Genomic DNA, 144,179 nt, shown 5'->3' on the forward strand with positions numbered 1-144,179 from the left:
ACCCGGTGCAGGTATGAAAGGCCGCTATGTGCTCGGTGGATTAGAGTGGACTTTCCCCTCCCTGTTTCTCAATTAGAGAAAGGATGAAATCGAGGAGGGAAACAAAAAAGGACTTTTGGGGCTGTTTACAGCTACTCTAACCCAGCGGAGGGACTTTTCATGATACACTTTTTAAAAGTGTGCTAAATGAACATTCAGCTACGATTAAAATCTTGGGTTTAACAGAGCAAGAGCTGTAGCAAAGGTAAAATGCTAAAATTAATCTAAACTAGGGATGTCAAAAGATTAATCACATACAAAATAAAAGTTTGTGTTTGCATAATATATTTGTGTGTGGTATTGTGTGTAATTATGTAATTATTATATAATTATAATGTATTATGGAAGAATTTTTTTATGTATATAATTTTTTTATATACATTTAAATATAGCTTACATGAGTGTGTGTTTATATATAGGCCTACAAAATAATTACACACAGTGCAGACACATATATATTATGCAAAAAAAAAGCTTTTATTTTGTATGCGATTAATCACGATTAATCTTTTGACAGCCCTAATCTAACTGTTTATTTTATAATGATGCATTCAATTATATGACATCATATTAGACATTTAACATTTGGAAAAAGGACTACTTAAAATATTTTAAGGAGATTGAAGAGACCCCTGAAAATAAATGGTGCCTTGTTACACAAAATATACTGTACGTTTAGATTTAAATTGAAATCTTAACTTTAGAAAATTAATCATGTATTTTTTTACTACACATTGACAGTTACGTTTACTGTGTGAAATTGGCCATGTTTAACTACGGTTAATATAATAACTGTGGTAATTTGTCATACTGTCATCACATTTCACAGTTCATTGAGGTTAATCTGTTATGTATTTGCATACTGCAAAAGAAAGAAAGAACGTAACTGACGGAATAACCACTGTGAACTTGAGAGAAAACGATTAAAAATAATACATTTTTGGTAAATGTAAGATAATAAATGATTTTAAAATGTAGTTTAAGATCAGGCAGCGCAAAGGACACCTTTACTCCGGAACGGGGTCCTTACAAGTTCACTGTCGCGTGCTTTGATTTCATCCCTCTGCAGCGCATTGCCGTCCATGCAGGTACTTCACATTCATTTAGCACACAGAGTTGTTTCATTTAAGCTTTTTAACTTTTGTATCTCATATTCTCGAACAGTTATATGTTTTTATGCGCCCTATTTGATGTTTTTCTTTAGCCGTTATATTCACGTGATAATGTGTGCACGGTGTTTGTGTGTAACTTAGTGTTTATCACTACTGTGCTGAAGTTGTTGAGAGTTTATCTCACCTGTCAACACATCACTGATCTATTGCAATCATGAATCATGTCTAGAGACAGAACGGAAACGAACGACGTATTTTGGCTGGTTTGAATGCTTAGGATAGTTGAGCCACAAATCTTTAAAGTTGATTTACAGTAATACTGGTAATCTTTACCATTATTATTTCTTAAAATACGGTGGTAAACCTCTGCATTGGTTTGTTCATGCATGCTTAGGTGCTGTGAATACCATTGTATTATATTATATTCTTAATTAATTATGATATTTGAAGCATCAAAGTTTGATATTGCTCATTTATTTCAGTCTTTGACATGACCTTACTAAGTCATATTTTAGCCAACAGTAAATCACAAATAAAGACTTTAGCAGACTTTTTACAGACTGGGTCACTCTGCTAGGAGTCCTAGGACATCTGTGTGAAAGGTGATAAATCACTAATTCAAGAACAAGCATCATTTGTTTGCCATTTGACTTGACACTTTATTATCTAAAGCAATGCAATTTGTGTATTGTGTGGAAATGTACCTTGAAATTCTTTTTGTGACAACTGTAGGTGCAAATGAAGGAGTGGACATGAAACCGTCTTTATCTGTCTAGTAATCCCGTATCACCCAATTCACAACTGCAGGTTAACAGGTGATAATGCTCGCAGATAAATGAGCGTTACCTGTTGGTCTCTTTAGTAATCGGCACTAAACCCCCTTAAGTCAGGAAGCAGTGACAAAGTGGCCACCATCCCTGCCCTCACACACACACTAAAGCAGCAATGCATTCAATCCTTATCTATGTCAGCCCTAGCGTGGCATTCACGCCATGGCCAGAAACAATGCAGCTGTCGCTCAGGTCCGTCAGTCAGAGCGACAGGCTGACAGTGGGTGTGGAAGCACTTGTGTCTGACTTTAGCTCTCTATCTTCCACAGAGCTGTTTTTCCAGTCTAAATACACCCCCCCTTCCCTCCTGTTCCCCTACCAATGCACGGCAGCACAATAAAGGGCGTATGTACCCCATACTTCCTCAGATGTTTGTTTAAGTCTGCTTTAGAATGGACGTGAAGGTCCGTTTGCCACATTTGCTTCCTCCACCGGGAGAATTTGGCTCTTTTTGGTGTTGGGGGTCGTGCGTATAATGGAGACAGAAACGCTGACTAATACATTTGTGAATGCTGCATTCAGTGAGATTGAAATGTCAGTGAAGTAACCGGCAGGGAGGCAGAGGAGATAAGAAGAAAGAAAAGAATGACTTGAAGCCAGAGTATAAAATCATTAAAAGCTGGGAGTGCCGGCTGTTGCGCCACCCTATGGCCTTCAAAATTAATCTGCTCCCTATCCGCAGCGGCCCTTTGGTCTTTTAATTACAATTCATTGATGTTGTATCGGGAAACATTTTGATAGCTTTCAAACATTTAAAAACGTGGGAGTAATGCAAGTCTGGTAAGCTTAGTAGGGGGAGCATTGTGTGTTTTGCAGTGCAAAAGGTTGTAGATTTGATGCCCAATGAACACTAGTAGTTGACCGACATTGGCTTTTAATGGCTGATATTAAGAAAGTAATGTGGCTGATATAACACGATCAGAGAAAAATAGAAAATTAGTCAAAACTAAAACTAAATAAACATTTGTTATGCATAATTTGTAAAAATATTCCCTTCAAGTACTTGAAAACTATTTACAAGTCTATGTATTGCGGACCTCACTGTAATGTTTGAATGAGACTATGCTGCATGCCCCAATGTTTTGTGTAACACAATATAACATCACATTTAAAAAAAGGTTAATAATGATAGGGATGCACGATTTTAAAGAAAAATGCAATATGTGATAACTTGCTTAATGATGCGATATACAATATGCAATAAACTAAAATATGTTTAAATACTGAAAATCATATAACATACGTGTTTCACATTCTTTCTGATCATTGATCATCTTCCACACATCAGAGCACACAACCACTAATTTGTGTGTTTGCTAAACTTTGACTATACGCCTATATTGCCATATGCACAATTGCGATATTTTAAAAATTCGGGTATATTGCACGACCCAATTCATCATTTTACTGTTTGTCAAACTTTGTTTTACATATAAGACTGCGTAAAAATCAGTAGGCGAGGCGAGTAGTATGTCCGAATTCATAATATTCCAAAAACAGTAATCGAAAAGTACCCAAATGATACTGAAGTGTTGATTCGATGGACCCTTTACTATCCCGTGAGCCCCCAGTATGCGATTTTGGAGGCAGTTTACATGTCATTTTCGTTATGAAAAATTAATTTAGGCTATTTTTGGGGGCAATTCCGAATGTATAGTTTCAGTGCACTGTAAGTTGCTTTAAATAAAAGTGTCTGCCAAATAGGGCTGTAACGATATTTCACGATATTCAGTATAATACCTGTCAGATATCGATTCTGAATCGCAGTGCACAACTCTTTCATGTACTACGGCTATTTGATCTATCTAAAATCACATTTTTGAGTTGTTTTATAACATGCATTTGAAAAAGCAACACTTGTCAAACATAATCAATATAAATATTATTTTTTATCATGAAAATACCTGTAAATGTTTGAAGAACAGCAGTGTTTATACACTTCCTGCGGCTGCCTGTGTAATGGTACTTCTTCCGCGGTGCATATTGAGTTTGTGCACGAGAGCGGCATCTGGCTTTTGGATGTACCGAAGCATAGCAAGCAGAATCGCATGATGTATCGTTACACCCCTAAAATGCGTACATGTACAGTAAATGTTTGTGCAGAACACGCATTTGTATGCTGGGTTGTTGCTAAGATGTTGTTAAAGTGTTCGAAGTGGATAAGCGTCCGTTCGTTTTTTGTAGCACATCACTGCATTAGGGCTGTGTATCGCCAACAATTTCCCGATACGATACTATTTTAAATTACATTTTTGTTCAGAATTTAGTAACCTTATTATTATTATTATTATTATTATTATCATCTGGTTATTGTACATTGAATAAGCAGTGTTGTAACAAATGTGTTTTTGCCATTAATTTATTAGCTTCTGTGGTAACTCATAGAAATACTTAAAATCCCAGAGTTAGTACTTATGTTTTTTTTTTAAGCAGTTTTACAAAGATGGTGCCTTTGGCATTATATTTGTCTCTCATTATTCTATATCTATGATTATAAAACGGTTAGTTCCAATCCTTGATTCTGATTGGTCAATAGGTGTGCTTTATTCATGATAAAACACTGCTATGACCGCTTCACCCAACGGTTCTATTTAATATCACTGCGCCCTTAGCAACACCCTTAGCAACACATAAACATATAATGAGACAAAGTCTGAGAACAGTTTGTTGTTTTTATTTGAGCTTTCATGTTATTGTTCGCAGTCAGGGACTATTTTTTCTAGCGAAAGGAATGCTTTTATTGATTTAACTTCATGAAAGTTGCACTAATATTTTTTTTACTTTAATATTGTGTGGTAACCGTTTTATAAAAGCAATAAGGTACTCGAGGCAAGTGCTGTATCGTGAATAAGTAACCGCTGAAGGGGTTGCAGGCACTCCGCTTCGCGTCGTGCCTAACAACGCCCTTCAGCCGTTACTTATTCACGATACAGCACAGCCTCTCGTACCTTATTGCTTACATATATCTATAAACATGCAGTCAGACTTAATACTATGTAACAGAAATCAGATTATTAATGTGCCAGCTATAGTTTGAAGTAGCTCTGTATCTCTTCTCCAGACGTACACTTTTCACATGCAAATCTTTGTCGTGTTTCTTCTAAAATGCGTTAGTACTGTTTTATAAGAGAGTGGCTAATAAAGCCCTTTGCAGTAGTATAGGCTAAGATATCTGCACTTTCATACTGAGAGAGAGAAAGAGAGAGAGAGCGAGAGAGAGAGAGACGTGCGCTCGCTATGCAGACACGTGCGCCAGCAAGACAGACACGCAAAGTGAAAGTATACCCCGCTACCTTTAGCTCTACGTACTCCACGGGACACATGCGTCCTTTCTATATGCATCACGGATCAACAGCGATTCGTCACGTTACTTTTAAAAAGTGCATCCGAATCGATACGGAAGGTTCTGTTTCGATGACACATCGTCAGGCGTCCATGACGATGTATCGTCGTATCGATATTTTGAACACAGCACTACTCTGCATATTGCTAGGCTACTGCAAAAACTTAAAATTAAAGGTGCAATCAGGGAGTTTTAGCAACATCTAATAGTGGGCAGTGTTGGGGAAAGTTACTTGTAAAAGTAATGCATTACAATATTAAGTTACTTCCCAAAAAGGTAACTAATTGCGTTACTTAGTTGCTTTTCATGGAAAGTAATGCTTAAGTTACTTTAAGTTACTTTTGCATTACTTTTTCTTACTTGGCTGAGGCTTGATCTCTTTCAGGCCTTGCAGGTGTTTTTTTATGATCGCAAAAATGTCAAGCTCTAGCCTGCCATTTCCGTTTCTGACTTAAACTGTTCCCGCTCAGGCGCACAGAGTGAGTAATTCTACGTTAATATGTTCAGTTTAATTCAGTACATTATTTTATTTTTAAATTGAATTAATTAAACTGAAAAGTAACTTGCATTACTTTTTTAAAAAAGTAACTAAAATATTAATGTGTAATGGGTACCGCGTTACTTTACTCGTTACTTCAAAAAGGAATATTATTACATAATGCGCGTTACTTGTAAAGCGTTACCCCCAACACTGGTGGTGAGACTGTGAATTGCACAATGACTTAGTCCAAAGGACCTGTCCTTTTTAAAAAGCATAGTGAAGCTATGGTAGCCTCCATAGTACAAACACGTTATTGTCTGAGACAACGTAGTGACAAAACGTGATATATAGTACAGTTTGTTTGTTTATGGCTACTGTAGAATCATAACAGCGACTTCCAACTGAAGAGGACCAGTGCTCTATGTAGATAAAATGGCTTATTCTAAGGTAATAAAAACATATGTTTATTATATAGGGTCTTTACACACCACTGATAATATAATTATGTATATTATATTGCATTTCTAAATTTTACACATTGCACCTTTAATATGAATCACACCGATAAGTCCCTATTTTCAATCATGCCTTCTTCTCCCCTGATGCAACACTTCACCGATGATGTTCACTTGATTTCGGATCCTGTCAGGAATTATTACATATACTCACAATCTCCAAGATCTAAGTTGGTTTAATTTATGAATGGCAGCATATGACAGCGGCCTGGGCAGAGGTGTGTGGCTGCCCATCACCGGATCCACCGACTCCAAAGCTTGAGAGGAATGCGGACTGTCTATCCCCCTCCCGATCTTTGAAGCCCACATTAAAATGACTGTGCTCCCCCCTCCTCTTGTATAAGTCGCAGCGCAGGGGGCACAGAAAGAGCCTGTGTTTGATCTGAAGGTCGCCGGCCCTCTGCCCGTGTTGAGAGATACCTGGCTGACGTGGCTTCTTCTTATTTAATAACATGAAGGGGAAGCGAACTCTCTCTCATAATTAGGCCTAATTACCAAGCAGGTGTTGACAGACGACCCAAGAAGAGACAAACTGCCTTTATCCCGAGTCTTAGAGTCAGATTACTGGAGCTGTCTTATCTGTTACACAGAAAAACTCTCTTTTAGCATCATTCCATCAGGAGAAATGGGAATTCCTGATTTATTCCTAACTTTGGCTGGGAATTTAATACCTTTTCTAATTCAATTCCTAATTTTAGCCGCGTTGTTTTGTTAAGAAGAACATTGTGGATCCTTTGAATCATTTCGAAGCACATCAAGTAACATTAATTGTTGTGCTTAATTGGGTGGAATGGGGTGTAAATGTTTGGACCCATTTGATTTATGCATCATTAAATTATAAATTGCTTCTCTGAATAAGTTTTTTTTTTAATGAATTGGATGATGCTTGAAGGCCTTTACATGATGAGCAATGGAAGTGAATGGGGACTGAGATTTAACATACTGCTTCTGGCTCCTATTGCGCTACACGTCAAGAGGTTTGGATCAACATCAGTTTTAAAGCTCAATGTTGATATTTTGCACATGACACACTCAGTCACGCTTCGCCTGCAAGTCGAAACAAAATGTTGCTCAATATAAAATTTGTCAAAGTTGCCACGCCGGTGCAACCGTGTTTTTTCCGCCTAGTTCCACAGCCTGTTTTTCCACTCCATCCTTATCTCTTATTTTTTTCCATCTGTGACTGACAGGGCTGTATTGGTACAGGAATGTTTTGATGCGTTGTGTTTGCACAACGAGAACATGCATTTCCAGACCTGTGTGTCAAACAGCCCTGCTGCAGCTAGCTGCACAATAAGGGTATGTTAATCCTCTTTAAACCAACAAAAACCTTGCTGTCACACACTCGTGCAATAGAGTGCCCCACCAGCTTTTCAATGAATGCTTTAAGGAACGGTTTACCAAAAAAATAAACTCTGACTTTATTTACGAGTTCTTCATTTTACCTGTTCAACACAAAAGGTGAATATTAAAAAATGTTCAAGCTCCAACACTTCATAAACAGACAGAAGTATCTCACACAGATTTGTGTCCCCCCTATAGGCTGTAATTGTATTTTCCTGCAATTATCATTTCTTTATGCTTTAAAATAGCTTAAATGTAACTCTACACCCTTTCATGTTTCATTAAGTGTACACTCTATGAATATGCAAATTAGTTTTCGCCTCTACTCAGTCACACCAGCTCGGACCACAGATATACAGTACTGTGCAAAAGTCTTATGGTGCATTCACACCAGCCGCGGTAGAGGCGGCAAAAAGTTGGACACTTGAACATTTTAATTTACTAGAAATTCTAGTCATTCGAGACATTCATGCGGAAATTTGCATCATGGGAGGGACTTCTGCGGCTCCGCTCACTTCCTGTAATCATGTAACTATTACAGCAAAGTCCTGATGGGTTAACGCAGCGCGGAAATCTGCCAAATTTCAGATTTTTTAATTGCGCGTTTTCCGCGGCAACGCTCAATTCGCGCATAACCCACCTTCTGCGCGTTCCCTGCCCGCAGGATGCCTAATCGCATTTTTGGATTGACTTAATATGTAAATCACTTGCGCTTGCCGCCTCTACTGCGTCTGGTGTGAACCCTGCATTAGGCCACCATCACCGACTTTGTTGTTTTAGCAAAGTTTTAATGTCTGTCCATATTTATTTTTCACTCTTTTTTAAGATACAAACAGAAAATACAGGAGATATGTTCACAAAATTAAAAACAAAACATTTTCAGAACTAAATGTCGTCTTCAGGCATCGGTCAGTATTTAGTGTGACCTCTCTTGGCACGAAACACATCTTGAGCTTTTTTGAGGATACTGAAGTCCTGAAGTCATTCGATTAGAATAAGAAATTAAGATTTAATTTCATTTAGGTTTAAGAGATTCTGCAGTTACCTGCTATTGCTCAAGTGGAAGGGGAGTTTACCCTAAATACTTGACATTTCATCTTATACTTTTATACTGTTTTTAATGCTACATACACATTTCCTGTATTTTCTGGATGTATTCTATTAAAGAGACTGAGATATAATTATATATGATCACTATACAATTGCAAAAACCACAAATCTAATGGTAACATGATGGCCTAATGCTACGTACACACCAAACGCGGGGCATCGCATTCCTCGCTCTAAATTACTCGCGGGATTTAACTTCGTGTCATGCAAATTTTTCGCTCAAGTTGAATATTTTCAACTTGGGCGAAAACGCACTTAAGGTGAATAGCGCGTGTATTCGCAAACGCTCCGCACATACCGCGTCATTCGCATCACCCCACGCGAGGACTCGTCTGATCGCGTCTGAGTCTTGTGTTTACTTTATATGTAATCTACTGCCGCAAATCATTGAACTCGCTTTTGATGTAAACCCACAGTAATGCTACGTACACACCAAACGCATGCCATCGCGTTACTAGATTACTCGCGGGATTAAACCTCGTCATGCGAATTTTTGTCTCGAGTTGAATATTTTCAACTTGGGCGAAGACACATTAGAGGCGAATAGCGCGTGTTTTCGTGGCAAACAGGCCGCCCATATCGCATCATTTGCATTGCCCCACGCGAGGACGCGTCTGGTTGCGTCTTTGAATTTAATCTACTCACCCAAATCACTCGCGTCTGGTGTGAACCCACAGTAAGACTTTTGCACAGTACTGTAATATGGACATGGTACATAGATGCTGCATTCGGCAGTTCCTGACACGTAGCTGCTAAGTTCGGATTTACAATGCATACGTGAGTTTTTTTTCAACGCTGATGTTAACAAGTTACACATTGCGCGAGACGCCTGCTGCAAGCATTAATTTGTAGCTCATATGGCAGTAAATAATACAGTGATATGATCATGAAGGCATGCGCTTTTTCTGTCTTTTCTGCTCCGGACGTTCACTTTGTTAGAAAACCATACCTATTATATCAAGACGCACGTTGATAAGCCTGTCAATCGTATGCAGCGTTTGCACAGAGCAATTGTCATAATATCAAGGTACTGTGAAATCAGAATGCTTGTTATGCTACATACACCAAACGCAGGGCATCGCGTTACTCGCTCTAGATTACTCGCAGGATTTAACTTCGTGACATGCAAATTTTTCGCTCTAGTTAAATATTATTAACTTGGGCGAAGACGCGTTTTGAGGCAAACACGCCGCCCATATCGCGTCATTCGCATCGCCCCACGCGAGGATGCCTATGATCGCGTCTTTGCTTTGACTTTGTATGTAATCTACTTGCGCAAATCGTTGAACTTGCATCTGGTGTGAACCCACAGTTATGCTTTCGAATTGCTCTCGCGGCACAGTAATGTCACTCGCCAATCGTTCTGTGCATAAAGTTAAGAGAAAGGTGTCCCCCTACTGGTTTGGGGGGGCACTGCATACGCACATTATACGAATGCTTAGCATAAAAATCCTGTTTTTTTGTCATTAAGGGAAATCCTCTTGAAATCATCTGAAGCAGCAGTGCAATGAACGTTTCAGGCTATGCATCCATACATATCTATGGCTTGAATTACTGATCCACTCGTTCAACTGTGTTGACATGATCGGTTGCATGTTTGTGACGTAGGAAACAAACGTAGCAGGTGGCGATTTCAAGACATGGTTTTGAGACTGAAGAAAACACTCAGCAATTGTGTTGAATGAAGAATTTTAGACATGGTTTTTCTTAAAGCATATTAAAAACACCACATAGACTTGATTCTCACCACAGGGGGACTTTAGCTATGCCAAAAGGGAGAGGGACACAATAACCTTAGCATTTCAAGGTAGGACTGAACATCATTTCAGCGTCGACATTGCAAAACATGAAGAGCATTTTTTCCTTTGTCGGTGTTACACTAAATAAGAACGGTTTCAACTGGCAAAAAATCTAATTCAATAACATTTCACCTCGTGATAGACAAATGAATACGGTTCCATGTTCCATACCGTTTTATTAACATGGTCTGGTCGCTTGACACGTAGTAGGCTGCATGTGTAGTAAAACCATCCATCACACAGCAATTTTTCTCAAGTTGCCACCCCAATATAAAAAAATATAGTTCCCCCATTATTATGGGGGTTCTGGCTGGTCTAGTTCAAGGTTTACTTCAGAGGGACAGGTAAAGCCATTATATCAGAATCATACTGATTCAGACAGCCGCCCAAACCCCAACGGTTTAATTTCATCCCCTATATGTGCAGTAGACGGGGTCTGGCTCCTACACAGGCCTGATGGCGACTGATAGTCACGGGTTCTAATCCTACAGCATCTCTCTTTTCTCTCCTGTTTGAGGCTGGAGGGGCGTTTGGTGACTGTTTCCTTTGTGAGAAGTTGGTACGGGGCGGCAGGGGGCTCGACTCTTAATTAGGAAGGTAGGGCAGCGAAGAATCTCCGCTTGACAGATTAACATGCACAATTTAACCACTAACCTTCCGAAATGAGCTCCCCCAAAATACCTGCGGCTCCGGTTTCAGCGCGAGGGCAGAGGTGAGCAGAAATGACACTGAGCAGAAGGCTCTTCATTAACCGAGCGGCTTCATATCAAAAATCTGTAATATCGGCTACCACTCAAGATAAAACCGGTTATTTGTGTTATTGAGTATGTCATTTAATAAAATTGCTTTAATTGTGACTTTTGAAGTTTGCTGAATGTTTCCCTGTCTTTCATAAGTTGGGGAAACGGATAATCCTCTTATGTTTTTGGTGCATCCAAAAGCGATTTCAAAGAGTTAATTATGTTAAAGTCGGGTTAATACCACAGCTTATTTTTTTCTTTCATTTTTCAAGTCATATACAGATTGAGTTGTTACAAGGTCCTATTATCTAATTTCCTTCTGAACTTTTGTGGTCTGGTGCATTACTTTGGCTTTCCCTACGGCAGACGCGCTTCTGCTTTGAAAACCTCCGCAAGCTGTTGATAAGAATGAAACAAGACCGAATCGTTCTGTTTACGGTAATTAATCTGTCTTACCTCTTTGATTTATGACATACTGCGTCAGAACTTTTACAAAGAGGAAGAAAGAGAGAGAAAATACATAATCACATGCCCAAAGGCTTTTGGTCTTCATTGTATAAACCAAGAGATATCTGTGTTTACATTGTATATGAGCAGATTCTAATAATTACATGAAAGTCATTGAAATAATTTGATGATAGTACCGATATTCATGGACGAATGGTGGCTGCTGTTGCATTATTTGAGCTGTTTCTGGATGAAGGCAGACTGCTCACTGACAGTGAGTCGTGTTGACAGAGTTTAGGGAAAACTTCCTAATGTCAAGTTTACAATGAGTTTGCACTTAAGGTGCGTGACTAAAACACATGTGCACTTCAGTCAGTGCAATTGAAGTGTTTTTCTATTGTCTGATTCACGGTTTTACATTTCCTTAGGTGTGTATTAGTACATGTTAACGATATGCAAAAGGTACGAACCCCAAAGGTAAACGATGACGCAAATTATTGTTTCCAACGTAAATCTCTTTTCTTGGACTACAACAAACACACGCATAGTAGGCAACAATTTACTTCCTGGACCTGTTGACCGACATTTCATCATTCATCCCGCTTGGACCCACAGCCTGTAAGTTAACTCCTGTTAGCATTACATTGTGACCAAGTCTTTCAAACATTTTAAGGAGCATCACATTTTCGGCTGACGTCAGAGGTATTCAGGCCAATCACAACGTACAGATTAGCTGGCCAATTAGGGACACAGCGCTTTTTAAATTGAGTTTTATACAAAATCATTGCATTTGAGTAAGGCAGGATATCTAGAGCTACAAAAATGTAGGTAGTATGTGGAAAATAATGTGTTTTTTGAACCCATAAACACATTGTATTATACCAAATACACAAAATTTTGTTTTTTTTAGCAATGAAATAGGTGCACTTTAACTCTTTCCCCGCCAGCGTTTTTAAAAAAAGTTGCCAGCCAGCGCCAGCATTTCTCATGATTTTCACAAAAGTTCAATGCCTTCCAGAAAATGTTCTTCTATAAATATTTAAACAAACAATATATCAGATGAAAGAACAGACCCTCTGCTTTCAAACAAAAAAAAACGTTTCATCCTACCTTCATTAGTTCTCTTGTAATCACCTCTCAAACATGGGTAGGTTTCTTCAAAAACACCCAATTTTGAGCAAAAAGCTGAGATAAGCGCTATATAAAAATTTTTGTGAAGGACTTTTGATAGAGATCAGATGCAGAGCGATCTTTAAACATACACGGAGTTCTTTCTCTTTCACGTGAGGCGCTACTTCCGGGTTGTAGGAAGTGCGCCACCTGGTGGATAATAGCGGTGGTATTGCGGAAAGACGGAAAATCTCGTCATTGGCGGGGAAGCGTTTTCTCTTAATTGACGAGATATCTCGTCAATGGAGGCGAAAGAGTTAATACTGCAATTAAATTGGCGTACACCACTGGTTTTAATATTATTATGTTTGATGCAATTATGAGCTCAATAGGCTTTATGCCCAGCTGCACTACTTCCTGAACTTCAGCCAGCTCCTTGTTTCCTGTCTGCCATTATTGGACAAACTGATTAATCCAGGTGTGCCTGACCTCAGTAGTCACAACAACAATAATCAGACACACCTGGATTAATCAATTTGTCCAATAAAGGCAGACAGGAAACAAGGAGCTGGCTGAAGTTCAGGAAGTAGTGCAGCTGGGCATAAAGCCTATTGCATTATTTTTATCAAAGTATTGTGTTTACACGAGGTGTAGTTCAATCGCAATATGGTCAAAATCCCATTATAATCGCATTATGAGGGTGCATGTAAACATGGTCATTGTGCCCTAATTTAATGTATTCACAAAGTTTGTATGCGTTTTTCTGCTCCTTTTGATGGCCAGGATCATCGGCTATTTTTAAACAATCGTTCGATGGTGGGGAAAATGCTTTTATCTGCCGATTATAGGTGCATCCCTAATTATAATGACGACATTTAGTTTCTGATCTTTAATTAACTTGCATTACCATACTGATATCAATAGTAGCATTTGTTTATATTGATTAATTTCAAACTAAATAACATTTGTATCCAACTTTGGAGTTCATATGGGATTTTACTTCTAACAATACTTATAACATTATGTAAATAGCTATGTATCAAATCAATTGCATGTTATTAAGTCATTGTTCATGTCTTGAAAAAACATAACAGAGAAAATACATGGGACATAAAGCCTATTGCATTATTTTTATCAAAGTATTGTGTTTACACGAGGTGTAGTTCAATCGCAATATGGTCAAAATCCCATTATAATCGCATTATGAGGGTGCATGTAAACGTGGTCATTGTGCCCTGGTCATCCTGGCCAAAGTTTGTATGCGTTTTTCTGCTCCTTTTGATGGCCAGGATCATCGGCTGTTTTTAAACAATTGTTCGATGGTGGGGAAAATGCTTTTATCTGCCTATTATAGGTGCATCCCTAATTATAATGACGACATTTAGTTTCTGATCTTTAATTAACTTGCATTACCATACTGATATCAATAGTAGCATTTGTTTATATTGATTTATTTCAAACTAAATAACATTTGTATCCAACTTTGGAGTTCATATGGGATTTTACTTCTAACAATACTTATAACATTATGTAAATAGCTATGTATCAAATCAATTGCATGTTATTAAGTCATTGTTCATGTCTTGAAAAAACATAACAGAGAAAATACATGGGACATACTCTTATGTTCTATACAAACTGGAGATATATACCTAGTTGTTGTGTTGTTGCACTATATTGGTGTTTTAAAGAAAAGTAAACATGCTTACAACACGAGAAATTAGCGATTAGCCAACAGGCTAATATCCAAAACAGATATTTTAAATAAACGATGCGGTATTCTCATCTAAAATTAAGTCATATGTCCCTTCTAATTTTAACCACATTTTCTGAGGTTCTTTGTAATGTGGAAATTTGTAAAACTATGTATTTTCTGTGTTTTGATGGCCGAATGACCAGCATCCTAATACAAAACAATATGGTAGGTTTAAAGCGCACGCTCCGGATGTCCATCCGTCTGAAACCAACATGGCGGAGGACTGAATAAGGCGATTTGAGTTTCTACATGTGTACTTCGATGGTTTTGCAGCTGCACAGTCAAATTTGTTAAATACCAATAAAGGCACACCGCGGAACTTTTTGGCCACTAGGGGGTGCTAGACATGTATTTTTCACGCCTAGCGCACCTAGAGGCCACAAGGCTGCAGCACTGTCGCAAAGGAAAAGAACTGGCCAACCTTAAAACTAGGGCTGGGTAAAAATATCGATTCATTAATGCATTGCAATTATTTGTTTCTCAATTCAATATCGATTCATCAAATCCTATGAATCGATTCAGCCCCCCCGGCAAGTGCCGCCGCTGTGGGCAACACTCTAGTGAGAGCGTTCAGCGTTGTACAAGACGCGCTTTATCAAAACAGAAAGATCAAAGATGGCAAACAGCAGCACTTCTTTCAAGCCTTCACCATCAACGTGATCAAACATTAGTAATACTACACACATTATTTAAAAATATACTCAGGTACTTAATTGCTTGTGTATTTACTTATTATTGAATCGATATCGAAGCAAGTAAATCAATATTGAATTGAATCGAATCGAATTGAATCGAAGCTTCAAGAATCGAAATTGAATCGAATTGTGAAATTCCTAACAATACCCAGCCCTACTTAAAACTTAACTAAAAACTAAACCTTTAAAATGCTAAACGATCAACATTTTGAGGCATCAGGGAGAAACGCAGTCATGTTACAACTTTCTGATGAGGAACTCGTCGTGGCAGAAGCCATTTCTCAATCTGAAGGTTGCAGCCTCCGGATGTCGTATTTCTAAGCTGCATACGTCATCAAGACTGTTCAGAATATTAACATTTATAAAGTTGACTGTTATACTTAGTTAATCGTAAATTGTTGCAGTATGCTTATGACTTGCGTATGTAATGCTCAGTTTACCTTAATAAACCAGGCTTCATGACATATGCAGCCTGCATATATGACCTCCTGAGGCTGCAGTTTTCCAATTGAGAAATGACCAGAAGTATTTCCTTGCCTTTTTCCAAACAAATATTGTTGCATAGTCCCTCTCTCCCTCGCCACCAGGATTTTCCGCAATGGCGCTCGTATTTCCTCTCTTTTATGTGAAAATTGTCGCTCCAAATCCAAGTAAACCGTGTTTAGGTCTGCCGCTTTGTAATACGTCATGTGAGTGACAGCGGTACGCAGCAAATGAAGAAGAGAGAAGAGAGAAACGCTCGGTTACTACCAGAAACCCTAAGTTTTAAAGTACGAGTAAAAAAGATACAGACCCCGTCAGGCTATGGTAGACATGTCATTCAACCTATTTAAAGTCGATGTACTATCACAAGGGTCTTGAAAATGTATTATGAAGGTTGAAAAATTACATGGTGTCGCTTTAAATGCCTAAAGTAATATTGTAAAAATATGGGAATTAAATCACTGGCTAATTACCTGTTCATTACCATTAAAGTGAAATGACTGAACCTAAACATTAGAGCCTGGTAAAAAAATGGTCATTTACAAGAAAACATGTCAGATGCAGCAGTTAGTGGGTTTTGCATCTGAACTCCTCATTTGTTCTCTCAAAGGTAGATTATATAATGCAGACATTATCAGTGCTTTTTTCATTTTAAAAGGGTGAATGCTTTATCAGGGCCTGTTTTAAGTACTAAAGCGTTATCTATATTTTGTACATCAAAATTTTTAGTTCGAGATTTAACAGTTCCATCTACGATATCTGATTTGACAGAGTTGGTGCATTCATCTTTAAGTGATTTGTTGTTGTCTCTAGAATACGGACTGTTGATGTAGCTCACTGAGGTGTTACCGTGGCGATGGCTCGGCCTCCTCCGGACCCTCTGTACATCCTGAGGGGTTCAGGGGCTGCAGTGAACACCCTGCACTTCTGCTGTGATGTACAAGGACCTCCGCTGTTGTACTCTGGGTAAGTGTTTACAATTAATGGCAATCACAGTCACTACCTTACTGCTGTGAGACTCAAACCGGCAACCTTCCAAGCTCGACTTTCTAACCATTAACCAGCCATAATGACTGGCTTTCTATTGAATTGATTTTTATCGTATTGGTTATGTCTTTGTGCTTCAGGTCTGGTAAAGGAGCAATCCATGTGTGGAATCTGACCACCAGAAGACCAGTGCGTGTTTTAGAAAGCCATGCTGGCAACTCCGTAATCTGGCTCCAGGCTTTTAAAGACAGCAGTACTCTCATCAGGTACATTTTGTCCTGCTTCCTGTGCATGTGCCTTTTTGCATTCATTTATTGGAAAATCTTCGAGGGAAGCTGTGGAGGTGGACTAGGAGGTATAGGATCGAATCTGACCTGCAACCATCCCATAACCATCACTCTTTTAGATCAATTTGAATACCACCTCCATTACGAAACTTGTATGCAGTATTAAAAAAATGAGTGCAATACAAAAGCCGAAGAGTGAAGTATTTAGTCTTTTTACATTTAAGTAATAGCAGGAATGGGGTGCACTCAAAAAAATATTTAGGCCTAATTCATAAGATTTATGTATTTTGATTACATGTAACATTTCCATCCATTTGGATTACATACTTTTAATCTAAAATAAACAAATAAACTTTATATGATACATACTTTTTAGATATATGTAAATGAAACCAATAAAATTTATGTAATAATTTTACTTAATCCAATGTGTTTTAAATGCATTAAAAAAATGGATTATGTATTCTTTATTAATAAACCCAATTCACTTAAAATGCATTACATTTAGGTATCTTACTAATAAACCATTTATACATTTATATATTCCTCCCCCATTCACCCTCCTAAATCACAATATGCTATAACAAAAAAACACAAAAAAAAGAATAGCCAGACCACTTGGTTTTACATTTTATCAATTTATTTAATACTTCAAGGCATTACTCATAAGGCAGCAAAAAAGAGCAGCTAACAACTAGCATGATAGCCATGGCTTATACACCTCGTATTGTGTGCAAAAATAATAAAAACGTGTGTTTCAGACATTTCAGCCAAAATCAACCTCAATCCACAAATAAGAGCAAACATTTTAACAGGCTGCAGAAATACAAAAAACCCTGTAAAACTCGAGCTAGACATAAATCAGGGACAACAACATTACTTTAACATTTTCAGAAATCTGTGACATGATGTAATAATAATTTAGAATGTAAAAAATGGCACATGGCTTAGTGTTTTGAGTGGCTGTGTGCCATTAACAATTTTCATGCATCTTTAATTACATGTTAGATATACATCAATTACATTTTTAAAAACTTTTCAACTTTCAAAATTGTTAAAGGAATATCCAATTTAATAAAACAAAAAATCCCGATAATTTTCTAACCCCATATGTTTATGTTTTACCTTGTTCAGTCAAGAAGAAATAAAGTTTGAGTTAAACATTCCAGGATTTTTCTCAACTTACGACTTCATTCGACCTCAAGTTTACAGTTTCAATGCAGATTTAAAAGGGCTCTAAATTATCCCAAATAAGGCATAATATCTAGCTAAACGATTGTCATTTTCAAAAATAAAAATAAAAGAGGACTTTTAAATCACAACGTTTTGCACTAGCTGTGTGACACGCTAGCATGACATAATTTAAACTACCGCTCTAGTGTTTACAAGTGAGGAGAAAGAGGAGCGTTCAGATGTTGTTGTATGCGAAATGATACTAATTAATGTCTTTGGGTCTATTTATTATTTAAAATGTTCCACAAATGTGCGTGTCACATTTTTGATGTGTAACCCTTCAACGTTATTACATAGTACGCAATGTCGCACTGTGTGTCACATGGATAATGCAAGACAAGAAGTTGTGTTTTAAAAGTTCTTGCCAAAAATGATAATCTGCCTAATGATGCCTCGGTTGGGATCGTTTAGAGCCCTTTAAAGCTGCTTTGAAACTGCAATTTTAAACTGCATTGAAACTAAACTGTTGAGGTCCAATAAGGTCTATTAAAATTAAGAAAAATCCTGGAATGTTTTTCTCAAAAAAAACTTAATTTCTTCTCGACTGAACAAAAAAAGACAAACATCTTGGATGACAGACAGTAAATTATCAGGATTTTTGTTTAATGAAAGTGCAATATTCCTTTAATGTTAAAAACGTCACTTATAAATGTACAAAAATGTACCCACTTTGAGGGGGATGCATCAGCGTGTCTGTCAGGTATTCACTGAAGCATCTTTCAGTGATTGCTTGGTTGTATCAAGTCCAGTTCCATTAGGATTTTTGAAAGGTGCACTTGAGGTTCTTCAGGTAGTTCAGTTTAAGTGTTAAAGTCCAAAAAACAATTTCACACCAATGTGTGACACCAAGTAGGTTTTGCCAAACTTCCACTGTCTGTTCAATCCCCAACTCACCAATTTCACAATTCTGGAGAAGAACAACAAAAAAAATCAGTCCCAATAGCAGTCACACAGTGAAATTTTCAAATATGTGCAGGCAAATTGTTTTACAAACTCTGATATTTAAAATATGTAGACTGATTCAAACGTGTAAAATAATAGAACATATAGTCACAAAACCATCAAAAGACCTGAAAACAGATAATCACCTTGTTTAAACATCTAGTTATCCATAAGATATTTATATACACACACATACACATACATATAAATAGATAGATATAAAAATAGAGTAGGTTGGCATACACTTACTACATATTCTTTAATGTGTCTCTCCATGCCTTCTTTGAGGTAGGTACAGATGTCTTCAACTAGAACAAGACAAAGAAAACCCACATGATTTAATGATTTTCTTTAACAATTTTTTTATGTAGATAATAGTTTTTATAGAGACAGATAAAGATTTTGTCAGACGAAGAGTATGTATTTTTCTGTTTCAGAAATATTGTGTCCCAGCATGTGTTTACACTACCGGTGAAATGTTTGGAAAGAAGTCTCTTATGCTTATCATGCCTGCATTTATTTGAAAAAAAACACCTGTTTCCAATATTGACAATAAATCATCATATTAAAATGATTTCTAAATGATCATTTGACACTGGAATGATGAAAATCCAGCTTTGCATCACAGAAATCAATTTATTAGTAGTATACCCTGTCTAGCAGGTTGTCCCACCATATAGACGATGAAATGATGCTGTATCTGTAAAAAAAAGTTTTAGTTAGACACACACAATGCACTCAACAACATAGTATAATTGTAACATTCTTTTGTTAATAAAGTCACAGAGATTATATGATAATTTTATTCTGATTAGCCTACAGTAGCCTATGACTTGATTTATTTCTTAGGTTTCAAACATTAAACCACAAAATATAACCAATAAAAGCAACAGTCACTGACATGGTAACTTACATTCAGACAGACCGTCTGTGTATTGAGGTGTATTTTACTCTGAAACATGCAACGCGTCACACATGTAATTAAACAACAGACAATTATATTTAAGATAATCACATCAAACTTGTTAACTTTACTCACCTACAATTTGGCGATCGTAGACTAGTGAGATGACGATCCAGTCCAATACAAAATGGCGAAGTCCATGTGCTGTAGCGTTTGTTTTTGATTTTGGCGCCACCTCCTGACTGGAAGGCGTCATTTCCGCTTCTACTAAAGTCAGTTTCCTGACACTTGTATGTAAATCAATCTCATAGAATTTATCCGGTTTGTTTCACGTCTAGCTTTATTTAATTCATATTCATACATTTTAACTGATTAAATCTAATAGATTTTACATTGAACAGATTTATATATATATTCTAATAAATCGGATTACATATATTTTAAAAAACGAGTATTTAAATAAAATTTAAATGATCCAAATACTTAAAAGTAAATATTGCCAGGAATCATTTTTTTGAGTGTGGGTGCAAGGTGCATCTATTTCTTATTGAGCTTGTGAGCATTTTTGGCGCTTTATTGGCCTTAAATTCACATTCCCGTCTTTGCAATTATCCTCATAAACACAACCATTTAGGTTTTAAGAGAAAGTAAACAGCTGTAAAAGAAAATGCATGTGTAATGGTACATTCACACGGGTCGTCAGCGTTAACGCTTCTCATTTACTTTAAATGGATGACGTCATGCGTTGCCAAACTGAATTGTGGATCCATCAGAGTCTCGTCACTGCGGCAGAAGTTTTTCAACTTTTCAAACACCAACGCAGGCGTTAGCCAATCAGATCGCTTTTTGCAAGTAACCTAGTGCAGAGCTGGCCAATTATGTTTATGCACTGTGATTTGCTGTTCTCACTATGACGATCACATTAGAAATCCTAATTTTTCAATTCAAATTAAATGACTTTAGGATTTCAGTCTCCTCGAAAGAGTTCAAGATGTGCCAAGAAAGGTCACACTAAATACTGACTTTTGACAGCAGCCATTTGTTCTGAATTTTTTTTATATACATATTTCATGTATTCTGTTTGTATTTGAATAAATGGAGCAAAAAACAAATATGAATGGTCTTTAAAACTTTGATAAAACAACAAAGCTGGTGGTGGACTTGGATTTTTGTGAAATTCTGTACACTGCAATGTAGGCCTGGGTATCGATTCAGATGTTCCAGATCGATTCGATTTCGATTCACAAGCTATCGGTTCAATTTCGATTCACAAACTATCAAATCGATTCAATTTCGATTCTCGGATCGATTTACAATTCCGATTCTCGGGTCGATTTACAATTCCGATTCTCGGATCGATTTACCATTCAGATTCTCTGGTCGATTTTTGTACTCGATTCTCAATTCAACTCAATGAATTTAGATTTAATACAAATACTATATTTGGGTGATTCTCACGAAACCATTGAAACACCACGGCACTAATGATTTTAGCTTTAAAATGTGTATTATAGTAACATTAAAAAGCATCAGAATTAACACAATACTGTGTTCTACCTTGCACAATGTGTGATTTCAACATAAGAATTTATAATTGTAAATTTTATCTCATTTTCTGCTGAAATTCTCATTACCGCAATGTGTCTGGCTGTGTTTGAACATGCGTTATGTTGTAATTTAATCAAATTAACACAAAAATATTAAGAAAAAAAAATAAATGGATGTTTTGCTAGACTACTTTAGATGACAGAAAAAATATTTACTGAATATTCATGTATAATAATAATGAAGAAAAATTAGGAAAATGATGTGTCCATGCCTGATGTTCTCATCCTCCGCAACACTTTTTGAGAACAGTTTAAGCACACATACAGAATTTTAATAAAGTTTGATTTTGAGTGACCAAGCACATGGACCAGTTACTTCAAGATGGCTACCAGGTAAGATCATTTTTTTACAGTTAATTTGAAATATTGTCTTGTCAGAATGCTTACACGACATTTTGATTATCATTACCGCAACAGATGCTTATTAAATGTTAATTTAATTAATAGAAGCATAATACTTTGATTTTAAATGCATGTGCAGAATCTCCAAATTATGTTCTTTCAGGTTTGTCATGTCATTTTGAAAATATGTCAGTGTTGATGTTTTCTGACTGTTGCGGTAATGAGATTTTTTTAGGACTAATTTTTTAAATTGTGTTACAAAAAGTGTTAAATGATAAGTAAACGTTTTTAAATTAATGTTCCCATTTACTCCAGACTTTGTTTTTCAATGTCTGGTGGGAAAAAAAGTAAATGTAAGCAATTTTTACATTTTCATGCTTGACATTTTTAAAACCAAGTTTTCGTGAGAATCACCCATTTATAAAAAAAGAACAGTGAACATACATTTACAAATGGGTAATTAATAAAAATAAATTAATAGCCACAAACCTGTATATTAAACTCTTTTATTTTAGGTACACTTGGGTACATTAAAACAGAACCCAGCTCTAATTTTCAAATGCATACAATTATGTTAAATACAATACAATTGATGCAAGATGAAAAATGTATGCTGAAAAAAGTCAGAAAGTCACATTCCTTAATCAAACAAGATCAGGTTATTTCATAAAAAAAAGATTCATGGCCTTTGTGAATCGATTTTGAATCGACCATGTAAAAAAAACAACGATTAATCAGAAAATCTATTTTTTTTTTGCCCAGCCCTACTGCAATGATGAAGCAATGTAATAAATCTAAAAAGATTTAAATAGCCTTTTTTTAAAGCTTAAATAAATTTGTTTGTTTTATGTAATATGTGTGTATGTTGTCAGTCAGGGTCGAGACATGCGTGTGTGCGTGTGGGATCTGTCTGAAGGCCGCGGGACAGTGACGGATTCTCTCTTCACGGGCAGCGTAGGCTTCTGTCAGTGCTCTCTGCTGGAGACCCGACCGGGATCCACTTTACTGGCTCACCCCACAGAACACATGGATGAGGTGAGATGCTACACGGGAGCAATAATATAAATATGTGACCCTGAACCAGAAAACCAGTTATAAGTTGTACGGGTATATTTGTAGCAATTGCCAAAAATACATTGTATGCCTCTGTTATGCCAAAAATCGTTATGATATTAAATAAAGATTATGTTCCATGAAGACATTTTGTAAATTTCATACCATAAATATATCAAAACTTTGATTTTTGTGAGTGGATGCAGTAGCTAATGACTTCATTAGGACAACTTTAAAGGCTTTTTTCCCCTAAGAGAGATCACAGTAAATACTGAATTTTACCTGCAGCCATTTTGTTCCATGGCTCAGTGGGCAGCACAGCAAGAAGCTCCCTGGTTCTGTGTTAAGGTGGGTTTATTGTGGGTACTCCAGTTTCCTACCACAATCCAATAACATGCAGTTTAGGTGATTTGGAGATAACAAACAGCCTTTCCACCAATGTCTTTATAGATCAATTGCTATGGATTAATTTGTTAATGGATTATAGGGATAGTTCATCTTAAAATGAAAATTCTGTCATCATTTTCTCATCCTCATATTATTATAAACCTGTATGAAGTTCTTTTCTAATGAACACAAAAATGATTGTAAGCACACAGGTGATTGTAACCATTGACTTCCGTAGTTGGAAAAACAAATACGATGGAAGTTAATGGTTAAAATTAGCTGTGTGCTTACCATCATTTATTAAAATATCTTCTTTTTGTCAATCAGAAAATAAATTCATACAGATTTAGAACAACATCAGGATGAGAAATGGATGACAGAAGTTTTTTTTTTTTTTGGGGGGGGGTTGACTATGTCTTATTGAATACCAATAGATGTTGTAATGGAGTTAGGAATAAATAAATAATTAGTCAGACAAACAAATATATCAATATATACCGATATATTCTGCAGTTTTAGCCAGTATTAAAGTTAATTATTTTAAACAATAGGTTAGAGTAGACTGGCATAAGGGGTACAAGGACTTGGAAGTTTGGGATGTTGTGTACACCACCTACTGTTGTTACTGTGTCACACACTGTCAGAAAAAAAAGGTCAAAATATGTACCATATTGTCACTGGGACTATACCCTTTCAAAAAGCACACCTTTGTTCATGAAATGTTCATATTAGTACCTTAAAGTTACATATTTGTACCAAATGTATGTATATCTTTATCTTATAGTACATATTACAGTGTACTTGCGCATACTGTATGTAGGGTTGCAAAGGGGCGGAAAGTTTCAGGTAAATTTCCGGAAACTTTCCATGGAACTTTAATTTGGGAAATTTTGGAAATATTCCAAATTGCATATTTAACAGGAATTTATGGGAATTATTTGGAAATTTATGAAAATTTATATAAACTATATTATATACAAACATAAATAAACATTTTGTTTGGTCATAAGTAGACATGCATGCAAGGTAATACAAATTTTAAAAATGACGTTTAAAAAAGGAAAAACAATCTACCCCAAACTTTTAAACGGTAGTGTGTATTGTTACAAAAGATTTTTATTTTAAATAAATTGTTCTTTATTTTAATAAGTCTGTTCTTTTTTCAATTTGTATTTATCAAATAATCCTGATACATTGGTGATTCTCACGAAAACTTGGTTTTAAAAATGTCAAGCATGAAAATGTAAAAATTGCTTAAATTTACTTTTTTTCCCACCAGACATTGAAAAACAAAGTCTGGAGTAAATGGGAACATTAATTTAAAAACTTTTACTTATCATTTAACACTTTTTGTAACATAATTAAAAAAATTAGTCCTAAAAAATCTCATTACCGCAACAGTTAGAAAACATCAACACTTACATATTTTCAAAATGACATGACAAACCTGAAAGAACATAATTTGGAGGTTTTGCACATGCATTTAAAATCAAAGTATTATGCTTCTATTAATTAAATTAACATTTAATAAGCATCTGTTGCGGTAATGATAATCAAAATGTCGTGTAAGCATTCTGACAAGACAATATTTCAAATTAGCTGTAAAAAATGATCTTACCTGGTAGCCATCTTGAAGTAACTGGTCCATGTGCTTGGTCACTCAAAATCAAACTTTATTAAAACTCTGTGTGTGTGCTTAAACTGTTCTCAAAAAGTGTTGCGGAGGATGAGAACATCAGGCATGGACACATCATTTTCCTAATTTTTCTTAATTATTATTATACATGAATATTCACTAAATATTTTTTCTGTCATCTAAAGTAGTCTAGCAAAACATCCATTTATTTTTTTTCCTAATATTTTTGTGGTAATTTGATTAAATTACAACATAACGCATGTTCAAACACAGCCGGACACATTGCGGTAATGAGAATTTCAGCAGAAAATTAGATAAAATTTACAATTATAAATTCTTATGTTGAAATCACACATTGTGCAAGGTAGAACACAGTATTGTGTTAATTCTGATGCTTTTTAATGTTACTATATTATAGGGGTGGAACGGTACACACAAGTCCCGGTTCGGTTCGTACCTCGGTTCAGGCTTCACGGTTCGATTCACTTTCGGTACAATGGAGGAAAAAAGCAAAACAAAAATGAAGAAAGGCATTTTTTTTAAGCTAATCTTAAAAACATAGGTGTCCTTATCAGTGTTATTTTGAGATGTCATAAATATGAACTGAAATGCATTTAACATACTATCTCATATTTCAAAAATATACACCACTTTAAGTAATCTTGTACTCATCTTTCATACAAATAGGGGTTCAAATGTATTACAAGTGTTACCTAAATACATTTTTAAATTACATTTTTGGCCTTATTTCATATTAATGTACTAAAGAACAAAAAATAGGCTTGTAGGATGAATTAATAGGTGTGTACGACTTCACGAGGCGCTGCAAGAAACGACAAGTGGATGACGTCAGAGTAACGCGAGAGCGATTTGAAATCAGCCTCCTCCGCAAGATTTCTCGCGGTACTCTGACGCTGATGGCGCTGCGTAAAGTTTAGCACACTTAAAAAACTGAAAGCAGCTGAACTCGACAGAACTGCCCTGCGTATGCCTGTTGTATATAGCAGGACAATTTATCTCCTACTTCTCAGCGTGAGAAATACAAAGTGTGGCGTTTGAACTGACTGAAATGCGTGTTTGTCAAGGTGAATGCGTGAGACTTGAGAGCCCTGATTAGATGTATTTCCACTCACATACCTAACAACTGCTGAACAACGCCGACGCACAGTCCTCGTCTTTTCCACCACTCTCTCGCCTGTACTATTGTAACTGACTGGAAAACTGAAGTTTTGCCAAACTTGCGATCTTAAAGGGGCCGGCGGATCCTCACCACCATTTGCCATACTCGCTGTCGCTGCTATTTCACTCACTGGACCGTGAACCTGACAAAAAACTGCAGAGTGCCAGAATGTACACGGTCTCTGATAGAGCGCATACATAGGCGGAGCTCAGCTGCATCGGCGCCAATCAGAGCTTCAGAGCTAAAGCGGGGCAACAGATTAGCTGTCCATAAAGAACCCGCGGATCTAACAGTAGTTCCGCATTACATTAATTATTTTGCACGCAAGTTTTTTTTTTATTTTCATACCGTGTATTCTCCGTTTAAATTCATGCACCGAACCGTGACCCCCGTACCGATTCGGTTCGAAACGAATACATGTATTGTTCCACCCCTACTATATTACACATTTTAAAGCTAAAATCATTAGTGCCGTGGTGTTTCAATGGTTTCGTGAGAATCACCCACATGCTCTCATCAAGCCTGGATTGATTTGATAAAAATTCCTTTAAATAATTCTAGTTAGCAGTATACATGTAACTGAGGAATGTGCATGGAATAAATTCAATCGAAACTGCATTAAATCTGTTTTTTTTTTTAAACAAAATTGTGCTGCAAGATTTTTTTTAACTACGTTTAAGTTCCCTGTTATTGGCAACTCTGCAATTTTTTCATATTGCCAGTTTATTCCCGTTAATTTCATTTATTCCTATTAAATTCCAGCTTTGAAAATTCACGGAATTTTGTAACCCTAACTGTATGTAAACAGTTTTGTTTGGCTTTGACGACACACAGTTTTTACGTTCCTTCTCACCCTGTCCCAGTGTACGGACCGTTTGTCTATGACACTAATGATGCCTTGAATCTTTTATATTCCAGTCAACTGCGGTCATTCGCACAGTGTGTGTGTGATTGAAGTAGTCAAGTGGGGTACCGAAACCTCCGAGTGTGAGCTCTGCTGTGTCTCATCTTTTATTGCATCCCGATTCATGTTACAGCCTCCGTTCTGCCTGTTATACACTAGAGTGAGTCCGAGCTGTCACTCGATCTACATTAGCACGCTTCAGCTACCAGCAGCACGACAGCCAGACCAAACATAGAGCTTCAGTGTTGCCACTATACTCAAACTTGTGACTGACACTCTATACTCCACGTGCATTTCCTGTCCTCTTTCAGTCATTTCTTTTTTTACAGTATGCACTTGACAGGTGCTTTTATACAAATACAGTATGTGCATTCCCTGGGATTCAAACCCATGATCTTTGCAATGCTCTAGCTACTACAGAAACACTTTATAAACCAGGGCGGAGTAAGGTTCTCTCTACTAGTATTTAAAACATCAACTACCTCAAGTAGACTGGCAAAAGGTGTGTGAGGACTTTCAAGTGTGCACTACCTAGTGTACATATTGCGTCATGCTCCTCAAGCATATATAAACTTAGCTTTAGCTTTTTAAACACGCAGCTCTTTGGTTCCCTCCCACCTTCCCTTTACTAATGAAGGCCTTGTCAGAGTCCCGTCAAGGTAATAACCGTCCACAAGATAACTGGAGGCGAACCGCACCGCAATACGTCTCCTAAAACAAATAACAACGCCACAAGGCATGCTGGGAGTCCGGAACTGGAGCAACAACTCCATCTGTGTCTTCCGTTTTTTCATGTTTAGCATTCCAGTGAGGCTGACACTGTAGGGCTTTAATTAATAGACCGTGTTATTTATTTACTGTTTAAGTCAAGATCGCTCACTTTAACCTGAGGGGACGAGAGCTGCCCGTTTCTGCTGTGTTTATTGTGAGAGATGTAAACACGTGTATAACGTGCAGCTGTGCTGTAGTGTTAAAATATGAATCGTCTGAAATCAAGGATGGTAAATAGTACGTAATGAGGATGTTTTTTTAATCATTGGTACTTCTGCTTTCAAATTAAGCCCTGACTCGTTTCCAATACTGTATATGTTGTATGGATCTAATATATATCGTTGCACCGTATGTATGTTTGTATGTATGTATGTATGTTAGGGATCGACCGAAAGTGGATTTTTACAGATAACTAGGTTGGTCCGTACTTGCCGATAACCGATTAATCGACCGATACTGGATAAAAACAACCATAACACTCAAAGAAAAACAATAACGACATTTATAACAAAGTAATAAAACTTGAAAATGTGCTAATTACAATATAAATAAAAATATGTGAATTATATTAATTAGTATTGAAGTATATCCCAGTATAGTCCCACTGTAAACATTGAAATTACATTAATGTGTATTATATATGAAGTCTTGTACTTTCTTGCTTCTGTTTTAACACAAATCAAAATAACAAAAGATGTATTGCAGTGATGATAAAAAAGAACTGAAATCAGATATTTAATTGTTGGCTATGTTAATGTAGCTGACAGCTGCATGTATTTCGCTTTCTTTTGTTATTAACTAAATAAGTACCAACTGGATATAAACTAATGCAAATAGATGTTAATTATCATGACATTAAACATTTTGGTTGGTTTTATCTGCGTGTATTTTTGTTTGAGGTACTACTAATATTATTGTTCTGTCAGCCTTGACCACAAACTGCCGGTTCCTGCTGTTTTTCTCTGCTATTGCGCATCTAGTCAGCAAATTCCTTATTTTCTAATGATATCAAGCAACGGACACAACATGGAACTACTATCTGCATGGATATTTGCAGATAGCCTATTGTTCCACCAATGAACTATCGGTGCCGATTAATCTGCAAAACCGATTAATCGGTCTACCTCATATGTATGTTTATATGTATGTATGCATCATAATACTAGGGCTGTGCGATAAATCGCACGCGATTGTCAGGTGCATCTCATCAGTAGGGCCGGTTCCTTAATTAGTAATAAATCGCCATCAGCTGCTTTCAGATGGAGCGTCATTTATTACACAAATCAGTTGATGGCGATTTATTACTAATCAAGGAACCGGCTTTACTGAAGAGATGCGTGTGACAATCGCGTGCAATTTATCGTACAATGCAAAAGCCTATAAATAATAGAAATTAGCTTGAATACTTTCCCCAAAATGTATTATGAGTAAGCCTATAAATATACTGTATGAATGATATTTTAAAGGAATCGAAAAAATTTAATTATTTTTATTTATTCACCCTCTTGTCATTCCAGATGTATATGACCTCCTTTCTTCAGATTTATAACATTATTAGTTATCATGTATAGATGGTTTCAGCAGTAACAACATAAACAAACGGCTTTCGTGGGACAAGCGTAACTTTCGGTAAATTTCCGCACGCATCAGCATTAACAGATACATTTTAGAGTAGTTTATTTCTGATAACAAACAAAATCAACAACAAGTAGATTACCTTAGTTTAAATTGTAGATAAAGCGAATCAAAAACAACACTGAGCTTATGTTACTGTGTAAAATGTATACTATATAATGTATACAATGTTAACTACAGATCAACTGAGAACCTTCCATAACATGTATGTGAATACATCACGTCTTTCAAAGCAAAATGTTTGGTCTGTGTAAAATACGGTAGTTTTTTAGCTTGTATAGTAAAAAACGGCACAAACACTTATGCATCAACCGAGTTGTTTGGATGACTTTTATTATGCCGTTATAATGGACGTAATGTGCTTTTAGAGCTTTAGACATAATGGGACCGATATATACTATGTAGATAAAGTGAAGAATATTTTTATAAATATAAACTTTAGCCATATGCATGAGCGTGAATAAATAACATTTTGGGAGAACTATTCCTTTCCTCAAAAAAGTTTAATATATTTGCTTGTATGAAGCAATAGATTTACTGTTTAAAATTAATAAAAAATTTGGACAATTTCTAGATGTGAAACATGATGGAACGTGTGTATCTACACCTGCTGTTCTCCTCTTAAAACACTAGTTTGAACTTGATCTAAAAAAATGATCATTTGTCTTAATTAAATAAGAAAAGATTTTGCATAATTTTTTACCTCTTGGTTTGATGTTCATTTCATTCATTTTAATTTAATATAAACATGTTTTAGAGTGGCTACTGTATCTTCCCAGCAAGCAATTGCTTTCATTTCACCATCTCTAGGTTAAGTGTAAACCCAATGTAGTCCGGCTATGAGTAGCCAAACATTGAGCAAAAAATAACCTTGAATTGATTACATAATAATTACAAGATGTATGATATCCCATCATGTAAGCAAATTAAAGAGTGATTACAATGTGTTTGTGTTCATTTATTTATTTATTTTATTCATTGTTTTATTTCAGTTATGGTAAGACATCTATTAAATTTTTACTGCCAGCACACATTTTGCCTTGTTTTAGCCTAGACGCCGTCAGGGTTGTGTTATTAGACATCTTTTAAATGCAGACTTTTATGTGCAGATTGTACACGTTAAGCAGTGTAGCATTAGTGTATTGATGGTCATGGCTTCTTTATCTAAGAAATTGTTGTGTTTTGAGTCACCTGTCTCTGTTTGGTGTCAGGCAAGTCATGACTTGAGGAGGTAGAGTGCAGGAAAATGGGACGCTGCTGGCGATCAGCCCAATGTTGGCTACATTTACCTACCACCTGTGAACAAACCAACCAGTAATAAACAGACAGATGTTTATATCCAACTTGTTTTGCGTCTTTGATTATTTGGTGTTATCATTCATTTCTGTTTGACACACGGGTCTGTTAAAGATTGAATATTACTGAAGCATACCACTTGTGTTAAATTTTGTAAATTGGCACGGATGATACGTGTGACGAATTAAACCTGGTACAAAAACAAGTGCTTAATGCGTGTTTGTTTTTAAGGTGAGTGTGGTGGAGATGAAGAACTGGACTCAGGTGTGCACTCTGAAACCAGACCTTAAACTGGGGATGCTCATGTGTATGAAGATGTGGCAGGTAATAAGACACATTTAACATTAACAATTAAAGCATTTTTTTTATAATTTTTTGTGCAACATTTAAATTATCAAAAATGTGTAACCTATGTATTCACTACAAGCATACTCACTGGTGTTTTATTTAAGTAGCACGACTGTAACCACCACATGAATCATCCTTAAACTATCTATAAACAAATTTAATGGTTGTGTATTTATTTGAACAAATAAAAAAATGTATTTTTTAAAGGTTTGTATGACATGCCAAATTTTAACTGGTTATGCCTGCAATTCAATGCAAATGTCAACCTTACCATGAAGAAATTAAGTTTTAAAGGGGTAGTTCAACAAAAATGAAAATTCTCTCATCATTTACTCACTTTCATGTTGTTACAAAATTTTTTCTGATGAACACAAAGGAAGATATTTTTAAGGAATATTTGTAATGAGCCACATTCACCCTCCATTATTTTTCCTACTATGAAAATGAATGGGACTCATGATCGGTTTGGTTAAAAACATTGCTCAAAATATCTTCCTTTTTATACAGAAATGTATTCATTTATACAGATTTGCAAATAATTATAACAGAATTTTCATTTTGGTTGAATTATCCCTTTAATCAATTTATTTTAACCATACTGATATCTCAGATGTCAATATTTTGTGGCTTAAATGCATGATCTTTTTTAAGTTTTTAAACAATTTAAAATATAATTTTTTTCAGTTAGGTAAGCACAGATTACAGAATTGAAACATCCATAACAGAGAATTGTCACATCCATAACACAGTTTTTTCTCATAAATGCACACATGAAAATAAAATAATGTTTTTTTTGTTTTTGTTTATAGAGCCATTCCTTTTGCATTTGTTGTGTTATTGGTTCTGGGTTGTGCATTTGTCATTACAGAATTCATACAAAGTTAGTTGTCTCCCAAGAATATATGTGCTTTTTTTCCTCATCTAAAACAGAAAACGCATACATAGATTGATATTTTTCTGATGTCTGAGGTTTATAAAATATAAGCAGATTATCCAATATATTGGTAATAAATTTTGTAAAATTTTTGACTGAAAATGTCATTGACAAGTCCATAGCTGAGAATTGTCACATCCGTAATGCAGTTTTTTTTCTCTTAAATGCACGCATTAAAATAAAATAGTTTTTTTTTTTTTTTGTTTAAAAAGCCGTACATTTTGCATTTGTTTGAGTATTATTGGTTTTGGTTTGTGCATTTGTCATAACAGAATTCATACAAAGTATGTTGTCTCCCCAAAATGTATGTGCTTTTTTCCCTCATCTAAAACAGAAAGCACATGCATAGCTTGATATTTTTCTGATGTTTATAAAAATATAAGCAGATGATCCAATATATTGGTAATACATTTCGTTACATTTTTCACTGAAAATGTCACATTGGAATTGGTCAGTTATGATGGTTAAGATTTCCCCACATTAGTTGAAATGTTGTTCTCATAAACTTCATTTTATTATCAACCGTTGCTTTTCAAATTACTGACAAGACGAGTTTGCCAAGTGTACAAAACAACAGACAACAAATTTTATAGAGACCTTCCCCCCACTGTACCATAATCATAGTGTTTGTAACAGCTTTAGTTTACCACCATATATCAGCTGGCCGTGTATGTATGTTTTGTAAACACGGCTGCGAATTTTATTCAACTCTCGTTAAAGAGACCTATAATTATTTTCACAGATAGTTAACATCTCTTTTTGTAGTATTTAGAGTTTCCATCTCTCCCCTTAAGCTTCAAATTAATCTGGGGTCTTTTGACAGCAGGGCGGTCTTCACTTGCAGTAAATTGGCAACGCTAATCAAAGCATTGGATGAAGTCGGCATTGGCTGCAGGCGCTTTGGGTTGTTGTATCAATAACGGCCCATAAAAAGGCTGGTGTTGTAATATGTGTTTGCTTTACGCCTGCATTCCCTCATTCTTTATCCTGCTCTTATGTAGACATTGTTGCTCTAAGTGCGTCTTTCTCTGAATTAGAATTGATCATAATGAAGTATTAATGGGAAACCTCACAAGTAGGTGCTGACATCTAACAGCAGGTTGGTGGGCAACAGTGAATTCACTCATCTTTCATAGCTCAGACAGGAAGAATCTGTTAACTTCAAACCCCATAGGTTGAGTTCAGAGTCACCTGACTTCCCGGTTGAGGGCGTGAACGGTCCTAGCCAGATGAGGGCCTGTAGGAAGCAGCGTGAACCTCACTGGATGTGGGCACACCTGGCCCGATTGCTTGTAACATACTGCTTGCTCACACTGCCAATCAATCAGGCAGCAGTTGTCTTGTTATCCTCATGATCCCTACTGGTGAAGACCTGCTGTTTCTTCAACCTTACACACACAGGAGATCCCTGTCTTTTTCGCTTTCTTCCTTCTCATTTTTCTTTGTCTGTAGCCAGAAGGTCGACAACAGATTTATTGTCCTTCTCCAAGCCCTTTGTGCTGGACTATTGGAAGTTTGGCTCAAGGTTTTGGATGATTTGTCTTCTCCTCCCGTTGCTTCCAGGAGCCTACAGCTAGAACGAAGGTTCTTGATGAAATTCTTTTTCCATCGAACTCATGGTCATCGCCTGAGAGGGCCATGACATCACCCTCCACCGGCTCAGATCCGATCAATTTGTTTGTTCTCTTGGTGAGAACATTTGCCTCTCAAAATACAGAGAACCCACACATACAGAGCTCGTCCTGTCTTAGTTCCCTTAGTTATAGTACTCATAATGCCACCATTCCTTTCATCAGCATGTTGCATTTTCTAGTAACCCTGTTTCACATGTGTTCATCCTTGTTCAAGGCTTGGTTTACATGCACGCCACCCACGGTCCTTCACACAACTTGACCTAAAGGAGCTCCTTTCTCGTGATCTTCCTTTTGAAGCCTCCAGAGATGCAAGGAGGACCCTACTCCGGGATCAATCCTGTGGTTTCTCGCTCAGCAGGGGCTTCACTGGTGCATGGCGACTTGTTGCCATCCATTGGAACGCCGCCGCCGTCCTCCTCCTTCCCTGTTCTGTTGTGGCTTCACTCGGGAACATCCATCTGAAGCAGCTGTTGGAATGATGAATCTTTCCCCATAGCCCGAGTCCTAATCCAGCTAAAGCGCCCTCTTGTAGACCAGCCATGAAGGATATAATGAATTAGGTGTCTACCCAGGGTTCCGTGACCCTTGACCTGTGACATCATCAATCAAGGAGCACCTACACTTAACTGAAGTGCAAGGGCCAGAGGGCAACAGACGGTAATGCTTAACAACTGTCTATGAGGCTTGGGGATTGATTTCCAGTTTTATTTTTTATTTCATCTTAATACGCTTCGCTGGCGATATGTTTACACTGTGTTTAGAATTCAGGCAGAAATTTGTTTAAGCGTAGCGGGGGGAAAAGAAATGTACCGCGCCCCAAGACGATGACCTTTGCGAAGAAACTTGTAGGAGTGAGTGAGCGAATACGTGGAAAAAAATCGTCCCCACATTTCGGCCTTAACACACATGGAAGGAATTTTTCTTCACCAGCTTTGCCTGTACAGTGCACACTACTATCGCCCTAGGACAGAAGATTAGGGAAGATTCCTTATCCTTATGTAGGTAAAACCCTAAACAAGTGAACAAGAACACTTCTATGGCCTTCCCTCCAAATGCATTGGTCACCATCTCTCCAACATGGTTATGAGGCTAATTGTGTGTGTATTCGGTTTGAATTTGCATACACATGTTGGTAAATGGTACCGCTGTGCTATGGCTTGCATGAGGAGATGAATGATCTGCCAGGAGGAAGGTGTGTGTGTATTTGGGAAGAAGAGGGGAAGAGCACCTCCGTTGTAAATCTTGTTGTGTAGACAGCACGCCTGCAGCTCTGTTCTGAGTTATGAGACCGTAGGCTTTTATCAGCCTGCTCATTCTGCCTTTATCCGCTAAACTGATTTATGAGACAGCCTACTGCGTGTAGCCGTGTAACGCAGGCGCTCCTCTTCGCAGATAATGAGCGAGGATCCACTGAGGTGCTGTAAATCTGAGTAAATAAACAAGTACCGCACCTGAGCTGTCGCTTTTTCGAGGTTAAGTGAAAAGAGGTCACGGAGTGTAAACTGAAACGACATGAGATCGCCCTGATTGTGTCTATGAACAGTCGGAACAAGTTAATATCAGTTTCATTTGCATTTCAGTCTTCCTGTAGCTCAGCTGGTAGAGCAATGCGGGAGCAGCGCAAACGGTCATGGGTTTGATCCCAGGGAACCAACATACTAATAAAATGGATACTTTGCAATGCACTGTAGTTTGGTTGTTTTGGATAAAAGCATCTGAAAAATGCACTGTAAATGTAATTTTAGTGCTGCTTCTGTTGTACCTGTGGTCTGACGTTGGGCCTTGGTGCTTATGTGAGCAAAATGAGTTCGAATCTGACTAGTACTATTTCCCACTTCCCCCTTTTACCCATAATTCCCGGGCTCCAGACTAACTTTATTCACTAGGAGCACAGTGGCCCCAACTGAAAATTTTAGGGGCGCAACCAGAAAATGTAGGGGCACACACCGTAAATCAACATGCTAACCAAATATTCACATTTCTACTAATTTCCACTGTATTACTAATAAATACTTTAATGATAGATGCAGACAGTACAATGTGCTGAAATTTTAGGGGCACAACCAGAAAATGTAGGGGCACACACTGTAAATCAACATGCTAACCAAATATTCACATTTCTACTAATTTCCACTGTATTACTAATAAATACTTTAATGATAGATGCAGACAGTACAATGTGCTGTTTTCAATTCAGTGTTACATCACAAAAAAAGGTCAAATTTACTTGTCGCGCATGTGTAACTGGATGTAAAATTCAGTGGCACACTCTCAAATTTTGGTGGCAAAATGCCACCATTTGATGGCAGTCTGGAGCCCTGAATTCCCTGTGTTTCCTCTACTGTTCTGTAAAACAAGAATTAGGAAGGTCAAAAAATAATTTATGTGTGTCTATAGCTGTGTCCCAATTTGAAGGCTGCAGTCTAAGACCGAATGCGTCACAGCAGCACGACTGAAGGCTAGTAAGGCCGTCTCAATTGGAAGGCTGCTTAAAGTATAACCTCAGAATGCATCCTTCTTTCTACGGGCTGCGAACGATAGAACACATGGATCCTTCACAGCCGAGGCTATCCCGAGATTCATTGTGCGCCTGTAAAGGATGAATATAATGGCTAGATATTTTAAAATAAACATAAGTGTGTATTTAGCAGAAAAAAGTTTCTTGTTACCGTTTTGTATTATACCTTATGTTTTGTATTAATATTATTCTGTGTATGTTGCTTATTTGTATTACGTTGATTAATTTGATATACTGTTGGTTAGTTTATTCTACATAAATGTCATATTTTTTAAATAAAATTAATATTTTTGGTTTCCATATTTATTTGTATTTAAGTCAAAAAATGTCTGTGCCGCTGTGTCCCGCTGACAGGCGCAGTGGGAGCGTACAGCAGGTGACGCAACTTATGGATCCTCCGAAGGCTAGACCGTATCCTTTCAGTTCACTTCGTGGATTTCGGAGGCTGTGACCCTCAAAGACCAAGTCCTTGCTCTCAAAGGATGCGTCCTTTGAAGAATCCAGCCTTCGAATTGGAACACAGCTAATATGTTTATGTACTTACCGGGTTTGTAGAAGACACAATATGTGCTGTGGTTGGCCAAAGTAGTTTCACATGATTAATGGTGTGGTTCATCAAAGCACTGGCAGTCAGATTATCTCTGATAAACACTCTTGACATAAGTTTGATGGTCTCTCTTTCTCTCTCTTTGTCTCTGTCTGTCTTTCTCTGTGTCTTTCTGTAGGCAGAGTCTGGTCCGGTTCTGTGTGCTGGTTATGAAGATGGCTCTGTGGTATTATGGGATGTTTCCCATCGCCGTCCATTCAGCCATCTGAAGCCACATTCTGAGCCGGTGATGTGTCTAGATGTTGACGTCTGCGGGCAGAAGGGCATTTCAGGGTCTTCAGACGACATCCTCCACTCCTGGACACTCGACGCACAACAAAACCTTCAGGTATCCCATTACATAACCATATGCATATATTCACATAGGCTTCATACAATATACACTGTAACAGCCCCCTAAATTATTGTTCTGTATGCGTGACCAGAAAACAGGAGTTAAGGGCTCATAGTTGTGCGTAGGTCCTACAGCGTAATCGTGACGGCGTAGGTTAAATACACATGCAGACCACTGGTAGGCAGTATTTATGCATGTTACCACAGTAGCAGCACGACCGTCAATGAAGAAGCAGCTTGACAAGTTTAACCCACAAACGAAGGAGAAACAGCAACTTACGCACGACTATAAATTGGACTTAAGGCCGCTACAAACAAGCAATATGGATGCAAATCATATAACTTGATTGATGTAAGTAAACTGTTTTGACCGAGATGTCAAAAGTTTAGGTTAGCTCAATTCTGTTTTTAGAGTGAATTTAGTTATCATCACTACTTTAAATAACCCAACAGTGTGAATAGACTTGGATTAAGCATGGGATTAAGATGAAGTGACCCTTATAAGTGGGATATGAAGCTGAAATGTGTACGTGGCCATATGGACACCTGATACTCTTGGAATATGTTTGGCTTGAATAAAATTTCCTCTGGTTTGTTGGATAGTAAATCACTTTGTTACTTCGAATTGCTGACTCTCAGCCACATTGTGATGTCATAGAGTATTTTTAGGCCAAAGTGCGCTACAATACTCCCACAATTTTATGTTTATCCATTTAACATTCTTTACATAAATTAAGCTCACTTTGGAGCCGTGTTTTATCTTCCATAACACTTTACTCATCTGAGGGCTGATTCTCTCCGGGATTTCATGACTTACAGATTCGATAATTCACGTTCGTCCAGAGAATCTGTGTGAAAATGCTCTGATATAAAACACTGAAGCCCTGTGCGAGGATTGTTATTCTTTCCAGAGACTTTTACACATGAATGAACGGATGGGAAATATTCCCAAACCCTTCCTCCCTGTTTCGTCCAGCACGCAAAATGTATCTGCAATAATACTGCAAAAGCATTTATTCAAACGTTCTCAAAATAGGAGCTATATGGACGGTTTAGTTTATTTTGCACGTCGAAAAAAAATTGATTTAGAATGTAATTCTTGGAGGGGAGGGCAAAAAGGGCTCGGAAAAGGAGTCAGACGGGACTTTTAAATTACCCCGAAGTGCAGCGCAGTGTGACGTCCAGACAGCCGCTGCGAGATCTTCCCACAGAAGTATTTTTGTGCGGCGGTAGCAATGGGGGCATCTGCCGGGTGGCTGCTTCTCTCGCTCGCTCGCTTGATGAACGACCCGCGAGAGGTAATAAAAACATCAGAACCTCGCAGGCTGCTAACCAAACAAAAAACACATCTGTAATAAAAGCTACAGTAGTTCACAGTGGGAGGCTCTACAAAGGGCAGAGAAGAACGAATGAGGTAGAGCAACATAAGGCCCAGGACTTCGCTGTCCCACCTTAACTTGTTCCTGAATGTTGTGGAAAAGAAAAATCGTACCGGTCCGTGATACAAAACCACCTCCTGGAGACCAGCCCTCATGAAATACACATACATTACACTATATTATTACACAACTCTCCAACCTAATCTCACAGAAATTGGTATGTATTACTGATTGGCTATATCACTCTGTCTCCTCCCCACTAATAATCTGTTGTGTGGTGGGCGTTCTGGCCCAGTATGGCTTCCGTCGCATCATCCAGGCAGATGATGCACATTGGTGGTGGTTGAGAAGAATCCCCCTTTCATAATTCATTATAAATGTAATGATTATTATTATTATTATTACACATTGGCTAATTCATATGAATTTGTACAAAGTGAATCATACAATAACGTATGATTATTAGAGAAAACAATAATGATACCCAATAATGATACCTGCCCCTATACCCAACGTTACAGCAGCAAAAGCACATCGAACCAAAACAAACGAATTTGGTCGTAGAAATTCATACAAAATTCATCCCCCTTTCATAATTCATTATAAATTTTATCATTGTTATTATTATTCTTATTATTATTATTACAAATTGGCTAATTCATATGAATTCGTACGAAGTGAATTATAAAGTAACGTACAATTATTAGATAAAACAATAATAATAATACCCAATAATGATACCCGTCCATAAACCCAAAGTTACAGCGAAAACATGTCGAACCAAAACAAACAAATTTGGACGTACAAATTCATTCAAACAAGCCACCTCGTAAAATGCATACAGCCAAGAAATTCTTTGAGACTTTGTCGCTGTGTTGCCCGTCTCTTTCAATAAAATCGTTAGGAGGCGTTCCTAATTCTTATTGTCCTAATAACAATTATAAACAATCCACTGAAGTAACTGATGAATGACTTGAACTCCATGCTTCACTCCCATTGGTAGTCACCAAGCGTGTCGCACAAGCCCTGAAAAGTGAAACCAAAACATCTCGATCGCCCCCAGTGACTGGTCCTAGTATAGGTCATAAACCCTGCCATGTTATTCAATGGGACTTGAGACCAACTTAACAATTTAATTACACTTCAATTATCTTTTTTTCGAAGCTGGTTTCTGCCATTTACTGTAGTTTTTATCACGCTGATGTAAATTCAAGTGTTTGTTTTTAAAATAAGTTTGTTTTTAGTTAGTTATTTAATGCTATAAAACAGTGTTGTAGTCGAGTCACCAACTGTCGAGTCCGAGTCGAGTCTCGAGTCCCAGTGTTCGAGTCCGAGTCCAAGTCCGAGTCACCAAAGAAGAGTCCGAGTCGAGTCCAAGTCGAGTCACCATTACCAGAGTTCGAGTCCGAGTCGAGTCTCAAGTCCCCAGTGTTCGAGTCCGAGTCGAGTCTCAAGTCCTGTATTCGAGTCTGAGAGTGCCTACATGTCTCCACTTTGGGACCTTCAAAAAACTGATCAAATGTATTAAAAAGGTTCTACATTAAACAAAAATGACACCACTGTCACGATTCCAAAGGGAGTTTATTTACTGATTTGACATACACTTTGGAACACACTTTGTAACTTTACGAAGCCATCAAAAGCATGTGTGTACTTCCATTGTTGTAAACTTGTGATTGAGAACTAGCGTAGAAAATTTACAAATTTAATTTGTAATCATGCTGCATTTTGTTTTTTGAGGAAATAAGAACAAACAACTGAGTTGGCATTGAAGTCTATTAAGAAAACATCCTGAAATGATTTTCTTAAAAAAAAACAATTTATTTTCCATAGTAGGAGTCATTTTTTGGACCCAACATCAAATAGGAAAATTCAACTGCAGTAGCCACCGTTCAACCTGAAGAGGGCAGCACTTAGACGTTTTTACACCATATATTGTAGTATTGAAACACTTTATATCCAAACGTACATCAAAATCAATGAACAGCACTAATAAACCATCATTCTTACAGATCAGTAACTAAATAAACTTGGATTAGGGTTTAGTTACTCTTTTTAAGTTATCAACAGACAAAAAATGCTGTAATCTGAACCAGACATACATTAACCCTAGCTTCTTCTGTTTGTTATATATGCATTATTCAGTAATATTTTTAAAAAAAAGCTAACGTTAGGCAATGGAAAGCATTTTACTTACTTTTCTGGGTGCATCCGTGACAGGTGTCTGTTAAAGTTTGAGGTTGTCGCAGTCTTTTACCTACACACACAACATTTAGCGCTGCTATTTCCAGCATTAGAAGCAAAATTCGCGTAGGCGAACTTCACGATCCGGGGCACGTCTTTCTGCATTTTACAAATGTGAACATTTAGCCCGCGAATCATGCATCATGCATTGCACGAGCGTAAAAGTGAGTGACGTCAGTGAGTGTGTTGTCAAGCAAAGAGAGCGAGAGGTAGCAATGTCTGTGAAGGGAGATCGCGACCGGTCTTGGGCACGAAACAGGAAAAGTGTAACACCTTATATAATTTTTTATAACATATTTAGTCAAAAACAAAGTGATGAATGCTCAAGTCCGATTGTATATATCCTCGAGTCCGAGTCCAAGTACGAGTCATCAATCCGCGAGTCCAAGTCAAGTCACAAGTCCAGAGAATGGATTCTCGAGTCGGACTCGAGTCCAAAGAATAGTGACTCGAGTCGGACTCGAGTCCGAGTCCAGGACTCGAGTACTCCATCACTGCTATAAAAACGGTGGTGTGATGTCATGATTGACAGCTGTGATATGCGCATTCTGCGAGGGTGTGGCCTTAATTTCGCAGCTTTACTTCCTGCTAACTACTGTGCAGGACTGGTCCCGAAATCGCTATTGCGCAGTCTCAAGACCCAAGATGTCAGTGCCATATCGGGACACTAGTGGCTTCACTTTTCACCAATTTTAAGAGAGCGAACGGGTGTCGTCCATCTTTTTTTACAGTCTATGGTAGTTAGCCTTGAAAGTCGCTCATCATTTGCATAAAGTTAAAAGTTTTTCAACTTTGACGCATTCATGCATACTCCCCATTCGGTCGTCAATGTTAACTGTTGCTTGTGTTGCTGGAAATCGCCAGATCTCCATTAAATTGAATGGGATTGTGTCACTTGCTTTTGGGCTACATGTCCATTGTGCTGGTTTTTGATACGTGAATCTGGTAACCCTAGCTGTGCGCTTGCGCAGAGGTTTGGTTAGGATTATATAGAATGTACATGTAAACGAGCATTTTAATGTTGCAATGTTAAGGGTACATGTAAACGGTACTGTCGTAACCTTCAATCAGATTAAATTCAGTTGGATTGACAAAATTTTGTGCATGTAAAAATATTTTTAGATATAGTCGAATTGTGCAGCATCTGTGCATTTCTGGCTTATACAGTTCTTTCTGGTTCTCGAATCTGATTGACTAAGAGCTATACGATATTGTACTGATAACGGCACAGTAACCGCTTCACCTTTCATATCATTCCGCCACCTAGTGAATGGAGGTCCTAAACAGGCTCATCTTTGAATGGAAAAACACAGACGCCCTGTTTTTAAACACTCTCCGTGTGTCTCATTAGTTCACTAGCTCATAAATCAGTCTGTGAATCCCCAATCGGAAGTTATTATTCGGTCAAAGATCAGCGCTCTTGGATGTTACGTTAAACTTAATGGGATTAATGTCTTGTCACATCGTGTAGACGATTAACACTTGGAAAGAGGAATGTAACTTAAACACTAATTTTTTTCTGGAGCTATATCTCTTATCAGAACGCGAAAACACTGTGGAACTGCAGGCAAGCACCGCAGCTTTTAAATGTGGACATTGATAATTTATTTAATCGCGACGTGACTATTAAAACATGTTATGAGATATCGCCACTGGTATATTTATAAGCAGCATGCAAAAACATCTCTCTGACACTTATAAAAAACTGTTTTATATAGTACTGACAAGAACAAAGTCTAATAATAACCGAGTGCTCGTATCGCGTTAAGATGAAATGGTAAACCAACAGTAACATTATAGAAGTATAGTTTTATTAACTTTTACCTCGCGCCAAAACAATAACAACACAAAAGACACTAAATATGAATAAGAAAACAAGTAATAGTTTCATCATGACACCAAATACTGCTGATTTGATCTTATTTTTGATCATCAGGCCAACATGAGAGCCAGGGAATCCCTTTTAAAGATGTAGCCCAGAGAGGGCGGTGGTCAGCGGGGCGAGTGAACACTGACGTCCGCTCATGCTTTGGTTCTCATACGTACCGAATCTCACTAAGCAAACGTTCAAACAGGCGCTATCTTTACGATTGAACTAATCTTAAAACTACACTTTGTGACCAAAAAATTGTAATATTTAAAAACGGCAAATCTGTCCATTGAGTTAATATGAGATTCAAAGCAGCCGAAAGTGTTACCTGTCATTCTGGCCGCCCTCAAATCCGTGGCGGAAGAAGTAGTTCTCAAACAAAGAGGCTTTTAAAATTACTCCGTTGTTGTTTTCTAGTTTCGTTTTTCAAGCGTGTGCCGTCGAACTGTTGTATAAAAGCAATATCGCTCTCGGAGTTGTGCGATATAGCTCTATATCATCAGGGCTGATTGCCTACGGCCTCGTGCCTCTGGCCTAATCACAGCCATGATGATATAGAGCTATATCACACTCCTACTCGAGCGATATTGCTTAAATATAAATAAATAAATATATATATTTTATTTTATGCTTGTTATATAAATAAACTACGTTTAAAGTACTTTGTTGTTATTTATTCTTAGCGGAGTTTACCGGAAGTTACGTGTTGACCACGAAAGCCGCTTGTTTGTTGTTACTGCTGAAACCGTCTATAGAGCTTGTGCTTTTGTCACATTGCATTTTTCACCATTCATGGTAATAAAACTGCAACCTTTTGTTAATATCTATTATCTTTGACCTCATCTATATTACATCATATCATTTATGATATACCATATCATACTTCTCATAATGATACAGATGCAGAGGTTGTCATCTTTTTATATAATTACATTCAGGTGTGTTGTATAAGGTCAAAACCGACAGTAGTCTGACAGAAGCTTGTGTATGCATGTATCATGTGATAGGGCTGTAGCAGAGGTGAAGGACAGGGAAACATTCTTATCAAGCACAGATAAACAGCGATTCACCCGGGGTGGCTCACAATCCATTCCACACTCGCCCCTGGACACGATAGCCGAAGTGGAGGAATTTAGCATCTGTCACAGAGATGACTAAGAGTGATTACACTCATGTATCGCTTTGCATCTGTGGCATACCACAGATCTTAGGGCCCCACACAAACCATGAGACAGTGCCCCGCCCATAAACAGTGATGTCATACACAAGTGTTCTTAATGGAAGTAATCGGTTTGTATTTCAGTAGTGACATTGTTTGACAAATATATCCCCTCTGTTGAAGTACTTTATCCATAAATTCATTTCAGAAGCACCCCGAAAGTGCGTAGTTTTTATTTTAGTATCCTTTACAAAGTGTAAGTCCTACAGCATGTCTACCACCTTTTTAATGATCTGATGCATCGACGCCACACGTAAAAAATCGTTTTGAGGTACCTTTATTTTGACACTCTCCACATCCTCATTCCTTGACGTAACGTCCATCTACGCATTTCCGCCAAAGCGCGCATTTTTGTTTATTTTCATCTGCTAGCGCCAGCAAGTGAAGCTCTCAAAAGAGACCACTGCAGCACTTGTTTGACTGTTAGATTTGATGTTGTGTGACAGATCAAATGTTTAAGTTTAACAGCTTTATTTTTTATACTAATTTATTTAATTAAACTAAATTTTTTCTAAAACTACCCCAGTGATTGTCACTATTGCACATTTTGCCACAAAATAATGAAAGACTTTGACTGTTGGCATCATAAGCTTGATTTTATGTGATATTTTTATGTGACTCATTCGTTTTTCTTTATTTAAAAAAAAGTGTATTTGTGTTAGTTTGTTGTTGTAAATGTTCCAATTGGGACAGAGATCGTGCCATTTTCAAAGACTTCAATTAAATGTTCATGTTATATATTTTGGTTGCATTTATAAGTAAAAATGTGACTGCTTAACTAGGCAAATATAAAAAATATCGAAAAAATTAATTGAATCTGATCGAATCGTAATCGCACAGAAGAAGCGTTTGATGTATTAAAAAAAAGAAAGACAGAAAAAAGTAGCGAATCGTAATGAACTGTCCGATATAACCCCCCTAATATGGATATGCGAGTATTGTGATATTATTTAACGATAGTGTATTGATTCCTAAAAATGCATTATTGGTATTTTTCCAGGGCATTTGTTTCTTTGGAGTTTATATCCTGACCACTAGATAGCATTCGCCTTGTCTCTGAACCTAAACAGTAAAAGGAAGTACTAGCGACACCTTTTTTTTTTTGCTAAGGTTTGCATATGGTGGTATGTTCTCTCCCATATCGTCCAGTTGTACAGTATCGTAGCGTACTGCAACGAATTTGCTTTATCATGATGCGTATCGTATTGCGAGATTCTTGCCGATACACAACCCTAATAGAAGCCATTAAGTATATAAAAAATTGACACAAGTGGTATATTCCAAGACTTCTAATATGATTACATTGATGAATCAATAAAAATGGAATGCTGGAATGCTGCGGTCGATAAACGTCACGTGATTCAAAAGTGAAATGTGTATTTACAACTTACCAGGTTGCTCAATGTCCTCACTGACACTCTTCCAAGCGAGGTCTCTATAGAAATAATAACTTGTGTCGTATAGATCCGCGTGACAATATCAAGTGTTCATGTTGAATGAGTGACTCCGGGCGGGGCTGCCATCACAACAGTAAGCAGGCTCCTGATTGGTTAACGCGGCACGAAAATCCGCCAAAGTTCACATTTTTCAACTCGTGCATCAACCGCAAATTCGCGTAAAATGCACAAAAGCACCATTCACGCATACCGCGCCAGACGCTCAATTAGCGCCATTCGCGCAAACTAGATACGTGAATGAGGCGGAATCGCGTCTGCCGCGCTAAACGCCTCATTTGCGCTGCCAGACCTCTAGACGCGCTTCAACACGTTTTCACATTGACTTAACATTGAAATCACTCGTGCTTGATGCCTCTACCGCGGCTTGTGTGAACGCAGCATGAGTCTCCTCAAATAAAAACGTCTGCCAAATACATAAAATGTAAAGTAATTGAATTTAAATATGGTGATGTAAGAACTATGTTAAATTATATTTAACTGACATGTGGCCATTTTTGTTTCGATTTCAGTATAAATAATTTGCTCATTATACAAAGTAAATATAATACTTCAACACACATGGCCCTGTGGTTAGTTTATTTTGACACCTGTGTAGTAAAACCACGCTAAACGCACCATATATCTGCCTCTTACATCTAACTTCTTTGTAGTGTAAAAACTATTCTCAATAGGCAAATTTGTCCATAACATAATTAAGACAGTGAGGATGCAGGTGCTGTGCACGTGTTACTGCGGCTGTGCGTGTGTGTGTGATGGGAGACGTTTGGTAATCAAGATTTGGCTTTGGCAATCTATGGGTGGTTTGCCGCAATGTCGTCCATTGACAGATGTGGACAGACAAGATCCTAGAGACTGAGATGATGTGTGTGTCTGTGTGTATGTGTGTAAAGATTAGTGTAAATCAGGCATGGCTGTCTATGCATGCTGTTTGAGAAGTGCTGACAGCTCTCACAGATGGATCTCCCCATCTCCTTGTGTTCAGTCCCTGCATTCCTACTGCCCTCCTCAATTAAACGGACCGCCCTCCCCCTACCCTTCCTGCAGCACACCAGGCTCCGTGCTTCAGGTATCCAGCATCTGTCAGCACCCCTCCGCTTGGATCAAGCTGTCATACCGAGGGTTGTTCTGGAATGGGGCTTGTAAAATCCCACTGAGGTACTTGTCCACAATATTGGGTATTCAATATGTTATTTTCCATAATGTCATTCCGAGATGTATTCGCTCGGGTTTGTGTTATCCATAAAACCAGGTACCAAAAATGGAGTACTGTTAAGGGGCGTGTCATAAAACAATGTCATATGACAATGCACTCTCACCTGTACTGTATTGTCAGCTTTAAGTGGACAGGTGATGATAACTGGTTTCAGTGGATCAGCGGGAAGGCAGTTCACCTTGCCAAGTCCAGGCCGGAGTGAGCCACGCAGCCCCTGCATGTCATCACACTATTTTATCATCCCATTCCATTGCTGCCAAAAACGAATCGCAGTTACCTTTTTAATAGGCCTTCGTATTGTTAAACCAAGGAAATGTCTTGACCTACAAGTGTGTTTGGAAACCCTTGCACGCTTTCATCCCGTTACACCGCTACCAAAAAAACATCATGCTTAACTTCGGTTTCATGTAGCGTAACTAAGAAATAGTATAGTAAAAACCTTCAGAGGTTTGTTTCTGGTTAGTTCTAGAAAGGACTGGCGTGTGTGCGTCGATGACCATTTGGTATGTATCCCCATCTGGAAAACAATATTGAAACGGGAAAATGAAGGATAGTTCTTAAAGACTGACCTCTTTGATGTCTGCAGTGAAAGTTTGAGAATCTGAGGCCACAGAGAATGGATACGACCGTTCTCAGACTCCAAGAGCTCTGTTTGAAATACATACTGGCGTGCGTTTGAAAGACGTTTGTATGGAGTTAAATGCACCATTTGAAGATACCTTGGTGACAATACATCAAGAAATCCCTTGGCTAGAGTTTGCAGTATTTTAAGAAATCCAGAAATAGTAAATGTTAATGCAGACATGTGATTTTGAACACAGGGCGCAAGTCGCCGTCCTCTAATGGTTATTTCGTGATGCGGGTCTCGCGGCTCGCTTTATAAACACCCATTTACCTTTTTTATCGCTTTGCTGTGACCTCTTAATTAAATTAATGTATTTTCCTGACACAAACTATGGGAAGCATAACAAACACAGATAGACACATTAACCCATCATTATCAGCCCTGTAATACGGACCAGATGGGCGTTTAGTTCAGGCATACCAGGCACAGCTCGGAGCGATTCATCTTTCTCCCCCGTCCCTCTTGGCCACCCCATCTCTCCCTTTCTCTTTGTGGGAAAGTTTTGCCTTTTTCCGCATCTCGCAGGTGACATCATTACCCCGTTCTGAACGTCTGATTCGGGCCCGAGATCTGAGATATAAACAAGACTAATGCCAGAGTCATACCTGTGATTTGTTTTTCAAACTTTTTCCCCTTAAAAAATGACATTAGGGTTGCATTCTTCTATTCGCCTGGGTCGGGAATACCTGACTGGCTTATATCTTCCACATGCAGCCACTAGTGTCTCTGATTTTCCAGGCAGAAACAGGAGCACGCCGACAAATTCTTCACTGTCTTCTCCCGCTCGAGAGCCATTAGTCTCTCTGGACACCGCTTATGAAGTCAATTTTACGCCGTCCGGTTCGATTCCAGCTTTGGGACCAGATGCCTCCTGCGGAGAGACGATGCGCACACACTTAGCACACACGTGTAGGATCCGCGCGCACGTTTTGCCAGGAAATACCTCAGGAACGTCCTCAAAGGAGAGGGGCCGCAGATAATGAGCTCTCGGTAATACTTCATTATACGTCACATTGTTGCCCATTACCGAGATTTATCTGGTCTCTTGACCACCGTAGATCACCGAAAGCAAGGGAAGGGTTATCTTCAGCTGGTGTGCGCTTGCAGTGTTTATACCAGACCTTTCAATGCTAATGTAAGTCACCAGAGACCCTTAAAACAACAAGGACTTTGCAAACAAAGATTTCAAAGTGTGACAAAGGTAACTGTCCCGCCCCTACTGCCGTATTTTCCAACCCAAATAGTCGTCCCTGTAGCACTTTGCTCGAATGTTTTACGGCCGATGATTGAGGCGCTGGAGTCGAGCGTGGATCTCCTCTGCCAGGTTCAACAGCTATTTAGCCGTCCATTTGCAGCTCCATCATCAGATCGGCTTGAGGTGACTGGGAAAGGGAGAGAGAAAGTAATTCACCTCGTTTTTTATGGATTTAAATTTACTCTCGCTCAGGTCATTAAACGACGAGATCATTTGTTTCTGGTAAATAGTTTGTGCAAGTCTTATAGAGTCGAATAACCATGTATGGTGACAGTTATAGGTGAACGGGGTGAAGCGAGGTTCATTTTGCATGTGATATCTCAAAAGACGTCTTACTTGAGCATTTACGTTTCCGTCCGTGTGATTCTGATTTGTGTTCTTTTACAGATGCACAACTCCGTTCAGCTGACCAATCCTGGAGTCTCCCAGCTGAAAATCCGTGCGGATGGCAGGATCCTAGCGACAGCTGGATGGGACAACAACATTAGAGTTTTTGGTCGGAAGAAGCTGAAGCCACTGGCTGTTTTGCAACATCACACTGACATGGTGAATAGTGTGGCCTTCTCCGACCATAAGGACCCACCACAGAGACTTCTGGCCGCAGGGTCCAAGGACCAACGGATCACAGTGTGGTCTATATATAGCGAAAGCTGAGGCCAGGTTTGAAAGACAAGGCCCTCTTTACCTTTTTCATCAAGCTGATTGTTGCAAATTACTCTGACTTTATTTACATGCTTGAATCTGGCGCTAATATATTTCGCTTTGAAGGAAAGCGCTCCAAACACCAATTAGCGTCTCAGTGCCGTTCAGAGGCGGACCTACAACACGGCAGGACGTGGACCATTAACAGGACTTGACAGGCTATGTTTCAACCTATAGAAACAAGCTTGGTTTGAGACATTCCCACATTGGGAATCAAACAAAAGGAACTAAACTAAACACACTCCATCATCGTGTTTGGATGCAACAATAGCTTATATTTAAATATGTTTCATTGTAGACGCTCGCATGTGTTTGCTTTCCTCCGAGGAGTAGATGCGTATTTGCTCTCGAAGTCGCACCTGACCGCCGATGTAATCCACGGCTGTTTTTCTAAATCTGTCTCCGAGTTTAAGATTGCCCTCTGGAGTGACCTGTATACATCACGCAGGGTTAATCACAAGGGCTCAGGCAACACAGACAGGCCTGTTTGTTAGGAAGATATATTGAGCGAGTTTTGTTCTTTCCTTTAAGCACACGAGCTGATGAAGGAGCATGGACAAGGATGACCTCTGCGTTTGGATATAGCTAAAAGACAAACCAGTAATTTCTGCATATGTTGCTTTTGCGTAAAGAGGTTTGAATCCACACGTTATGATTTATTATGCATTCGTCAGATGCTTTTATACAAAGCGAGTTATTTCTTTCAAGCTATACTTTTTATGTGTGTTTCCTGGGAATTAAACTCTCAACCTTTGGCAATGCAAATGCAATGCTCAACCAGTTGAACTACAGCAACTCTCACAGGAAAATTGTTTCTTATGATAAACTTTGATCTTTTTTAGGTAATAACTTCTTAGATTTTAAGTAACTCACCGTGATATAAAACAACCCTAATCATTAGCGGACATGCAGGTAGTTATTTTGTCAGTATATACGGTTTAATAGCCTTTTATGACACTCGGTTAAGTAGGTTTCATGCATCTCAGCTTTGTCGGTAGGACATCAAACAGCTAACAGCCGTCGCATAAAGCATATGTCTCTGGGGACGTACCCAGACTGGAATATCTCATCAGACAGTACAGGAAACTTGGGGAACATGGAGGCCATCCTTTTAAAGGAAAAACAACAGCGGGCGAGTCGCCGGCCAGAGAGGAAGACAAAACATTTCATTTCACAGTCTGCGTGGTGATCATTAGCTCGCCCTTTGTCATTTGCGGACCCTCACGTACCTTTGTCCGTGACCTCTGTAAAGCTTGTCCGATTGATAATCACTTCCTATTTGTGTAGGCCTGATGGGACGGGGGCGGGTACAACAAAGCCCAAAGTGGGGTCCCTTCCATCCGTTCTGTGCATAAGCCCATAAATGCTAGAGATCGTACCTCCCAAGTTAATAATAGATCACTTAAGAAGTCAATATAAGCAGAACCTCGACACGGGCCACTGACAAAAACCTGCGGCTCAGAGAACAACAGACATGCGCCTGTGTACCGCACGAGGGGTCAGAGGTCATCGGACCATTCTACTCCAGCTTAAACAAACTTTCAGTCACCCACAATGGTCTCTGTATGGTGTGTGTTGCTAGATGCAAAGATACCCTTGGGTCTCTTTGGTTAGACCAGGAAAATAGATTTTCGCTTTTGGAAACGAATAATAATCCTTGGTAATCATCACAGACTGAGGAAATTGCACTTGGAAGGAGAGAAAGTTCAAACTGGATGCATAAAATGTTTAAACGTTGCCAAGATTGTTTAAAATAAAACTGTTTTTTGCGATAAGCTTGCCCTGGTGATAAAAACAATAGAATACACAGCAGAAATTATATGGGTTTAATGCTTACTGTACTGGTTTAATGGAGAGTTTAATGGTCTCTATGGGTTTCTACAACAGCAATTGTTCTAAAATAAGACTGAAACGCACTATATAAAGGATAATGATTTTAATGTTTAACAGCAAATGTTTCATAATGGTATTTGTAATGGAAACCATTAGATTAGCTGTTGTTTTTCAGCAGGGTGGTTGTGATTTGTTTTCATATTTTGTGATGACAAATGAAGCACAAATTCCATTTCGTTGAAACACATAGGCAGTAGGTAAACATCTTTGCAGTTTTTTTTTTTTTTTGAAGATCTGTCTTTGAATGTGCAAGAGAGAGAAATGTACACAAACGATAGGCTTGTCACAACAGATGTTCAGATGCGACCCTGTTTCTCTCATAACCTGCGCGCTTTAGTTTAATTTCTGGTAATGTATATCCTTACATGATTGTAGATTTTAATATTTATTATTTTGCTTCAACATTTTTCCAAAGAAAAGTTTTTTTTGTACCTTTTTTCAAATTGTGGCTGGCATTAGTAGGCTGCGTACACACTATACGGATACCGCGTCATTTTGTATTTGGAGTCTACAAATGTTTTTTTTATTTTACTTTAATATTATTATTTTAAGCATTTTTTTAAATTACTCTCTAAAATTCTAAAAGTGATTAAAATAAATTATTATAAATACATATGTAATATAAGACGCTGTAATTGGGCTAAGTTAAAAATGTTGTAAATAATTAAACATATAATATAATAAGATATATGTAAATCCACATCATCCAGAAACTAAATTATATTTTTTTACGTAGTAATAATTCTACTGTGGTTGGTTTTGACTTAAACATTCTCTCACTAGTAAACAAAAGATAACATAAGTAAAGCAATGCCCATTAATTGCTGTGAACCCGCTATTTTAACTTTTAAACCGAGTAGAAATAATGTAAAGAAGTAAAAGTTTTTAATTGTTACATTTTATTAATATACGTTCCGTAATTTGTGTTGTTAATTTATAATGCATCATTTTAAAAATGATTTTACATAAAGCAAACATTTTGTCTTAAAAATATATGTATATTTCCGACCTTTTAACAACCATAATTCTGTAAATATTTTTACAACAAAGTGTTGACATTGTTTTGTGGCATTGATATGCCGAACAGACCAATGTATCTTGCACATAATAACTCAAATCTGTCACCGTATTTGCCTATATTTTCAAGGCACAGGTATTTCCTTTGAGATCAAACTGTATCCGAATGCGCACGCAAAACGTCTCGCGCATCGCTTTGAACTTTAAAGTCGGATGCAATTTTTGGTACATTCGGCCATAAATAATGAGCATTTATTTAAGAAGCGGTCAGTTGTGGAAACAGTCATCAATCGTCATGTATGGATGCAGGTATACAGGTTGGGCCCCATGCGTCGGTCCCCACATCAAGGCGAAGCGGCACGAGAGAAAACACAGATGGGCAGACCCCAGACGGAAGAGTCATGGGTCCGGGTGTCCTCGTCTTCCTGACGGGCCAAACTCATTACCTCCAACCGGGAACAGGCTCACGCGAGGGGAGGCCCAAACCTCCAAACGGGCTCTTCCTGCCCCAAAGGTACAAGGGCAGGAAAATAACATTTGCGTTTCATTTGACATTAGACGCATTGTTAAAAGATTTAATTGCGTTTCACCATAAAGACGGGATGAACATTTCTGACATCGCTATGAAGTATTGGCTATACAATGAACCACCTGTATGATTGAAGTATTTAAAATTTGTTAAATAATTAAATAAAATAGATTTATTTAATAAAATACTTTGAAAATACACGCATTAACAAATATACGGCTAAAATTAAAATAGCATACTTTTCTTTGGTATAAAAATTCGCCATAACATTTTTAATTTGCCTTAAAGTAAATAATAAAATATAATTAAATTTGTATTTTATAGTATTTTTTTACTTTTTCAATTGCTAATGCTAACACACAACACCGTCAACGCTTTCTAAAGCGCAAAATAGTGTTAAAAATATAAGACATTTGAGTCGGTACCTAAATAGCTGTGTAAGGTTTAATACTTCAGAGAGTCTTAAGCTGTCAGAGGTCAAATGGTGTGCAAGCGTTGCTTTCCTCTTCCCAAATCACATTGTTAAGAAAAAGTGAAGTAGACACTGCTGTACGCCCCTCGGCTCGTTTAACATACCAGCAGGTCACATATATTACAGTATTCACTATACAGTGCTATTGCATAAGCCGTACAAAACATTTGTAAATAGCCTGTATAAATAAATATAGAGCATTTTACTTTTGTAGTTTATTTTGTGAATACAGGGCGATGTTTGTTTATTATTTTTCCTATGTCAAATGTCTAATCTTTAGATAATTGTATTAAATGATGAGCTATGGCACTTGGCATGATATATTTTAATATTAAATATCAAATAGTTGGCCATATTTAGTTTTATTATTCTGTTTCTTTGGCCATACACTTCCTAGGATTTATTTATTTGAATGGTTTAAGTGCATTAAGGATAGTTTTAGTGTATTGACTAAAAAAAGTTTAAATCATAAGGATTTAAAGGATCATAAACAAGACAAAATGAAACTATTAAAAGATTTCAATTTAATGTCTAATATTCAATAATTTCTTTTCATTAAATTTGCTGAACTATATTTTATATTTTATTTTATGCTAGTCTATCAAATTAAATGTATGTATTATTGTCAGAAGAGCAGTAATATTTTCTGGAGGTTAAAGTGGGCTCAAATGTAGATATCACCATTATTTATTTGATATGTAATTTTGTTGCAAACCAAACATTCTATAAGGCAGTGGTTCTCAAACGGGGAGGACACGAGATTGTGCCAGACTCTGTTTTATGACATTTTCTAAAATACATTTATTTAAATTCTGTGTAATTAAACCTTAGTTGGTTCGGCTACTAACAGACAGCACTACATTGTATAATTTAATATGTTTTGCCATATTAAATAACAAAATAATAAAGGGAAGGTGGGCGCACGCCAATATGTTTTGGGAACCACTATATCTAGACTAAAACCAGAGTGTTTCACCCCTGAACGGGTTGGATTGGAAGCTTCTGCTAAACCTGGTGAATAATTGAAGGTGATAATGGACATGTTTAAAGGTAAAATATTTCATGTTTATTTTACAAGTTCAGCACAGTCATTCTGTTCATGTATTTATTTTGAATTGCTGTAAGTCAGTGCCACGTTACAAGCTTCACGGACCGGCTAAAGGTGGTCTATCATTTTCAAAAACAATTGATTCTCAACCAAAGAAAGAAAAAACATATCGGGGCATTTCAGCACCTTCAAAACAGCGCGACATGCAAATAATCTATCTATCTAGAAGCTCAATGGCTCAAAAGTAATATATAATTTATGGCTTTTTAAAAGCAAAAACTAAAAGTGCATCCAACACAAAAAAGTCCAGGTCCAGTCCATGATAATGCATATTTTGTCTGAAGAAGTCTTTATATCCTCCTTGTTTCTCTGAACACTAGTTTTACTTGTGCCACGGTCTCTGACTGAGTTCTTAGGCACGCTGGGTCCACAGGGCTCATCCTTATGTTCCACAAAGACATTTTGTCCCTTCAAATAAATATGGCAATTTCTCTTTCTGTCTGCAGTATAGCCACTTCAGAAGATGTGTCCAACACAAACCTCGACACATATATCATGAGTCTGGGACCAAAGGTACGGTGTATATTTTCCTGTATGTTTGTCCCATGTGGCTCTCAAATCCAAAGCATGTTTCTTCCCAGTCATTATCTAGCTCCGTAGTCATAATTAGTTGGCGCGCTCGTCGCAGAATACATGTTGGCTGTGGTTGGGTTCATATGGGGGTGGTAACCGTGGCCTCTAATGCTCGGTGAAGGGTACGGAGATGGTCTGGTCTTGGCTCCCAGATAATGTTCATAGGTGGTGGGATACTTGTAAGGATGGTGGTGAAGGGTATCCGGTGGTTGGGGGTGTCCATCAAGGCGTAGTTCGTGGGGTGGGCTGCGGTGTCCGGCTGTGAGGGGCACGGCGTGTAGCCCGCCGAGAACGGGAAGGGCAGGGCTGAGAACTCTGGACATCAGCTGGTGAGCCGGGTCTGAATGGATGGGAGTGCCGGTGGGGTCACGATCATATTCTCTCCTGCTGTCCTCTGCGATGAAAAAGAAAACGTGTAAGCTGTTGTAACAACATGACGTGCTTATACTATAAAGGATGTGTTATTTTTAGGTTTATTTGGAAGAATTGAACTGTTGATTAGAAATGTGTTTGTGTACAGACACACATTAACAGTTCAATGGCTCTGTACAAACTATGTAAGAGGCCCAAACAATAAGTTTGTTGAACTCAAATGGAAAAGCCGTGTAATTTAGTTCGTTTGCGAAATGAGACGTATTGTGCTTGATTGGCAGGGTAAGACATAAGTGTCGTCCTGCCAAACAGGCAAATTCTCACAGGAAATCATTTTACACAAAGCGCAAGACAGGGAAAAAAACTGTGCCGAGGAGATTTCAGTCTGAGCATGTCCTCCAGGCATGCAGCTGTTCAAACCTTTGTGTATTGAAATTTGCAGTGCTCAACTAGACAAATGTAACTGTTTTACCCAGCAGAATGCTGAGAAACCAAACAGACTGGAGCCATTACATGACTGAAGATCCTTGCTTTTTTACTTTGACATATTCATATCCGAATGCATGTGGGTGTACGTTCCTAAGCATGCTGTATGGTACTGTATAGAAATATATCAGGCATACAGTTTAATCTATATAAGAAACTATCCAACCTTTGTACGTGTATTACATGCACACTTTGTTTGTTGTGTCTTATATACACACCTTTTTCTGTGCCGTTTTGCTGTGGAGGGGAGGACATTGGGTTCCTGGTTCGAGCAAACGCACTCATGATTTGCAAAGAACCGGGCCTGTGATTCCTGGGCCTGAAAAGTAGGCATGCAATCAGTACTATGCACTCAAATACATTGTTTACAGTGTATGAATAAGTGGTTTGTGTAAGAAATATAGCAATAAATCATTTCACATTAGCTGCTAATAACATTACACTGTGTGTTACACATTGTATTTGCTTAGTCAGACATTTGATCTTTCAGTATAAATAGTCCCTAATCACGTTGCTTACAATCTGTCCATGTTTTATCAAAAAATATATATTTGTAGCATAAAAACTCACCAATCCTCTGGATCGCAGTCCCTGAAACCTTTGGCAAACGGATTGCTGGCAATTTTCAGTTGTGTTATCTGAAAGAAAGAGAGTGATAATGTGATGTTAATTTAGTTGTCAAGTGCACAAAATCGAGGATTGACCACCCATAATTGTTCATTTATTCTCATTCAGATGATGAAATTGTTTATATAGGTAATCATTTCTCAAAGTCCATTCCGGGACTTGTGTTAATACAAGTCGTTTTTAAATGGTAAACTCATTGTTTCTACGAGGTTACGCTCCAATTAATAGCATATACAACTTTAATGAATGTGAGGTATAGGCCTATTCGCGAAGCGGCGCGGGTTGTATATTTGAATTAACGTAGCTAAACATTTATTGCTCGACAGATTTAGTCGATTTGTTAAATATCAACGCCCGCAGGCCCTGTGAAAGCGATGGATGAAGATATGTGCGCGTGATTTTCCGGAATGAGTTGAAAAACAAATGTAAAGCCCGCGGTGAGAGTTAGAGATCAAGAGGTCAAACTGATAGAAGACAGAGCAGGAAAGACAGATGAAAAAGAAGAAAAACACTGGACAGCTGTGCTGGAGCATCACTGACACCAAAGCATTCAACATTCAGATCGAATCTAAGTCAAGTGTAAAATGTATTTTAACACGGTACACGTCTTGTTTAAAATGACCAAAGCAATCGCGATCCCGTGTTTTCGTAATCGAGATATTAAACTAGCAATTAAATGTAAAATACTTTTTAAAGTGAATAATGTCGATTCTAAAAATATTACCCAACAATTATATGATATTTTAATGTGGCAGGATAATGTCTTTTTAGGTTTTAAAGTCACGAGCATTAACACTTTGATAATTGACATGCTAAATTAAAGATGTGTAGTTTTTTATTAATATTTTATCTAAGTCTGTTCTTGCTATAATATTTCAATTGTGGTAGATGACTACATAAAAATACTTTTTTAAAGTAGTAATTATAGTGTCAGAAATAAAGACTTACTCTGTGATTTTGATAGGCTGTGACGGCGGTGAATCTGGTCTCCTCGAAAACAAACGTCTTGTAATTTTCCTCGGCGTATTTCTCGCTGTCTTTCCGAGGATCCACGTAGACCACATGAAATCTGGGCTGGTATCTGTGCATTGAATTCAGGATGATCTGCAAGAGAGCAATACATACAATTTAACGTGATTAAATATTAAAATGATCACAACATTATGATAGCGCTATGCTTGAGGTTTTTTGCGTCATTGTAATTCTGAGCGCTTTAATAACGATTCAATTAATTAATAGCTTATTTTGAAGATTTATTACTTCGTTATAAACATATTTAAAAAAAACCGTAAAAATATGTTGTTAACTTAAAATGTGGAAAAAACTGGCTAACCATAAACAAATGTTCTAACAAGAATTATTAGGCCTACATGACCGGATAATTTACAAAAATACATTTCTGGAAAAATATGTTTCTATTTAAATGTTCACCTCCACTTTATTATACGCAAATGCTGCTATAAAACGCTGTGCTTATATTAGATCTGTGACAAGACTAATAATTTACAGATAATAAACTTCCACTGGTCTGTGCTGTTCTCTAAAAAATGGTATCACATCATTTAATACAGTGTAAAAATGCTCCATTTGCTAACGTCCACACTGACTCTTTTTAAATCAAACATCTTATTAAATATAACAGAATCAACCATTCAATATTCGGCTACACTAGGAAACGTGTAGGAATTGGATAAAAAAGAGTGGATGCTTAAGGGAACAATTATAGGAAGCTATTTTTGCAATGTCGGGCCTAGCTGTTAGTTTAAAGGTAGTAGTACCGGTCTATAAAAATAACACGTACATGTCCATTGTCGTCTAGTAGGTTGTTGGTTAGTTTTAGTTTGTCGAATGAAACGATCTGTTTCATCCACTGTGCTCCTTTGGCAGGTGAGTCCGGGTGATAATGCACTCTGCCCGGTGTCGCTGGATCGGCTTTGCCCGCCACCAGCCACGATGAACTGTGGAACGCATACCTGCATAGAAAATGAAAAACAATTTTCACTTAAACTTATTTTAAATTATTAGACTTATTTTACCTGGGTTGCACATCTAGATTTGGGCTATTTTTTGAGTTAATATGATGTTTACAGTTAATGCACTATGATTGGATTGTATACAGTATCTTATTACACAGAATGCAATACCTGTATCGTTTATCATCCACAGGTAGGAAATCCATAAGTAGCATGTAATCTGCCATTGGGTCCATTCCAAATATTTTGACTTGAAATGTTGGAAACATTCGTCTGGAGAAGAGAATGCAGAAAGAGTTAGACTATCTTAATATACATTTTTACCATTTGCAATCATTCACTAATTTGTAAATCTATAAATATCCCTATGAAATTACTTTTCTTATTAAGTCTGACTGCTGATCATTTTGCATGGATATGTTTTCATGCATTTTTGAAATTCCAGTAGGCCTGCATTTTTTCTTTTTGAGTTTTAGGAATTATCTTCACTTTCACTCTCTCTCTCACACACACACATGCATTTTAATAAAGGATGCATTCGCCAAACACAAGTTGTTCAAAAAGTGTATCGACAAACACATTCCTTTGAAACCGTAGTAAGCTCCCTAAATACAATGGTACTTTCTAAAGCTCAGGATCACCACATGTTGTATGCCAGTGAAAGTGATACTGGAATCATTGTTCAGTGAGCATGAGTGTCTTTTCAGGGCGCTAGTTGTGGATAGGTGAAGCTAAAGTAGCTTTGAAAGTGCTTTGCCTAGATATAATGTAGTCAGCTCATTTGGAATGACAGATGACCTTGTACAAAAGCACAGACACACAGGCAAGTGGACAACCAGTTAAAATATTTTTTCATTATGACCTGTTAAAATGCCTGTTTCCCTTATATGTCCCAGATTTATAACATCTGACGCTATTTTTAATCGAGCGAGTCAAATCGAGACAAATATGCCTTGATTTCGTAAGAGTGACCATGATTATTAAAATCCAATCTATTAAACTGCATTACAGTAAGCCACCATGCAGTTAAGTACAAATAAGTCTTAAAATGCATCATTACCAAAAGCAGCTAGTTAATGCATAGACGGAACCACGTGAGCTTGTTTACATTTCAATAACATTAGTTAACATTAGTTATTATTTTATTAAGCATTTACCCTCTATTTACATAAACGATTGTAAAATAACTAATAAAAATAATAAGTGTCCGTTATTAAATTTAAAGAAAAAAAATAGTAAAAATCTACAATATAATTTTAAGTTTCTTAAGCGCATTGCATTTATACGTAGCTATGTACTTTATTTAAAAATATTTAGCATTTAATTTAAACTCTCTAGACATGCAGTGTTTTACTACGTTGCATGCATTTTAACACTTCATCTTTTTATGTGCAATGAAATTGAATAAAAATAGATGAGATTTTAATAATCATAGTGACCCTTATGAAATCAAGGCATACTTGACATGCTCGATGCAATAGCGACATTAGATACACAAAAAAAAAAATTCTGAAGAGAACTGACATTTGATTTTAGTAGGTCATACTGAAATTATATTTTCACTGGTTGTCAACCTGCCCATGGGCCTTAGCTTTTTAGAAGCTTGAAAATTGCGAAAGAAATTTACAATTTAGTGCAATTGGTTACGCCACGATTAAATGTAAGGCAAAGATACCATGAACTGGGGAAATTGTTCATAACAGAACATATATATAGAAAATAAAGGCTGTGCTGAGATACGATAGGCTATGCAACATCTGTCTAGAATCTGTATAATATTAACAGACAGACGAGTGTGCCTGAAATATTAGGCTACGTGCTGTAAAAGAAGCTACGTTTGTTTAAGCATTCTGAACATTGCTCATGATACATATAATGTTTAATTTCAGAGCGAACTGCTATTAGATGTAGCAAGCCAAAGCATATTAATTTAACACTAAACTGAATAAACGTTCGCCACGTATTGACCGCATTTAGCACAAGTATCATGATTTTCCTGCTATTTTATTTTTATGAGCATAGACACATTATTACATAAGCTTCCTGTCTGAGGCCTCATCGTGTCCAAACACAGGTATGTGCATTCATTTGTGTTAACGCGCCTGCGTTTTGATTATTTTAAAACCATTTATCTTTGTCATATATTATTTGTTATGGTTTTATTTAGTCATGGCCTATTTTAAATGAATAAAGTGCAAACACTTTCGACGTTCACCTGAATACACAGAAAAATATAAGAGCTATATTATATATGAATGCTTTATAATATATGAATATTTAAGAAATAACACATTGCAGCTCTGCGTATAAATCAGGAGCCCTTTAACACAGGTGAGTAAAATATGTTTTAACTGTATCTCGTGTTATCTTCTTATCCTGTCTTATCACTGTGTAAATACACACAATAGACTGTTTACACTTCATTGTAAATGCCTATGATTGTGCTAAGCTAACGCACTGTTAGGATTATTTATTTAGAGTTATTTAACCATTTAAAAAAAAAAGAATAAAAAGTTCCCATTACACTAAGTCAATTTGATCGGCTTTGCATGTGTAAATGTGTTCACACACTTGATAATAATTTCTATTAATTATAATTATTACTGATAAAGCTCAACAGATAAGTGGTTAATTTACATACTGTAATGAATCGATAATAGTCTATTAATCAGTTTAACTATTGAAATATAATTCAAGATCTGTTATCAATGTACAGATGTTTGGATGTTTGTTAATGCAATCAATCCAAGCCGTAATTTGTTTGTACAAATGTTCTAAAATTATCAAGGAAATGACTTTAAATATCAAGTATTTCAGCTGTAAGTCAAGTACAGAAACCTGTCAACTCACCTCCCAGCTTTTGTGACAATCATTTCAGTTCCGAGTTGATTAAATTCATCCCAGAGCGCCTTCATTTCCAACTGTACATTAATATTCGCCACTTTAGGGTTCTTTTTCACCATCGTTTTGTTCGGCGTCGAGCTTGACGACGACGAGGAGCAGTTGGATGTCCCGGTGTCTCCTTGCGCCGGGGCCTGTGCTGGATTGGATCCGGAATAGTTGTAGGCGTGTTGGGCTGCCGGGCACGGCTCAAACTGGGTTTCATGATGGCTGTACGGATCCCCAGGGGAAGGTGATAGATGGTAACTCCCGGGCGTATTGAGGCTGCTCAGGCTGCTGGTCGTGAAGGCTGCAACATCGCAAAAATGGGACAGCTGCGTCAGCCACGGGCTCGATATTGCTGAAATCATTCCAGAAATTGGTTTTACAATGTGCGCTCGAGTCGAGTTCAAATTGACAAAATGCAAGTTGATGCAGTGGTTTGCCTATAGAAAGTAATTTCACGATGTCCTCACGAGATTAAGGTTTCCTTTTGTGAATGCATCCAACTTTAGGAACGGTGGTCTCCTTTTAGGTTAACGCATAATGCCTAGGCGAACTAGTTAAGCAGAAAGCCCGCGCTTGAAATGTCGTCTTGGCTGAATCTGTAAAAACGTTAAAGTGTACTTAAAGTTCGCGTTGCTTGCCGATGATCGTAAACGTATGCGTAAATGCGCTCTGTTGTTTTTAAAGCGTTGCGCGCTGAAGTGTTCCAGGCGGTCTCTGTCCCGCACCACAGTTGTATGCTAAACTGAAATCCAGACTTCTCTCTTATCTCTCGCATAGGGCCTCCCCTTTGCGATAAAACCGGTTCTTATTTCTATTTAGATAAGGAACTGCAGGTAATGTGCCTTTCCTCGCCTTGGGACGAGACTGATTGACAGAGAAGTGCGCCCCTTATAATGGGCTTTCCGGCACCCAGTTACTTTTCGATAAGTGTATCGCCCACATCGCCCTCCTCTAACAATAGACTGGTTGGCTGGCACGACGGAGAGTAAACTTTTTTTTGCAAAGCGAGCAAACAGCGCGCAGCAAGGACAAACAAACAATGAATGTTACGTGATGTTCGTGGGATAAGCGAAGGCACAACCTCCCGGTTCATTTCTAGAGCATTTTCTTTTATTCACAATTTTGCGCGTCTGACAGACTCATCCGTCAATACACTGGGCTGGACGTGGATAAATACTTTCCAAGTTTCTGTGACACCTTGCAAACTTTTATTTGCATTACACGCGCTTTTAACAACGTGATTACTTGTCCGGGTTATACTAGGCAATGACCGTCCTATTTATTTGACCACGTAAGTTGTAATATGCAACTTTATACGACTTTGTACAGTGTTATACGAATTTATATTCAAGGAAACCCTTATATTTCATTTATTCACTGTTGTGTTGCATAAAGTGTTAAATATTAAAATAGTAAAATGCACGTGTATCTTGCTCGCGCAAGTAGTGTCTGCATCTACGTAAACACATTGCGCGAGGCCAACAAATCACAAGGTTATGATCAAGATCGTGCCCGTACCTTCCATCTCCCGCGTGACAGTGCTGTAATGCATTTTTAAGGGTCTGGTGCAGTTTTGCGCCACTTGCTTGTCCAGGCCAGTGCAGTGTTTGTCAAACGTTGCGTTTCCTGCTTGCTCCCTCGCTGAAATCAGAGAGGCAATACTGAAAGCATTTGCCTTTGGAGAAAGGGGACTACTGTCGTCCATAAGAGAGAAACCGAGTCAAAGAACAGCGTTTTGCCCCCGTACTCCCCCTTCCGAGTTATTCCATGTCGGGAACACAGGCAGCATAAACAAAAACTCGAAGAAAACGTTACTGAAGTTGCATTCGTTGGTAATATACCTTTTGGCGATGTTGGTGCACTCCACTGTTTTCAAAACAAACTATTCCCACTGAATTTGGCAAGACATGGTCTGCTTTATATGCTCCAATTAAAAAGATCTGTTCGAGCACGTCCAGCTGTATTAAAACATCGCGCTTAAACCGCTTCAAAACATTTTTCGCTTTAGACGCGGTGCCTGGCTAATGTCATTGGGACTCGGAGGAGCGACTGCGGGTGAGAGTGTCAGAAGCTCAAGCTCCACGCCTCCCGTGCACGGCGTTAAAAAAGTGTGCACTCTCTACACGGGATGTTTTATTTGAATAGAAGCTTGTCAATCACGGTACCAGATTTGAATTCACTAGCAAGGAAAAAAACAAAAGTAAACGTCACGCGGATGTCCGGCTTCAAAGTGCACTTTTACAACAAATTATAGCCTACGTTGTGCCTTTTCTCCCTAGTCGTGCATTAGATTGCATGCAAAGACTGAACTGAACTGTACACCAATGAATTGCATGTAGCCACCCTGAACTGTTCACCAATGAATTGCAAGCATGCACTCTGAACTGCTTACTAAACGAATCCAGCTTAAAGCTTTTAGCCTATCAGTACATTCATGGGGGCGATATTACTATAACATTAGTTCTTATTTTACAAGTTCTCAGACCCCCTTTCTTCGCGTTAAGGCACATGCGCACTACAGTTGCCGCCTTTCTGTGTATTTAAAATTTTAATTCGTGACGAAACAAAATATAAGTAAGTTACTAATCGTTTTATCTTTATTTGACGTGTTAAGAGCCATTTATCAAATTTAAACAAACACATTACGACCAAAGCTTTAAAATATTAAATATTATTATTTTATACCAAATATCCAGTGGAGTACACCTTTTTTGCATTTCTTAATAGCAAACACCTTTACGCAATTAATTGCTGCGTTAAACACTCCCTTAACTGAACCTTTTTGCAAAAAAGGCAGTTGCCAACCAACTCGACCCCGCCAGAGAATAACCCAAGTACTCGTGAAACGTAAGGAGTGTAGCGCGTGGCGTTGGCACTTGACCCTTCTCTGGTATACAATATCTATCTGGTTATCGGCTTATCAAGGTTCATATTTAATGAATAGAAACAAAAGTAACGTTCTGTTGACTTGCGGCGATAGCGACCGGATTGAATCTAATTTACACTCGGGTGATTAAATAACAGGCAAAAGCAGTGGGGTACTAATGAGATAACCTAGTTAGCGACACCACTGTTTTCACTGCAGCTTAACACTATTTGTTTTTGGATGTTTATCTTACTCCTATCATGCTGTCGGTCGTAAATAAACAACGGTGATGATTTTTTTCTTCCCCTAAGGGCAGAGTTGAGGTGTGTGGGCTCTTGATTCTAAAGCTATGAATTATTACAAATAATATTTGAAAACAAATGGCATTTTCGCGTAATTCACAGTTTCTGAACACATGGTATACTTAAAAAAACTTCTTATATCTCTCGATTACAAGATTTTGAAAAAAAGCTACTTTGGACTACATTGGCGTAAATGACAGTATAACAATGTATCAATTTATGCCAATATTTCTGTCAATATAAAATCAGTAATAATTTAAATGTATGTATCTGGGATTAAATGTTATATTGGTGACGCATCTATGCTTGTTTTTTATATATTTATTTTTCTTTCTATTTTAGGAATGGGAAGGTGCAATGATTTTATGCAAGATCAAGCGGCACACGTAAGTAAGTATTTCCCCTTTTTATCAGATAGCCTACTTCTTGTGATTCCAGATCACTTCATCACTGACAAGCCGGAAACGTCCTTTGTAAATACTCAGGTGATAACAGACAAAATTCAGAGCTTGATAAAACGGGACAGACCGTAAGGTTTACGCTTCATTATTACACGTAGGCATGTTTGGAGGGCACGCTTGCATTTTGCGCAATGAAACTAAACCATTATCCTTTGCACAAATAAAAAATATGCATTATACAAACATATATAGCGTGTTTAATTTATTTTATAAAAACGTGTTGGTATTTCGGTTAGACACGCATTGCATCCTCTGAAAGTACAAGTTCAAACGGATCCATCAACAAAAGATTTAGGGGGGTAAATTGCATTAACCTAAGTTTTTGGCTCTATATCTTAATATTAGATTAATATTGTAATTATTATTAATAATAATAATTAATAATATTGGTTTAAACTATGCATTATCTTTTAAAATATATTTTAATTTACATATACATTTGGCAAACGCTTTTATCGAAAGCGCCTTACAGTGCATTCAATTTATATATTTTTTTGTCATAGGCCCATGTTTCCTCGTGATTCATCCCGTTGCTGTACCAATGCAATATACCAATTCATGCTTCGAGTTTTAATTGAGCTATAGAAACAATGAACATTTTATCAGTTTTTATATATATTTCCTGTGAAGCATTTCTGTTACATTTAACAGACACTGGGGATTGGGGATGTTGGAATATAACGGTTTAATACTAGTAATAAAAGTTTATTTAAGTAGCATTAATATGGGTTTACACATTATTAGTTTGGATGCGGTTGTAAGGAAGACATACTTCCAGATTTGTCTCTCAGCGACATCTGTCAGAATCCACCAGGTTTATAGCCACCATACTGTTTTGCAGACATTTTTTTCTTATACAAGATACTGCAGGTAACTAAATGTATTACATTTAATGTTGCAATTGTTTGTTATTGTTATTACCGTTAGCTGCTACCAGATCTTGTGAGGGAGAACTGTTTGAATGAACTGATACAATTCCCTTTATCATAGCAACTGTATGTTAATAGAGAGCAAATGTTATTTGCGATTGGCTTAATTCTTCGTTTGCTGTTAAACAGAGCACCATTTGGAAATTCCCGAATAAAAGTTTAATATTTGAGTCAGATTTGCATAAAATTAAACATTAACAAAACTCTATGAAACATACCCAATGAAATGTCTTAATGGAATAAGTTTTATAAGGTATCTAGAGATTATAGCCTATTAACCGTTTATTGCCAACCTAAGTTATCTATAGCAATACAATTTAAATGTGACAATGTCGAATAGAAAACGGCTTGACCATTTTCTTATAAATTTATAATAACATTTATTACTCTGCAAAGTGTTTAAACGTACAAACTAATTTATTATATTCTATGTTGCTGAGGTCGTTATTGAGCTTTTATTTTACAGCTTTTTTGTTGCCAATCCTTTTGGACGGCGCGGCTTATACACTTAATTTGCGCATTATAAACAATATAATTTCTATGAATAGAAACGTCATAGAAACAATATAAACTTCTATGAATAAATTCAGTAAAGTGCATCAACTAATAAAGGACAATCAATTTCCTACAATTAATACATTCTCGTAAATGATGCAGTATTGCAAATAATGTTTTTACGCTAATAAGCAGATGTTTGATTACATTAATTTGTTATATATAAAATGTCTAAATGTAAATAAAAACAGTCCGCTAAATTTAATTATTGATGCGTTATACACAAAACGGCCTTCAGTTGAGATGTTTGTTTTATTTCAGGTCAAGTTTGGGTACCATTTCTTATTACGACGTAATAATGACCCTATTAATGTATGTAAAATATGAGGTAAAACTTAACTTTATTCTTCACTTCCTTTCAGAGAAATCCGTTGTATTAAATGAAAAAGTAACATTTTATCACCAGTTTTTAAATTAACTTAAAAAGTATAATAAGATAATTCATTAATTGCTTGACTCTAGGCGTATTGACATGCTCATTAAAACAGAAAAAAATTGTTTCAAACGCAGTATAAAAGTTGACTATGTAGGCTTATTGTTTGGTTATTAGTGATGGTAATTTAGTGAAAGTCGTATCCACAGTAAATAAAACGAGTTCGTATGGAAAATACACATAATTTTTTTCCAGGAAATTTTGTGATATAAGAGGGAAACAATTCGTGCAGTTGTTTATGCATTTCGGGTGCGTACATTAAATAGGGTGAGATGTGAACTGTGTGGTCCTGCACGCGGAGTTTGGGTTCTGCTAGAAACACGAGACATGAACTCGCACCCATGCCTCATTAGAAACTTTCATATGTTAAGACATGTTCCGCACCCTTTCAAAGGTACGAGCATGATTGATCTGCAGTGAAAAAACATTGCAAACACCCAAACACAAACAGAAAGCCTAATTTCAGGCCCTGTCTCGAGTCTTTCAACTTTTGCCTTGGAATATGTTTTTCATATTCGCTTCTATCAGCATCCAAGATTTATGAAGCGAATCCTTCCACTGTACGTAGCTCACAGAGCAGTCTGCAGCCTTCAGGCGTTTTTAGGTATCTCTCCCATTTTAACAAAGCCCCAGAGAAAGGAAAAGCGGTCAGATGTTAATTAGAACCCGAGATCAATTAGCAGATAATAAATCATGACGTGTCAAAAGAACGCGCAGCGCTGATTTTCAACATTCATACGTGGAGACCGTATATAAAATCCTATACTATCTAAATATTAGCCCAAATCCCCGAATAAGAGCCGGAGGAAGTGAGAATCTGACCGCTGGCAGTTGGGTTGCTGAGTGGATGTCCCCTGATTCCCAAACTGGTTTCACATAGCAGTCGTGTGCAAATACACACGAGGATGTTCAGGTCCTGGTATTTGTAGAAATGCAAATATTATTAGAAATGCAAATGCCTGCATTTCCGATTAACTAGGTTAACGAATATTAGTTATTACTATTCCGGAGGATGTTGACAGTGTAATATGCTTGTCTCTTAAAATGTCTCATTACTCATCATATTCATATAATGAAGCATTATTTAAATACACACAACTGCAATTAAATTATATATTTTGTTGGCTTTCGCGTAGCACAATTTGTAGAGTATAAGGCTAGCAACCCCAAGGTCATGGGCTCGAATCCTAGGGAATTCACATCCACTCATAAATAAAATTATAAACAAAATAAGTTTCATTTTATCATGATTCTTTTTATTATATATTGTTATTATAATTTCTATAATCATTGAATTGAGAAATAAAGATTTGGAAAATAACGCCTCAAAAAACGAAATCTTGATGTTCCTTTGATAGTTTTGCTCACTTTGAATCACTGTCATGGGATCAGTCTTTCAGAAACGGGATATTGTGACAATTACTGGTGACGCGAACTGGGCATGTTTAAGTAACATTTACAGTAAAACAGGCTTCCTTTCTGGCTCGCAAAAATCTTTTTCTAACGTTTCCTGTTAAACTGTTGTTTTTTATTTTTGTCATTTCACTATGTGAACACGAAAACACAATGGGCATGGACACAATGACAGCGTTATCCCCTCGTGTCCAACAGACCACTAACCTTGAACGCAAAGCGCAACTGTTGGCACGCAAATTTTCTCAGGGATAAAGTTAATATGATGATATGGTAACTGCTCTTCTTAGATTTAGAGTTTTAAAAATAAAGTTTTAAAATGTAATATACTTTCAAAGCTTCAAAAAAAGTTTTTCTTAATATTTATGTCGCGGTTAACCGTTCGTCTAGAAAACTTTTATCGTTTGGTTCAGCAAACTTTATTTTAGGTTTTCGAATTATAATAATAATAATAATAAAAATAATAATAATAATTATTATTATTATTATACCATGACTTCATTTAAATATTCAGATTTTTCTAACTTAAAGGCTGTTCTAGGTTCAGTAATTGTCTGCCCCACAAATTAAATATTTTTTTATCCATTTTATGAACTCTAAAAGGATTTGCTCTATTTAAAATTAAAAAGCACCCTCCAAATTTTCTCATTCTGTCGTCCTCCCTTAAAAGGCATGACACCCTTTAATTTGTCAAGAGAAAAAGCTTTTTATCTGTACAATTCTCCCAGCCTTTGTCACGTTTGCCAAACATCAGTCGTGCAAACCAAATCCACTCTTGAATGTTGATAGTTGGATCTCGAAAATATAAAAATTACCAATAATTTATTGAATCTTTTTACTGTTTTGTATATACTTTTGGACATGTGAATAATGATTTTACACAGAGTGCAGAAACATATATGTTATATTTTGGGGTTGGGGTGGGTTTTTCCATATTGTAGTATAAATGATAAATGTCATGCACAGGTTCACAATGAATAGAAAACAACCATTGAAAGAGTCATGAAAGCATATTTTGTGAAGTACATTTTTCACAGAGAGGACCTTGGAATGTCCCATCGACTTAGATTTTCCCCAAAAATCACTTCTCTACTCTCTCTCCCCCACCTTTGTTTTAAAATGGGAAAGCTTTTAGCTTTTGAAAAGTATCCTTTTCCTATCTGAGCAGAGGCGGCAAGCCCATCATCACCTAACCCCTCTCCAGCTCTCCTATTGGTCGGAGTGTAAATAGCTGGCATTCCTGTTACAAAGAACCGATGATATGGAATCAGGGCAGTGGTGGTTTTCCAAATTAATTAAGACCTTTCTCCTGCCTAAAAGGGATCTGGGGCTTTTGTGTCTCTAATTAATTTAAAGCTCCGAATAAAAGAAGAATCTCTGTTTGTTACCATCACACGTACCGGTTCCTTATCCAAAGCTCAGGAGAACAGTCTTTATCGTTTCCATTTCCCCTCTGTTTTTCTCCAGTTGACCTCTTCACCGGCACAAGCTGGTGTTTATTTTATTATGCGAAGGTCTCATGTTGTTAGTCTGGGGAGATCGTAAGCTCATCTCTCTCCCTTGTTCTTTCTCTTTTTCTCCCTCCTGCTGCTACTGCAGACCACCGATTTGTGTCCCGTCTGTTGCCTTCAATCCGTTTCTGAGAATGCAGCTCGTGCATGGAAGTCCACAGACCACAGTTAAGAACAGCTACAGTAAGGACTTTATGCTCCTGTATGGCTTTATGGTAAAGCATTGCATTACCAGTGCAAAAGTCATAGCTTCGAACCCATGCAGGGAACACATATACTGATAAAAATGTATACCTATTTTAAGTTTCTTTGGATAAAAGCATCTACCAAATACATAAATGTAAAGATGTCCCCCTACAATCTATTTTCGTCTGCAGTTTATTCATTGAAGGATTGTAATGTGATTGCATTGCATAATAAAGTAAACCACTTTTGATCTATATAGGTGCTTACAGGGTTACCTTTTTTTAAAGAGTGCATTTTAAGACACCCTAGTGTCCAGAAGAATTTAGTAAAATGGCAATCCTTTACCTATCACCCCATACTGTCAAAAAAGGTACAAAACTGTACATTTTCTGTCGCTGGAGTGCTATGCTTTTTTGTGTATACTGTACAACTTGGTGTACAATATTATACCATATGGACCTATTGTGTAAAAGATTTTGTGCCAGTAAAATTGTAGGGGTACAAAACAGTTAGCTGTACCTTTAAAGCTACTCAATAGATCCTAAAAAGGTACAACATTGTACCTGTAAAGTTACAAAGCGGATCCTTACACTGCAAAAAATTATTTTCAAGAAAAAAAAATCTTAGTATAGTGTCTTGTTGTCAGTAAAAATAATAAAAAATCTTAAATTAAGATGCTTTTTCTTAATGAGCAAAATGACCCAAGAAAATAAGTCTAGTTTTTAGACCAAAAATATAAAATTTAACTGATTTTGTGCATAAAACAAACAAAAAAATCTGCAAACGGGGTGAGGAAAAAAATCTTGAAACATTTTTCTTAAAAATTTGCTTACCAATTGGCAGATTTTTTTGCCTGTTTTGCACACAAAATCACTTCAATTTAATATTTTTGGTCTAAATACTAGACTTATTTTCTTGGGTCATTTTGCTCATCAAAAAAGCATCTTAATTTAAGAATTTTTAGATATTTTTACTTAAAACAAGACAAAAATACTTAGAATTTTTTTCTTGAAAATATTTTTTTTTGCAGTGTAGTGTATCACCCCAGCGACAGAAAAGATACAATTGATGTGGATGCGATATCGGCCACAATAAAGCCTGGCCCACAGGAAATATCCATTATTTTAGAATTCTCTTTCCAGATGAAGCAAAGGATATTGCTTGTAAACAAAATAAGATATGAGCAGAACATTGAATTTATAGGAATTCTCCTTTAGTACATGTCCAAATATATAAGCACATCAAAACATGTACATAGAATTACACGAGATCTCCAATATTGAGTGTAATGTGACCCAACCAAAGTTTTTCCCTTTCACACAAATTAAGGTCCTTCATGATGTCATAAAAGAACCATTTTTGGCTGTGTGGTTCCATGAAGAACCTATAACTTCTGAAGAACCTTTCACAAAGGTTATTTGTAAAGGTTCTTTATACTACAAAAAATAGTTTTTCATAAAACTTTGACTGATTGATAACCTTTGTAACGCCTTTATTTTTATTAATGTTTGTGTTGACTCCCATAATATGGCCTTGAGAGAGAGAAGACAACCTCTCAACCAATCAGATTGCATGGCTGTACTTCTGATAAGGACCAGTGATCCATCATCTTTGTAATGGCTTCCATCTGACGTTAGTTTAGATACCTTTATGATGTGTGTTCTGTCAGTGAATGATAAGAGATCATGTGGTCCATTGAGGGTGTCTACAAAATGTCCTTACTGTGTATGTGTTTGTGCAGTCTCACATACACAGGTGGCCGCGTCTGCAAGTGTATGCGCACCTGGATTTGCTGGGTGTACGTGGGTGCAGTCGACTTGTTGACCCTGAAGACTATGGCATGACCATTGCTCATTGGGTAATGCAGGCCGACACCCCCTTACCGTTCATGGACAGTTATGGGAATCTCTTGCACTTGAAGAGCGGGTGTTAAGACTGTTTACAGATGACCGTACGGTTAGCGTTATGAGAGAGGTGTAGGTTGACCGCCGTGCCACGCAAAGTACGTACCAGCCGTATATTATGTTTGTCACACTTGCTTCATTTGCATCCATTAAGGCAGGTTTTGAAGATTGAATGACTGTTTTACAGTGAGAAAAATAGTACGGCAGATTACGTTACCTGTTTATAATTTAAGGATATTACAAACTGGTAACGTAATCTGCTGTAGTTCGGTTCGGTTTGTGGCGGCATTTACATTTTGAATTCCAAAGATCTTCGTCAAACTGTAATATGGAAACTATTATAATGACCGTCTGTGTATGATGGCTATGAAGATTTTCCAAAATACTGAGGGAAGGACAGATACATATACTGTAAAGCAGTAGATATTGCATATTGTTAACAATAACTTACAGATGAATGTTAAGTTTTACTGGTTATATGCCGTTATTTGTGCTCAAAGTATGCATTAATTTGTCATTTAGTATTTTTTAAATTACACTATAAAAAATTATTTGCTTCCTTACATTTTTTTGTTGAATCAACTTAGATTTTCAAGTCATTTTAACTTACTATTATTCATCGTGACTAGAGATAGAGTTGTTATAACTACAGATGAGTTGTTATAAGTTATATATAATGAAGTTGACTTTTTTAAAATTATATTTTATAAGTTGTAGCAACTCATCTCTAGTCAAGATAAATAATAGTAAGTTGACATGACAAAAAAATTTAAGGCAAAGATTTTTACAGTGTAGTAAGCAATACACCATAAAAATGTAAAGTTTCTTTTTTTGTTTTGTTCTACATTTTGTTTTAATTTCAACTTACTATTATTTATCTTGACTAGAGATGAGTTGTTATAACTACAGGTGAGTTGTTATAACTTATAAAATTAAGTTGACTTTTCTCAACTATATTTTATAAGTTGTGACAACTCATCCCTGTTGACATGACTTGTAAATCTCAGTTGATTTAACAAAAAAATGTAAGGCAGCAAAGTATTTTTACAGTGTAGGGATAAGCTGAATTCAATCTTATTTGTAAATTTTACATGCATATTAAATAGTTTGTTTTTGTTATATATATGTGACATTTACTGTCAAAATTTGTAATATAATTTCTCAGAGATAGCATTTATTACCAATATACTGAACCATCTGTTTATATTTTAATAACCCCTGATGATAGAGTCCAGACATCAGAAAAATATTAGCCTGTTTTCTATGTTAGATGAGGGAAACATGCATGCGGTTTGGATGTGACCAAGAATGGACACAAATTTTTGGGAGACAACATACTTTGTGGGAATTCTGTGAATTAAAATGACAATCCTGCACTTACTTAACTGGAACATAATAAAAATGCTTTAAAAACGTAATGGAGAATATTTACATCTTTACCTTGTTGAAAACTTTACTTATCATGAAAAGGTTGCATATTGCCCGTACTTGAATGTGAAAAGAGAATTGATTCAGAATTATGAATTAATGCTATCAATAATTCAATGTTATCAAAACATATTCTAGCTCCAGACAGCTGTGTGAAAAGAGATAATGTGCTATATTTTGCAAAGTTTCAATCCCTTATTGTATGCATTTATGCATATTGCTTTAAATTACTATTGCCTTTGTGTAATAACATTTGTGACCCTGGACCACAAAACGAGTCATCAGGTGCAAATATTTTAAATTGAGATTTATACATCGCATGAAAGCTGAATAAATAAGCTTTCCATTGATTTATGATTTGTTAACATAGGACAATATTTGGCTGAGATAAAACTATTTGAAAATGTGGAATCTGAAGGTGCAAAAAATCATTAAGAAAATCATCTTTAAAGTTGTCCAAATTAAGTCCTTAGCAACACATAAAACTAATGATAACTTAATTTTTTGATACATTTAAGGTAGTCAATTTACAACATATCTTTATGGCACATGATCTTTATTTAATATCCTAATGATTTTTTGGCATAAAAAATTATTATTTTGACCCATACAATGTAATGTTGGCTATTGCTACAAATATACCCCTGCTCCTTATGACTGCTTTTATGGTCTAGTGCAGTGGTTTTCAAACTGGGGGCCGCGAGATGGTGCCAGGGGGGCCCCAGTTTTATGACATTTTATTAAATACATTAATTTAACATGAATTTTGTGTAATTAAATCTAAAAAAAATAGGCTACTAGTCAAAATCACTACTTTTTTTGTATAATTTAATGTTTTTTTTTTTTTTTATTAAAATGTTGAGTTTTATAACAGTTTTTTGTCACAAATGTTCTTTGGGGGGCCGCGAAGGAATGCACCGTACACAAGGGGGGCCGCACTCTGAAAAAGTTTGGGAACCACTGGTCTAGTTCAAGGGTTTTCAAACTGTGGGTCGCACAGTGAGATAAGGTGGGTCACGCAAAGTCGCTTGGCTGTATGGTGAATGACACACAAACGTTATTTTGATATTGCATTAAATACATTTCATAAAAAATTTAAAAACTACTTAATTATAAAAGATAAAATGTGTTTCCTTACATTTTCATTTAAAAATATGTTGGTGGGTCCCAGGATAGATTATATGCAAAGTGGGTCGCAAAATAAAAATTTGGGAACCCATGTCTAGGGCAGGGGTCTGCAATGTGGTGCCCACGGGCACCAAGTTGCCCGCACAGAATCTGTGAGGTGCCTGCGAAAGCACATTCTGTTAATAGTTTCAATTTTAATATTTTTGATGACATATTTTTATATTAGCTTGGCTTGCTTTACGTATGTTAACATTCTAAACAATATATATATATATATATATATATATATATATATATATATATATATATATATATATATATATATATATATATATATATATATATATATATATATATATATAATTCAGTTACGTATATAATTCAGTTACGTATATATATATATACACACACATATATACACACACATACATACACATATATTTATATGTGTATGTATGTATGTATGTATGTATGTATGTATGTATGTATATATGTATATATATGTATATACGTAACTGAATTATACTTTTGTCCAAACCAATCCTTAATTTGTAGTTTAATTGCTAAATATACTTTACCTACATATTTCACCAATGCTTAAATAAAACATTTCAAACATGACATTTAATTGTTGTCAAAAAACAAACAATACTTTTCGTTTTTTGTCAGGCAGCCTAAGCTGCTCCTCTTTAGCTCATTCAGCATTACTGATTCTCAATCATTGACTTCTCATCACCTGAGAAATGCCACGACACGCCGCCTCAATCCTTTCACTATAATGCATCCCTACAAACACTCCTCAACATCGAGGGAAACCGAACAAAACGCAGGGATTTTCTCAGGATTTTCTTCTATTTTCACTAGTCAAAAGAATCGTGATTTGTACGAGCATGTTATTTGTTTTTGTGTCTCCTCCTCTACTCTCGGTCACACAAAACTCTTTTTACACCCTCAGCCAGATTGAAATATGGAGCGAATCTTGGGCGAGCGGAGAAAAGAAAAACAGACAACGGGCTGAAGCCTCTTGCTGCAGCGTGTTGTAATAACCTCCCATGTGGATAAAGCGAGAGGAGTAAAAACACATTAATGAGTCGAGGGTAAAAAGAGAAAACCGTGTTTGGGTCTAATTTCTCTTTCCATTCATCTTCTCTGGTTCGGTGTGGGACGTGGAACGATGGGATATTTGGCACAGCTCGCGTGTGATGATATTTATTGAAGTGTGTTTATGCTCTGGACCTTCTCAAAGTGTCATTATGATTTTAGAGTTTCATTTATGAGGTCTTATTTAGTGTCCTGCATCTTTCAGTGTTGTCTTGTCTTTTTGTGATTAAAACTGCTTCTAAAACTGTTTGTGTAGTTTGTTGATGTCTTATGGGTTTTGTGGAGTCACAGTTGTCTGAGAGTAGTTTGTTTGTCTTTGCAATTTTCCTAAAAGCTGGAGCTCCCCTTTGTGGTCCAGCAGTGATCTGCAGTGTGGTGGGATGGACGTAGTCAAATCCTGAAGGAATGAGGGAACCCTGATCTAGGTCAGACAACAGCGAATCAGCAAACAGCAAAGGATATGATTCTTTAAAATCACTGCTTTTGTCAAAATACATTTTTTAAATTTTATTTAAAATAATTAGATATAATCAAATAACTTTCTCATGTTTCTGTTCATGCATTGTTGCACATAAATGTTTAAATTTTATGAGACTGTAGATCTAACACACGTACTGCATACTGTCATCATTGAGATTTAAAGCACACACACACTCACTTTCAGTTGTTTGGCCGTGGCACTTTGGGTTAAGTTTGTGTTTATGGTGCGTTGTGGTGCGGTGAGCATCAGAGGTGGGACGCTTCTCTAATGTTGTATCAGGTGACTCTGTATTAGGCGTGTTTGTACGCACGCATGCACACGTTTGTGAGGCGCAGGCCTGAGATGCCTCACTCTCTATCGTGATGGACCACTTCACCTTTCACACACCTGACTATGCGACCTGGGTGGCAGGACATCAGTGGAGGCTCATGTGTGCAAACACACACTTAAAGTGCACAATTATCTCTCTCTCTTTCTCTCTCTCTTTCTGTCTCTCTCTCTCACACACTCATAGAGGATTGTGCTAGGAATGTAAAGGTCATGGGGTCCCATCTCAGGGAACAAACATATTGATAAAAAGGCATAGCTTCAATGCACTGCAAGTCGCTTTGGATTAAAGCGTCCACAAAATGTATGAATGTAAATAATGTTTGTATGTATACACATTTGTGTTCAAAAATAGCGGAGAGCGGGGCACAACCTAACGCTTTTTGGTTCTGGCTCAATCATTAAACATTTTTTGAGTTTGATTTAATTATATATTTACACACGCAACACACACATCTCTGCTACAAATGTAGATTTGAAGTTTGTTTCTATTACTTACCATTCTTAGACAATTACACCAAACGTGACAGAAGTGCAAAGTGGGGTTAATTGTAACAGGCATGGGGTTAGTTGTAACACTTGCTAAAAATTAAGTTTGCAGGTAAATATTTCAATACAATTTGGGTGATTCTCACGAAAACCATTGAAACACCACGGCACTAATGATTTTAGCTTTAAAATGGGTAATATAGTAACATTAAAAAGCATCAGAATTAACACAATACTGTGTTCTACCTTGCACAATGTGTGATTTTAACATAAGAATTTATAATTGGAAATTTTATCTCATTTTCTGCTGAAATTCTCATTACCGCAATGTGTCCGGCTGTGTTTGAACATGCGTTATGTTGTTATTTAATCAAATTAACACAAAAATATTAAGAAAAAAAAATAAATGGATGTTTTGCTAGACTACTTTAGATGACAGAAAAAATATTGACTGAATATTCATGTATAATAATAATGAAAAAAAATTAGGAAAATGATGTGTCCATGCTTGATGTTCTCATCCTCCGCAACACTTTTTGAGAACAGTTTAAGCACACATACAGAATTTTAATAAAGTTTGATTTTGAGTGACCAAGCACATGGACCAGTTACTTCAAGATGGCTACCAGGTAAGATCATTTTTTTTACAGTTAATTTGAAATATTGTCTTGTCAGAATGCTTACACAACATTTTGATTATCATTACCGCAACAGATGCTTATTAAATGTTAATTTAATTAATAGAAGCATAATACTTTGATTTTAAATGCATGTGGAGAATCTCCAAATTATGTTCTTTCAGGTTTGTCATGTCATTTTGAAAATATGTCAGTGTTGATGTTTTCTGACTGTTGCGGTAATGAGATTTTTTAGGACTAATTTTTTAAATTATGTTACAAAAAGTGTTAAATGATAAGTAAAAGTTTTTAAATTAATGTTCCCATTTACTCCAGACTTTGTTTTTCAATGTCTGGTGGCAAAAAAAGTAAATTTAAGCAATTTTTACATTTTCATGCTTGACATTTTTAAAACCAAGTTTTCGTGAGAATCACCCATTTACTTGAAGTGGATATTGTTTATATACTATCTGTCTATAATAGACAGGTATCTACACTATTCATCCCTCATCTAGCCATAGTTCAATAATAAATGGATACAAATGTCTAAATATTTGAGAAAAAGCAATTATGACAAAAAAACATTTTTATATGTGATCCAGTCTGTAAAAAACATACTAAAGTCTCAAAATCAAATTCTGAGATAATGAGCATTAAATTAATTTCATTATGATTTTATTCTTTGACATGACCTTATTCACTCAATATTAAAGATATGAACAAAAATACAATTTGACACACAGTTTTTGATAAGACAGGCACATTTATTTTGTTGGCAGCCAGCAATCATTTGTGTGTAGTCTATTTAAAACAAGGGCAAGAATTACGCTAACGTTAGCGGTTTTCATATCGTAAGTGCTGAGGGGTTAGTTGTAACACAGCGTTACAATTAACCCCACTGGGTCAAAATATTTTCAAGCCCACAAAAAAGTTGCTACAGGGCTGCAGACATATTTCAAAACGATGCTATGTTTTAGTCAACAAGACACTGATTAATATGACATAGCATTGGATTTGGTATCTTACACACACAACTCAGAAACTGGAAAAAAAACATATGATGAAAAAATTTACTTGCATGCCACTGTTTCATCAATAACTCTATGGAAATACATTATACATTTCCAATACTTTGCGTCTTTTTGTGTCTTTTGGCAGCTTGAAAACAATATGGAAAAAACAAATAGCTCAATCCTGTGCAACAATGTAAACGGTCCATGTTGCAACTAACCCCGCGTTAGTTTTTGCCCCGCGCACCCCTATATATTGGGTCAGTACTGCAGTGTTGTAAGCATATTTCAAAGGTAATTTACATCAGAGCGAGAATCAATAAATAAAAGCATGCACGCATGCATTCCAGCATGGTTGCTCATTGCTACAGTGCTTTGAAGGATCTTCGTCAGTGTTTACTGATGCAAATGAGGCTGTGGAGCCTGCAGGGTTTCAGCGAGTGTCAATAGACTGCTGTGAGAGTCAGCGGCCTTAACCCCTTGCCATCTTTCCCTGCGATCTCAGTCGCCCAGTTTCCTGCTGAAACATACAACCTGATCTCACAAGAATTCATACGTATTTTACAAATTGGCTAATTAGTACGAAGTGAAACAGGCGATTTTCATAAAAAACAATAATGATACTGGGCAGTACTCTTTATAAAGGGTACACTGTTAAAAAATGCAGCATGCTTGCTTTTGCAAGTCAATTCAATCTACTATTTTAAGTTTTGGCTTGTGAAAAGTTGACATAACTTATAAAATCAAGTTGAAATTGATTAGCTTAATTTTTTAAGTTAAAGTTACCATAAAAATACATATTGATTTGACAAATATGCTGTGTATTTTTTTACAGTGTACCATTAGGTACAGATATGTATACATTTGGTACCAGTATACCTTTGAAATACTAAAATGAACTCTTATCGAAGTTCATTTTGAATTAATACGCTCTCTTTGATACCAATATGTACCTCTGAGCCACTAATATGAACTCTATGGGGTGGTTTCCCAGACGGGGATAACCTTAAAGGGATAGTTCACCCAAAAATGAAAATAATGTCATTGGTGACTCACCCTCATGTCGTTCCAAACTCGTGTGACCTCCGTTCACCTTCGGAACACAGTTTGGGATGTTTTGTATTTGGTCCGAGAGCTTTCTGACCCTCCATGGAAAATCTATGTACGGTGTGCTGTCCATGTCCAGAAAGGTAATAAAAACATCATCAAAGTAGTCCATGCGACATCAGTGGGTCAGCCAGAATCTGTTGAAGCATCAAAAATACATTTCGGTCCAAAAACAACAAAAATTACGACTTTATTCAGCATTGCCTTCTCTTCCGTGTCTGTTGCGAAGCGCATGCGCGAGACTAAAGTCATGTGACACGGATGACGTGTTATCCTCAGACATGTTTGCAAAGTTTTTTTTCCAAACTTATACCGTGCATCTCCCTCAGACTGTAAACGAAGCCCGGGTGCACAAAATAAACTGGGGCGGACCAGATAACACGTCATCCGCGTCACTGCAGTCACGTGACTTTAGTATCACGCATGCGCTTCACAACAGACGCAGAAGAGAAGACAATGCTGAATAAAGTGGTAATTTTTGTTATTTTTGGACCAAATGTATTTTCAATGCTTCAACACATTTTAACTGACTCACTGATGTCACATGGACTACTCTTATAATGTTTTTATTACCTTTCTTGACATGGACAGTATACCGTACGTAGATTTTCAATGAAGGGTCAACAAGCTCTCGGACTAAATCTAAAACATCTTAAACTGTGTTCCGAAGATGAACAGAGGTCTTACGAAACTATTCCTTTAAGCCAGGACTAGACCGTAGTTTAATTAGGAAACATAACTATTTTAACAAACATTCCTTACTAAAACATTACTAGCTTGCATTTTAAGGCAAAACAAAGGGCACTGATGTATTTTAAGACAGTGGTTCTTAACGTTATTCATGAAGGCCCACTGCTCTGCACATTTTGTATTGCTGAGTCCCAATTCGCATACTATCCGTCCTAAATAGTATTCGAAACTAGAATTAGTACGTACCAAATCGTAGTATGTTGAAATGAGTATCCCAAAGATACCCGGATGGTCTACTATTTTCCTAGATCAATGCACACTCTAACGGCTAATTAAGGAGATTAACCACACTGACCCTCTTGCGTATTTGTAGTAATACTGTGGCTGTACAAATGTTAACTTTATTTGTCCAACTAAAGAAACATGGTTACTACACTTTTACTATAGTAAAAGAATGGTTAATTTTCATCTGGGTATTTTTGAGTTATATACATAAGTATAAAATTAAGTGTAAAATACGTTAAACAATAGTTATACTATAAACTTTAAATATTTTGACTTTAAAATAAGTAGCTTTCGTTACACACATTGACATGAACGTCAGAACCACATGCCTCCCAAACGACCTGCGTTTGGGTCTAATGACGCTCTGCTTCACTCCTCAACTTGGTAGAACACATTGTAAAATGTATTGTGAAAAAAAGGATGAGAAAAAAAGATGGGAATAGTAAATAAAATTATATAGGACATATGTTATAAGAATGAATGAAATATTGGTGACAGTCGCGGTGTGCGTAACTAGGCAACCACGTTTTCGTTCCCGTTGCATGACGTCACCGAAGTATGTCCCAGAACGTGCATACTCTTTTGCTACACACTCAAAAGTATGTACGTTTTCCTCACAAAAACAGTACATACTTTTAGGTCGTAGTATAAGTAGGCGAAATGGGACTCAGCATATGTCTCTCTTATTTAACACACCTGATTTAAATCATCAGCTCATTAGAAGAGATCTCCATGAACTGAACTGAACTGAGTCTGTCAGATAAAAGAGACAAACAAAATGTGCACAGCGTTGGGCCTCCAGGAACGGAGTTGAGAACCACTGCTTTGTCAGTGCAAGTTGTTTTTAGTTTGGACAGCTCTTACATTTATTTTAGTCTGGGACTAGTCTTATCCCTGTCCAGAAAACCGCTCCTTTAGGTGCAAAGCTGGACATTTTGAAAGGGTACTGCCCCAGTGTCAGTGTGTGTGGTTTTATTTATTTGTTGCACGAGGATTTATTTTTGTATAGTTGAAATCTCCATATTGTGCGAACCACCTTGTGAAAACTGACTTGGGCATGTGCGTGTGAAATTCTTTCCAGTCTATTTTAGCTGGACTGAGAGTGTTGGTAGGTAATCACTGTTTGTGGTCATGCCACGTTGGCCAAGTTCCTGATCTGTATGTCCTCATCTGACCCTTGAGTCCTGAATTGTAGTGATCTGCAGAAGCACTTGTTGGGTTGATGCTCTTAGCATCACCTTGTCTAAAATTTCTACACTAGGGTTTGGTGGAAAATGCTTTTTAATGGTGCATATAAAAACATTTCCCAGACATTTGAAGTTTTTTAAACAAATGATTCTGCCGTGAAGCATAAAAACATCAAGACGCACATATGCAGCATTTTTATACCGTATAGTATGAGTAAACATACTACATGTCATAGGTTAATTCTCATGTATAGGCAAATAATGTTTATGGCTTGTAAAAGCCCCAATTTTAGGCCCTATAAATAAACCCCCGGTGATGAATTGGTCTGTGATGGCTTTAGAAGCCGTGCTGAATCAGGGCTGGATTTTCTGTAGCGGTTTCGGTTGTTTATCCTGGCTCGGCACAGCAAACTCATTATTGCTGATGCAGATGAGCTCCTACGGCTTAAACCAGCAGCGGGTGTTTGCTTTCAGTGGCCACGGCGTGTGTTGGTTTCTCGGCGAAGAGAGGAAGCCGGATCGCAGAGGCTGAGTGCATGCTGAGAATGCGGACCCCCAGCGGCAGGGGTCAGGCCCGCGGAGGAGGACCCCTGCCCGGAGGTTAGGATGTTTCTGCAGGGGAGAGTTTCAGAGGTACAAGCTTGTAATTAAGACGCTAAAAGAGTCTGTCACTAACTGTTTAGGTTGTACGAACCTACGGACAGATGATGAGGCATAGGAAAGGAGGTCTCTTACATATCTAGCTAATAGATTTTCCTGGACGCCGTCAAAAAGAAACGCAAGAGCAACTTGAGACTTTTCCTCCAGATTATTTTGCTCTGAAAAATAACTCTCACGTGTATCTCTTCTAAAGTTGCCAAAAGGTTGTGCTCATATTTTCCAGTATATACTGTACTAAAATAGGGGATTTCAATATAAAAACTCTCTCATCAAACTCATCCGCAACAAATTTATCAGTTTTACAGCTCAATAATCTTACTGTATTCTTGAAGTAGACAATGGGGCGATGGGGAAATGCAAAGGTCATGGGTTCAGTCCCTAGGGAACACATATACTGATAAATGTGACCCTGTCTGTGAAATCCAGGATAAAGGCCTGGTTTCACAGACAAGGCTTAGCTAAAGCCAGGATTAAATTAAGATGTTTAAGCATCTTCAGTAAACATGCCTTAGAAAAAGATGTTACCGGTGAAACAAATCATTGGCACAGACTTATTTTAAGATCTGTCAGTGCAAATTATTTTCAGTTGAGACAGATCAAACGTGTGTTAGTGTCGGGCTATAGGCTTAAGCTTAAGTTTGTAAAACCAGGGGAAGTCTCCAGTGTCGGCCATTGACAGCGGCGCTCGATGCGAAGTTCGTCGCAACATGTATGTAGCCCGTCATGTGTGTGGTTCGTAATTTCAAAATATGTGTTCTGCGCATGGAGTGATCCTATGTGCATCACATGTCTTGTCAAAATAAGTGCCTGCTGCAAAAGCGTCTGAAGGGTTTATGATAAAAGAGACACTCGCGTTTGCCAGATACTCGCAAAATCTCATGCATAATCAGAGTTTAGTGTTAAGGGAGTGTCTTGCGTGTATTTTGTGAACGTGAGCGTATTTTTTGTCATAAACAGTTTTGATGTGTGTGCAGCAGGCACTTATTTTGACAAAACACTTGATGCACATGGTTCACTTGACGCAACAAACACATTTTTTGAAAACACGAGCAACACCCAATATTTTGAATTTGCGCAATAAATTGATTTGCAGCCGTGTGTTATTAGTTTTGAGCGGTAGTTATCTAAAAAGAAAGAACATTATAATGCTGAAGCTGGCCAATCAGAATCAAGCATTTTAAAGTGCCATGTAATAATAAAGATTTTATTTTTACAGAATGTTCTTTATATTATGTTGGATGATTTTATGTAGAAAACTCATTAAATTGACTCTTTTTCTGAGCGATAAAGATGTCCTTTGGGAATATACTGGCAGAGCTGTCTACTCCATGCTTTTAATCAGAAAAGATGCAAGTTATATTTAAAAAGATTTGTAATTAAAGACTAATAGCTTATCTCTTTCATTCCAAAGTTTGTGTTGTGTATTACCAGGAGCGGTTTTGCAGCCAACAGCACTGACGGGTAAAACAAACAATGATGTGGCTTGTTAATGCATCACCACTTTCAAAATGCATGGAATCCATCTGGCATTTTTTCAATGCATGTCATAATGCATGTCTCTTTTTTACTTTATCCATTACACTCTGTTCATTTTATTTCATTATTGCATTTTGTATTATTTACATTTTTAGTTTGTGAATATGAGTGATTATTGTTAATTTTATTTTGTTGGTGACACTTTACAATAAGGTTGTATTAGTAAACATTAATAAATGTATTAACATGTACATGTTCTTAAATTCTTAATGTTAGTTAATGTCAATACAAGTATTCATGTTAGTTTAACAGTTACATTTGTTTGATTTTAAAAATGTATTGGTACTATAAATGCTGAAAGTATGGTTGAAGTATGGTTCATTGTTAGGTAATATTAGCTAATGCATTAACAAATTCAACCTGATTGTAGAGCGTTACCATTGTGCTTAGCATGTATGCGGCAGATGCTTTAGCAATATATGATATAAAAACCCAGCTAAAGTGATTTTTTTGTAATTTACTGCCCAGCAAGGAAAAACTGAGACATTAAAATGACGGCTAACTATAGATCCAATATAGTCCGGCTATGAATAACCCAATTCTACCCTTAATAACCTTGAATTTGGTTACATGCCATTTTTGCCAAAATAACTTGAAGATGTATAATAATTTAACATGTAAGCAAAGTCAACAGGTGTTCAAGGTGTTTGCTTTCATTTTTTCTAAACATGTACGTATTGTCTTTTCTTGTGCTATGGTAGACGTCTATTAGACTTTCACTGACTGCCCAAATTTAGCCTTGTTGTAGCCAAAATTGCTTGCTGGGTGTTTTCTTCATAAAATCATCCTAGATAATGTAAAGAACATTCTTTAATCTTTAATTCTTTAATATCTTTAGTACTGACTGGGTAAGGTCATGTCAAAAATTGAAATCAAACTTTGATGTTCCTAATCTCATGATTACATTGCGATCCTAGACCGGATTTCACAGACATGGTCACATATGTACATTTATGGTTATGACAAATTTGAGAGAGAGAGAGAGAGAGAGAGAGAGAGAGAGAGAGAGAGAGAGAGAGAGAGAGAGAGAGATACAGAAGTTTTCCTCTAGGTGTCTGTTTTTAGATGGAGTTCTCAGATCTCCTCAGGGTCTCATCACTCCTCTAGCAGTCAGTATAGTCCGTGGGTGGTCTCTCTCTCTTCCTCTCTCTCTCTCTCTCTTTTTCTCTGCCCCTCTCTCTTTTTCTGTCTCTCTCTAGGTTTTTAATGTAACAAGCATTCAGCAGATGCAGGTCTCTCAGATGCCTACAACTATTAAAGTGCCAGCCAAACCAAGACAGACACACAAACACAGTGTGCAATGAACTGTAATGATGAAACTCTGTGATTATCATCGACTGACACCTGTGCAGTTTCAGACTAAATTCCTCAAGTCAGGTGGTTTGTATCCAGCCCTCCTCCTCATTACCCCGCAGCAGTAGGCTACTATTCTGTATTGTGTGATATATTTCCTTAGAGGTGTGTGTGTGTGTTTGTGAGAGAGAGAGAGAACGAGAGAGAACATATCGTTCAAGGTGTCTGAACATTCAAGATGTGTAATAAATTTGATGTACTATGTACTGTATATTTTATTATTGACAGGTGGACTGAAAAAAGTTTTACACAATTTTAGCAAATCGTAGCTATTTACGAGGCGGCTATATATTACCAGGACAAAAAATGTCTCTGAACTCAATTGGATAGACCTACAACCAATCAGAGCAACCGAATGTGTGACGTATATTGAAATGGCATCTGTGCTTTTGCAGCCTGACCTGAACTGTTAGTTATTTCGCTACAATGAGACTTACATTATGATTGTATTAAGTCTGAGTTAGCGAATGTACATAGACACCTACACTGTAAAAAATTATGTGTACATTTTTTACACATTGTGTGTGTCATGCCATTTAATGCATTTTTTTATGTTAAAATAAATGAAAGGGACAACACAAGTTGTGCTAAAAACAGTGATGGGAGTAACGCGCTACAAAGCAACTCCGTCACTGTAATTCCACTACTTTTAGCGGTAATGAGCATGTAACGAAGTATTTTTTAAAACTCAAGTAACGCAGTTACAATGACTGAAATTTAAATGAGTTTGTTACTCATGTTACTCACGTTACTCGCGTTACTCTAAAAATGAACACTTGAAGAGTTTCGTTGCAAAACGAGATAAATCCATTTTTTACATTTTTTCTCAAGACATGTTTATTATTATGTTATCATGTTATTATTTTGTTTCATGGTGCTACTTAGTTGTATTTTTTAAGTTATGAAGGTTTAAATTAGTGATAGACCGATATATCGGCCGGCCAATATATCGGGCCGATATTTGCGAGTTTTATGCGTATCGGCATCGGCCGATACATGGCTGCCGTGTTTGCCGATTTTTCCGGCATAATTTACAGACAGAGTGCTGGAACCCGCAAGCGATTGCAGGTCATGTGACTAAAAACAACCAACCTTTTCACGACAACATTGAAAGCTCGGCTGAACAGCTGATCATAGCTGAACAAAGTGGGTTTTTTTTCATCTTTATGGGGCGGTTTCCTGGACAGGGATTAGACTAGTCCTAGACTACAATAAATGTAAGAACTGTGCAAACTAATAACATCTCTTTTTAACAACATGCCATTTTTTTACATAATTTTTATGATGTAAATTGAGTGAGCAAAACCAGTATCGACTCCAAATATCGGCTCAAGAAAATCGGCAGCCTGTATCGGTCATCGGCTAAGGCTGATGAAACAAAAATCGGTATCGGCATCAGCACTGAAAAATCCATATCGGTCGATCCCTAGTTTAAATCAAAACAAACCAACTGCAGTTGCATTGAAATTAATTGGAATGCACAACCAAAAAACGAGATTTCTGAACAATTAAAAAAACGGTGGTTATCTCATTTTGCAACGAAACTCTTCACTTGCAGATAAGACATTTCTGATCTAACATCGCAGGACTGTGGTGGGCGGCAGAATGAATAATAACACAGAAGGTGTGTTAGTTTAGGGACAACACAGAGTTCATTTTTCACAAAATAGAGTACCGAGTAACGAACTCATTTAAATTTCAGTAATTGATTAAAAAAATACTTAGTTACATGCTCATTACTGCTAAAAGTAGTGGAATTACAGCAACGGAATTACTTTGTAACATGTTACTCCCATCACTGTTTTAATACACACAATGTGTAAAAAATTAACACATCATTTTTTACTGTGTGCTATCACGACATTGTGAGTTATTTACTAAGTCATACAGTCAGACTATCTCTTACCATTTGTAAGTTAGATGAACTTCATCCACGGGCTTCCGAAAAGGAGCTGACATAGACCGCTAGTTATATCCACGTTGTCGTGCGCGCTGACTATATCTTCTTGAACAGACTCGATGCCAGAATCTTCACATATTAATTCTCTAGTGGCAGCCGTTATTGTTGTAAACGAATTCAACACAAGCGCTCTTTGGTAACGTGGTTGATTACTTTACTGTTGATCATCTGTCCATCATCGTATAAAGCCCTCCCTAACAATTTGATTGGTTCGACCAGCTTTGGATCGAGCATAGTTGCACCACAACGGAGCGAAGCCAGACCAAACTTCCCGACCTGAAATGTGGTTGGTGGGGCTAAGTTTGGCTAGGGCCCAGGCTAGGTATATTTTAGTACAATCTACTTCCCAAAAAATGAAAAAATTGCCCCAAGCTGTCACCGGCACTGTACTTTAAAAAGGTCCTAATATTTACGATTAGGTACAGTTATGCAAACATTTGGTACACTGGTGCTAATAGCACTAAAAGCTGTTAATTGACTAGCAATCATAAACTGTAAAAAATATTTTGGGGCTTAGTAAATTTAACTAAAGAAAATAAGTAAATTCTATTTAAAAATTAATTCTAGTTTTTTTTGTAAAAAAAACACAAAAAGGTGAGTAATTCTAAATGAACATATTATTTAGTAAATTCAACTAAATTTTATCATGTAAAATTTGTAAGAAGGAAATTAAATGTATAATTTTTGGTTGGAATTATTTTAGTAAATATAATAAACTAGGCAGTGGACTAAAAATAATAGGCTGTATTTATTTATTTAAAATATAGTGCATTATTTTTACATGCACTTTTTTCAAGTACATTTTCCATGGAATTTTAAGCAATTGCAAAAATTGTTTCCTATGATTACAAGCTTTTAGTACTATTTAGCACCATTTTTTAGCGCAGCAATATGTTCCCCTGAGATAGTAATATAAACTCTTTAGGTGCAAAGATTTTTCTGAAAGAATATTGAACTAGTGACAGCTAGGGACCATTTTTTTGACCTTGCTTTCCGATGTGCAGTGACCTTGGGTTTAGGGGCGGAGTTAGGGGTGGGGCTTTTTATCCTTTCTTCCAATAATTGTATGATTGATTTACTTTGTACAAATTCAGATGAATTACACATCTTTTAAAATATGAATTGAATGAAGTGCAGTCTGAAAAATTTAATACATTTTTTATTATATTCATTGTTTTTACTGTGTATAATTTTTTTATTAAACAAAAAATTGAAAATGAATACTCACACCTCTTTTAGGCTCTCCATTTTTTTTTTACAAAACGTACTTTTGTACTTATCAGTTTGTACTCACTATTAGTGTTTGAGTATTGATTTTACACCTTGCACTACTGTACAGACGCTGGGACCTGTAATGAAATAGCTGGATACCATTTATGTTTTCATCTCTCTCTATGCCTGTTTTTCTCGCCCTTGCTCTACCTCTTGCTCTCTCTTGTTGATTTATATGGTGGACTGTTTTCTCAAGCCCACATGATCCTGGAGTTTGCATGAAGCTCCCTCAACCAGAACCGATGTCATTTAAATCCAGTTAAATAGATGACCCCATAAATTTTCTCCAATAATAAGCGGGACAGCTGAGAGGAATGCCAGGAGGTGAGATGGAGAACCAGCGTCTGGTCACTGTGTTCTGCCTAAAAAAATTGCCATCTCTCTCTGTATGTCTGTCTGTCTCTCGCCGAGTCTGTTCCTGGAGTATAGAACTCGAGGGAGAAACTAAGACAGCCCACCCAGAGTCTGTATTCACCAGAGAGCACTAAACCTCACCAGACATGTGAGAATCACAGACGTGTGCTTTTTCGCCCTCAAACTTCATCATATCTGTCTATCTTTCCTTCTGCCTTCTTCTATTTTATGTGTTTTTATATCATTTTTTGTCCTTTCATCCCATCAGGTGCATAAACCAAAAGGACCACGGCAGTGAGCGCTCACATTTTCATCCGCCTTTCGCATGAACAACTGCAAATGATGAAATAAAAATTACTTTATTCTTGTATCAGAAAATATTTTAAGTAAAAAAAAGCATAGATTTTGAAATGGATCTGGTTATTGGTTTGTGGCTTATGTGAAACTTCAATAGACATCAGACAGTTAAACTTACAGTATGGCTTCTAGAGAAATATAAACCATCACCTTAAAACCTCCAAGTTTATCATAAAAATCGCTTTATCACTTATTTTTGCGAAATTAGACCTATGAGGTGTCATGAAACATTTTGATAAAAAAGTAAATGCAAAGTAAGAGTATCAAAATAAGCAGCATACAGTTACAAACATTTCTTTATGTACTATTTTGCACATGATTTTAAATGACGTCATACAAACCAATTTTGTTATTTTTTTCCACATTTAAGGGGAACATTTTCATTACCGCAACGTGTCCATGACTGGATTTGGGTTCTTTGACATGGAAATATTTATAATAAAAAAAATCTAAAATAAAAAAGCTTCAGTGCATGTTATACTATAAACATTTACAGTAAAGAAACATGTGGTATTGGGTGATCATTGGTAAATGTAGAGACAATAATAAGGAATATAAATGTGTCCAAGAAGACCGATTTTCTCATCCTCCGCAACTATTTTCAATCATTGTTTAAGCCCTTTAAGGAACTAACATTTAAAAAAAATTGTTGGAAGGGACATAATTGACTGTGACACTCAAGATGGCTACCAGGTAAGCAGTTCTCTCCAGATAAAAGTTGAAATTTTGTTTGTCATAGTAACTAGACAACTTTTTAGTTTTCATTACCGACACATGAGTTTGTAAATGCATATATTAAATGTAATATCATGTTGCGGTAATGATAATTTTTGATAATGATAATCTAAAAAAATTTAATAATTCTATAGAAGATATTTTTAAAATCCTCTAAAAATAATTGTTATAGTAAGTTCAGACCTTAAAATCTTATATGTGCAAAAAAAATCTGATGCTGGCACCTTCTAAAACTGGATTTCGCGAGAATCACGCACCTTACTTAAAAATAAGATGATATTAACCCAATGCTCTCATATTACGTACGTTCATCAAACACCTTCACTTCAAATTGGCTTAGTCCCAGCCTCAGGCTATTCAGAAATACCGTTTTGTTGGCAGAATCCACTAAATCCGCCAGGTTGAAGTCCTCTAAGTGCACAGAAGACAAACCAACCACATTCAAAGTTGTGTCCCTTGTGAGTACTTGGACCTAAATACAACCCGAATACTGCAGTCACATGCATCATAGCCCCCCCAATGTGTGATTCAGTTTCTTCATTTCTACATTCTGACTTTTATCATTTGCAATGTTTTTAGTTGTATCTTAAGGGATTTTGTTACTATGTCTTGTCCAAATAATTTGGATTTTTTTAGATGTGCAGGTTTTTACAAAATGGTGCGCAAGTTTGTCCTCAGGGTTCCCCCCACACATCAGGATTTCTGATCGTAAATATTAAACATGTTTTATATGTATGATTCGCTCAGTTGATCAGGTTCAGACACTCTTAACACACCTCACACCAAGGGAAAATCTGATAAGATAATCTGTAGAACCGTTAAGATAATCAGGACATAGCTATTTTTGTCGGAAGGGGGAAAATCGGCCCAAAATCAGCCCAATTATCTTTTGGTGTGTACCCAGCATAAGAGCCTGACAAAAAGTTTTCTTGTACAATAAAACATATCAGACACTGCATCTGAACTCCTTGTTTACTCTCTAAAGATTTAATGCTGTTTACATCTTGACAGGATATCCATAATTATAACTTTTCAACTAGTAAAACCTGTTCATGTATTTTTTAAACTCGTAATTACAACTTAGAAACTCATTTCCCAGTTTAACTTTGTAACATCACATTGAAACAATTGATTTGCAGCAGCTTCAACAGTTAAAAGTTGTTATTTGGGTACCTCTTTATTTTTCTGTTTATAATAGCACGTTGCCTGATGTATTTTTCTTGATCTTTAGCAGGCGCATGTAGAATTAATGTAGTGATTTATTACGCACAATTTATTGTGTTAGGTCCATGGGCGTTGTTAGCTCTTTAAGTTGTCATCTCATAATTACAGTAATTCTTATATGACTTTTAACATAGTGTTTGACATTCACAACCCTACTGTTGCAACTAATAGGAAATCTACATATGTGATGTTTTAAAAGAGCTGAGCTACAGCAAATCTCTCTTACAAAGAGGTGGACGGCTTTGTCAAGTCATGTGTTTATGTGTGTGTGTATGTTGGGTTTACCAAGGCCTCCGTCGCTCCCCAGCTGGCAGTTTGATGGGCTCCTGTGGTGACTCCACTGTGGGAAACAGGAAATCTCAATATTTTTCCTGTTCACAGCACAGAAATGCACTAAAGTCGGGGAGAGAAATGACTTCTGTCCGTCAATGACACACACACCCTCTCTGCATTATAATAGCACAAGAATTCAGAAAGAGCAAGTACACACGCAAGCATGTCCATAATGCTCACTGTATATCTGAAATGGCATGCTTGTGGTATTTTCAAAAGACGGTAGTATGCAGAATATGTGCACGGTGATTGTTTTTTGCAACCATAATACAATAAACTGCTGTATTTCAATTTGAGTTTATTTATATATTTCACAATTGAAAAAGTGAATGCTTAGCAGTGATAACATCAGGGAAAAAATAAGATATGCATATTGCAAATTATTTCACAAAATATGTACATTAATGATATATGAACTCTAGCAATAATTGTCTGTAGGTAATTGGACTGTTATAGTTATAGTGCGATTGAAGCAAGTATGCTTATAAAATATTTCACATATTAGTAATATTACTAATAATGTCATTCGGGTTGTAATCAGATCATTACTTTCATATTAAGCTAATATGTTTATCAGTTTTCTGCTAAATGTATACTAAAGAGATATTAAATGTATAAATAATTGTATGTAGGATTGCAAAAGCTATTGCTCTAAATTTAACAATATTGTGCTCCACAAAATACTCTTATCAGTCCTTTCAGGAAACAATTTTTTTTGTGATTGTTGCGGGAAAAAATCCTTGATCTTGCGACACGTTTTCTTAAAAAATGTGATGGAATATGCAGCATATTTATGCAATTTGATGTGATAAAATTGCGGGAACTTGCAAAAACTGTTTGCAGCTTTTTAAGCTTTTCATTGATGTTCACGTCGCAAAATCACTTCATAACATTCCCATGGCAACAATTGACATGGCTGCGCTGGTGTGAAGTAAATGCAAAATTTTTCAACTTTCTGCTAAGATATAAGTGACTTTTTGCTACGAAAATGCGGGCATTTTGAAATCATGCAAGCCCCGCATATTTTGCATGCAGAAATCTACAATTTATGTGGCGAAAGTGCGGTGTATTTTAAAAAAATGCATCCTCTGCATAAATATGCAGACTTTGACTGATTATGCATTAAATCATGCGATTGCATAATCGCGTTTTTCTGGAGGGACTCTCTTACTTCACAATGCAGATTACTTCATCTTTTACTTAAGATAACATTTACAGTTGGGGATATGGTTAATTTCATACAACATTTTTATTACGAATTACGCTGTATATTTTGCATAACAAAATAAATTACAAATTTGCATACATTTACAGTGGCGGCCGGTGACTTTTGTCGAGGGTGCACTATACAAAGCTCGTCACAACATGTATGTAGCCTGTCATGTGTGTGGCTCGTCATTTCAAAATATGTGTTCGGCGCGTCATGTGAACATTGTGCATCATGCGTCTTGTCAAAATACGTGCCTCCTGCACATGCATTGAAATGGTTTATGACAAAAGTGACGCTCGTGTTTGCAGATACTCACTTAATTTCATGTGTAATGAGAGTTTAGTGTTAAGTTGGTGTCTTGCGAGTATTTTGTGAACGTGAGTTTTGCGTTTTGGCACATGATGCACATATTTTGTGCTCATATTTTGACATGACGAGCAACACACGACATACTTTGAATTCGTGCCCCTCGGAAGAGAAGTCATTGGCTGCCTCTATACATTAATGTTAATGCAAAACCCCAAACTGCTTACATTTGGTTAGTAATTTAAAAATATTGGATGAAAGTTTGTATATTTCACATAATTTCCTTGTTTTACATTTTTCAAAATGTTTTTTTCAAGTTTAAATAAAAGATGCTTTGGTATCACTTTACCAACATGATGTCCATGGCACAAAATGTAGCTTTTTTTCATGCCTTGAGCCCGAATGTCTTTTCGAATTTCTATAAATAGTTTTTCGTGTCCGGTGCACAACTTTCTTTTTCGTTTTGTTTCATTTTATGTATTGTTTTCTCATATTTTTTTCTATTTTTAAATCATTATCGCTTGGGGTTGGGGTTAGATTTGGGGTTTGGGTTAGGATGTACTTTTATGTATTGGTTTCTACATGATTTTGTTCCGATTTAAAATTATTCTCGCCATCAGGTTTGGGTTAGTTGTCTAAAAATGTTACAGAAAGTGAATCCAACCCCAAGCGACAATGGTAAGAAAATAGAAAAAAATAATAAATAAAATGACACAAAAAAGAAATTCGTGCAACGGATAACAAAAAACTATTTATAGAAATTTGTGCGAGTGACACGTAAAAGACATTTGTGCTCAAGGCACGAAAATAAGTCAAATTACGTGCCATGTACACAAATAATTAAATACAAATTTCATGACTATAACACGACTTTCACGACTTTGCTACTTTCAATATTTACAAATAAATACATTTATACAATCAAAAGTTGTAACTGTTAACATAAGTTAATACACAATGATTTAAAATGAACAATCGTATCAGCATTATGAACAAAGACTAATAAAACAAAAGTCATCAGTTGGATATGGTTCACTGTTAGTTCAGATGCATTTATCAATGTTAATAAATTCAGCCTTATTGTAAAGTGTCACCAATGCTTATTTATTTATTTATGGTTAATGTGAACCCCACTCTTGGTTCCCACTAGTCTCGGGTTGCTGAATTATAAATAAACACATTGAGGTCTCTTGGCTACTTGTATTGTTGTATACTGCATGCATGCAACGTTTCCTAAGATTAGCAGGTACTGTAGTGTACATTGTGCAGTAAGCACTATGCAAATATTCTGTTGTAAACATACGTATTACCTGCTTCATTAATACAGGCACAGATATACTGTACACACCCTGCCATTCAGCAGGAGGCTGCTGAAGGTGCTGGTTCCCGTTGAGTGTGCAGACTGAGGTACTGTGTGATCTTAATGACCCAAATCCAATAAATGCCTCTCCAGGTCTCCTTAACAAGAAAAATGGGCGAGATGCTTTTAAACGGGGGTTAGGTTTATAAAAATGAGCTCCTCGTGTTTCTTCGTAGGGCTGCAAGATGTAGTATGAGGTCATGTGGCGGTACTGAGGGAAAGTATGTGTGTTGATGTGGATTGTGTTTAAAGATAAAACGTTTCTGGAGCTTAATGGGCAGAGCACTGAGTTCGCAACTCAAAAGTTCATGGGTTTGATCCTGAGGGAACACACATAATATGCATATAATTTAATGCACTAAAAGTCCAAATGCATTGAATTTTTGTAGTCTTAGCTCTTCAGAATTGATCTACTGAAAGACAACAAAGCCAATCCCACTGTTTTAACCTCAGTGACATTTGTTGTATGGGCGGGGCTTCATTATTGCTTTTGTCTAATAATCATTTATTTTTGTATGACTCACCTCAATATAAATTTATACGAAATAGCCACCTTGTAAAAAATTTAAGCCGGCTTTGTGCAACAAAAAAGCCAAATGTGACTTTGACAATTGCTTAAAGGTGCAGTGTGTAAATTTTAGAGTCATCTAGTGGTGAGGTTGCGAATTGCAACCAACACATAGAAAAGCTACAGTAGCCACCACCGGACAAACATGTCATCGTCGGAGACAACTTAGTAAAAAATTGGTCCGTTAAGGGCTTCTGTAGAAAAATGGCGGCACAAAATGGCGACTTCCATGTAAGGGGACCCTCTGTGTATGTAGATAAAAAGGTCTCGTTCTAAGTTAATAAACACATAACGGTTCATTATAAAAAGGTCTTTATACACCCCTGATAATATAGTTTTGTATATTATTTTGCATTTCTGTCAAGAGATCCTTCTAAATATTACACACTGCACCTTTAAATTTAAATGCATTATTTATACAGTAAATAAAGTAACTATAAATTTCTCTTCGGTGCACACTAGCCACATTTTTATGCATATGTGTGGCCACATTGCTAAAGACCAGAAAAAAATCAGTCTAAGATGGTTTGCTAGTCTAAGCTAGTTATTTACCCTGACTCCTATTCAGAAAAACCAGTTAAAGCTGGTATAAACTGGGTAGCACTAACTGGAGCACATCCGTACATCGTTTCTATTCCTCTTACCTGCCACCTCAGTCGTGTGTACTATGCACAAAGTAAACAACATTTATCATTGCATGCAAATGATCGACTTAAAATCTCAGCGTCAACAAAGACGTCCATTCATCCGTGGTCTTTGGCCTCAGATGAACTCGTGGCAGATTACAGACTTGTTCTTTCTTAATGTTTGTCTTTTTACGTGGTAAAAAGCTGTTTGCCGTCTGAACCGGGCTGAAGATGACGGGTAGCGATTTATGCTACAACTACACAGCGATAAAGATCCTGATGTTTATCTGTTAGTCTAAGGGAGGTGTCGTCTGAGATTGTAGTAATTTCGTGGTAAAACACCTTTGGCAATATCCGCTTCTTGTGCGGCTAAGGTTATGAAGTTCGACACAGACAGAGATGATTTACGTGTCGCTAATAAGCAGTGTAGATATTTTTAAGGAAACGTACAAAACGTTCAGTAATGAAAGAGGAGTTATAGAAAGGAAAGTGCCGTAAATAAATGACTCATGCTGTTTGTGGGAGAATACCAGAAATTAATTGACATTTATGTTGTTAACCGCTGAAATGCAAGATGTTAGCACCTTCAGTTTTGATAATTTACTAGCAAATACTCCTGCTACCTGAGACAACTTAAAGGGATAGTTCACTCAAAATAGGAAAATTCTGTCATCATTTACCCACTCTCATGTTGTTACAAACCTGTATACATTTCTTTATTCTGATGAACAAAAAGAATGATATTTTGAGGAATGTTTGTAACCAAACCCATCAAAAGCCCCATTGACTTCCATAGTAGGAATAAAGAATACTATGGAAGCCAATGGGCCTTTTAATTTGGCTACAGACATTGCTAAAAATATCTACCTTTGTGTAGGAAATCTATAAAGGTTTGTAACAACATGAAAGTGAGTAAATAGTGACAAATTTTTCATTTTTGGATGAACTTTAAAACCGAAATAACATGTAAAGCCAGAAACACACAGTATGTGAGTACATGAATACACAGACAAATACTTGGCTGGCACACTTCGTTCTTACATTACTGTGGTTGTACCAGACCTCAGTGCCCGAGGGCCGATAAAGTTACATTCAGATATCTGTGCCATTTAACTGTGTCATTATTAAGGTCAGTTAGATTTCCTTATAGTTGCACGGTGAAAGTTAACAGTAGTTGATCTCACCTGAAAAAGAACGATATACGCTGCAAAAAAATGACTTTCTTACTTAGTATTTTTCTCTTGTTTTCACTACAAATACTCATAATTCTTAAATTAAGATGCATTTTATTGATGAGCAAAATTACCCAAGAAAATAAGTCAAAATAAGACAAAAACATAACATGCACTTGTGCATAAAACAAGACCCAAATCTGACAATTGAGTAAGAAAACAATCTTGAATTTTTTTTAAAGAAAAATGCAAGATTTTTTTATCGCACTGAAAATTTTTTTTGCTTGTTTTAAGCAAAAATGTACTTAAAGGTCCCGTTCTTCCTGTATTTTTGAAGCTTTGATTGTGTGTGCAGTATAACCTGTGTTCACACTTCAAAAATTGACTTTCTTACTTATTTTTTTGTCTTTTTTTCAGTAAAAATATAAAAAAATGCTTAAATTAAGATGTATTTTCTTGATGAGCAAAATTACCTAGGAAAATAAGTTTAGCTTTTAGACAAGAAAATATAAATTTAAGTAAATTAGTGCTTAAAACAAGCAAAACAATTATCTGCAAATGGATTAAGAAAAATTTTCTTGAAATAAATTTACTTTTTTCATAAACACTTAATTCAAGAATTTTTTTCTTATTCCATTTGCAATTTTTTTTTGCTTGTTTTTAGCACAAATTAGCTTACATTTGATATTTTTTGACTAAAAACTAGACGTATTTTTCTAGGTCATTTTGCTCATCTAAAATTGTGAAATATTTATACTGAAAACAAGACAAAAATACTAAGTAAGAAAGAAATTTTTTGCAGTGCACACAATTTACTTATGTCTATAGCAGGGTCGAAGTGGGGCCACTTTTCAGCCCGGGAGTTTCACGCCCAAGACCGGCCCACTTTTTCCAACAGTTCAGCTTTTACTATAGTTTTTATTAATATCATGCTTCAACAAATAAGGTAAAGGTTAAATAATATTTCACTTAAGATGAGAAATGACAAAATATTCCAAAAGGAAAGGTTGATAAATTATTAGCATTGCTTATGCTATGAGGCCTATGATTAATCAGATGCAAATAGAAATATAATACCCAGTCCTAATTGAAAGAAAACAATTTCACAAAAATATTGAATCCAAAATTGGGTAAATATATAGCAGAACAAGTGATTTATAAGCTATTTTTTAGGCCGGTCATTTTTGACTGGGAACAAGGTGTTATAGGGTTCTGAACACAACCTCAGGGTTAAATAACTTTAATTCATAGGCTATTGTTTACTCATGGCCTCCTCATTTTCAGCGAGGGACTGGGTTATCTGCTGCTCAGAAGCTGCTTGCATAATATTTGCGAAGTCTTTGAATCGCCATGTATATACAAAAGGCTAATATTTTAATAAAAAAATGTTGGCTTGTTAATAGGTTGACAACGGTATTAGCGGAATAATTACGTTGCTAATGCTAATCATAGGCTTATTTCTCTTTAAGTTACCTGTTGCCACTTTTGTTTGTCCTCTTGAAAATAAATCAGTAAATTTGGCACATTTGGCAGCATCCTCCTCCAATGGCTTTTTCTTCAACCTGTTTTTACGCCCTCCTGGCCTCTTCCTCTCAGACGCATACCGTTACGGTAGGCCCGTCCCAGCCTACCTGAAAAAAGTTTTGGAAAGACGTGCTACAGTATGGACCAAACCAACTGTATGGGAGGGGAAAACTCCCTGATGTCTTCCTTGTTCTATGAAGTCCCTCCTTCAGAAATACGTAACAAGCTCTGATTGTGTAGTTTGGTTAGTGTGTTGTGATTCGACAGCAGCTTAGCTTAGCAGAGCCGTTTGAGCTTATCTGGTGATTGACGTATTCCTGTGGGCGGAGTTTAGTTTTATTGACATCATTAAAGCAGGATGTAAAGGGCTGTAGTCCAAACCGGCCGTTCGCTGGAGACTTTGAAAGGGGACTTCTTTTAAAGAAAATATATCGCCTGGCAGTGCATTTTGAACTTTATCATTTTGCAGGTATTATTTAAGCTCTAACAGCAACCTTACACACTGACTAAAGTTTGATAAATTAGTACTAAAAAATAGACTTATTTTCTTAGGTCATTTTGCTCATCAAGAAAAAGCATCTTAGTTTAAGAATTTTTTGATATTTCTACTGAAAAAAAGACAAAAAATACTAATCAAGAAAGTCATTTTTGCAGTCTACCAAAGTCTAAAAATTGTCAAAAAAAAAAAAATTAATTGATTCCTCATGCTATTCCTGACGTATATGCCTTTCTTTAGTTTAACACAAACAAATATTTTTAAATTAAAAGTGGTCATGTTATGTTGGGCTCAACTCGGTGAAGCTTCAGTAGGCACAAACATCCATCGTTAAAGTGATCCAAAATATTAATAATAAAATAAATATGAAAAGTCTAAAAATTGTCAAAAAAAAAAAATTAATTGATTCCTCATGCTATTCCTGACGTATATGCCTTTCTTTAGTTTAACACAAACAAATATTTTTAAATTAAAAGTGGTCATGTTATGTTGGGCTCAACTCGGTGAAGCTTCAGTAGGCACAAACATCCATCGTTAAAGTGATCCAAAATATTAATAATAAAATAAATATGAAAAGTCTTTAAAGCAAACACATAGTCTACGTCTGTGAGTGATAACAATTAATATTTTGAACATGTGTAGCGATATTGTAACAAAAACAAAAGCATAGCACTCAATTCAGATCAAATCTCACTACTTCCGTGTCTTGTGACTTACTTGATGTCATATGATATTTGATCACAAGATTCGCAAGTCCTTTACTAGTGAAGAGATTGAAACTTTCAGCCATTTACAACATTTGTCAAAGTACCTTTCATATATATTGAGAAAAAAATGTCCAAAATGGTCCCAAATTGTCACTTTTATTATAAAGATCCCAAAATGTACCATTCTGGTATCATTATGTACTTCTGAGGTACTAATATTAACTCTTTAGGATACTTTTTCACCCCAGCTAGGGACCGTTTGTGTACAGCACCTAAATTCATCTCCAATTGGTAAATTCCTCATTAAGATTCTTGACATAAGCATCCATCCCACTGTATGCTTTCTCAGTAGACTTTTCTTTACATGTAGGTTAAAATGTGTGCTTTGAGACACTTTAAAAGCAATAGACAACTGAAGAGGGTCTTGTTAGGTTACCGGGTGATCACTCAAACACTACAAACATAGCAGATCCAGGTTGGATGACGGCGCAGACTTATTCATCCAGCTGCCCGAAGTGCATCAAAGTGCCGCAGAGTTTGACACGAGCTAACAAAACACGCAGAGCCGTTCAGGTAGACAAGGCCCTGCTTGAATGAAGGATACGGTAACTCAGGTTGAGAAACGCACTGGGAATGAGGAAACAAACTGCAGGTGTGCAGTATCTTTCCAGACAGCTGTCCACACACACACACGCACATGCGCTCGCTCATTCACCGATGCATTTTTGACACGTTTACTTATCGGCAGCAGCTGCTCGACTCTCTCAGCCGGCAATAGCAGCGGGATTATGGGGCTTTTATGAGAGCAGATCCGGCGTATGTGATCGTGCGTGTCTGTGCTCAGCCGCCTACGGTACCACAGCGCATTGCGACTCCATCAATTCCATAAACACGTTGTTCGGCCTTCGCACGCACGGCAGCTGGGATTAGAGAAGATCGCTTTCATTCGATCTTTCCATTTTTGTCATGCACGCATAAAAGTACAAATGCAGGTTAATCAAATGTTTGCAACTATGTTGTATCAACGTCTTATGTTGGGAACTTCTTTTTGTTTTCTTTTCTTCTATTGTGGTAATTTATTTGATTTACAAACAATTGTGAATATTGTCACCGATTCAAATTTAAATAAATAACCCAGAATTTATTTGAAAATTTCCCAGCATGCGGCCCTACTTCTGTACTGTGCATCTCGTCGTGCCCCCCCAAAAGAATTTATGACATAAAAATTTCTAATGCTGCATTCACACTAAACGCGAATACAGCATCTTGCGCAAATGATTTCAATGTTAAGTCAATGTAAAGACGCGTTTACGTGCGTCTGGAGGTCTTCCGGCGCAAAAGATGCGTTTAACGTGGCGTGGTAGACGCAAATTCGCCTCATTCGACGTTCAGTTTGCGTGAATGACGCGAATTGCCATCTAACGGCTGAGTTTTTACTTTGGCGTCAATTTGCGCTGCGTTAATCAATCATGAGCTTGCTTGCTGCTATGGCGGCAGGCCCGCCCGGAGTCACTCCTTTCCCCTTCCACAAGACTCGCGAATGCATTCAAAATGTTCAAGCGGCAAACTACTGTAGACGCGGTAGATAGAAATTATTCTCTATTCGTGTTTGGTGTGAACGCAGCATAAAACTTAAAATTTTAATGAAACACAACATATTAATTTATACAATGTATTGCTGTTGGCTAGTAGACTTCTTTTCTGAGATTTAATTACACATAATTTTATGATAAATTAATGCATTTTATAAAATGTTATAAAACTGGGGCCCCCCTAGAACCATATCACAGCCCCCTGTTTTGTGAATCACTGTTTTAGAGTGTACATTTGTGTTTGTTTTTGTTTGTTTTTAATAAAACTCTAAATAAAACAAAATGAAAATGTTACTGTATCATTTTTCTCATGTTTATATCGGTCTCAATTCATTTAACATTTATATGAGTTAACACAAGAAACTTTTTAACCGAAGCTGATTTTCAGACAAGGAAAGTCAATTGGGACTTCTATAAATAGTTTTTCAGGTATGTTGCACAACTTTCTTTTCGTTTCATTTTATGTTTAATAAACATTTTATTTTTATTGTTTTCTCTTTGTTTTTTTTTGTTTTTTTCTTACCATTGTCGCTTGGGGTTGGATTTAGAATCACTTTCTGTTTTATTTTTAGACATCCTAACCCAAACCCAAACCCTCACTCTAACCCCAACTCCAGGGGTCTCATTTATAAACCTGTGCGTAGGATTCTTACTAAAAGTCTACAGTCTACAAACGTCTACATACGCTTAACCTTAAGCCGAAAATGGCATATGCCAAAAAATATTAAGACTTATAAAACAAAGCAATGTTCCCTTTATAAATCACAGATCACCTGCAAAGTGTGCGTACATGAATCATACTTAGATCCCACCCTGCAAGCCCATACTCCCGTCAAGTTTGTTTTTTATAGATCACAACCTTTACACGGTGGGAACTGGCATACGAACGTTTCCAGACCCGTTTTGTGCGTACGCAAGCTTTATAAATGAGGCCCCAGGTGAGAATAGTTTTAAAAGCTGAAAAAAAAAACACGTGTAACCAATACATAAAAGTACATCCTAACCCAAACCACAAATTTTACCCCAACCGACAATGATTTAAAAATAGAAAAAAAAGAGTAAACAATAAATAAAATGACACAAAAAAGAAAGTCGTGCTACGGGCACGAAAACTATTTATAAAAATTTGTGCGAGTGACACGACAAAGACATTCATGCTGCTCAAGTCACAAAAAAGCTAAATTTCATGCTATGGACACGAATAAATTAATCAAATTTTTCGTGACTATAACACGACTTTCCGTGAGATCATGTAATAATATTACTTTTCTGAAGTAACGAGTCAAGTAACGCATTACTTTTTAAATGTACACATTAATATTTAAGTTACTTTTTCACAAAAGTAACGAAAGTTACTTTCAGTTGTATTTATTAGATTTAAAAAAAATGTACTGAATTAAACTGAACGTAGTCACGTAGAATTATGCACTCTATGAGTGCGCGTCAGGAAACAGTTTGAGTCGGAAACAGAGATGGCAGAACAGAGCTTGACATTTTTGCAATGGAAAACTGTATGCGATTTTTTGAATGCCGTCATAAAAAAAACACCTGCAAGGCCTAAAAAAGATCAAGCCTTAGCCAAGTAAGAAAAAGTAAAGCAATAGTAACTTAAAAGTAACGTAAGTATTACTTTTCATAAAAAAAGTAACTAAGTAACACAATTACTTACTTTTTTGGGGACTAACTTAATATTATAATGCATTACTTTTAAAAGTAACTTTCCCCAACACTGAGGGTGAGTATGTTATAACAGATTTTGTTTGTTTGGTTGAACTATCCCTTTAAATAATATTGTAGTAATGCTATGGAACAACTGGTCTGCTATGCGTTTTGACAATTTCATTATTTTTCCCAGTATTGTTGAAGCTCCACAGAAAAGGTGGAGTTGTGGATCCTTCTGTTTAGTTTCCTGAGAAATCGTTACTTTGACTGCGCCTGTTTCATTAATCACTGTTGAAGAGTTTGGCATCAAACCCATCTTTAGTGTGCCAGACCTATCCCACAATCTCCTGTTCTGATGACATCATCAGCACAATGTATCATTCTGTAAACACATTGTAGCACTGGCTTCTTGTTATGAATTACAAAATGTTTGGCTAATTTCTATTTCGATTATGCTGAATGTGTTAGAATAAAGAAACATTGTAGTTATATTAACTGTGGGTCTTACTGGCCGAAGCCAATGGTCTAAAATGTCTTGATGATGTTGTTGTCATTAGATAGACTATTGCTCGGCCCTGTCCCTCAGTAAGACTATAATGCTCTTTGTTTTATTTGCTAAATGACTGTTTAAGAGATTGTGTCCTACTAGGTTAAGAAAGAAAAAAATGTAGATTAAAAGTGAATTCATATTCAGATCCGTTGTGTTCCCGCACAAGGCAATTTAGTTTATATAATGTATGATAATAATAATTCTCTTTCTGTTTACATAATCAGATGTTGGAAGGTATGTTATAAGCGAAGTAAAGTTGATGTGTGTGTAATATTCAGTGCGGTCCAGCCCAGCTGTGATTTATGAGCTTGGATTCTCCAGGACTGCTGTGTTTAGTGTTCGGTTTGCCCCTGTCAGCTTACACTACACAACACCATAAATTATTGATCATTTAAAACAACAAAGCAAGACTGCATGTGTGTGTGTGCATTGGAGAGCATTCGTATGCATGTTACTTTTTAGTATGGTGAGTATGGTGCAGAGCAAAAAAAATTGTACGATTGATTTATGATGTGGCTGTAGGACTTAATTTCAGCGTTTAGCAAATGGCCAACTAATACCATATGAATCTTCAGTGTTTGTACAGTGAAATCATTGACTGTAAATCAAATGCTTCACTTGCCTTTCAAATGCAGAGCATCCAATCAGAAAAGTCCTCTGAAATGAGGAGACAGTGTCTGCCGCACATTTGGGGTTTTGTCTCCAATATAAAGTCATTTTCCATCTAATGTTTACATGGTGGCTGGATATAAGGCCTATCAAACAAATTTTACCTTATACTAATGGTTAAAACATAATATTTATGTTAAAGTGTTTTGTCAGAGTCTTAATTGTATAGCTCAGTGGAAGAGCATTGCATTAGCAGTGCTAAAGATCATGGGTTCAAACCCAGGGAACACACATGCTAATAAAAAATATATTCTTTGTAATGCATTGTAAATCACTTTCAAATGTATTCATTTTTAAAGAATTTAATAAAATATTTTACTTTATACAACAGTTCTTTCTGGTTCTTGAATCTGATTGGCTAAGACCTATGCGATATTGTGCTGATAACGGCACAGTAACCGCTTCACCTTTCGTATCATTCGGCCACCTAGTGAATGGAGGTCCTAAGCAGGCTCATCTCTGAATGGAAAAACACAGACGCCCTGTTTTGAATCACTCTCCGTGTGTCTCATTATTTTACTAGCTCATAAATCAGTCTGTGAATCCCCAATCGGAAGTTATTATTCCGTCAAAGATCAGTGTCTTGTATGTTACGTTAAAGTTAATGGGAGAAATGTCTTGTCACATCGTGTGGGCGATTAACACTTGGAAAGAGGAATATAAACACATGTTTTTTTCTGGAGCTATTATCTCTTATCAGAATGCGAAAACACCGTGGAACTGCAGGTAAGCACCGCAGCTTAAAATGTGGACATTGACACGTGACTATTAAAACATGTTATGAGATATCGCCACTGGTATATTTATAAGCAGCATGCAAAAACATCTCTCTGACACTTATAAAAAACCGTTTTATATAGTACTGACAAGAACAAAGTCTAATAATAATAATCGAGTGCTCATATCACGTTAAGAATAAATGAGAAAGCAATAGTAACGTTACACACGTATAGTTTTATTCACTTTTACCTCCCGCCAAAACAATAACAACACAAAAGACACTAAATATGAATAAAAAACAAGTAATAGTTTGATCATGACACCAAATACTGCTGATTTGATCTCATTTTGACGATCATAAACAAACAAGGCCAACATGAGAGCCAGGGAATCCCTGTCAGAGATGTAGCCCAGAGAGGGCGGTGGTCAGCGGGGCGAGTGAACACTGACGTCCGCTCATGCTTTGGTTCTAATTCGTACCGAATCTCACTAAGCAAACGTTCAAACAGGCGCTATCTTTACTAATCGACTGCAGATTTAAATATAATACATATACAGTCTCGACTGAACTAATCTTAAAACTACACTTTGTGACCAAGAAACGGTAATATAAAGTAACGGCTTTTCCGTCCATTGAGTTGTTATGAGCTTCAAAGCAGCCAAAAGTGTTACCTGTCATTCTGGCCGCCCTCAAATCTGTGGCGGAAGAAGTAGTTCTCAAACAAAGAGGCTTTTAAAATAACTCCGTTGTTGTTTTCTAGTTTTCGTTTTCCAAACGTGTGCCGTCGAACTGTTGTATAAAAGCAATATCGCTCTCGGAGTCTTGTGATATAGCTCTATATCATCACGGCTGTGATTAGGCCAGAGGCACGAGGCCGTAGGCCGAGTGCCGGAGGCAATCACAGCCGTGATGATATAGAGCTATATCACACTCCTACTCGAGCGATATTGCTTAAGTAACAACTAAATGAATACTGTAAGATGCACATGCTCTTGTATTGCCTTATGAATTATACATTTTTATGATATATTTTTATTAACAGTTGCCTTCTTTCTATCAGTGTTGGGGGTAACGAATTACAAGTAACGTGCATTAAGTAATAATATTACTTTTCTGAAGTAACGAGTAAAGTAACACACTACTTTATAAATGTACACATTAATATTTGAGTTACATTTACTTTTCAGTTTAATTTATTAGAAAAAAAATGATGTACTGAATTAAACTGAATGTAGTCATGTAGAATTATGCACTCTATGTGTGTGCGTCTGAGTGGGAACAGTTTAAGTCAGAAACAGACATGGCAGGCCACAGTTTGACATTTTTGCAATGGAAATATGCAATTTTTTGAATGCAGAACTTCTCCATCATAAACAACACCTGCAAGGCTTAAAAGAGATCAAGCCTTAGCCAAGTAAGAAAAAGTAATTCAAAAGTAACGTAAGTATTACTTTCCATAAAAAGTTACTAAGTAACGCAATTAGGTACTTTTTTGGGGAGTAACTTAATATTGTAATGTATTGCTTTTAAAAGTAACTTTCCCCAATACCATTATTGGTGGAGCATATTATTAGCAGTGCAAAAGTCATATGTTTAAACCCAGGAAACATACATGGTGATAAAAATGTATAACATAATGCACTGTAAGTCACTTTAGATAAAAGCATCTGTCAAATGCATGAATGTAAATATAATCACGTTTAGGCATTTTTAATAAATGTAAATGTAATCACGTTAATGCATTTGTAAATAGTACCTTATGCATTACAAATATTTTTGATATTTTTATTAACAATTGCCTCCCTTCTAGACTATCAGTCTCTATTGGTAGAGCATTGCATTAACAGTACAAAAGTCATGGCTTTAAACCCAGGGAACACATATGCTAGTAAAAAATGTATAACTTGTAATCCACTGTAAATCACTTTGGATAAAATCGTCTGCCAAATGCATAAATAAAAGTTTATGCCTTTGTAAATATTTTAATACAATATTTTACTGTAACAACTAAATTATTACAGTAACATGCACATGTTCTTTTAGTAATGTAAATTTTGGGATATTTTATTAAGAAATGCCCTTATCAGTCTGAACTGGTAGAGCATTAGCAGTGCAAAAGTCGGGGATTTGAACCCGAAACACACATAAAAATGTATAACTTAATGCACTGTGAGTCACTTTGGACAAAAGCATCTGTCAAATGCATAAACGTAAATGTAATTTATGCATTTGTAAATATTGTAATAAATATTTTACTGTAACAACTAAATTAATACTGTAAGATGCTCTTGTATTGCCTTATAAATTATATGTATTATTGAGATTTTTTATTAACAATTGCCTACTTTCTATTCCATTAGTCTATATTGGTGGAGCATATCATAAGCAGTGCAAAAATCATAGGTTTAAACCCAGGGAACATACATTCTGGTTAAAATGTATAACTTGTAATGCACTGTAAGTCACTTTAGACAAAAGCATCTGTCGAATGCATAAATGAAGAGTTTTGTTGCAAAACGAGATAAATCCATTTTTTAACATTTTTGTCAAAACATGTTTATTATTATGTTATCATGTTATTTTTTTTTTTTTGGTGCTACTTCGCTGTATTTTTTAAGTTATGACGGTCTAAATCAAAACAAACCAACTGCAGTTGAATTGAAATTAATTGGAATGCACACCCAAAAAACAAGATTTCTTAACAATAAAAAAAACGGTGGTTATCTCGTTTTGCAACGAAACTCTTCAAATGTAAATATAACCACGTTTATGCATGTTTAAGTATTTTAAATATTTTACCGTAACAACTAAATTAATATGGTAACATGCATGTGTTCTTATGGTGCCTTATGTATCACAAAATGTGGGGATATTTTTATTAACAATGGCCTCCTTTTTAGACCATCAGTCTCTATTGATCATTGCATTAGCAGTGCAAACGTCGTAGGTTTGAACCCACACATAATGTATACGTTTTAATGCACTGTAAGTCACTCAAATGAATACATGTAAATATAATCACGTTTATGCATTTGTAAATATTTAAATACAATATTTTACTGTAACAACTATATTTGTAAAGTAAAATGCATGTAGTACCTAATGTATTACAAATATTTTTGATATTTTTATTAAAAATTGCCTCCCTTCCAGACAATCAGTCTCTATTGGTAGAGGATTGCATTAACAGTACAAAGTCATGGGTTTAAAGCCAGGGAACACATATGCTAGTAAAAAATTTATAACTTGTAATCCACTGTAAATCACTTTGGATAAAACCGTCTGCTAAATGCATAAATAAAAGGTTATGCTTTTGTAAATATTTGAATACAATATTTTGCTGTAACAACTAAATTATTACAGTAACATGCACATTTTCTTTTAGTAATGTAAATTTTGGGATATTTTATTAAGAAATGAACTGTCTGAACTTCTTGCCTTATCAGTCTGAACTGGTAGAGGATTGCATTAGCAGTGCAAAAGTCGTGGATTTGAACCAAGGGGACACACATAAAATATATAACTTGTAATGCACTGTAAGTCACTTTGGACAGAAGCATCTGCTGAATGCATAAATTTAAATATAATCATGTTTATGCATTTGTAAATATTGTAATACAATATTTAACTGTAACAACTACATTTATACGGTAAGATGCTGTATGCATGTGTTCTTATGGTGCCTTAAGAATGACAAATCAAATTTAATATTTAATATAACAGTTGTCTCCTTTCTAGACCATCAATCTCTATTGGTAGAGCATTGCATTAGCAGTACAAAAGTCATGGGTTTAATTCCCAGGAAACACCTGATAGATCCATGTATAGACTAAATGTCACTTTGGATAAAAGCGCCTGCCAGATGCCTAAATCTAAAGTCAGTTTAATTTCTGACATGTCCATTGTTGGCTCATCTTAAAACCCCAACATATGAAGCTATGATATTCATAACCTTTCAGAAATCTTATAGTATCATAACAGTGTTTAAGGTTTACGTCTTACATTCCTTAGTTATGACATGCAGTCTTTCCCCTTGTTAGAAAAAAAGACATAAACAAGAAAGAAAATATCATCCCTTTCTTATGAATGGGAGGAAAGAGCTTGTTCTGACTTGCAAGATCCAATAAAAGAGTAAGACAATTAAAATCTTGTTTCCTGGAGACAACCCACAGATATGCAGCATGTAGTGTAGATTCTCAGGTGTATGCGGTTTGAATACATGAGTGTATGAATTTGTGTTTCTTGTAAAGTGACACCATATTGGCAGCTCCTTTCTGGTAGGTGGTCCCATTTTTTGCAGACCGGCAAATGTGTGTATGTGTGTGTTGCTATATGTATATCAGTTCCGGGCTGTTAGATTTAAACCGGGCAAATGTGTGCGTGTAGGTTACAGTGTGTTACTCCAAAGTTTTCCTCGGGGACGAAGCTGCCTCTTAGTCTGGCTGTCTCTCAAAGACGGCCTTTTCCTCACTTATCCTAAGGGAGTCTTCCCGCCTTCCACTCCGAAATTTATGCAAAGACAATAATCCCTAATTGCAGTATCACGTTACTAAAACATTCTTTCAAAGCCCATTACAACCTATGCTTGATATACAAAGCCAAGATTTCTCACAGACAGAAAGAGAGAGACAGAGATTAGCTGCCTCGCCCTTCTATCTTTATCCACGAGCGGCGAATATCACTATTACTAATGCTTATGCTATTAGGATTAGTTTTTTCCAAACCTCTTTTGGAAAAGCATTAATCGTTGGCGTGCAAGTCCAGCATTTATGCTATACAGAGATGAAAGATACCTTAAATTATGAGGATTGTTGATGTCTGCTTTTTTAAGATTATTTTCTAAGATGTCAGACATTTTTGACTGGCGAACAATAATACAGGCCAATGATATTTAATATTAACTAGGGCTTTCAAAAGATTAATCGCGATTAATCGGATACAAAATAAAAGTTTATGTTTGCATGATATATCTGTGTGTGTGTTGTTTGTAATTATTATGTATATATCAATACACACATACAATTTATAAATTATACCAAAATCTAAATAAATATATACATGTAATTGTTTCCTAAATACATACATGCATGTGTGTGTATTTACATATACAAAATAAGTACACACAATGCACACACATATATTGTGCAAAAACGTTTATTTTGCATGCGATTAATCGCGATTAATCTTTTGACAGCCCTAATATTAACCCTTTAGAACCAGAATAAAAATAGTTTTTTGTTTTTACTATCAAATTCTATCACAATGTGCTATCATCAATTGCAAAATTTTAATAAAAAAAATAGCTTTCAATAACTTACAATAATTGATTTGTGTTAATTGTGTTGTGAGTTTGTAAATACACTTTAAATATACCAAAAAATACTGTTTTATTTAGAAATAATATAGTAATCAAAATGATCTAAGGCCAAAACCACCTACTATATATGGTGGTTTCGGATGCAGCCTTAGAAAAGCAGTAGCCGAGGCGAGTAGTATGTCCAAATTCATATATTCAAAAAGTACCCAGATGACCTACTACTTTCGGCAAGATCCTGAAGTGTTCATTCATTCGGTAAAATTAAGCTATTAAACCGAATGTGTGTTGGCAACTACACATTCGGTTTAATAGGATTAACAAAATGCGTCACTGCTATTGCAATGAATGGGGGAGATCGCAATGGTCAATATGGCCACTCTAGCAAAGAAAGTCCCGCCTTCCAGTAAAAAGAGCCAATCGTCAACCATCACAGAATGACATCATCCAGGTGAGGGGCTTTGTACAGACTCACCTGTTCTTTGCGACAATCCTTGCAGATTATTTGCGCATGCACAGTGTCTAACACGTCTTACTTTAACAAGGTCTTGCTTAAGGGAACTTTGCTGACGTTTTGGCATTTAAAGAGCACCTATTGTCCGATTCCCGTTTTTATGTTTCCTTTGGTGTGTAAGTGTGTATTAGTACATGTTATACCACGCGTCTGTTAAATGCTGTATTCTGATTGGCTGAGAAATGTTCCGTGGGTATGCATTAATTTCTGATAACCGCACACCTAACTTGTCAAATGTCTTAAAAATAGGCACCAGAGCAATGTTTGTGGTAACTGTGCTATAAAAGGAATAATTGACTCGAATTATTTGAAAATAATGCACACCCGCATTGCACCTTGGGTGTGCATTATTTTCTTATAATTCAATGGCCCGTCGTCAATTATTCCTTACTTAACGATATGCAAAAAGTACAAACCCCAAAGTAAACGATGACGCGAGTTATTGTCTCCAACGTAGATCTCTTTTCTTGGACTACACCAAAAACACAGATTGTAGGGAACAGTTTACATCCTGGGATTTTGATGTAGACATGACTGACATTATCATAATTCCTCTCGCTTGTAAGTTAACTCCTGTTAGCAACCGAATCTTTCAAACATGGTAAGGAGCGTCACATGTCCGGCTAACGTCAGAGGTATTCAGGCCAATCACAACTTACAGATTAGCTGGCCAATCAGGGACACAGACCTTTTCAAATCCTTGCGTTTCAGGAAGAGAGTAAAATCTGGAGCTACGAAAATGTGAAAAATTATGTGTTTTTTAACCATAAACCACGCAAACACATTGTATTATACCAAATACACAAAATAACATTGTTTTTTAGAAATGAAATAGGTGCTCTTTAAAGGATTCTGCCAACAAAGCGTGGCCTGAAGTAAAAGTATTTGATGAATTTATAATGCGTTCCCAGCGTCTTCGGTCAATATCATTATCTCATTTTGACAGATGTGGCGTTTAGTGGCTTTTGCATCTGAGCTCTTTTTATTTATTCTCTGTAAAAGCAGCTTAAAATGAATAAATTGTTAAATGTGACAGAATACCTCTATTGCAAACTCCATTGCTATTTGCCACATTATTGGACCAAATAAATGCCTTTATTGCCATGTTCTTGGTTTCTGTGATTTCTTTTTTTTCATGTAAAGCCGCTTTGAAATAATTTAACATTGAAAAAAGCTCTAGGTTTATATACAGTAAATAAAATTCTGAGTAGAAAACGCACTACTCTTTGAAATACATACAGTAAGCACATCTTATGCTATGTACACACCAAACGCGGGGCATCGTGTTACTGTGGGTTCACACCAGATGCGAGTAGATTACATACAAAGTCAATGCAAAGAGGCGATCAAACGTGTCCTTGTGTGGGGCGATGCGAATGACGCCATATGGGCGGCGCGTTTGCTGCGAAAACACGCGCTATTCACCTCAAATGCGTCTTCGCCCAAGTTGAAAATATTCGAGCAAAAAATGTGCATGACATGAAGTTAAATCCTGCGAGTAATCTAGAGCGAGTAACGCGATGCCCAGCGTTTGGTGTGTACGTAGCATTACTCGCTCTAGATTACTCGCAGGATTTAATTTCGTGTCATGCGCATTTTTTTTGGTCACGTTGAATATTTTCAACTTGGGCAAAGACACGTTTGAGGCGAATAGTGCGTGTTTTCGCGGCAAACTCATCGCCCATATCGCGTCATTCGCATCGCCCCACGCATCTTATTGCATCTTTGCATTGACTTTTTATGTAATCTACTCACGCAAACTCACGTCTGGTGTGAACCCACAGTCATATATCTGGAATCCAAAATGAGATGATTCAGATGTCTCCTGAGGTAGATGAATATAAAACAAAAACACAGCTATAATAATATAACTAATATTTATCATAATACAAAAAATGACAGCTTGTCACTTTTTCCCATTATGTAAGGACATGTTAAAGGTCGTCTACGGACAAAGAAACGGCTTATCCTCCTAAAATCTCTTGGCTGTTTGCCTTATGGATGGAAGTGCAAACCAACACAACACCCCCATCTGCTTCTGAAAAAACTGTATGGTTAAATCTCACAGCACACAAACTCTACCACAAAACCACACGCTCTGGCAGCGATATGTACAGGTGGGCACTTCTCTATAGAAATATCCCAAATTTTCTCTTTTTCTCTTTCTCTCAAGTGGTTTTCACAATCAAGATTGCTCATTTCAGATTCGACGCTTGGCTGAATCTTTTTCCTGCGTGGGGGTTTTACGTGTCTTTGTGCTCTTCAAGCTGTCTAAACACACAGCACCTGAGAAGCAAGGAGGATTATGGGTCTTGGATTGTGGCAGGGTTACACATGTGAGCAGTAGAGTCTGAGTCAGATCTAATATCGGACAGTCCCGCTCATCTAAGCCTGCTTTATTGAGTTTCTCTGTTCGTCTGTTGCAAGCATTAACCGATGCCATATAATGCCTAAGAAGGGGATCAGTAGTTGGATAAAGATTAGAGACAAGACTTGTTATTAAAAGTGTTCATACAAGAGCATTGCATTAGCAGTGCAAAGGTTATTCAATCCTACAATCTCAGAAATAAAGGTACAAATGCTGTCACTGGGACGGTCCTAATATGTACCATTTTGGTACAGATATGTACTTTTCAGGTACCAGTATGTACATCTCAACCCAGTATCATGAAATTACGTACCTATAGTCACATAAATGTGTGAGTCTTTTCCGTGACATTGACACGTTTTTCCGCCTTTTTGCGTGAAAAGTCACGTATTTCTGTTTAAGTGTCACTGTCACGTATTTGTTAATCAACTGTTTTGTCCTATTTTCTTACCATTGTCGTGTCGGTTTGGGGTTAGATTGACATAAAATGACATCCAAACCCAACTCTAACCCTAATGCCAGGTTCCAATGTACTGAGCCCCTAAGGTGACATTGGAGTAAAAAAATCTAAAGTTTAGTTTCATGTGCTCACGTGAAACTTTTTATGTGCTCATGCGAAACCTTCATATGCAGATTTTTTTTTAAAGTTATCGCGCGAGCACGTGAGAACGCAATAGTTTCACGTGCTCGCGTGAAACTAAACTTAAAAAAAATTCTGCACATGAAGGTTTCGCGTGAGCAAATAAAAAGTTTCACGTGAGCACATGAAAGTTTCACGTGAGCACGTGAAAGTTACACGTTAGCACAAGAAACTAAACTTTAGATTTTTTACTCCAATGTCACCTTAGGGGCTCTGTACCAATTGTTTCAAAATCTAAAAAAATATATAATGAAAAAATGGGATAAATAATACATAAAGTGACATTCTAACGCAAACACCAAATCTAACCCTAAACCGAAGCGTCAATAGTTTGAAAATAGGACAAAACAGTTGAGTAACAAATACGTGACAGTGACACGTAAACAGAAATACGTGACATGTTTATGCAAAAAGGTGGAAAAACGTGTCAGTGTCACGGAAAAGACTCAAAAATTTACGTGACTAAAGGTACATAATTTCGTGATAAAGGGTTGGTATATCTATAGTATCAATGTGTACCTTTGAGGTATAAAAGTGTACTTTTTGAGAGGTACTGCCCCAGTGACAACTTTTGTACCTTTTTTCTGAGAGTATATACATTGTAGAGATCAACTTATTTGCATTTAAAAGGACACGCCCAAAACTGCACATTTTTGCTCACACCTATTTTAACATGTTATAACAAATGATCTATATGGTATTTTGAGCTAGAACTTGACATATGTACTCTGGGGACACCAAAGACTGTAGTTTACATCTTAAAAAAGTCTCGTGAAATGTCCCCTTTAAATTTTCTCAATTTAAGTAAAAATGTAAGGTAAAAATATTTAATTTCATTGTTAACACCTAAAATATTTAAAGATTTTTAGTGAAAAAAATTAGATTGGAAAAAACTTACCAATTGAAGTAATTTTTTTCAGTTGATCAAAAACTTAAAATAGTAGGTTCTGACTTATATTCAATTTGATTTACCTTTTTTTTAAAGTGTAGTAACCATAGACTGTAAAAAATATGGACGTAATGTTTGTGACGTCACCCATTGGTTTGTGAAGGACAAGTTTGGTATTTTACACTTAAAGTCCTGTTTTCAGATTGTTAATGATGAAATAGAACGGTTTTGACTGAAATTTCGACATATGCGTCTGTCCCGAGAATTTTCGGATATTTGTTGTATCACCTCCCACTTCTACAATGGGTGTATAGATGACTGGAACAATCCTTCCTAAAATGCATTAAACTTTCGTTTACAAAGACGTGAAACTCACCGAGTGATCAGGGGTGTTCACTGATATGCTCACACAAAAATCGCTGCAAAAGATGCTTTCCAACAGGTTTTATCTTAGTTTTTGTCCATCTCCATTGACTTGTATTAGATGTGCTGTGAGAGTATTGCTCCGCCGCCGGGAACGTTGTTTGTATTCTTGCAATTGGTAAAGGCGGATTATCGCCACCAACTGGGCTGGTGATACAACAAACATCCGAAAATTCTCGGGACAGCATCATATGTCAAAATTTCAGTCAAAACCATTCTTTTTTATCATAAAAAAACTGAAAACTGGGCTTTAAGTGTAAAATACAGAACTTGTCCTTTAAAGTAGGAGTTGCCTGCGGTAGCCATCTTGGCCGCGCATCACAGCGAATCACTCGCGGATAACCGAAAATGGGTAAAGAGGCAGGACATGGGTGAAGCTGAGGTGGCTGGTTGCTAAAACCACGCCCCCCTAGCTCGATTCTAGTGACAGCAGTGGCAGTTCAACCCTCACTCAAGTGGCTACGTCCTTAATTATGCAGAAGTTTAAGGCTTAATATAATTTAAACGGATGAGTTAAAAAAAAATTCAGCCCCCTCACAGTTGTCATGAAGGGCAAATTTAGCTATACAGACCAAAAACACTTTATGTACCAGGCTGTAAACATATTATTTTCTACTGTAAAGTTGGGCATTTTAACATGGAGGTCTGAGAACTGACTCCATTTTGGCTTCATCAGCTAAAGTCAAACTAATTTCTATAAAATCATCCTATATAATATACAGAACATTTTTAAATATAGCCTTGATATCTTTAATATTAACTAAGTAAGGACACGTCAAATTAGACTTTAATGCTCTTAATCCCATTATTAGATTAAGAGATATTAGCCTGCATTTCACAGACATATATCACATATTACACAAAATATATCTACTATTGTAAAAAAGAAGATGAGTTAATAATAATAGGGTTGATAAGTTTGTGTGCTGCTGTGATAGCAGATCTCAGAAGTGAAGAGTTGTCATCCTTCATCCTTTTCTCACCCTCTGCTGTTACTTTCGCTCTGCAGGCGGTAAATGTGTTTATTAAGGTCCACAGAGGCCTAGCAAAGCGAATCGCTGGACTTCGACTCAGCGCCGTCTGCCTCCCAAATCTGACACTTCAGCCCCCGTTTGACTGTCTGTGCAGCTGCGCTCCTCACAACACGCAGAGGTCCCTGCCAATCAAAGCGTCTCACTGTGTACCACTGTACTTTTGTTAATAACACATTTATAAAACCTATTGTCATAATCAGTTACTTTTGAAAGCACATCCTGTCTGCGCTGTGTAAACTGTTTTGTCCTGTTTGTCCTCATAGCCCGCCTGTCTCACATTTGCTTAGTTGAGTAAAGTTTTCTGCTTGGATTCCTCATTATGTTGTCTTCATGCATGGCAGCTTTTCAAATCTTCAAAAAGCAGTCGTTGTAATTTTCAGCTTAAATGCAAAAGCCGGATTTGACAATGTCGACGCAGTTAATGGAATAAGATTTGTGGCGTGATCAGTCAAAAGTCGAAAAGGGTGTGAGCTTGCAACAGGACAATTGAAGTTAAAAGTCATAATATTTTATTAATATGCATTCAATAATGTTTTCCGACAGGTTTAACATATAGCTCATGACCAAGTACATGTGTGAGTGTAATAAAACCAAAATGATCTCCTGGAAAGTTTTGTTATAGTCCCAAAATGGCACGAAATTCTTTTTTTTTTCGTGCGTTGAGCACGAATTTCTAAAAAAAGTTTTTCGTGCCCATTGCAATACTTATTTTTTGTGTCATTTTATGTATTGTTTTCTAATTTCCCTCTATTTTTAAATCATTGTCGCCTGAAGTTGGGGTTAGAGTTGGGGTTTGGGTTAGGATGTCTAAAAATGTAACAGAAAGTGATTCTAACCCCAACCCCAAGCGACAATGGTAAGAAAATAGGAAAAAACAAAGAGAAAACAATACATAAAATGAGACAAAAAAGAAAGTCGTGCAACGAACACGAAAAAGCTATTTATAGAAATTTGTGCGAGTGACACGACAAAGACAAGAAAAGCTGAATTTCGTGCCATGCACACAAATAAATTAATACAATTTTCTGTGACTATAACATGACTTTACGTAAAATAAGTCTGAGTAAAACCTAAAGTGGATCAGAAAGAGGTGCGAGGCTCCAGAGACAGTGTGAACGCTTAAATTAGTTTGAATAAAAGACCCCATTCATTGTCTTTTGATAGCATAATAGTGTGCGTTCTGCTTTGTAGTGGGTTTTACTTAACGTCCCGAGCCTTTAATATTGCATCTGCATAATAGATATACAAACACAACAGTGTCATGGTTGTTTGATCGCGGTCCGAATAAATTGTAAAACTGCTTAGGCAGGAATGCGCTCGCATTCTGCCGTATTTGTCATGTGTGAAAAAGATTGATGATCTTAGATCTAAAGATTAGATGAGTACACTGTACTAAGATTTGTCACCTTTGGCCAAGCAGACGCTAGAAATCCGGCAGGAATTTACTTTCAAAGGTGCTACACCTGAGCACACTTGTACACACAACACAAGATTAACTGTGCCAATCTCTCTCAAAACAGTTCGCATTCTTATAAATGAACTTAAACACTCCAGCCGTGTAAAAAGTAAGGAGAGAATAAGCTAATAATGCTAGCTAATGCTTGAAAGTGCAAAGCAAAGCAGGACAATATCAGCATAAATATAGGCATACTGTATATTTGTAAAGTTTTTTTTTAGGGGAAAGCACCACAGTTTTTCGGTGTTTTGCTGTGTTCTTGCTTCAACTTGGACGGATTAATGCATGCCTATCTTTTTTAGATGCGTGCCCTTGTTCTTTGTACAGCACGTCGTGTTAGCATTTAGCCTAGCCCCATTCATTTCTTAGGATCCAAACAGGGATAAATTTAGAAGACACCAAACACTTCCATGTTTTCCCTATTTAAAGACATGAGTAGTTACATGAGTAAGTATGGTAGCACAAAGTAGAAGGTGGCGATTTTTTATGCGGATAAAAATGGGAACTATTTTGTATGGTGGAAGAGCACTTAGTTTGCAGCACTTCAACCTCGTGCGCAGTAATATTGAGCGAAGTTTGAGCGAGAGGTGGAGTAGTCAATATAGTTTTAATTTTTTATCTGCTTAGAACTCCCCGCATTTTGTTTTGTGCCACCATACTTACTCGAGTAACTACTCATGTAACAGTCTTTAAATAGGGAAAACATGGAAGTGTTTGGTGGCTTCTAAATTCATCCCTGTTTGGATCCTAAGGATTGAATGGGGCTAGGCTAAATGCTAACACATTCACGACACGCTGTACAAAGATTAAGTGCACGCACTGAAAAAAGATAGGTATGTATTAATTATTCTAAGTTGACGTAAGAACATAGTAAAATATTGAAAAACAGTGGTGTTTTCCTTTAAGGAACTTTAGAAGAAACAAATATAACAGAGTAAATATTTTAATGAAAAAATGCTGGATTCTTTTTAACCCAGCGTTGGGTCAGAAAGTGACAAACCCAGCTGTTGGATTAAATTAACTAATAATGCTAGCTAATGCTAGCTAGTGCAAAGCAAAGCAAAGCATGACAATATCTGCAAAAATGCGGGCATATATTAATGGGGAACCAACGATATCTCTGATAAAGCCAACACGAAAGTGACTTAAACTGCAATTCATCGACATTTTTGGTCTATGTAGCCAATTTTGCCCTTCATGACAACTGTGAGGGGGTGATTTTTTTGTAGCTCATCCGTTTAAATTATATTGAACCTAAATATATTGTTTTATGTGAATGAGTAGGCAGAATTATTTTCATGCCATTTTGAAGAAAAAACTCTAGACTACTAGATTCTGTTTGAAAACATGTTTAGTATGGGTTTTGTGGACTTATATCAGTGACTTAAAAATTTAGCTTTTTCAAAAACCACACATAAAATTTTTCTCTCAAAAATACAAACATGTACATACATGTTACTCATATAATATTGTAGCCCAGTTTGTGCTGAACACAGTGTTGTGAGACTTTTGCCATTATTATGTTTTTAAGCAACTGAAAAAAGCATAAATGTCAGTGCAGGTCAAAACTTCTCCAGGGCCCTAAAAACTCCTTATACTCGAAAGGGTTAAAATTCTGCATAATTAAGGGCGTGGCCACTTGAGTGACTTGTGGGCTGCCACTGCTGTCACTACCGCCGAGCTAGATGGGCATGGTTTCAGCAACGAGCCACTTTAGATTCACCCACGTCCCGCCTCTGTGCCCGTTTTCGGTTGTCCGCGGGTGGTGCGCGGTGGCGCGTTGCCGGGATGGCGACGGCAGGCCCTCCAACTATTGGCTTCAAAAAACCTCTTCACAAACCTATGGGTGGCATCACTGACACGGCGTCCTTATTTCTTACTGTTTGTGGCGTAAAAAAAAGTTAAGAAATTTTAGAAGAGACAAATATGATAATATGAAATAATGCTGGGTTATTTTCAACCCAGTGTTCAGTTAAAAAGGGACAAACCCAGCTTTTGTGTTAAATTAACCCAGAAAATGTTTATATTTGACCCAACAATGGGTAAAAACAATAACCGCAATAAGCATTTTTTTTATAGGGTATGGCTTTATTTGGCAGATGCTTTCATCCAAAGTGACTTACAGTGCATTCAAGCTATACATGTTCATAATATGTTTATAATATAGTTTGGAATGGAGTACATCTTATTGCATTATTTAAATAAGAAATACATTTATATAACTACATTCAAATTCAAATTCTCCATAAACTAAAGGCTATTTAAAAGTTGCCATGCTTTTGCTCTTTGCTTTTCTGTGTTTTATTTGTTTTTATTTCATGTAAAGCTGCATTTGAACAATGAACAATTTAATATATAAATAAAATTGAATCAAATGTGGGGGTAAACCCATGACCTTTGTGCAACTACTGCAATGTCTTACCATTTAAGCTAAAGGAACTTCCTTTTAGGAAGAATTTATGAGTGTGCACGTTGTCACGATGTATGTAAAACATAATTCTCACAGAATATTTTGTGGGTCATAAAACAGGCAATTCGACTCCTGCTCGTGCTGGAACGTCTTGTAGCGTTTGATGCTAAATGACAGGGTGAAATCTCTAACAGCTAGCATGTAATTTGGCCGAGCCCAGTGTGGACTGGCACAAGTCTTACACATCATGTAAGAAATCTAAACCTGGCGTTTCTCCTAAAGTCTTGTCAAAGGAAGAATTAATGCATTGGCCTCTGGCCCTTCGCTTCCTCGAGCAGCAGAATACAAAAGCGCTGCAGTCAGAACGAGATCTCCGGCATTAAACGTGCTGCTGTGGCTTGCCAACTGTTGTAAAAATATAAAGCAAGTGGGGGGAAAAATCGCAGGGAAGGGCACGGATGCCGGGCTGAATGTTATCCCCAGAGTAACACAGGCGCGCCTTCTAAAATGACTCCATGACTATCCGCTGTTATTTTATATGGATGACAAATTGCAGGTATCTTCTCTTGGCTTCTAGTGAGCCTAGATAGGGCATGCTGCCAACATCTGTGGTTGGATCTGAAAGTGCCCGACTGCACCATCTGAATAAACACAAACTCATACATGCACACCGTGACGCTCGCTTTTACATGTCTTGTCCATCACCTCCCGAGAATGCAAGATGAACCTAAAAGTTGATACACCATAGTAGCTCATCATGAGTCTTGCATTGCTTAATACATGGGAATATAAGCACTTACAGTAATAGATGTGATTCACTACTAATGCTTACTGACAAATATGACAAATGTGTTTGTTTAGTGTCTGAATGTGAATATGTATACAACAGCAACCTCATTTGTTTATGTATATTGTTTCTGTCATCAAAGGCTTTAAATAAAAAGCATTTGAGGAGCTCAGATGCAAAAGCCGCTAAACGCCAACTCTTTCGCTTAAAATCTTCTCAATCCCGGCCTCATTGTGTTGAATTCATAAATGTGAATGTTGTCTGTGAAATCCATGCTAAAGTTTCAATCTAATGATGAGATTAAGAGAATCAAAGTTTGATTTTACTTTAATTTCAATCTTTGACATGACCTTACAGTCAATAAAGATATCAAGGTTATATTTTCACTGAATGTTCTTTACATTATCTAAGACAATTTTTTTTAGAAACAAAAGAAGGCTTTAGCTGGGTTTCCACAAGCACGGTCACAAATATTTCTGTTTTATGAACAAAAGTATAGATGTCATATTCTGAAATGTGACTTATGCTGTCATTCTGATGTATATTTGCAGGTTAAAATCGACAGGTCAAGTTTATGGTTTGAAGTTTGACATACAGATCGATCTTTGGTATCTTGACAGCCTTCCCTTGAAATGCAGTGATGCAAACAATACCTGACATTTTTGCATGTATTTATTTAACATTTGTTACAAAGTGAGATTGGCACTATGAAAGTGTTTGGATATTTATTTTAGGCTGCATGGATCTGGTTTGGGCAGTCAAACACAATGACAAAGAAAAATAACTTAACGGCAACATTCAAAGGTATTTGTTGTTAATCCATAGACCAAAACAACATTTTGCATTTTTTGAGACATGCATTGTGACCGAATCTTTCAAACATGGTAAGGAGCGTCACATGTCAGGCTGAAGTCATCGTTATTCAGGCCAATAGGTGTGTTCGATATCATCCGAAAATAACGGGAAACAAGCATATATTATTAAAATACCAATAGAGTTTGTTATTTAAATTTTTATTTTATTACACGACACAATATAACATATTTAAGCATATTAAAGTGTTTTTTCCTGTTTTAAAACATGAATTTATAATGTTTATTGGTTGGATTAAACTTGAAACGCACGTGATCGTTGTCATCAGTGAGGCGACCAATCACGTAAAGCTGTTAAGTCATCACAACTCCGGCCAGCCGCTCTGGAGAAGCTGCACCGGCTGAGCTAGCCGGCTACTCTCGAAACGCTCTTACGGTACTTAAAAGCCATATGACACAGTCACGTGCCTGCAGCGCCAGCTGAAGTCGGACAAAATTACTAATCGGAATGCACTGCTTCAAGTCAGCCACCGATCGTTCTGCGCAGCGCCGCATGAAGTCGAATACACCTAATAACAACGTACAGATTAGCTGGCCAATCAAGAACACAGAGCTTTATAAATCCATGCATTTCAGGACGAAAGTGAAATCTGGAGCTACAAAAATGTACGGTAAATAATGTTTTTTAACCATATACCACACAAACACATTGTATTATACCCAATTCACAAAATAAAGTTTTTTAGCAATGAAATGGGTGCCCTTTAAGAATGAAGAATTAAACAGACTTCTTTATGTAAATGTTGTTACTACAATGATTTTAGAATGACCGATGTTGGTGGGTTTGGTTTTGGAAATGTTTAAATATGTTTACATAGTACATCTGGATATTTTATGGTCTTCATCAGTTACTTTTTTTGTTCACTCTAAAAAACAGGTCTGGTGGTACCCATATACACCAGGAGTGTACATTTAAGACTGCACTGTAAAAAAATACTTTGCTGCCTTAGAAATTTTTGTTGAATCGGCTCAGATTTACAAGTCATGTCAACAGAGATGAGTTGTCACAACTTATAAAATTAAGTTGACTTTTCTCAACTATATTTTATAAGTTATAACAACTCACCTGTAGTTATAACAACTCATCTCTAGTCAAGATAAATAATAGTAAGTTGAAATGACTTGTAAATCCGAGTTGATTCGGCAGGAAATTTTAGGGCAGCAAAGTATTTTTTACAGTGTGGTGAATTTGCTGTGTAGGTTGAAATACAACCCAAGGGGTTGGGTTTGTCCCTTTTTGACCCAACGCTGGGTTAAAAAAAACAGCATTTTCATTTTTTTAGAGTTTATGCTGGGTTTTTCCAACCAATTTTTGGATCAAATATAAAAAAATTGTTAATTTAACCCAACCTAGGTTTGTCCTTCTTGACCCAGTTTTGGGGAAATGCATCATGAATTTATAACTTGACGGCCCTTAAAACAAAGCATGTACTAAACATTTAATTGTATTTTAAATAAAACATCCTGCTTTTTATTATATGTCCCCTTTAAATGAACTATTGGGTAATATTGATTTATTTAGAGACTTTTTTAAAAATTCAGACAGCCTGTAACCACGTTAAAATGAATAATATTTATATCTGATGGATGCATCTTTGCATCCAGTATGTTTCTGCAGATATTCAATGGACACAGATGCGTTATGTTGGAACGAATGCATCCAGAAAGCATGGGATTGGATGAAATCTGTAAGATGACGCCATCAGTCATCTTGTCAGTAGTCAGGACGCACGCTGAAGCCGTAAAACGTAATAAAGATCTGGATGTATCTGGCCGTCATGTGCAAGTATGCCTGTCTGATTACTGCTGGTGGACCTGCTGCTCCCTCAGGCAATGAAAGTCTCTCGTCTCCCCTGCAGACCTCTTCTCCACGCTCTCCTCTCTCTGCCAAACCACGCTGAGCCAAGACTTAAAAACCAACAACTGTGCTCTGTGATGAAAGCCGGAACAGTGGGGGGCTTCCCATAAATGCCTCTCCCACTCCTTCTGCTGTCATTCCCATTTCCACAGAGCGCCATTATGTACGTCGTTCTGCCGTGAAAGCCACACTGACAACTTTCTTAATGTGCTGGATAGGTAGTGCGTATGTGTTTGTGTAGGCTATAGATTACTTCAGGTGCACTTTAAATTCTGTTAACCTCATTTATGGGTTAATATTGGACAGAATTTGAAGGTCACATGCTGGGTTAATAATAAACCTATGCTGGTTTGTTTCAATGCAATGCTGGGTTGTATCAAATCATGGTTGAGTTAATAACAACCCAGCATATAACCCAACATCTGTCCAATATTTACCCAGCATTAAACATAACTTGGCAGAATATAAAGTGTATGTAACACTTAACAAAATTCTCCGCCTGTTCAAAATGAGGCCTTTTTTTATTTTGTCTTACAAACACTACAGGGATCGCTCACTTTTTAATAGACTTAGTTTTGAAAGTATTTTTAATTTATTTTTCCATGCACTCTAAAAAATGCTGGGATATTTTCGATCCAGTGTTGTGTCAAAAAGGGACGAACCCAGACCACTGGGTTGTAATTCAACTTATCCTGGGTTGTTTTAAACCATTGATTTGTCAAATATAAACATTATGGGACAGGTTTAGATTAATCCAAGACTAGGCCCTAGTTTATTAGGACATTAGTGAAGTAGTTTTTACCAACAATCCTTACAAAAAACAATTCTGCTGTGCATCTTGAGACAAAACAATGGCACTTGTTAAGATATGTCAGTACAAGGTGTTTAAAAGCAGCTCAAACATACATTTCAGTATGGGACTAGGATAAACCCTGTGCGAGAAACCGCCTCGATATGTAAGGTGACCATATTTTTAAAAAGAAAAGACGGGACATTTTCTAGTTTAATGGTCAAAATATCATTTAAATCTTATTTGTTATTATCTATGAATTAAACTTACGGGGACAAAACTTTTTTTCGAATTTAGTCTTTTTGTTTGTCTTTTTGTGTTTGTGGAGTACAGAACACCAAAAGTGTGACTGTCCTGGGAAAACAAGGACAAATTATATGGGTTAATTTAAGCCCATGGTTGGGCTCGTCCCTTTTGACTCAATGCTGTGTTAAAAATAACTCATTTATAACTTTAGATTTTATACATTTTTGGGACCAAAAAAAAATTAAATTAAGCCATGAACCAAACCGAGCATCTCTAAGATGAATCATACACTCAAAAAAAAAACAAAAAAAAAAACGCTGGGTTATTTTCATCTCAATGTTGCGTTTAAAAGGAACAAATCCAGTTGGGTCAAATTTACTTAGAAAATGGTTGTATTTGACCCAACAATGGGTTAAAACAACCCAACAAGTTGAGTTTGTCAATTTTTGTCCCAGGGCTGGGTTGAAAATGACCAGCCTGATCTCACGAGAATTCATACATATTGTACGACTTGGCTAATTTGTATGAATTCATACAAAGTTAATCATGCAAAAACCGAACCCCTAATATATAATGTATATATACAACGAATTCTGCTGAGCTGAAGAGGTTCACTGAGCATTATGGGTAGTGTAGTTCTTCATGAGGAAATTGTAGTTCGTTTCAAACATTAGTTTTTCATGTCTTATATTTAGTAATATTAATTGAAAATAACCCAGCATTTTTTTAAAGCCCTGTTTTCAGATTGTTTATGATGAAATAGAACGGTTTTGACTGAAATTTCGACATTTGCGGCTGCCCCGAGAATTTTTGGGTGTTTGTGTTTCACCTCCTACCTTTACAATGGGTTTAATGGTGCACTGGAACAATCCTTTCTAAAATGCATTAAACTTTCGTTTAGAAAGACGTGAAACTCACCGAGTGGTCAGGGGTGTTCAATGATATGCTCACACAAAAATCGCGTTAAAAGATGCTTTCCAACAGCTGTTTTAGCATTCGTTGTTAACTTGTGGACCTATTTTTCCAAACGCCCTACACCCGTACATTCTTCCGCTTAGAGCTTGAATAATAGACACTCCAGCCCAGTTGGTGGCGCTAATCCGCCATTGCCAATTGCAAGAATAGAAACAAAGTTCCCGGCGCGGAGTAATACCGTACCTCACAGCACAACTAATACAAGTCAATGGAGTTGGCAAAAACTACGATAAAACCTGTTGGAATGCGTATTTTGCAGCGATTTTTGTTTGAGCATACCAGTGAACACCCCTGACCACTCGGTGAGTTTCACGTTTTTGTAAACGAAAATTTAATGCATTTTAGGAAGGATTGTTTTAGTGCACCATTAAACCCATTGTAAAGGTAGGAGCTGAAACACAAACACCCAAAAATTCTCGGGGCAGCCGCAAATGTCGAAATTTCAGTCAAAACCGTTCTATTTCATCATAAACAATCTGAAAACAGGGCTTTAAGTGTAAAATACCGAACTTGTCCTTTAAGTGTAGTATCACTTATGATATTAAAAATATATAATGACTTTTTATAATCTATTGTGTTTTTTTTTTTTTTTAGATGTGACCAATTGGATGAATCAGATGTAACACTTGTTACCCAAAAACTGTCAGTCACTTTGAGCATCTGTTTCAACATATTATTACACATAAAAATCTGATGTATTTTCCAATGAAAAGAAAATATTTATAGGAGAAAAATGTGTATGGCTTGATAACCATAGGACATTGTTTGAATAGTAAGCACTGCATTCCAGATAGGAGCTAGGTGGTTGAGAGAAAGAGATGAAGAATAAGAGGTGACATCATCTAAAACGGCAAGGCATTTTGGAGGAGGAGCAAGTTATTTCAGTATAAAAAATACATATTTTTCTTGCTGACAATAGGTCTACTGTATCTAAATAGGGTCAGATTTTATTTGGTTAAAGAAAAGCAAGTACAGTCTTCACCATACTACATTGCAGATTATATTGCATAACACCTTTACAGATTCATAAGGATGAGGTTTCCCAACCCCCATCGGTCTCTATTTCAAAGCAGCACCGATTGCAGACCAATGACTTCCTGTTTGAAAAGATGTATGGTTATGCAATGCCCTAAAAAGAGCAAATAAATACAGCGAAGGCTCCGTAACAGCCCGGCATCGGCCTCCCATCTCTCCGCTTACTCATTCGATTCCAGGGAGAGCAATACACACAAACACTCTCTCATTCCAGGACAAGCTATTTGTTTTCCTCCCGGCTCACCACGTTTGTTCTGGTTTGCGTGGTATGATGAGGGAAGGCCTGAAAAATCCACGCGATCTGACTCGAGCGCTTTTGCACATGGAGCCCATCAGAAGCTAAATGAGCTGTTAATACTACGTTAGCTGAGCTGGAAAGAGCCATACGTTATGAAGCAGTCAAACGTTCAGCAAGAGTGTGTAATATAATCCGCACAAACCATCAGCGAATTCGGTCTCGCACTCAAGAGAATCTTTCTAGTTTTGTTGTTTGAGCGGCTTTTGGACAGGAAAGATCTTTTCCTAGTGATTAAGATCTGGTAAGAATGTTTGTTAACTCTTCAGAGCACTCGTGTGATCTTGAAAAGCGTTTGCTTACGGGGAAAGTGTCGGCGAGTCGGGCAAGTTTCAACTGAGTTCTGTTTGATAGCACATAGGTGGTCTCGCTCTCCGCCTCTGGAGGCTTCAGCTGTAACGTTGGTCAACAGAGACGCAAGAAGAATCAAAGCGAGGTTTTATTTCAGCCTCAGGCCATCATCTCAGTCAAACGCTTACACAGGCATTAATTTGCGAGTCAGGAAACATTAGCGGCCGAATATGTTTGGACAGCAATCCAGTTATTTTAGAGGGGTTTAGACAAAGAGGGGGAGCCAAATGGATAGCATGATATGATATGTTTTGTATAGAATAGAATTGGAGTTATATTAGAAAATGTCCTGGCTCTTTCAAGCTTTGTAATAATAGTAAATGGTGCTTCTGATTTAAAGTCTAAAAAGTCCATCCATTCTTCACAGAAGTAATCCACCGGCTCCAATGGGTTAATAAAAGCATTTTGAGGGCAGTCTCTATAGTTATATATCGATATTTAAAGGGTACATTTCACAAGACTTTTTAAGATGGTGTTTCCTGTGTATGTATGTGAAATTTTATCTTAAAATGCCATATAGATCATATATTATAACATGTTAAAATTTCCACTTTGTAGGTGTGAGCAAAATGTGCTGTTTTTGGGTGTGTCCTTTAAAATGCAATTAAGATGATCTCTGCTTTAAATGACAGTGCCGTGGTTGGATAGTGCAGATTAAGAGGCGGTATTATCCCCTTCTGACATCACAAGAGGAGCCAAATTTCAATGACCTATTTTTACACATGCTTGCAGAGAATGGTTTTCCAAAACTAAGGTACTGGGTTGGTGTTTTTCACATTTTCTAGGTTTATAGAAGCACTGGGGACCCAATTACGCGATGTGCTGAAAACGCACTCTCTCATAAAGGTCTGTCGTCATTACCGAAATAAAATAAAATAATCCCTGAGACATGTGGATCCCATGGCAAAAATATATATTTTTAATTATATTTCAAAATATACAAAAATGGCCAAAAAATATATTTGCTGAAATATATTTTAGAATAATTTTACAAAAATATATTTTTCATTGATATATTTTTTTGGCCTTTTTTGTATATTTTGAAATATATATTTTTCAAAGCTTTAAAAATATATTTAGCTATCCATATATTTTTAATCCAAGGAAATATATTCACGTCGCAATGGAAGAAAAACTTTATTTATGTTACAAACAAGTAAACAGTTTTAAATAGTTTAAAATTAAATATATATTTTTACTTCAAAAATATACTTTATAAAGTTACCTTATTTAGCATATATTTCAAATATATTTTGGCAAAGAATAAATTTTTTGCCATATGGGATGTAAAATTAGAAATGTATTTGCTTGAAATATATTTTTAAATATATGTTCATATATATGAAGGTTAAAACTAAATATATTTCCAAATTCAAAAATATATATTTAATTGAGCTTTACTTTCTGCAAAATGTATTTAGCATACATTTAAAATACACTCACCTAAAGGATTATTAGGAACACCGGTTAATTTTCTCATTAATGCAATGGTGTAATGATGTTGGGGATGTTTTCTTGTCACACTTTAGGCCCCTTAGTGCCAATTGGGCATCGTTTAAATTCCACGGCCTACCTGAGCATTGTTTCTCACCATGTCCATCCCTTTATGACCACCATGTACCCATCCTCTGATGGCTACTTCCAGCAGGATAATGCACCATGTCACAAAGCTCGAATCGAACCCACAGTCGCCAGATCTCAACCCAATAGAGTATCTTTGGGATGTGGTGGAATGGGAGCTTTGTGCACTGGATGTGCATCCCACAAATTTCCATCAACTGCAAGATGCTATCCTATCAATATGGGCCAACATTTCTAAAGAATGCTTTCAGCACCTTGTTGAATCAATGCCACGTAGAATTAAGGCACTTCTGAAGGCGAAAGTGGGTCACACACAGTATTAGTATGGTGTTCCTAATAATCCTTTAGGTGAGTGTATATTGTAGGCCAGATAAATGTATTTTTTTGCCTTCTGTGAAGTAAGCACCATTTACGAGTGGCGGCTCGTGACTGCTCATCCGAGGGGCGCTAATTTATAATATGTGTTCAGAGTGTCATGTGTGTTGCTTGTGTTTTCAAAATATGTGTTTATTGCGTCATGTGAACCATGTGCATCACGTGTTTTGTCAAAATAAGTGCCTGCTGCAATGCGTCAAAACCGTTTATAATAAAAGAGATGCCCACGTTCACAAAATACACGCAAGACACTCCCTTAATAGTAAACTTTGATTACACATGAGATTATGCGAGTATCTGGCAAACGCAAACGTCTCTTTTATCATAAACCCTTTAGACGCGTCTGCAGCATGCACTTATTTTGACATGACACTCGATGCACACAGGATCTCTTGACGCGCAGAACACATATTTTGAAAAAAGGAACCACACACATTGTTGTGACGAATTTTTATTTTAGGCTAAAGTTTCCCTTTAAGTTTGTGGAAAGTAAGTATTAATTTTGGCAAATTATCAACAGCTTGACATCTATTCATGACACCCGAGTGCTGTGGTTGCAACTTTTGCACAGATAAGCACCTCTTGATTACTTTAGCAAATGTAAAACTAACAGTTACGGAATAAAATGAACTCCATATCAAGTATTGCTGGAGCCCAAGTGAGCTATTATGAATGGCAGTTTATAGGTTAAACAGAATGACTTGTTTTGGTTTTAAATAGCTTCACTTACACACATACACTTACCGCACAGCAGGAGAGCAGGAAAATAGCAGTCAGTGATTTTTTTTAGCGGCTGTCATTCCTTTGTCTGCACTTAGTTTCATATAATCCTGTACCCTGACAGGAAGGAGTTTAGCCATGTTCTTCTGACACCTTTTATAAGCGTAAGTCGATCCTTATCACTACCGAAGCACGTGTACGAAATTGTTAAGCTGTATGTGTGTCAACCAATCGCTGCGATGTAGGAAGTACCATCAGATTTCCCCCTGCGTGCCAATTAAAACACATTACACAGCACGGCCCTTCCACACGGAGACTGGACCTCCGGGCTTCGGTCTGTTGGATGTACTGTGTGAGGTACAGTACTTAATGTAGCAGTGAGGTCAGCAGAGTTGCTGTTTTCATTTGGTTCAGCCCATGTTTGGAAAAGATTTGATAAGTGACTTTCTCTTACAAGTAATTAGTTCACAAAAATATAAAATTGTTATTATAATTTACTCACTAATGCTTACCCATATGTATTTGACTTCCGTGTTTCAGTTTAACACAAACAAATACTTTTATAGTAAAATGTCGTCATGTTATTTCTTATATGGGAGCCAACACGGCAAAGCTCCAGAGAGCACATCCATCCATCATTAAAGTAATAAAACTGAAGCAAAACGATGCGTTTGTGAGATAAAACAATATTTTAGGCTTATTTAGCAGTCAATATGTTACATAACAACAGCAACATAGAGATCAGGGCACTAAATTCAAATATGGGCGCAGGTCGATAACTTTGAATCTCATTGGCTGTCACGTCTTGTGACAAAACATGCATACAGTATGATGATTAGTCACAACAAGACATGCCAGAACTAATGAGATTCAATAGCTTTTTGCACGAAGGCGCGTTTGAGGCGAATAGCACGTGTTTTCACGGCAGTCGCGCCACCCAATTCGCATCATTTGCATCGCCTTGCATTGACTTTGTATGTAATCTACTCTCGCAAATCAGCCCAGTCTCACGAAATTTCGCTATATAGTCACGTATTTTTTTTATTCTTTTTTCGTGCTATTATCACGAAATTTCGTGTTTTTTCGTGATAGTATAACGAATTCCTGTTTTCGTGTGATTATCACGTATTGGTTACTTGACTGTTTTGTCCTATTTTCTTACCGCTTCGGTTTAGGGTTAGATTTACATAAAATTACATCCCTAACCAAACCCAACTCTACCCCTAACGCCAGGCGACATATAAAAAAATAAATCAGAAAAAATAGTATAGATCAATATATAAAGTGACATTCTAATGCAAGCACCAAATCTAACCCTAAACCGAAGCGACAATGGTTTAAAAATAGGACAAAACAGTTGAGTAACCAATACGTGATAATCACACTAAAACAGGAATTCGTTATACGATCACGAAAAAACATGAAATTTCGTGATAATAGCACGAAAAAAGAATTTAAAAAAATGTGACTATATCACGAAACTTTATGAGACTGGGTAGTGCAAATCGTTGAACTTGTGTTTAGTGTGTATGCCCCATAAGATCGATTGCGTCACAGCAGCACGACTTATGCTACTTACACACCAAATGTGGGTCATTGCGTTACTCGCTCGCCCCACTCGAGGACGCGTCTAATCGCGTCTTTGCATTGACTTTGTATGTAATCTACTCGCGCAAATTGTTGAACTTGCGTTTAATGTGTATGCCCCATAAGACCGATTGAATATTTTCAACTTGGGCGAAGACGTGTTTGAGGTGAATAACATGTTTAACATGTGTTAATGTTTCACGTGAAAAAAAACGCGATATTTTTCACATAATTTACTTATTGGTATACCGCTAATTTACTGTCCTAAAAACAGGCTGATGTCTTCCTTGTTCTATGAAGTCCCTCCTTCAGAAATAAGTATCGAGTTCTGATTGTGAAGTTTGTTTAGTGTGTTGTAATTTGATAGCAGCTTAACTTGCCGTTAGCTTAGCTGGAGACTGACGTATTCCTGTGGGCGGAGTTTAGTCAAAAACTGTTCTAGTGACGTCATTATAGCATGAAGTAGAAGGTTGTAGTCCAAACTGGCCGTTCGCTGTAGGCTTTGAAAGAGGACTTCTATTAAAGAAAATATTTCGCCTGGCAGTGAACTTTGAGCTTTACAGGTATTATTTATGCTATTATAGCAACATTACACAGTAACTAGGGATTAAAAAATGGGATCAGAAAGAATGTGACCTTTAATAAGTCAGAAACGTCTCCGCTGTGTCCTCCGAAGGCTAGACCATCTCATGTCAGTTCTCTTCATGGACTTCGGAGGCTGCCACCTTCAAAGACCGAGCACTCAAAAAAATTGTTTGTTCATTCAACATAATTGAATTAAGGAAAACTTTTCCACGAAATTAGTTTAGGCTTGTACAACAAGAATACAATAAGTTAATTTAAACAAATAATCTTTTGTTGCCCCAACTTAATAAATATATTTTCATTGCTCATAAAAATATCTTGTTCAATAAACTTAATTTAATTAAGGAAAACTTTTCCACGCAATTAATTCTGGTCTGTTCAACAAAGATAAAACAAGTTCATTTAAGCAAAAAAGTCTAGCTAAACCAATTGTCAGTTTCTATATAATACTAATTAGCATAAGCACACGTTAGCATGCTAATGACACATTGGTTGAACATGTGAGAAGAGACACATGTTAGTGCTCTTTAAAAGAACTACGTACGTCTCATCCACAACTTAACCACAAGCGCTACTCTTCTGCACGATGGTAACCAAACAATTTGTAAAAATATAACACAAACTCTTCTAAATCAATAAGATAAACCAACATTTAACACTATAAAGTCTTTCCCTTTACCTAAAAATGCATAAAATAACACTTAATTTAAAAAAATACTCTCCAAAGGCAGTTGCATGCAAAGCATGCTGGGAAATACCGATTCACGGCCCAGTCAGTAATAGCAACAAAAATCATTAATGTGCTCCCAATATAAAATGATTTAGTTCATGTAATTTTTTAAAATTTAAGCAGATTGAACATTATAAAAATAGGTTGAGACAAAAAATAAAATATTGTGTTGTATTAACTTGTTTCATTTAAGTAAATTAGACAAGGTGCAAAAATGTTTTTTTTTTGAGTGAGTGCTCGCCTTTTGAGGTCACGTCTCTGGATGGTCGCAGCCCTTGAATTGGAACACAGCTACTATTTCCAACATGCTGCCATATTTGAACTTACAGTGCTGATCTCTGTTGCCATGGTTACAACATGCAGTTTAGATGGACTTATACAACTAAATGTATGAAATGCATTAGTTTGCAGATCATTTAACTTTATAGTCATGCACATTTTATTATTGCATACACTTATTTTGCATTGATTTTAAATGTTTCCATATCGCTATTACTAAATATTAGTTAACTTAAAAAAATTCTCTAAAAAGTTTTTTTTTTTAGTTGATCTAGATCTATCCATCAGTGCAGTTTTTTATTGTTTGTCTATGCAAACAAGCAAGACAGATGTATTGGCCGTCATCATCTGCTGCATTGTAAGAAAGTGAAAAGTTGGATCGACTTAAAAAATATTTTAATTGGTAACACCTAAAAAATGTATGTTTTTTCAACTTAAATGTTTCACCTAAAGTAAAATTAAATTGAAATTTTAAGTTGAAAAAACTTAAATTTTGTAAGTGTTACCAATTGAAGTAATGTTTTAAGTTGGTCCAACTTTTTACTTTTTACAGTGTGTGACAGAGATATAACTTTATTAATATGTATTTCGATTTCTGATTTTATTTGTGTATATTATTTGTAGTAAACTGAATTGATATGGCTCATACATTCCTCGGGTGCATTTAAAAAATAACTCGGTGTCAGTGTGAGTGGGTGACTGTTGTGGGTAACAGTGTGATTTATTTCATCCTCTTAGCCTCTGCTCAGGCACTGGGAGTGAGCTGACAGATCTGATGGATGAAGGCTCTTCAGCCCAGCAGGTTTTGTTGAGTTTCAAGTCTCTCTCTGCTGCGCTGTAATACATTTTTTTAACCAATGTACTCACTTATCCAGCTGTTCAATACATCACGTTTGATTTGTCAAAACAGTAAAAGATCATTTTAAAGTGTTTGTGCATAGGCTAATTGAAATACATCACCAGACACACACACACACACACACACACACACACACACACACACACACACACAAACACTTTTTCAAGTTTATTGGTGATGGGCATGTCATTTTCACAAACACATCTGCCAGAATATTATATTTTATATCCATAAGTCATTTGCTTTTATAATGTGTGGCATCTCATCTGTAGTGGTTTCGGGTCTGGTTGGGTATCACAATGTTCCAGTATGGGAGTTTGTGCTGTTTGTAGTTGAAGTGATAAATATAATTGTATAAACTGAATAAATACATAATCATAATTGTTTCTCATGTTTTTCACTAAATTAATACAAGAATTTACATAGACATGGAAGAAAATCAGTAAGTAGATCAGTAAGTAATATTGCTTTGGGAACTTTGTAGCAGGACTGGACATTGTCTAAAATGATGATGAAGATCAAAGGGTCTGGTGCAGATAAATAATGATTCTGTTCTGTTGTCTTCTCTTTTTCAGTTTCTTCATTGCTCTGAAGAAACCAACGAGCTGCAGCTGACCAACATTTGTAACGAATTCCTCATACTTTGACAACATGTGCGGTGAGATGTTTCTATAGCTCGGGGCAGCGCTGCTCCTCGGGCCTGTCCCATAGGTTTTACATTACATCTATGTGGAAAAGTCCCAAATAGAACAGGGGTGACTTACTTTAAAACACAGACTGATTGTCCCAGATATCTCCCAGAAATTGGCTTGTTTCTCATGTCATTTTCTGTTACTTTTTATAAAGAGAACAATTTTACAGAAGAGCGCATTACATCATAAACTCCACCATCATTGTACCAAATAAGCTGCTCTGCTGTAGTAAAATTTGTCTCAAAAACAAAACTGGATGCCAGTTTTTCATTTGTTTCTCTTGGCTTTAATCCTATTTATTTTCATTGCTAGAGTAGGAAAATCACACCACGCCCTCAAAGAGTCATTTTGGGTAACAACGTGATCAGTTTGGATGCTTTTTTGCGAACTATCTTTTCTTAGCACTTTTGAAGTAAACCAATAAGAGAACAAACCTCAAGTTATGAGGGTCTTTCTCCAAAACGTTTCAGCAGTATTTTATCATAAATGTCCCTCCTGGTGCTTGTGTCCAATAACCAACCCAATTCCCAGAAATTCGTGTTATAGTCACAAAAATTTTGATTAATGTTTTTGTGTTATTGACACGATTTTCCGCTGTTTTTCGTGCCTCTGGAGCACGAATGTCTTTTTCGTGCCACCCAGCACACTGAAAAAAATTATTCATTCAATTTGCTACATTTTTTTAAGGTTAGTGGTTGCAATCAATTTGTTTGAGCTACATTTAAACAAACAAACAAGCAAAAAAAAATAAATAGAAAAACAAAACAAAACAAAAAACTTTTTGTTTGAATGTAGCTTAAATAAATTGACTGCAACCACTTACCTTAAAAAGATTGAGTAAATTGAATGAATCATTTTTTTAGTGCACTTATTTCTATAAATGGTTTTCGTGTCTGTGCCACGACTTTCTTTATCGTGAAATTTTATATTTTGTTTTCTCAATGTTTTTACTATTTTTTTACCGCTTGGGGTTTGGGTAAGAATCACTTTCTGCGACTTCCTAACCCAAACCCCAACTCCAGGCGAAAATAGTTTTAAAAGCAGATGAAAAACATGTAGAAACCAATGCATAAAGTTACATCCTAACACAAACCCCGAATCTAACCCTGACCCCAAGCGACAATGATTTAAAAATAGGGAAAACGATGATAGAAAAAAATGACACTAGAAAAAAATGACACGATATAGAAAGTCGTGGCACAGACACAAAAAAAACATTTATAGTAATTCATGCTGGGTGGCACGAAAAAGACATTCATGCTCCAGAGACACGAAAAACAGCAAAAATCATGTCAAAAACACAAAAACATCAATACAATTTTTCGTGTCAATAACACAACTTGCCATGAGATAGGTTAGCAACAACATACTAGCACTGTTAAAATGATATCAAATCTACATATGAGCTATTTTTAAGTTACTTTAACTTAACAAATGAAATTAAACAATTTCAACTTGTTTTTTATAAGTTATGTCAACTTATCACAAGTCAAAACTTAAAGTAGGCTGAACTGACTTGTAAAACCAAGTTGTTTTAACTCCATGCTGCAAAAAACTGTATTCTTTACCCTTTGCCCATCTTTCACAGACAGTATTTAAATAACAACCAAGTTGTTATAAAATTGTTTATAAAGTCACCAGAAGCACTAAGTGAACCAGAATTAACATTTGCAATGCCTCGGACAAATACCAAGATGCTTGAAATCCTTTCAAAACAACAAATGCAAATAAACAACACTATCATCATTTTTATTTTGATGCATTTCAATGCTAATTAAAGCTGCAGTTTTTATTTATTTTTTGCTAAATTGTTACCCGGACAGCAGGTCGACTTTGGGCCGGATCTACGCCAAAGTCAGCAGCTCCGGTGTGGATCCAGTGTGGAACTGGCCCGGAGTCATCTGCTCTCTGAGAAGAAATAACATCCACCATCATACAATTTTATTATATTTTTGGCAGAAAATCTCAGATCCAGCAGTGTTTGGTGATCATACACCAGCAAAGAGTCGACATCCCGAGCAAAAAGCAAAACAAACAACAAAAGCACACACAGCAATGACGGTGACAGACGGCAAGCCACACACAATGGCGCCACCTTTCTCACCAAAACCGATCAGAAGCCCCATTGCCTTCCACAGTATTATTTTTTCCTACTATGGAAATCAACTGTGCATCTGATTGATTAGTGTTCAGAACAAATAAATTATACAGGTTTGTAACAATATGAGAGTAAGTAAATAATGACAGAATTTTCATTTTTGGGTGATCTATCCTTTTAATGGCTGCCAAACAGTTGATTGTGGCCACTGGTTGACAAACAATCTGTATTTACCATGCAATGCTTTTCCACTGAACACATCTATCATTGCAACACTAAAGTTAATCTAAAGTGTGTTATGAACATGATAAACACTGTATCCTTTAACTTAAAGGTTGCCAGTATTTAAAAGTTACCCATATATCCATACAATATGTGAACTGTCACACAATATGTATCATTTTCAAGACCTTAACCATGCTTTGCCTTCCACACTATACAGTAAAAACTGTATTCTTTACCCTTTGCCCATCTTTCACTAACAGTATTTAAATAACAACCAAGTTGTTATAAAATTGTTTATAAAGTCACCAGAAGCACCAAGTGAACCAGAGTTAACATTTGCAATGCCTCGGAAAAATAGATGCTTGAAATCCTCGCAAAACAACAAATGCAAATAAACAACACTATCGTCTACGCGATCGTTCGGTTTCGGTGAACCCCCAACAGTTTTTACAGAAGATCCATCAAAGACCATCTGACACCACTGTACCCATATTGTCAACTGCCTGTTTTGCCATATACTGAAACAACGTCTTTCAAAAGACGACTCACCTTTCACCATCTAAACATTGACATTCTGTCACATGCATTCAAACATTGTTGCATTTGCATACTGCTCAATGCCGCAATGAACAACGCCTGAAAATATTTCACGGATGCCTCAGGTGTGTTTAATGTCTTGTGCGTGTGCATGTGTTTCCTGCAACCGCCAACAGACATGAGATAAGTGCTGTGCTGTCTCGTCGGCCAGCTCTTCTGTCATTCAGAAAAAAACAAGACATGCAATCTCATCTCACCTACAACCTGTCAGTCAACACCTGCAGGGGTGTGTCAGGAAGACATGCATCCTCGGAGAGAGAGAGAGAAAGAGAGAGAGGCATTTCTATGTCGCTGGCTCTGTGCCACTACATTCTCATTTTGTTGTTTTTGATTTTTAGGCTTAGCTCATTACCACAACAACTGCACACTAATTTAAAGTGATAATTTAAAAATCAACTCAAGCTCATTGAGTAAGCAGCGCGAAAGGCCATGGGTTGCAACCCAGGGAACACACATACTGATAAAATGTAGAAATTGAATGCCGAGTAAGAGAAATTGTGTTTGTTAAATTGTGTTCAAAAATCCAATCTAAGAAAACAAAAGGAGCCGTAAGAGTCGATGCACTCTGACCTCTGCAGACATACAGTGATAAGATATCTGTGATGTGTGGTTAACAAGTCACCACGCATTTGCAGTCTCCTGCATGACACTGTGCATATCCTTCTGCTGTGGGTACAGGATTTGGCTATATCTCTACTACTGCTTTCTTTCTTGAAACATTCGGTTCTCATGAGCATAAACGAGATGGGAAGGCTTTAATCTGCAATCTGAGAAGTTCCCATGCAGAATACTGGCCAGGGTTAGGCAAACCTTTGGATGTTAAAGAAATAGTTAACTGAAATATAAAAATCCTCTTGTAATTTATTCGCCCTTATACCATTCCAGATGCATACGAATTTCTTTCTTCAGTAGAACAAAAACTAATAATTTTATATTAAAGGTTCCGTTCTTTCTGTGTTTTTGAAGCTTTGATTGTGTTTATAGTGAGCAATATGACATAAGTTAATGTTTCACGTGTAAAAAAAGCTGTATTTTCACTTTACTTATTATAACTCAACTTGTATACTTAAATGTTCTGATTTCTTTGTATTAATTCAATATTTGGCTTGATGGCTACATCCGGTGGAAATTTTTGTCAATAGCCTACTTAGAAATCCCTTACTGATAAAAAATACTTATTTTCCCCGCTGTATATATATTTCTTTAATAAATAGACATAGTTTTATGCCTGATTAGGGTGTAAAAATATTTAATGTTATTTTTAAATCTTTGACCTACATAGAACATATTTTTTCCTGAGGAACCAAATCAGACCCATACTTCTTGTTTGAACAACTCACAACCAGATCAATGCACCATGCCACGTCTTTGACAGGTCTGTACATAGTACATAGTCTTTGGCACTCTATCAGTTCATCTTTCCAGAAGTCCTGCTTCTACTGATTCATATTTTTTGGGGCTGCATGTAAAGCAATGCGCTGTTTGTGTGCGTGAGAGTTTGTGTGTGAGTTGTGAGTCTCTGCGTTGCACGTGGTGAATTTATAGGTTTGCTTCATACCGCTGTCATTCATGGCAGGTTAGAAAAATAACAGCTTTCACTTTCATTTGATTGATTGTTATATAGGAGCTTCTGCAGTTTCAGTCAAAACAGTTCTAAATCAAACGTGTCACAAATTTCCGGATTTAACGAAGGCATCCCAAAGTCAAAGAGCAGAGACACAAACGTTTATTGTACACATGGATGTGTGTGCACACATACAAACGTTTCAAGAGGTGCCTGAGTTTCCTTCATAAATGATTGCGAATCTCTCGTATTTGTGATTCAATGCTACTCTGTTCATTTTGGTTGCGTGGTTTGCTTTACTGAATTTTTGTGTAAAATGTTTACAGATATTTGAGATATTTATCTTGGTATCGCTGTTTATTTTCCCAGCGTGACAGAAGCTGAAACAAGGTGTGAAAGCTTTTCGATTCTATAAAGTCTTGAGATTGTGTCAAAGGTTTTCCAGTGTGACTTTAATGATCCAAGTGGGACGTTTCCTTGCTGAGGTCCTCCAATAAAACTCAAGGAATATTAGGGGATAATGAGACACACACACACACACACAAAAACACATACACCATTATTTCAGCAGACCTTTATCTTTAATGGATATTGGATCCCACCTGGATTTCATCATGTCGCTCTCTATAGCAGCTGTTCTCCTGTCACTACTGCTGTGTGTGTGTGTGTGTGTGTGTGTGTGTGTGTGTGTGTGTGTGTGTGTGTGTGTGTGTGTGTGTGTGTGTGTGCGCGTGCGCGTGTGTGTGCGTGCGCGTGTGTATGTGTTCAGACAGACTCTTACTGTGATGGATCATTATTACTTCCACCCTGTGCCCTGTACTACATCCATCCATTAGGAAACAAGTGTGTGTGTTTTATCTTGCCTTTTACAGAAAATGCATTTGTTTTAATTTAGTACATTTTTATTATTAGCAAAATGTACTATATAATATTACTTTTAAAACATATCTGTTTTCTTCTGCTTTTAACTCTTAACTTAGTGCAGTTTCTTAGTGCTTGTTTTTATTTTATTTTAATCCTATTTTGCCATTTTGTTATTTTTATCCTTTTTCTGCTCTCTTGTGAAGCCCTTTGGTCAGCCCTTGGCTCTTCTAAATGTGCTATACAAATCAAATTGATTGATTGATTGCTTTAACCGTGGTAATACATAACATATATTTTAATGCAATGTATGGTCAACTGAATGATAAACATTCAGATATTCCTGGAAATGCATCCATAATAAACATCCATAATATCACAAAAAACTAGTGCTGGGCAAAGATTGATGGCATGCAAAATAAAAGTTTGTTTTTGGATGTGTGTGTACTGTGTGTGTATATATTTAAAAACACACATACATATACATTTCAGAAACATTGTATTTAAATATTATTTATTTATTTATATATAATATAGAATATTTATAAAAATAAATGTATATATGTACACATGTAAATGTTTCTTAAATGCATACATAAATGTTTGTGTGTGTGTATATATATAAATAATAATTACATACAGCACAGACTCATATGTTATGCAAAAACTCGAAAATCGTGGTTAATCTTTGGCCACCACTAAAAACAACAAGAGCCTTCTTGATACACAGCGTCCCCAGCAAGAAATTTTGCTTTATTTAATAGCTGTCCAAAATCAGTCCATACGTCTAGGCTAAAACAAGGCAAAATGTGGGCTGCCACTGAAAATGAAATAGACGTCTTACCATAGCCTAAACCAGTGTTTCTCAAACTTTTTCAGCCCAAGGACCACTTTATCTTCCAATTTTTTTTTTGAGGACCACCTAACAGAATCCCACTCTAACACGCCACCAAAAAACAACAAAATAGGAAGGATAAGCTAAATTTAAGTTTAATATGCAACTGTTTCAAGTCAAAAACTAATTTAAAAAAATGCAATGCTACGTTCAGAAATTATTATATGAATTTTATTTCATTTGAAAAAGTAAATGTGAAATGAACAAACTGCACATGTGGAAAAAAAACTGCAATTAAACACAATATAACAGCCTAGGTCCAACTTAATGTCATTCCAAAGAGCCATTAGTTTAAAACTGAGGTGAGGTGGTAAATGAAGTCTATGGTTGTAACTATGGTAACAATAAAATACAGAAAAAAAATGTTCCCTTTAATGTCCAAAATCACTGAAATTACAGGGATTTTACACATGAAACAAAAACTAGTACATTACAAAACTAATAGATATGTGGATTTTAGCTGCTTTCAGTTGACACTTGATCCTTTCTTTTGACTCCTCTTTGATTTAGCCACCGATTCATTTTTACGTTATTAAAACAGAATGGCAAGAACTGATATCACAGTTTCGCAAGTGCATTAAAAATCTACTTAAATAAGTGACAATTGTATAAACACTTGCCTAGTTTAGGTCATCTTTTGGCGGACCACTGGGGGGGTTTGGGACACACTTTAAGAATTACTGGCCTAAACATAAATGAATTAAATAGATAAATAAAACCAAACTCCATGTATTATGGTTGACTTTGTTTACATGATTGGATATCATACATCTCCCAAGCTATTTTTGCAAAAACAACAAGTTTATTTTCTACCCAGTCTCACGAAATTTCGTGATAAAGTCACGTAACTTTTTGATTCTTTTTTCGTGATATTGTCATGAATTTCCGCGTTTTTCCTGAATTTCTGTGACACGTAAATTTCTGTTTACGTGTCATTGTCACGTATTGGTTACTCAACTGTTTTGTCCTATTTTCTTACCATTGTCGATTCGGTTTAGGGTTAGATTTACATAAAATGACATCCTTACCCAAACCCAACTCTAACCCTAACGCTGGGCGACAATGGTTTAAATATCAGAAAATATAAAAAAATCAGATTTTTTTTATAAATCAATACTGAAAGTGACATCCTAACACAAACACCCAATCTAACCCTAAACCGAAGCGACAATGGTTTGAAAATGAGAAAAAGCAGTTGAGTAACCAATATGTGACAATGACACGTAAACAGAAATTCGTGATACGATCACGAAAAAATGCGGAAATTAATGACAATATCACGAAAAAAGAAACAAAAAAATTACGTATCACAAAATTTTGTGAGACTGGGTTTCGGTTAGAGGTTGGTTACTCATAGCCAGACTATATCTGGTTAACCTAGACGGTAAAATGACAACTATTGCTTGCTGGGATGTGGTGACATAAAGGTGAGGAAATAAAGACAAAATTAAAATTTTTGGGTAAACTATGCCTTTGAATTACAAAAAAGTGATCTGTTAAGAGCTACAGTACAGACTTGGTCTTAAAGTCTTTTCCATCATTTGCGTTTTTCCAGTGTGAGATTCTCTGACTTCATCCAATCAGATCATGTGGTCTCTGATGCATTATCCAAACTCCAGCCACGCCCATCTATCCCTCTTCTCTCCTATCTACCATATTACTGTATATATTGAATGTGCTTTTGTTCCTTCTTTAGAGACCACGCCCTGGTGCATGTGGGTGAGTAACGTCAGTTCTTCTCTCAAGGTTTGTTTTGAACGTCTGGCCTCCTAAGCGTAAGGCCCTGATATAATAACACTGTATGTTTACACTTCACTCAGCATATTAACTCTACCTTCTCTTTATGCCCTCATGCTGGTATCCAGACAGGGATAGGACAAGAAGAGAAGCCGAATGTGTATTCACAAGCGCAACGGTGCACGTAAACGTCTGGATCATGGAGACACAGACCAGAAAAACATACATGGTCTCTCTCTCTCTCTCTCTCTCTCTCTCTCTCTCAAGCAAGCCTTTCTTGGGCTTATCAGGTCTTCCTGCTTTTTCTTAATGGTGTATCCATAGTTATCTTCCTGTCTGGCCCTGATAGTCATCACATATGGACACACTATGCACACACACAAAACACATCCAACAATAACTTCTCTCTTACAAATAAAAAAGACATTTGCTTATTTCACAGACTCTCAGCTATAGCTGGATTCAACCCTCCCGATTTTCCATTCAATCTTTGGTCCAATTCTACATCCAATATTAATTGTTTTTAGCTGTCATTTTTCATATTGCACTTATCTTTTTTACTTATCGATCTTCAACTCAAATGTGATCGTTTACGCATCACCCCTTACATGATTCAAACAGCTTTTCAGCCATCACCCCAGACCTTCATCCACTATGCTACACCACCCAGGAACTGTATACGGGTGGCTTCCCTTTAAAAACAACATTTACATCGCATCCATTAACCCCCATGTTAATTATTTTTGTGTTGGTTGGAGTGAGCATGAGTGCGTTCCAAAATGACCCCATGTTACCATTTCTCAGGTTTCAAATGGATGTGTTGCATGTCTTTATCCGACTGGCAGAAAGCAATAAACATCGCACAATGCTCCCGTGCAACCCCGTCTTTTCCTCGATAAACGTCGGGAGCGTTTGGATCCTTACAGTGTTTAGAAACTTACTGTTTGTGGTTTTCTCCGTGCTTTTCCCAGTCCGGATTCCTGGAATACCTGCAAACAGGCGGTGCACGACCCGGCGAGGCCGCCGGGGGGCAAAGAAAGCGTACGAAATCTCCCAAGACCACATGATTGAATTATTTAGTGTATATCTGTAATTGGATCTATTTTTCTACCATGCAGAGGTACCGGAGCGGTTCATTTGTCTTGTGCCACGGCTTGCTTTAGGGTGGTCTTTTTGTTTGTAGGGTGGTTGCCAGGTTTTGAATGTTTGAATGGTCATATCTGGTTGGGAAAGCCCCCCTGAGTCCCTTTACCCAGCCTGCTTTGTTTAATGTGGTTTATAGTTGCAGCTGCCTCATGTGGATTTTATTGTCAGTGTTTTTCTTAAGAATTGAAATACCACGACTTGAACATGTAACTTTATGAAGTGTTAGTGTTTTACTTATGTGCTGTTTTAATTTCAGAGTATATGTTCGGGATGTTAAAGCTAAGCAACAGTTACACGTGACAGGCCTTTGTTTCTTTGTATCTTTTCAAATAATGTGCCAGCATGTCTCCATGGATGAGTTTAGGGCATGTGACATGTTCAAGAGACACATACACTGTACATACTCTTTTATATCTTATACACACACACATACAGGCTCGGATGACTTGCACTGTAAAATTACACTGTTCCTGTCATACAGACTGTCAAGTTAAGCTCAGAAACAAAGCACACCGAGCCAGACAGATTCCTCGTGCATTCACAGATTCAACCAGGTTCAGTCAGGTTCACACTAATGCTCAATGTAACAATGACTCTAAACTTTTTTTGGTGTAAATCGTCTCTTATAAGCTTTATTACCATCGTAAAATGTTGTTGGTGACTAAAAGCATTGGACTGATCCATTTTGGAATAAACACTATACTTTTTTAGATACACTGTTTACTCTTTAATCTCTTTAAAACAGTTCTAACATGTGCCATTTAGGTACAGATATGTACTACATTTGGT

The 144,179-nt window shown here is 36.7% G+C and overlaps 2 protein-coding genes and 2 long non-coding RNA genes across 9 annotated transcripts; 2 read left to right on the forward strand and 2 right to left on the reverse strand.

The window, feature by feature from the left end:
• The first annotated feature begins 991 nt into the window (after positions 1 to 991).
• Positions 992 to 51,081, forward strand: gnb1l (guanine nucleotide binding protein (G protein), beta polypeptide 1-like). Of its 3 annotated transcripts, XM_055198540.2 has the most exons (8): positions 992 to 1,127; positions 16,618 to 16,770; positions 16,932 to 17,057; positions 22,979 to 23,141; positions 31,200 to 31,292; positions 37,128 to 37,337; positions 46,494 to 46,666; positions 48,992 to 49,153. In XM_055198540.2, the coding sequence occupies exons 2-8, from the start codon at positions 16,661 to 16,663 to the stop codon at positions 49,011 to 49,013; spliced, it is 897 nt and encodes a 298-aa protein (XP_055054515.2). In that variant the 5' UTR covers positions 992 to 1,127; positions 16,618 to 16,660; the 3' UTR covers positions 49,014 to 49,153. The 3 variants fall into 3 exon arrangements, with proteins under 3 accessions (XP_055054515.2, XP_055054513.2, XP_055054514.2); XM_055198538.2 differs by lacking the exon at positions 46,494 to 46,666 and having other exon boundaries at positions 994 to 1,127; positions 48,992 to 51,081; XM_055198539.2 differs by lacking the exons at positions 992 to 1,127; positions 46,494 to 46,666 and adding an exon at positions 1,731 to 1,753 and having other exon boundaries at positions 48,992 to 51,081.
• On the reverse strand, positions 17,072 to 20,557 carry LOC141358975 (uncharacterized). 2 transcript variants are annotated; one of them, XR_012365569.1, is made up of 4 exons: positions 20,167 to 20,557; positions 19,905 to 19,953; positions 19,503 to 19,561; positions 17,072 to 19,218 (listed from the first exon to the last, which is right to left on the reverse strand). It is a non-coding gene; the product is annotated as an uncharacterized lncRNA (long non-coding RNA). The 2 variants fall into 2 exon arrangements; XR_012365568.1 differs by having other exon boundaries at positions 19,905 to 20,557.
• Positions 51,082 to 54,260: 3,179 nt separating the features above from the next.
• On the reverse strand, positions 54,261 to 63,366 carry tbx1 (T-box transcription factor 1). 3 transcript variants are annotated; one of them, XM_055198536.2, is made up of 8 exons: positions 62,764 to 63,366; positions 61,207 to 61,597; positions 58,528 to 58,629; positions 58,185 to 58,356; positions 57,332 to 57,487; positions 56,327 to 56,394; positions 55,975 to 56,075; positions 54,261 to 55,292 (listed from the first exon to the last, which is right to left on the reverse strand). In XM_055198536.2, the coding sequence occupies exons 1-8, from the start codon at positions 62,948 to 62,950 to the stop codon at positions 54,910 to 54,912; spliced, it is 1,560 nt and encodes a 519-aa protein (XP_055054511.1). In that variant the 5' UTR covers positions 62,951 to 63,366; the 3' UTR covers positions 54,261 to 54,909. The 3 variants fall into 3 exon arrangements, with proteins under 3 accessions (XP_055054511.1, XP_055054512.1, XP_073717183.1); XM_055198537.2 differs by having other exon boundaries at positions 61,207 to 61,546; positions 62,764 to 63,365; XM_073861082.1 differs by lacking the exon at positions 62,764 to 63,366 and having other exon boundaries at positions 61,207 to 62,697.
• Positions 63,367 to 63,735: 369 nt separating this feature from the next.
• LOC141358976 (uncharacterized) lies at positions 63,736 to 75,689 on the forward strand. The gene is made up of 3 exons (XR_012365570.1): positions 63,736 to 64,434; positions 64,756 to 64,803; positions 75,317 to 75,689. It is a non-coding gene; the product is annotated as an uncharacterized lncRNA (long non-coding RNA).
• Positions 75,690 to 144,179: the final 68,490 nt, after the last annotated feature.

The sequence above is a fragment of the Misgurnus anguillicaudatus genome, chromosome 22 (genome assembly GCF_027580225.2).
Source record: "Misgurnus anguillicaudatus chromosome 22, ASM2758022v2, whole genome shotgun sequence".
NCBI classification, from domain to species: Eukaryota; Metazoa; Chordata; class Actinopteri; order Cypriniformes; family Cobitidae; genus Misgurnus; species Misgurnus anguillicaudatus.

Bases quoted from the DNA above. Each gene is read 5' to 3' on its own strand.
- gnb1l (XM_055198538.2), top strand. From the start codon at position 16,661: ATGGCTCGGCCTCCTCCGGACCCTCTGTACATCCTGAGGGGTTCAGGG. The intron at 17,058-22,978 runs GTACATTTTGTC...GTATGTTGTCAG, and splicing joins GACAGCAGTACTCTCATCAG to TCAGGGTCGAGACATGCGTG. The intron at 23,142-31,199 runs GTGAGATGCTAC...TTTGTTTTTAAG, and splicing joins CCACAGAACACATGGATGAG to GTGAGTGTGGTGGAGATGAA.
- tbx1 (XM_055198536.2), bottom strand. From the start codon at position 62,950: ATGGACGACAGTAGTCCCCTTTCTCCAAAGGCAAATGCTTTCAGTATT. The intron at 58,630-61,206 runs GTGAGTTGACAG...TCTCTTCTCCAG, and splicing joins ATTGTCACAAAAGCTGGGAG to ACGAATGTTTCCAACATTTC. The intron at 58,357-58,527 runs GTATTGCATTCT...TTTTCTATGCAG, and splicing joins GTGGATGATAAACGATACAG to GTATGCGTTCCACAGTTCAT.